General features: G+C 37.7%; 8 protein-coding genes and 1 pseudogene across 12 annotated transcripts; 5 read left to right on the forward strand and 4 right to left on the reverse strand.

Moving 5' to 3' along the window:
• The first annotated feature begins 12,702 nt into the window (after window positions 1–12,702).
• LOC120358328 (E3 ubiquitin-protein ligase HUWE1-like) lies at window positions 12,703–13,346 on the forward strand. The gene is given in 4 exon segments (XM_039452215.1): window positions 12,703–12,774; window positions 12,890–13,049; window positions 13,138–13,148; window positions 13,150–13,346. Coding segments are annotated over 4 exon segments (372 nt in total). The 5' UTR covers window positions 12,703–12,745; the 3' UTR covers window positions 13,322–13,346.
• A 569-nt stretch (window positions 13,347–13,915) lies between these two features.
• LOC105206772 lies at window positions 13,916–20,798 on the reverse strand. 3 transcript variants are annotated; one of them, XR_005575244.1, is made up of 7 exons: window positions 20,473–20,736; window positions 18,986–19,255; window positions 18,693–18,839; window positions 18,385–18,531; window positions 18,065–18,192; window positions 16,958–17,117; window positions 14,140–14,183 (listed from the first exon to the last, which is right to left on the reverse strand). XR_005575244.1 is itself a non-coding variant. In XM_039452042.1 (6 exons), the coding sequence occupies exons 2-5, from the start codon at window positions 19,236–19,238 to the stop codon at window positions 14,125–14,127; spliced, it is 606 nt and encodes a 201-aa protein (XP_039307976.1). In that variant the 5' UTR covers window positions 19,239–19,255; window positions 20,473–20,798; the 3' UTR covers window positions 13,916–14,010; window positions 14,084–14,124. The 3 variants fall into 3 exon arrangements, 2 of the variants coding, with proteins under 2 accessions (XP_039307976.1, XP_039307975.1); XM_039452042.1 differs by lacking the exons at window positions 16,958–17,117; window positions 18,065–18,192 and adding an exon at window positions 13,916–14,010 and having other exon boundaries at window positions 14,084–14,183; window positions 20,473–20,798; XM_039452041.1 differs by lacking the exon at window positions 16,958–17,117 and having other exon boundaries at window positions 14,138–14,183; window positions 20,473–20,732.
• Window positions 20,799–28,749: 7,951 nt separating this feature from the next.
• LOC105203469 lies at window positions 28,750–29,433 on the forward strand (annotated as a pseudogene).
• An 11,939-nt stretch (window positions 29,434–41,372) lies between these two features.
• Window positions 41,373–42,491, forward strand: LOC105203383. Its single transcript, XM_011172171.1, has 2 exons — window positions 41,373–41,650; window positions 41,822–42,491. The coding sequence occupies exons 1-2, from the start codon at window positions 41,373–41,375 to the stop codon at window positions 42,489–42,491; spliced, it is 948 nt and encodes a 315-aa protein (XP_011170473.1).
• A 14,978-nt stretch (window positions 42,492–57,469) lies between these two features.
• On the reverse strand, window positions 57,470–94,304 carry LOC113005933. The gene is made up of 8 exons (XM_039451480.1): window positions 93,312–94,304; window positions 79,750–80,013; window positions 78,013–78,108; window positions 61,234–61,323; window positions 60,855–60,985; window positions 58,674–58,757; window positions 57,863–58,090; window positions 57,470–57,665 (listed from the first exon to the last, which is right to left on the reverse strand). The coding sequence occupies exons 1-5, from the start codon at window positions 93,784–93,786 to the stop codon at window positions 60,903–60,905; spliced, it is 1,008 nt and encodes a 335-aa protein (XP_039307414.1). The 5' UTR covers window positions 93,787–94,304; the 3' UTR covers window positions 57,470–57,665; window positions 57,863–58,090; window positions 58,674–58,757; window positions 60,855–60,902.
• LOC105203382 lies at window positions 62,357–70,417 on the reverse strand. Of its 2 annotated transcripts, none has more exons than XM_039451479.1 (9): window positions 70,309–70,417; window positions 66,735–69,099; window positions 66,351–66,592; window positions 65,572–65,664; window positions 65,188–65,346; window positions 64,031–64,171; window positions 63,577–63,818; window positions 63,171–63,330; window positions 62,357–62,861 (listed from the first exon to the last, which is right to left on the reverse strand). In XM_039451479.1, the coding sequence occupies exons 3-9, from the start codon at window positions 66,472–66,474 to the stop codon at window positions 62,644–62,646; spliced, it is 1,137 nt and encodes a 378-aa protein (XP_039307413.1). In that variant the 5' UTR covers window positions 66,475–66,592; window positions 66,735–69,099; window positions 70,309–70,417; the 3' UTR covers window positions 62,357–62,643. The 2 variants fall into 2 exon arrangements, with proteins under 2 accessions (XP_039307413.1, XP_039307412.1); XM_039451478.1 differs by having other exon boundaries at window positions 62,630–62,861; window positions 66,735–66,943; window positions 70,309–70,412.
• On the forward strand, window positions 72,605–74,301 carry LOC105207167 (THAP domain-containing protein 6). The gene is made up of 4 exons (XM_039451481.1): window positions 72,605–72,889; window positions 73,002–73,190; window positions 73,312–73,703; window positions 73,862–74,301. The coding sequence occupies exons 1-4, from the start codon at window positions 72,834–72,836 to the stop codon at window positions 74,161–74,163; spliced, it is 939 nt and encodes a 312-aa protein (XP_039307415.1). The 5' UTR covers window positions 72,605–72,833; the 3' UTR covers window positions 74,164–74,301.
• Window positions 94,305–110,476: 16,172 nt separating the features above from the next.
• LOC105198264 (peptidyl-prolyl cis-trans isomerase) lies at window positions 110,477–112,055 on the reverse strand. Of its 2 annotated transcripts, none has more exons than XM_011164932.3 (2): window positions 111,871–112,055; window positions 110,477–111,343 (listed from the first exon to the last, which is right to left on the reverse strand). In XM_011164932.3, exons 1-2 carry the CDS (start codon window positions 111,995–111,997, stop codon window positions 110,820–110,822), a joined length of 651 nt encoding a protein of 216 aa, XP_011163234.1. In that variant the 5' UTR covers window positions 111,998–112,055; the 3' UTR covers window positions 110,477–110,819. The 2 variants fall into 2 exon arrangements, with proteins under 2 accessions (XP_011163234.1, XP_011163235.1); XM_011164933.3 differs by having other exon boundaries at window positions 111,920–112,048.
• A 6,324-nt stretch (window positions 112,056–118,379) lies between these two features.
• LOC120358336 lies at window positions 118,380–126,814 on the forward strand. Its single transcript, XM_039452251.1, has 2 exons — window positions 118,380–119,395; window positions 119,494–126,814. The coding sequence occupies exons 1-2, from the start codon at window positions 118,380–118,382 to the stop codon at window positions 124,358–124,360; spliced, it is 5,883 nt and encodes a 1,960-aa protein (XP_039308185.1). The 3' UTR covers window positions 124,361–126,814.
• Window positions 126,815–144,179: the final 17,365 nt, after the last annotated feature.

Genomic DNA, 144,179 nt, shown 5'->3' on the forward strand with positions numbered 1-144,179 from the left:
TCATTACTTCGGCATAGCTCTCCCGGTCAGTGCAAGTCACCGAGACCGCCGTTGTGTTCGGCGGCCTGATTTTAACCGACCCATCCGACCGAGAGGGCTCCGTTCTTTTCTTTTGTAGAAGAAGAAGGGGGGGCGGCGACACTGATCTTCTTTTTCCCTACTCCTTTAGCTGTCTCCTTGCGAGGACCAGCGTTGTAGGGGTCTTCGCCGAAGGGTTTATACCCCCTTGGGCAGTGGTGTTCTTTTTGGTCTTTGCCTTTTGCGACCTGGAGACCACGAGAGTCCATGGTTCCTCCAAGGCCGCTTGTGTCGGATGTGCCTCGGCCTTTTCCTTGGTGCGGGGTACGGCCCCGGCCGCTCCCCTAGCGTCCTTGGGCAACGCTCGAGGGGTCGACTTGTCCCGTGCGACCTCCCGGTTTTCTGGGGCGAGTCCCAGTTCCCTGAGGACCAATGGGAGGACTCGGGCCAGTATCTCCCGGACCTTTGCCTCCAGCGTGGTCTCGGGGGGCTGCCTGCCACTCGCGCCCAGGTTTTCAGGGCTATTTTGGACCGGCTTTGCCTCACTCGCCTTTCTATCCGGCGCGTTTGATAGGGGGTTCAGCTGACGCTGAACCCCGCCAATGGCCGGCCGGTAGATCGGCGTTTTTAAAATCTCGTCTGTTAGGACGACGGGCTTCCCTTTTTTCCGCTTTCCCTTGGAGCTACCCAGGGGAAGAAGGTCCCCTATTGCAGGCTCCATGTCAACGTCAGGCACCTGGGGGGGCCCAGAAGAAGCCGCCGGGAGGTCCTCACTCTCGGAGCAGCTCATCTGCGCCCCCGCGGCCACAGTTGGAACAGGGCCCTCCCTAGGCAGAGGTGGTTGCACCGTCTTAAGCCTGGCCTTGGCCTTAAGGCGGGCATTTCTTGCCTGTAGAAGTGTGAGTTCTCGACTCATCTCCTCCTTCTCTTTTTCCCATTTAGTCTGTGCCTCGCGCAGGCGCCGCTCAGCGTTTTCTTGCAGGGCCCGATCGTCTTTAAGCTTTCTCCTGGACAGGAGAGAGCTCGTGCACGCCGTCAGCTTTGCATATGCATCCCACAGGTCCCTGCGAATGGGGCCCTGTATATGGGCCGAACGCTCGACAGACTTGGCAATTGACGCGAGCCCTTGCGTCATTATTGCCGCCACCGCGTTCACTGGCTCATTTTTATACGTCTCGTGCAGCTCTTCGGTCCTCTCATTGGCCTTTTGCACCCTGGTGGAAGTAGGGGGATCAGGGGTCTATTATGGCCTGGTGATCGGCCTCCAATTTCTTGGCCGCCTTTTTGGCGGCCTTTTTCGCGAAGACCTCGGCCATGAATTTTCCCACGTGGTCGGGGTTCAAGGCCGATCTGCCGCGCTTCCTAGTCTTTTCTTCCTCCTCCTCGAACGACTCCGAGGTGGAAAGGATGATTGGCGGCATTCGCCGCTCGACACGCCTTAATCTTCCTTTTACTTATTGTGTCGGCCATCTCCTCGTCCGAGGACAAGACGATGGTCGACGAGGTTGCCCCCGAAAGGCCCATCTCGGTCGTGGTCTTGCGGCTGGCGTTTCTTTTTGAGCTGACCGAACCTGGCTTGGTAGCGGGAGCAGCTCCTGCCGGTTCGACCTTCTTAAGCGGAGGGAAGTTTCGCGTGCTGGTCAGGGGAACCAAAGCCACCTCGCATTCGGTGGTGAGCTTTTTAAACCCATCGACGCTCTGGGAGCCAGTAGAGCTGAACAGCTCCAGACCGCCGCACAGTGGGGCAGAATAAGATTTTTCGTTCAAAATAACATTCAGCCGAAACTACTCAACCGATTTTAATTATTTTTTTTTTAAATTAATGTTTATAAAATTTTCAAGAAATCTGTCATGGCGGTTTTTGATAAAACTTTTTCCTTTTTTTTTTATTTACGTTTAAGTATAAGAAAACGTTAATGTTATGAACATTATCGTTTAAAATTTGAATAATCACTCGTAAATGCATATAATTAATGTCAAACCATAAAATTACTTCCATGAATATTGCTTAGAGATATAAATGAAGTATGTAATTTAAAAAAAATAGATTATTTTTGCAACCATTATACACACGTATAATGTTAGCAATTATGGATATTATTTTGGAATATTTACATGTTCATTTTTTATTCGTGCGTATGAATATATGTTACGTGTAGTGAAAGTAAGCGAAATTAATAATAAGTGTTTCCTTTATAAACAAATTATATAAAAATAAATGCTAACAGATGCCAAAAACACCTGTTTTTAGCCCATTTCTCGAACCTTGAACTTTTTTTTATGCCAAATAGTATTATATAATGGAACGTTAATCCTACAGAAATTTTAAGATGAGCATAAGCGCGATTCTGAATATATGTATAAAGGGTTGAAAGTGATGGTTTCTCATAACACAGAGCGCCGTTTTTAGACTTCTTTTCTCTTGTTTGAATAAAAGTTACCATTTCCTATGTATTTTTGCGCGCTAAACACGAATCTGGTAAGCAAATTGCTCCATCATATTTCTTAGAAAAGTGTGAAAAATGATTACTTTTACTTCACCATAGCGTTAAAAAGAATCTAGTTCTATCTAAAAAAAAAAAATATATATATATATACATATAACAAAGTGAAACATTGTTTCTTATGGATTTTTATCCCGGATTGAAATATGACTTTAGTTTTCGTCTAGTACGAAAACTCCCCGAAATAGATGGGGTTGAAGTGACACGTGACATTGTCTTTCACGGATCGAGACGTTCTTCTACTGAAAGTCTTTTTGCTTCTTACAGATCGAGGTGCTTTTTTAATGTGAGTCCCCTTGCCACTCATAGATTGAGGTGCTTTTTTCATGTGAATCCCCTTGCCTCTCACAGATTGGGATACTTTTTTCATGTGAGTCCCCTTGCCTCTCACAGATTGGGGTGCTTTTTTCATGTGAGTCCCCTTGCCTCTCACAGATTGGGATGCTTTTTTAATGTGAGTCCCCTTGCTTCTCACTATGCAGGTTGTTTTGTGAATCGTGATAGATACATTGCATATTGCAATATACCCTGACTGGAAATTGTGCGATTGCACTTACATGTATGCGTAGAACATATATTAGTCCGCGATTAACAAATTTTGAGCTTCTGAATCGATAATGCTGTCTTTAGTTTTCCAATTTTTATTTTGTCTGATACTACCTATAAACGGGTCAGAAGAAATCATTAATTGTGTATTAAGTCAAAATTAGTAGCATATCGATTACATTTTCTGGTATTATATTCTCGAAAGCGTTTAAAATCTTTGTTCCTCGCTTCTTGAGTTTCTTCTGTCAATTGACCAATAGGAAGAAGAGCCGATCTAATAACATTTCCGCCATGCACTAATATTTTGTGTACTGATGAAGGTATATAGTACCAAGGATATAGATTTACGTAAAGCTTTGCTGTTTCTAATGCATATGTTTCAAATTTACAAGAATCAATTTTGTTCCCACAAGCCATTGTCTGGAGAATAATACCAAACCTCTTTATCAGGATTTCATTAATGCCCGTAATCATTCATGTTAATTGTGGATCTCGAAAAAATCTACGTGCACTATTGCCGTCGTTTGATGTTCCAAAACCATGTTTCGGTACATCTACAATTAAACCCATATGTTCTTTAAAACTTCTTTGGATTCTTTGTTTTGCATTCTTCATTTGATTTTTCTCTTCGAGTGTTTTTGCTGTCCATTTTTTAAATTTTAGGCGATACGCTATATGAAGAAGGCATTCCATAAAACGTATCCACGCGTGTAAAGTGGAAAGACCAAACTGGAAATTGGCAACGATCTCATTTTTTTGCCTTACTTGATCCAAATTATTCATCTGAGAAGGATTGGCTCCACATATATAGCACGTTGCTGTTGATATAGTATTAGAGAGAGCTTGGCAAACTTTGCCATCTACCATTGTGAGCAACATTTTATGATACACCAAGCAATTAATTAATACCATTTATTACAATAGATGTTGGTTCAAGATTATCAATTTCATCTTCTAAAGCTCTCACTTCTGCCCTAGTTTTATCTGGCGTATTCAAATTTCTTTCGCGTATTCAAATAATATTGGTCTACAATACCTTGGAGAAGCAGGATGAGGATTATTCCATATTATCGAAGATTCAGATTTCAAACAAATTGGAACCATTGAAACCATGAAAATACTTTCATCCGATACATGATCATCAGAGAATTTTTGTTTATATTGACTCTGATCAGATGCCCCATCACAGCCCCATTTGGTGATTAATTGTAACGACACAGACTGCTCTTTTTTAAAATCGTCAACAACATTTTGAATTTGCAATATTCGTGATGCTGTATGGTCTAATAAGGTTTGCAATTTAATTTTAGCACCCTTTTCCGTAATATTAAATGCTGATTCTGCAGGGTAGCATTGTTTTTTTGCAAAAGAAAGTTGTTTGTATGGAACCAAAATATCAACATTTCGCTGTTTTGTTTGTGACCGAATTGTTTCATATTGATATTTTGTCAGTTTCACATCTTCTATCAGTGCTATAGCTTCATTTTCTGAGAATGAAACTTGTCATTTTCTTTTAAGCTTTCAATGTCATCATCATTTTTAAGCAATAGGTCGGTTATCATCTTTGCTAATTTCTTTTTGCCACTATTGCGCAAGTTTTGTAAAAAGGCAAGTTCAATTTCAGTTTCCGAATATTTTTCACAAATTAATTGAATTTTTCTTTTTTTTTTGTCGATGTAGAGCATTCTTCAAAATCGTCCCGAGATCGTCTTCCGCATTTTATAATTTCAAAATTTGCAATAAAATAGGATTGTAACCAAACTATATTATTTTTTTCATATACTTTATCTCGATAAAATGCTGCTTTTCTTCTCCTTTCAAATGTAGACATAAAATAACGACAAAGCTTGTCGGGTACGACACCGATTTTTTCATCATTTAGATCGAACTTTGTTCGAACATAATTTATTAGTAAATCTACATTAGCCTCCTTGTTCTCGAGTAAAATCAGAGAAAATTTTATTCTTAACTTTAACGTTATTCATTATTTTTAATTTAAAAAAAGGAACTGTGTTAACAACAAAACTAAGTTTTAAAAAACTATAATCTAAGCTAAAAGAAAATGTAAGTGTAAACTAAAATAGCTTATATAACTATAATGAAGAAACAAAGACTTAAAAGCTATGATTTACAAACTAAATTATCAATTACTAAATTTTCAACGAAAATGGATTACTTTTAAGAAATTAGCAATAATTAAATTTAAAAATTATATATATTTTTTATTACATAATAATTTCAAAATCACTTTTCATACAAATATCTCTACATTTACAGCCCAATAGAAATTCATTCGATGCGATATTAGATTGCAAGTCTGCAGGCAAAACAAATTCGTGGACGTGAACCGCATGAACGTGTGTCTTTTGTCCTCTATCCTTTGCGTCCGACTACTCCCCCACTCTTAAATCCTTTAGAGCTGCTCTCTGATTGGAAGTTTTGGTACGCACGCGTGCGCGCGGACGCGAAGAGATAGAAATCTATACGAAAGATCTATACGAGTTTGTTGTGTCTCCTTCGAAAGGAGAAGAATGGCAGCATTTTATCAAGATAAAATATATGAAAAAAATAATACAGCTTGGTTACAATCCTATTTTACTACAAATTTTGAAATTATAAAATGCGGAAGACGATCTCGAGACGATATTAAAGAATGCTCTACATCGACAAAAAAAAAGAAAAATTCAATTAATTTGAGAAAAATATTCGGAAACTGAAATTGAACTTGCCTTTTTACAAAACTTGTGTAATAATGGCAAAAAGAAATTAGCAAAGATAATAGCCGACCTATTAAAAATGATGACATTGAAAGCTTAAAAGAAAATGACATAGTTTTATTTTCAGAAAATGAAGCTATAGCGCTGATAGAAAATGTGTAGTTGACAAAATATTTTTTATGACGTTTGTTAATAATATTCATTCATCTTTCCACCGAGATATCATGTGTTTAAACGTTAATGGCACATGATAAGTATACAATATAATAAATATAATAACATTAAAAAAATAAAATATAAGAAATAAAATACAGCCACAACAAGAATAAAAAGATATGGTCAAAAATCGTAGAAATTTGCATTTATTTTTGTATAATTTGTTTATAAAGAAAATAATTATTATTAATTTTGCTTACTGTTACTCCACGTAACATATATTTATACGCACGAATAAAAAATGAACATGTAGGGATTCCAAAATAATATCCATAATTGCTATCATTATACGTGCGTATGATTGCAAAAATAATTTATTTTTTTAAATTACATACTTCATTTATATCTCTAAGCAATATTCGTGGAAGTAATTTTATGGTTTGACATTAATTATATGCATTTACAAGTGATTATTCAAATTTTAAACGATAATGTTCATAACATTAACGTTTTCTTATACTTAAACGTGAATAAAAAAAAAAGGAAAAAGTTTTTTCAAAAACCGCCATGACAGACTTCTTGAAAATTTTATAAACATTAATTTAAAAAAAAAATAATTAAAATCGGTTGAGTAGTTTCGGCTGAATGTTATTTTGAACGAAAAATCTTATTCTGCCCCACTGTGCGCCGGCCCCCATGTGCGGTCCCTTCTTGGGAACGGAGATTTCTCTCCCCTCCGCGGGCGAAATATCGCCTCCCTCCTGCTTCGAGAGGGGTGAAGGTTTCATCCTCCTCAAAACTTTCCCAGAGCGTGTGCTCATGGGCACATCGCTCTCCCCCTTGTTTTTTGTTGTAGTGTTACTAATCATTTTTAAAAGATCCTACTTCCCGTGACGGCTGGACCGACTGGCGTATCTCCCATTCCCCCCATTAAATGGGAAGGAGTGTCCCGGGTACTCCCGGGGGGTCAACTTATGGCACGGGCTCCGGGAATGTTACATCCGGAGCACTGGCCTCCAGCTCCTTATACACCCGCACGGAGGAGCCATCAAGGACTCGCCCCGTACAGGCTTTCGGGGGTCCCCCGCCTTCGACAGCAGGGGCACCGTCACGGGTGGCGCCACCGTCACGGGGGCCCCACGGACAGATCGGGCAACGGAAGCGACGCCCCCTCCGCACCCTAATCGCCGTGGCGACCAGCACATCCGTCCAGGGTGAAATAATCCCCTAGAGAGACCAAGGCACCGCCCAGCACTCCGCTTCGGAAGGGGCGCCGTCGCGGAGGCGCCAGGCCTGTACGTCTTGCCCCAAGTCCTGCCTCGGAATACTTCGAGCGGCCTCGGGGCCGGTCCAGCCCGTAACCCCGGTGAGAGTTTCCTACGAGGCACGCGTTGGACCGTCCTCCACCGCTCCGACCCTGCCCCTGAATAATTCCGGGCGGCCCGGAGGCGGCCCAGCCCGCTGGGTCTGGAAAAATACCGGGGTTCCAGCGGCCCGTCCACTCCGCCCGGGAAACGATAGACGCTCCGCTCCGGGACGAATCCCCTCGCAGAGACGCCTACCGCTCCGTACAACACACGCCCCCGACCCCGCCTCGGAAATGTCCGAGCGGCCCGAGGGCCGTCCCGACCCGATACACCGGAGAGAGTTTCCCACGATGCACGGGCCGTGACATCCTACGCCGTTTCGACTCTGCCACGGACAAGTCCGGACAGCTCAAAAACGGCCCAGCTCGACGGGTTCAGTAGTACTGAAATCCCGCCGGCCCGTCTTCCTCAAACAGGGGTACCGTCTACCACCATGCCAGGATGCGTGCCGTGAGAACGAAGCCACCCCCAGACACAGTGGGTCTGCCGACACCCCCTTGCTACGTCCCCTCCGCCCACAAGGCGCCTCGGGGTGCGCCGGCCTTCTAGGAAGGCAGGCGCCATCACTGGAGATCTCTTAAACCCTCAACCTCTCTTCACCCAAAGGCGACTCGAGGAAGAGGGAGCCCCCTCACCAAGGTGGATCTCCGTTGAGGGGGATTTAGGAACATCACATCCCATTCTTTTAGTCTTTCCCTGAAACCCTTCTCTTTGTTTTCCATGCCTGCCACATTCCAAAAGTCTATTTTATACTTTTTGTCATCTTCTTTTTTCTTATTCCTCCTCTTTTTCCTATGCTTCTCATTTTCTATATTTCCCTCTCTTTCCCCCTCTCCCTCCGTCCGCCATCCTACTAAAAATCCTTTTTCTCTTTTTCCACCCCTGTACCCTTTTCCATCCCCCCCTTCCATTCTCTTACTTCTGTTCCGTGCCATTCCCTCAACTCATCCTTAATCTCATCCCATACCCATAATTTCTCCTCAAGCCATATTTTCATATATCCTACTCTTACTTTTCTTCCTTCCCGCCTTATCCTTTCCGCTTTTTTCCTTATTATCCGCCACTCTATCCTTCTCTTCTTTTCTGTCAGATCATTCACTATCCACTCCCTTCTTTCCCTCGGCCTCGCTTTTCCTTTCATCACTTCAATTTTCTCCCCTACACTCGCTAATCTTACCATACCATTTCCCTTCCCTCCTTATCTTTCTTCCCTATACTCCTTATTCCTTCCACTCTCGCTGTCGCCCCCGTCGCCCCCACTATCTCTTCTATCTCTTTTCTTAACCCCTCTATCCCTTTCTCCTTTGCTTTCACTTCTTTTACGATTATATTTCTCTTCCCTTTTCCTCTTTTCCCTTTTCCTCTTTTTCTCCTCTAACTCTATTCTCTTCATCCTTTCTTCTAATTCCTTCACTTCTCCCTTTCTCCTTCTCTCCATCTGCTTTACCTTTTCCTCTTCCTTCCTTTCCCCATCCCCTTCCTCTTTCTCCTCCCTCCCCCTACCTTTCTCAATTTCTTCCACTCTTTTTTCTAAACTGTCTAATCTTTTCCTCATATCTTCCATCCATTCCCTCATCTCTGCTTTCCCCTTCTTTACCTCTCTTAATTCCGCTTTAATTTCCTTAAAATCCTTCCTTACCTCCCCTAATATCTCACTCAACCCCCCTTCTTGTTTTTCCAGCTATTTTTCCGACTACTTTTCTAACTGTTTTCCGGCGATCTCAATACCTTTATACTTTTCTTAAAGATATCTGCCTGTAATGCATCTATCTCCTTCCTTTTCTCTCCTCTCTTAAACGCATCTATCACCGACAGACTATATACTCTATCCCTCTGCTTTGCTCGGTTTTTCCACCTTTCTCTTCTCCTCCCCTTTCCCGTCCTCTACTTCCCTTTCTCTCTCCTTCTTTCCCTCCTTTCTTTCCTCCATCTCGTCTTTCCTCTAACCTTCCAAACTTTCCCTATTCAAGAGTTTATTTACTTGCAGACCTCGAGAAAACGTATTTTTCAGATGGGTTCAAGAAGTTGGAGCATCGCTGGGTCAAGTGTATCGAACTAAAAGGAGACTATGTTGAGAAATAAATCGCCACTTTTCCAAAATTTTCGTTTTTCTTTTATAGGCTAAGTATTTATCGGACTGCCCTCGTATGTGTATATAACTGATAGATCAGGTTAATATACGTTATCAAAAAAATGAAATATGTATAATTAAAGCACAATATTTATATAAACAAATATAATATTATAGTTTTTTTTACTAATTTTGCAAATGCAGAATAGCATCTGGAATAACTTTTCTGTTATTTGTTTAAATAAGATGCAATTAGAAAATATATATCAATATAATATAATAATTAAATTAAATATAAAAAAATTTTTATTAAAAAAACAATTAAAAAATATTATTTGTTCATTGGGCTGTAGATCGAGGTTTCTTCATATATGGCCCTATTTCATCTATTGATATAAATATATATGTTTCTTCACAATACTATGATGCACATAGCATCACGGGACTACATGCCTTTTTCTAGACGTCATAGAGTCAACACTTGAAGGATGTCTGCAGACACCTATGCAAAGTCGATTTGCAGTCAACTTTGAAAACCTGACCCCCTAGATGAGTCGACTTACAGTCGATATATGGACGGTTGGACTGTTAGGGAATGTAGAGATTCAGCCGAAAAATTAATAACATCGCCTGATCTTAGTTTGCTAAATGCGGATGAATAATTATGGATGAGTTAAATTAATATATTATTATACGCGAATATTCTGCTTTGGCTCTTTATTGCCACCACTTTATTAAAAAATTATGACATTGCAATGTTTCCGGAATATTACCGGCATATGCCATGCGATGTTGCAAGCATATTGTTAATTTATGTTTCTGCAATGTCTCCGTAATATTGCATTGCAATCTGCAACATTGCAACATTGCTGCAATGTTGCTGGAATTTTCTGTGCTGTATGGGATGAGATTGTTTGCTGTTTTAAATCGTCCGATTTTTCCTCTGCTACACAATTGATTCATGCGCGAAACAAAACACTGCCTTTATCACAAATGGCTGTGAATGGCTGCGTTCAGCAAAGATATTCTTCTAGATCATCCAATCAGACTTTCAGATTTAGAAGAATATACCAATAACAGCGAGCACTCACTCAACTGTTGAGTCCGCTGCCAATTGCAAAAATCACCAAACAAAGCAAGTTTTTCACCACATCACCAAAAATCATTGAAAATCCCAAAATCTGGTGAAAAATCAGCAGCAACGGCAACACTGCAACTAGAGGACCTTTAGGAGAGAAAATCACCAAGAGAGGGTCACGTGACCGACTGCGTGATTGGCTGGCGGAAATGTGCAGATTTTGCATTGCGACAATACATTGACTGGCATGCATCACGCGGAAACCTCTGTGACCCCAGTTGTCGGACTAACAGATATAACAATTTTGAAGGTGCCATTCGTTTGCTAGTCATTTGCTAGTGTTTGCATGATTTTTGTTTTATTTTCATATTAATTAGTTTAAACAAAAATTGAAATTAAAATGTGGACAAATTTAGACAAGTAAAAAGCCGTTTTAGCCTTTATTTCATGATTTCCTGAATAATTCAGTATCGAATCGTCTGCTAGTTGTTTGGTAGTTCCGAATATATAAGTATTATTCTAATTATATTGATAAATAATGTAATAATTGATTCATTAATAAATGGGATTTCTAGTAACTTTAGTCTTAGTAACCTTCGGGTGAGTCTCAGGTGCGCACAGACCCGAGTGGTTTGTGTGCTATCGGGACCCGCCGAGGATTTTGAGTCTGTCTATGGAAAAATTTTCCAAACTGAGAAGCCGCTATCTTTCTACATACTTACAGTTCATGATTAACGTAATGACCAATAAGCTCTAGTCGTTTCATTAATCATGAAATGTGAGTATGTAAAAAGTGTTGACTTCTCAGTTTAGAAAATTTCCCCATGGACAGAATCAAAGTCTTTGGGTGTAGACCCATGGAATTTGATTCTGTCCATGGGGAAATTTTCCAAACTAAGGAGTCGCTATCTTTCTACATACTTACAGTTTATGATTAACGCAACGACCAATAAACTCTAGTCGTTATATTAATCATAAACTGCGAGTATGTAGAAAGTGGTGACTTCTCAATTTAGAAAATTTCCTCATGGACAGAATCAAATTCCATGGGTGATACAGTCGTGAGCTAAAAGGTTGCAACACATTTTCTTCGGTGGTTTTTGGAATGTAGACTTGCTCATTGATCGGCAAACGTAATTGGTTGGATCCACAGATAAGAACCAATTATGTTCGCCGTTTGATGAGCAAGTTTACATTTCAAAAACAATCGAAGAAAATGTGTTGCAACCTTTTAGCTCACGACTGTACACCCAAGGACTTCAGCACTAGTAACTTTCTAGGTAACTCAATGCGCATATGCCAGTTTTATCCCCAGTAAAATCTGTAGGTGCCATGCCTGTACAGTGCGTTGCCACAGTGTAATAGCGTTTTTCATTGGGAAAACTAGTGCACACTGAATGTGCACTTGCTGCAGGTAATTGGGCGTTTCCGTTGGCACCGTCATCGCGCGAACCGAAATGTCCAATTGCCAGCGGCGAGTGCACACTCAGTGCGCACTAGTTTTTTCAATGAAAAACGCTATAAGAAAAAACAGTAGGTCGACTCGATGTCGACACCTATGATGACTAAACAAAATTGCCATGTTGCTGGTTGTGCGTAGATCTAATAGCGTTTGCGAGCGCAGTGGTTTAACTTAACCTGAGTCGGGTTAATGACGCCATATGCTGGTTGTGCGATTCGGTCATGCGCGAAGGACAACTTTTGCTGTGCCTTATGACGGAGTCGACCTACTGTTCTTTCTTATACTGTGGCGTTGCATTGATGCCTGGGGTACCGATTTTAGGAACTACGTTTCTTTCTTGATTATTTTTATGTTCATAACTGAATGCTGCGGTGATCGTTGACGGCAGCATTTGGTCATGAATGTAAAAATAACTAAGAAAGAAACGTGGTTCTTAAAATCGGTACCCCAGGCATCAATGCAACGCACTGTACAACTGCATGAGAATCCGGAGTAATTGTACAGTCGTGAGCTAAAAGGTAGCAATACTTTTTTCTTGATGAGTTTCTGAACGCGCACCTTTAACGAGAGATGAGAACAACTGCATCCATCGAGTTTTGCGCGCAATGTCAAACTATGTCAAACGTTCGTATTCAAGGTGTACGACATAAGATTCGATCGGTTTTAGTCTAATTAATAATTTAAGCTTAATTAGACGAAATAATAAAGTCATATAATAAACTCCGTACAAATCTCAAGGCAATTTATGAATGCAGCGAAAGATTTGGATTTGCATAAGCTTGTTACAGAAAAGACCAAACTTGAATATATTAGGCTCGTGTGTCAAATGAAAATGACTGAAACAATTCGTAAGCAGTAAGTGAATTTTCTAAAATCTAATAAAAAGATATATTGTTTGCTTTAACTACTTGTTTAATTACGTTTTTACGTTCTACGTTATTTTTATACTTTAAATCTTCCTCACTTACAGGTTAAATGTATTCTTGGAAGGCTTTTATGATATTATACCTAAACGACTAATTTCCATATTTAATGAACAAGAATTTGAATTATTGGTCGTGCCTTATGTAGATATCAAGAATCTTGTAGCAAATACTGAACATCATAAATACACTGCTATGTCTTTACAGGTTCCACATTTTGATATTTTGTATTATCTCGAGTTTGAAAGAATTGAATTATACTACATTTTATTATTTTTTTTTTTTTCACTCACAGATTCAATGGTTCTAGTGCATTACATAGTTTTGATCAAGCGGATCGTGCGAAGTTCTTACAATTCGTTACGTCCAAAGTGTCGTTACAAGATTTTGCTGTGTTAGAAGGCATGAATTGCATACAAAAGTTCCAAATTCACAGAGAAGATAGGTCAACAGACAAACTTCCATCTGCACATAATTGATAAATATCTGAAGAAAGAAATTTTTGTAATACTTTCTCATATGCGTGTATAAGCTGAAATTCAATCGATATAAAACTGGGCTAAAACTGTATTCTCTAATTGCAGTTTCAATCAATTGGATCTGCCAGTGTACGAGACGTATGATAACCCACATAGCACGTAATATTGCAATGATATCACAGCAATATCACTTTTTCATTGCAATATTACAAATGAAATATTGCAGAAATATCACGAAATATTACTGTGATATCACAGTAATATCAAAATGTCCGCGAAAACGCATCACAGTAATATTACTGTGATATTTCACAGTAATATTACTGTGATATTTCACAGTAATATTACTGTGATATTACACAATATTTCTGTGATGTTTAAATGATATTTATATAATATTCCAAGGAATTAAATAAATAAACTATTCTAATGATTTTTTTCATTTTTATTATTATTATTTTAAAAATTGTTACATGTAATATTGACATTGAAAAAAATAACGCATTAATATAATATCAGATATAAAAAAAATAACGCATTCATATAATATTTAATATAAAAAGAAATAACATTGATATAATTTTTTCTCTTAACTTTCAGTTTCATTCCCCGAAAGGACGAGAATGTCGGTGTCTTCTTTCTGCGATGTTTTGTTTTTCACTACTAAATTTGTTTCTTCATGCTAAAAGCTTTTTGTATATATTATCTGTACAAGAGTTATTTAATTACTGTAAGGTATAGACAATTTTAAACTATGCTTACTTTTCTCGAGCCTGACGAGTAGGTGCGTTGGCAAGCCAAATTCAAATTTTTTTAAATATATAGTCCTCTTTTACATCAAATTTATGATGATAAATAGCATCTGAAATATTAAAATTCAATTATTTTCCATTATCTTTGATTAGAATAATATAATACAGGGTGAGTCATTTTAGTCCCGAATATCTTCCAAATAACGGTATCTACGAAAAAATGATTTAGATAAAAGTTGACCAGGACAGAGGGGGTCATTCAATTGTACCATTGGTTTTGACCTTGAGGTCAATTTTGAAGGTTATTTCAAGGTCACGATGGTTTTTTTTAAATGGGACACCATATTTTTGACTACGGATTTCGAAAGAGCGGAAAATTTTACATCAAACTTGTCTTATGAAAAAATTGTTTTTGCGACCTTGGAAAGGTCAAAAATGACGGTGAAATGCCTGAAAAACGATCTGGTGTACTTTTTCTAAAATGATGTGGTTTTCTGGGTAACACAAATGTGCATAATGCTTAAACAAAGTCAATGAATTGTAAAAGTGTTAATCACTTTGACTAGCTTGACCTTGAGGTCAATTTTCAAGGTTGTTTGAGGCTCATAACGCATTTTTTGATTAGTAAACGCTATTTTTGACCGCAGAACCTGTTTCTTGACAATGGGCTCTTAAACAATGGCACTTTTTACATGAGCATAGGGATTTTTTAGTTTTTCGACCTGACCTTTTGAAGGTCATATCAAGGTCATATCAAGGTCAAAAGCACTTTCATCTTACTTTTAGCGTTACCCGGAAACAACGACGTGGACGTAGTAAGTTCTGTTTCCTTTAGAGTGCTTGATTATCGTGAGTCCCCTTGCCTCTCACGTCGGGGTGCTTGATTATCGTAAGTCCCCTTGCCTCTCACGTCGGGGTGCTTGATTATCGTGAGTCCCCTCGCCTCTCACTGACACTGTAATTTAAATGAATTACCCACGGAGTATTTGTTCAAAATTACCTCCGTTGGCTTCGAGGCATAACTGCAATCTGTTTTGAAAACTATCCACAGTTCTAAGCAGGGTAGTCAGAAATGGCTGCACAAGCTCTACGAATGCGGTCCATAAAATCATCTCTTGTGGTTGGTCGTTCAGCAAAAACAACATTTTTCAAGTATCCCCATAAAAAGAAATCAGGCGACGTCAAATCTGGTGAGCAAGGAGGCCATTCAACTGGACCCCTTCGTCCAATCCATCTGTCATTGTAACTGGCATTTAAAAAGGCACGTAAAATGAGTGCATAATGCGGTGCAGCACCATCTTGTTGAAGCCACATTCTTGCTCTTGTTGCTAAGTCAACATCTTCTAATAAGCCTGATAAGTGATCTCTTAGCAACGATAAGTAACTGTGTCTATTAACGTTCTCTTCAAAAAAATAAAGTCCAATCAAATAACTATTTACAATGCCGCACCACACCATAATACTCCATCGATTTTGATGATCTATTGGCCTATACCAGTGGGGATTAACATCTGACCAATAATGGCAGTTGTGTCTATTAAGTTGTCCGTCACTATAAAATTTAGCCTCATCTGAGAAAAGCACATACCTAAAAAAATTAGGATCATCGTGTAACATTTGTAAAGCCCACTGGCAAAAAGCAATACGCATCAGATGATGATTAGGCTGTAAAGCCTGCGTAAGAGTGATGTGGAAAGGGTGATAATTTAGAGCTCTTAAAATTCTAACAACAGTTCTTTGTGGTATACCTATTTCTCTTTCAATCTGGCGAGTACTAACATGAGGATTAAGGTGAAGTATTGCTAAAATAGTTACAGCTGGCGCATCATTTTCCTCATATTCATGATGTTGACGTTGACGAACAAGATGTCCATTGCGAGCTCTTTGGACTAAACTACGTATTGTCATATAAGTTGGATGTCGCGTTTCAGGAAAACGTTGAGCATAAAGCCTTGATGCTGCATTGTAATTGTTATGACACTCCCCTAAAACTAATATAATATCAACAATCTCATTAGGACTATAATCAGCTATTCTGGAAAGATAACTTGTGAATGTAATTACCTACATACTCTGTATGTATGTTTGGAATTTTTAAATTTAAGCAACTTTAAATAGTAAATTTTTCAATTATGCAGAAGTGAGTAAGAAAGAAAAGGAATAAAACTCTATTATAACAATAATTATAAATCTTAAAACAAACGTAATTGTTTAGTTTTTTTCAATCGTTGATTATTAGCATTAGGTATCGCAGTGCTGTCAGCTACTTGCAACTTTAGACCGGATTCTTCGACGCACTCCTATTGCTCCCCTCCCACTGCTCGCGCCTTAGCAACGGCGCCGCCAGACGGCGTAACTAAGGAGCGCGATACATCGTCTCAGGACCGTGCGTTACGCCGTCCGGCAGCGCCGTTGCTAAGGCGCGAGCGTTGGGAGGGGAGCAATAGGAGTGCGTCGAAGAATCCGGCCGAAAGTTGCAAGTAGTAATGTTTAAGCATTATGCACATTTGTGTTACCCAGAAAACCACGTCATTTCAGAAAAAGTACACCAGATCGTTTTTCAGGCATTTCACCTTCATTTTTACCTTTCCAAGGTGGCAAAAACAATTTTTTCATAAGACAAGTTTGATGTAAAATTTTTCGCTCTTTCGAAATCGCAGTCAAAAATAGGGTGTCCCATTTAAAAAAACCATCGTGACCCTGAAATAACCTTCAAAATTGACCTCAAGGTCAAAACCAATGGTACAATTGAATGACCCCCTCTGTCCTGGTCAACTTTTATCTAAACCATTTTTTTGTAGATACCGTTATTTGGAAGATATTCGGGTCCATAGACTAAAATGACTCACCCTGTATATTAATTTACTAATTTAATACAATTTACCCAAAATGCATTTACATAAAACTAAATCAGAAAATGCTTTCTTTTTTTTCTTCCCAAAATAGTTATAGCTACGCGCTAAAGAATTAGTAAAAATTAGACTCATTATTTTGTTCACAATTTCATCAACATTTTTTCCTCCTCGATACTATAATTTAGTTACCTTTAATAGTAATTAAAAACAAAATGATGTTATATTTATAACAAGCAATACATGTATATTTATGATAGAACAGTGAGGCACTATTATTGTCAGTATATTCAGTAAGCATAAATAGAAATAAAATATACTAATCAATGACATTCATATTTTAAAAAGATTACTAGTTTGCATAAAATATAAAAAATTTAACACATATGCACAAGCATTATGAACAAGTCAATTGTAGTCCCTGTAAAACATTTTTCATATATAATTATATATATTTTAATATATAATATATGGATATTTAATATATAATTATATATGAAAAATTTTTTACCGGGATATGTTTATCATTATAGAATACATTGCTTATCTGTAATAAGGTAAGAGTACCCTATAACCTAGTACTCAATTACATTATATTTCTTTTTTTCACAAGAAGTGTTGGAAAAATAGATAATAAAATGATCTAATTACATTTACAAGTTTATAAGTTGATTAACATATTGATAAATTAACATATTAATAAATTTATTGGCATATTAACATATAAGAGTAAACAAAGAATTATTTTTTTCAACAATCCATTAAGTGAATAATTGACTTATTTAAACATATGTACCCCGATTTAAATAACTTTTTTTTTAATTTTTACTGCACCCATGTAAAGATTTGAAATTGCCCCATATTTTAAATTAATGTTTCATACTTTGAATTTGACCATCAGTTTTTAATTTAGAACTCAGCAAAAAATTAAAAAAAATCGCAAAGATTAGATAGGCTGTAAAGTACAAATACCTTATATAGAAAAGGTAATATATATATAAAATATGATATATTCTTTTTAATAATGTATTTTAAAAAACATTTTCTATTTTTTTAATTAATATTATTTAAAAAGTTGCATTCCTTTAAATAGCCAAATAATTGATTATTAAGTTGTAAAATTATAAAAATGTACATACCATTTGATTATAAATTTCCTTATTTTGTAATTCTTTTTCAAAGTTTTCCAGTTGTTCTAAGTCTTTAATTGGAAGTAGATCAGCAATATTATCTTCCTTTTTGTCATTAATTTTGATTTCTACAGGTCCTGATTTATTCAGACATTTTAGCAGATTATTAATTTTTGTTATTATAATATTTTCCTTTATAATAGATAATTTTTGTAATTTTACAAATATTTAAATATAATTAAAAATTGCTATGATTGTCTGAGCTTATCTTATTGAATTTGTCGTTAAAAAATTGTTTAGATCAAGTTCCACTTTTATGTATGACTCACCAATTAAATAATTCATTTTTTCATCAGTTGTAAAAAATGTGTGATTTATGTCTGTAAAGATATCTGTAACGTTGGATGTTTTTACGGAAGCATTTGTCTCTTGTACAACTGATATGTTATTATCATGTTTTCTCAACTCTGCGTTATCTATAATAAAAATAAAAAAAGATAATTAATTACATCAGTTTTAATATCTTATTTACTTTCGTAAGAATATTTTCCTACTTTGCACATAGTTTTTGTAGTTACAGAAGAAATATTTTAAAACTATATATTTTTTTATACTCTTATTTTTATGTATGACTTACCAATTAAGAAATCATTTTTTCCACTACTCGTTAAAAATGTGTGATTTGTGTCTATAGAAGTATCTGTAATGTTGTATGTTTTCACGGAAGTATTTGCCTCTTGTACAACTGATATGTTTCTATCATGTTTTCTCAACACTGGGTTATCTATAATAAAAGTTAAGAAAAGAAATTAATTATATTTAAATAAAAAAACATGTAAATAACAAATTAATAAAATATTTAACAAGTGATTAATGATGCACTGATTACAATACATCACTTGTATATAATTAATTGTAAATATAAATTACCATTTTCAATGTTAGTAAGTGGTGATCTGATGATGCTAGAGGCTGAAGGAAACTTTGGATATTGAATGTTGAGTTCAATTATTTTTTTTGCGGCGCTTCTAATATTTTTAAATCTTTTTTTTGGAGGACGTTTTTCATTCTCAGATTCCTCACTTGATGATGGAATATGATGTGCACGAGATTTTCTAGTTTTTTTTGCATTTTCTGAATCACTAATATCAGTTATATGGTCTGCTAAAGAAACTTTTTTCATAGCATTGTCATAATCAGCTGGAATAAAAGTATTTTTATCACTTGTATATCATAATGTATATATTATTTTATTATTTGATATTATTAATTATATTTTATTATATTATTATATTAATTGTACACAAAAACTTTATTATTATTTTACATGCAGTTCCAAAAATTTTTATAACACTTAAACATTCCCAATTTTCATTAGGTTCTTCTCTATTTGAGACAGCTTTAAAAATTTTCCTGTCATGATATGGAGGCCATTTAGCTCTTTTTTTGTCTGCGCTTAACTAAATAGTTGGAATAGCAATTATTCCATCATTAAATTCAACAATTGAACACATGTTAATTTTGAACTATCTGTAATAAAAGGAAGATTTGAAAATGAAATTTGCAGAAACAAAGAATTCATCAAGAAAATTATTTATAATTTTTATAAACATTCTTGTACAATATAAAGTTACTTAATTCTAATAAAAATTTAAATTGTATCTTGTCACTATTTGTATTAAAAACCTTAACAGCATATGATATCGCATGAATATTTATACAATATCATATATGATGCTGTGAGGGAATGAATGACATACTTAACATGTCATTAATTCTTAATACAAATTAATTTGTCATACATGTACATGTTGATTTGTATTAAGAATTAATGGCATCTCTCTCTCTCTCTCTCTCTCTCTCTTTTTATTCCGATAATTGCAACACTAATATGTACATCTAATAAATAAGTTTCAAAAAAATTGGCAAGCGAAATGTTGCACTTTTATAATACTACAATTTTTATATATTTCTTATCCTCATTGAGAAACCTATATATGTGTATGTATGTATATATTATTATAGATATATATTGTCAAGTGGGAAACAAATATGCTAGTCGAACAATAATGTCAAAACCAGGGCCTACCAAGTCCTGATCAAATTAATGCCAACAAACCAGATCTTACGATAGCAATTAATGTAACGACAATTTGATCATAATTCTTCTCTCTCTCTCTCTCCCTCTCTCTGTGTGTGTGTGTGTGTGTGTGTGTGCGTGTGCGTGTGCGTGTGTGTGTGTGTGTGTGTGTGTGTGTGTGTGCGCGCGTGCGTGCGTGTGCGCGTGCCTGTGTGTGTGTGTAGATAGATAGAGAGAGAGAGGAAAGAGAGAAATAATAATTACGTGACTATTACCGTGCAATCAAGCGAATCATAGATATGTTAGCTTAGAAATACAATACCTATACTATACATACCTTTTCCTCACCACTCTCACTTCGATAATACGCAGACCGTGTCAATAATGCCAAGTCAAGTCAGTCGATATTGGTATTCGTTTCTTTGAAAACTGTGTAGACGGTACCACAGTCTACTTGAACTAACGACACGACTATCCACGACCATCAATCTTTCAAAACCATGCGCTTGCGCGTGTGTGTAAGGCCGGTATATTACACGTGTCGTACGACAAATTCTTTAAGCATGATTGGCTGCAGGATAGAAAAAGTCTAGAGATTCAAAAAATTTCCTATTCTGTAACCAATCAACACGCTTAAAAAATTTATCGTACAACACATATGTGTACAACACATATGTAATAGCACCCAGCGTAACCGAAGTTAGAAATAAGGATGTATAAAATGTACATTGAGACATCGAAGCGTTGGACACTCGTTTGACGCTTGTACGACGCTTTCTATTTTCACAAGAAGATCCATATGTGCTTCCTAATACGCTAAATTTTAGAAAGGTATAAATATAAATTAATTAATGTATGTACAATTAAATGTGCAGTGATGGTATTATACACACAGAAATGTACGTTTCATGATGGTCTCCAGTTTTTTTAAATAATCAATTCATTTTTATTATAGATTGTTTTATGGAAAAGTAAGTGTAAAGATAAAATAAATAATAAGCAACATTTTAAACAATATATTAATAAAGTTGTCTAATTTTTTTAACAGCTGAGAAAATAATTATAATAATCTTTTTACATTTTTATTTCAGAGAAAAGTACATATTAGAAAAGCTAGTATTTCAAAGTAGACATTTTTAAACTATCAAACGAACTTGACTTTCTTATAAGTTATAAATACGACAATACCATATTATTTTTCAATATGTCATCTAGTGAAGAAACAGACAGTAAAGTTATGCGGAAAAATTACACGGATAGACACAAACGTCGTTTAGCACATAAAAAAAGTACAAATGAATTTAAAAGAATATGTAATAAGATTAAACAAAACAGAACTTGTAATACGTCAGCAAATAATAATGATGACCAAATAGATTTATTATTTTGTAATTCCCGTACTGATATGGAAAATTTACAACATACCGACAACATTTATGTACAAGTGCCCGCAGAAAATTGCGATGAACTAATAAACGAGGAAATTTTTAATAACTACAATACAAGCATTGAAACAGAAATACAATCAGAAAACCAAGAAAATATAAGTATAAATAACAATACAACATGGAAAAGAGAATGAAAATTTATAAGTCTATCGTACACTATAATAATTGTAGTGTTGTTTTAATTAATTTGTTTATTTAATTTTATTTTATTTTATTCCTCAAAGTATTATATAATACAAATATCAAAAAAATATATACTATTACAGTAACACAACTGTGAAATATTACAACAATATTACTGTGATAATCTCAGTAAAATTTCAGCAATATTTCTGCTGAATTTCTGCTAGATTTCATGTAATATTGCTGCGATATTGCTGCAATATTACGTGCTATGTAGGAATATATTATATGAACAAAAGTTTATTTAAAAAGTTTTATTTATATAATTGCGATTATTTTAAAAAAAGATTATATTATTATTTTATTTTTAAGTTGATTTCTTCTATAGGATATCGAAAATATTGAGGATGCTGAGGATACTGAAAACATCGAAATCAATCAAAGAGATAGTGACGTTGCAAATAATATTCCTGCATATAAACTTGAGGAAAATGATTTTAAGTCTGAAATTAAACAATGGGCTGCAGATCATAAAATATGTTTAAATGCATTGACAAGTTTATTACGAATTTTAAATAAAAGAACCAATACAAAATTTCCTAAAGATGGACGTACGCTTATGTCAACTCCAAGAACATTAATTAATTGTGTTACTTCTATGGATAAAGGCTCTTATTGTCATTTTGGTGTTGAACCAGCTATTTATAAAATGATAGAAGACAGGATAAGTTCAAAAATTGATAACTTAACAATAAATTTAATAGTATCTACAGGTGGTGCGCCAATTGCAGCTTCTAATGGAAAAGTAATTTGGCCTATTTTATGTTCTGATGAGCTTTTACCAAAAGTACGAGTCATTGGTATATATTACGGTAAAAACAAACCAGTAGATTCGAATAAATTTTTTGAAGCTTTTGTAAATGAGCTATTACCGTTAATAAATATTGGATATACATATAATGGAATACGTTATAAAATCAGACTGCATGCTCTAGTATGTGGTGCTCCAGCAAAAGCATTTATTTTAAAAGTAAAGAATCATACCGGTTATAATAGTTGTACAAAATGTGTTATTCATGGCAATCGCATTAACGATACCATTTGCTTCCCAATGGAAAACAATGAATTATTAATATTAAGAGACGACAAAGTATTTCGAAATTTTGGTTATTCTGAAAATTATCAGATAGCCGAAACAATTTTAAGAAATATACCTTACTTTGGTGCAGTGAGTAATGTGGTTCTTGATTATATGCATTTAGTAGGTTTAGAAGTCATGAGAAAACTATTATTTTTATGGATAAGAGGACCATTAAATACACGTTTATCTAGCTCAAGTGTACAACACTTTCAGAAAAATTACTATGTTTAAAGAAATATACGTCGTCTGACTTTCCTAGGAAAGCAAGATCTCTTGAATTCATTAAATTATGGAAGGCCACAGAATTCAGGCAATTTTTATTATATTCAGGTCCAATAATTTTAAAAAATATACTTGATATAAACGTTTATGAGCATTTCTTAACATTACATATTGCGATTCGTATTTTGACCAGCAATGAATATAGTAAAAATCCTCAATTATTTGATTATGCAGAAAAACTTTTACAAATTTTTGTTCAATCTTTTGCAACAATTTACGGAGCTAAATATGTTTCTCATAATGTTCACAATTTGCTACATTTAACATCTGATGTAAAAAAGTTTGGTGCTCTAGATGTTTTTAGCGCATTCCAATTTGAAAGTTACATTTATGATTTAAAAAGACTAGTTCAAAAAGGGGATAAACCACTACAACAAATTGCTAAAAGACTTTATGAACTAAATTTTTGTATTAGTCGTTCCGAAGTACGTAATAAAAAATTTCTTGATAAAAAGCACAATAATGGTCCATTAGATAATGATCGTGATTATAAAGAACAATATAAAATATTAAATTTAAATTTATTTTATTTAAATTGTGACGTTAAAGAAATAATTGCGTTTTATTGAAAGACAATACCGTCGTTTGCATCCACAATATTACTAAAAGTCAAAATAATAATCTGTACATTATAGGAAAAAAATTTATACTTGATATGAATTTGTTCACTACACCATGCGAATCACAACTTCTTGGAATAGCCGTAGCCAAACAAAATAGACATATAGAATCATGGCTCTGCCAAAGTATATACGCAAAAATTTATAAAATTCCGTACAAAAATAAATTTATTGTTTTGCCAATATTACATACAATTATATCATATCATGATGAATGTGTAGATCATGTGTAAATAATTTAATGAATGTATAGAGATGACCATATGTATAGATTTTAGAAGTCTTAATAATAATGCATTTTTATTGAAGTAATGTTAAACGTATTCCATAACTGTCCTGACCCTATATGTATAATTTTGCGATACTTTAACAACTTAACAAACTTGTTTAACAACTCTTAATGACATTGTTGACATCAATAAGACATAATTGAAACGTTGTTTGACATTATCTTATTCTTTTTAGAATAAAATATTGCAACAATATATTGCAATGATATCACTGTAATATTTCAATGTTATTATCAATGTGTAATACATCAGTAATATTTCTGTGATATTTCACAGTAATATGTAATATTACTGTGATATTGCAATATTACTGTGATATCATTGTAATATTACGTGCTATGTGGAAAACTTTATACAAATCTACTTATGAATGCAGCGAAAGATTTGGATTTGCATAAGCTTTTTGGAATGCTATTGTCGTATAATATGTAGCAGTAATAATAAGTATGAGTATAATAATAACTTATTCCACAAATAACTTTATTATTAAATAATATGATATTAACAATAGAAATACAAACTAAAATACTAAAATTTTTTTCAAATTATAAAGAAAATCATTTAACACTTAAAAAAATAATCTAAAAATATAAATATACATTACAATGCAAGTGTGTTATGTAATTTTTACATATATAATTTTTTTATTCTTATTAGATAACAATATTCTTGTCGGATATTCTTTAGGACTGTTTACATAAATTTTCGATATAAGAATAATACATTAAAAATATTGATACACTTTTATAAATACATCTCCATAACAATATATCTCCAAAATTAAAAAATTTGAGTATTAGAATGCTAGAACATATTTCAAGTTTTGTTTTTTTCAATAAAGTGAAATATTAGAAAGTTGGTATTACATTTCTTAAATGTATTTCTTGAATAATAAATATTATTTTAAATATTCACAAAGTGTGTGTGTCTATGTATATAATTTTTGCTTATTTTTTGCACAATTCAACATTTCCGTTGTTAAATTCTTTTCTTTCCGCTACCGTCTCTTTTGCAGATCGGAATCTGCTTTCTTGAACCAGATTTAAAAGTTGATGGTCTTCATCAGCTGTAGTACAGCGGGGTCGACCTGTTGGTCGTGGATCTACATTCCCTTCTTCTTCCAATTGTTTTAATAATCGGTAAATTGTACTCCTCTGCAAAAGAAACGTTTTAAGAAACATTTTAAACTTTGATAATGATGAGGTGTCACCATAGTATGTACAACATTTTTTGAATCTTTTCAATTAATTTTTTACCCCTGAGAAAAAAACCGAAAAAATCCGCGGAAAAAAAACAGGTTTTTTCCAAAGCCTTTAAAACTATACATTATTAGGTACAGAATTGTAATAATATTTATAGATATATGTAAGTATACTTTACATTTACGTTACATAATCTTGAAACTTCTGTCACTGTCATTCCTGCGTTTATATATGCAAGTATTTTGCCTCTAACGAGCTGAGAAATAGGGCCAGGCATTTTGATGTGATGTGCATTCACGCAAACGCCGCATAACCTCAAGGTAATACTTCTTGTTTACCGTACGACCTTGTGGTAGGAATTCTTGATGCACAACGCCATGGTAATCAAAGAAAACTGTGAGCAAAACCTTCACATTCGAACGAACTTGGCGTGCCTTTTTCGGTCTTGGCTCTCCTGCGCTCTTCCACTGGGATGATTGGGCTTTGGTTTCGACGTCATAACCATATACCCATGTTTCGTCACCAGTTATAACCCTTTTGAGCAGATCAGGATCATTATTGACGTCGTTCAACATGTCTTGGGCGATGTTCATGCGACGCTGCTTCTGATCAAAATTACGCAGTTTTGGAACAAATTTCGCTGACACACGTGTCATACCCAAAACATCCGTTAAAATTGATTGGCATGAGCCAATCGATATGTTAAGATCATCAGCTATTTCTCTAATCGTGATTCGACGATTTTTCAACACAATTTCTTTCACTTCCTGAACATTTTCGTCGGTTTTTGACATGCTGAGGCGTCCAGAGCGAGATTCATCGTTAACATTTTCTCGGCTCTCTTGGAATAATTTATACCATTTATAAACATTTTTTTTGCTCAAAGTTGACTCACCGTACGCCACTGTCAACATTTCAAGAGTTTTTGAACACTTAATACCACTTAATAACACTTAATTTTTTGTGTAAAAAATTTTTACACAAAAATTAATACAAACTCTCTGCTCCATTATTTTCAACAGCAAAAAATCGCCGAGCACGCAAACACGAGTCTAACCTTTATGCCTCTCACATAAAAACAACACATGCTATATAGTCAAAACTGTGAACATATAATCGTGACGAGTGTACCAACAAAAAAAAAAAAAAATTTGAAATTAGAGTGTACAGAGCGCGCGAAATTCAAAAAGTCACCTTACTTTTTGATCACACCTCGTATGCAAGTATTTTGCCTCTAACGAGCTGAGAAATAGGGCCAAGCATTTTGATGTGAAGTTGATAATATATTACATATATATATATATATATATATATATATATATATATATATATATATTTATACGTATACGTATACATATAATTACATTGGAGTTAATATGTATTAGGTTTTTGTCTAAAATTATATTTAAACAGAAGAAAATAGATATATATATATAAACAATCTGATGTTATCTATAACTCCAATGTAATTGTTTAACGAATCGATTAACGAATCGATTCGTGTATGTATATATATATTCCTATATATATTTTTTTAATGCAAAAATTTTTCTCAATTTTTCATATAATTTTTCGTAATTTTTCAGAATACCTGTAGTTTTATTAACTTTTCAGATTTTGTGTATGTACAAATTGGAACATTTATAAGAAATACTCTGAAACAACTTAAGAAGTTTATTTTTTTTTCCAAATTACAGGTATTCTGAAAAGTTATGAAAAATTATGAGAAAAATTTTTGCATTAAAAAAATATATATAGGAATATATGTATATATACACGAATCGATTCGTTAATCGATTCGTTAAACAACTACGTTGTAGTTATAGATAACATCAGATAGTTTATATATATCTATTTTCTTCTGTTTAAATATAACTTTAGGCAAAAACCTAATATATATTGACTCTAATGTAATTTTTTGTATATATATATATATATATATATATATATATATATGTATATGTGTGTGTGTGTATGTAATATATTATCAACATCACATCAAAATGCCTGGCCATATTTCTCAGCTCGTTAGAGGCAAAATACTTGCATATATAAACGCAGGAATGACAGTGACAGAAGTTTCAAGATTATGTCACGTAAATGTAAAGTATACTTACATATATCTATAAATATTATTACAATTCTGTACCTAATAATGTATAGTTTTAAAGGCTTTGGAAAAAACCTGTTTTTTTTCCGCGAATTTTTTCGGTTTTTTTCTCAGGGGTAAAAAATTAATTGAAAAGATTCAAAAAATGTTATACATACTATGGTGACACCTCATCATTATCAAAGTTTAAAATGTTTTTTAAAACGTTTCTTTTGCAGAGGAGTACAATTTACCGATTATTAAAACAATTGGAAGAAGAAGGGAATGTAGATCCACGACCAACAGGTCGACCCCGCTGTACTACAGCTGATGAAGACCATCAACTTTCAAATCTGGTTCAAGAAAGCAGATTCCGATCTGCAAAAGAGACGGTAGCGGAAATGGGATTAAATTGTTCCAGATTCACTGTTATGCGTAGATGGCATGAACAGGGATATTATCATCGTATCCCTGCTCAAAACCAATTGTTAACGCAACAGCATAAGAATCAACGGATGGTTTTTGCTAGAGAACATTTGCATTGGAGGGATGAATGGAGCAATACCATTTTCTCAGATGAAAAGGTATTCTCAACAGATGAATCTAGGTAACATTGTGGAGAACAAGAAACGAGGTACGATGAGGATAATGTACTTTTCCGCGAACGAAGTGGCCGCATTACATTATCATTTTGGGGGTGTATGACCTCGCACGGACCTGGGCCATTAGTTCGTACTACACCGCACATGAACGGCAGGAATCAACATATTGTCTGATGTGATGATGCCATTCGTAGCAGAAACATTTCCTGCTGTACCTCGTGTGAATTTTGTTCAGGATAATTCTGGAGTGTATCGATCGAGAGTAGTTCAGAATTGGTTGGCTACACAACCCAACATTAGGACGTTGGACTGACCAGCCAAATCCCCTGATCTGAACGTAATAGAAAATCTTTAGGGTACATCATAATTGTACAAAATTGGAATCCACGGCTTTCACGAACACGAAGTCCTTGAGCAGCACGTGCTGGAAGTATGAGAAGGTTACCGCGCAAATCCCATGTTATTCCAAAATTTAGTGCAATCTATGCCCCAAAGATTAACTGCGGTGATAGAGAACCATGAAAGTGTTACACGGTATTAATACTACATGTAACCTTCCATGAATAAATGTTTGAAAGTTGAATGATTGTGTAACTTGAACAAAATATTATAAGTTAGAAATACAGAAATATATTTTTAAATTATAATACTGAATGTGAATAGAACAAATGAATGAATGAAGGAATGAATATTGAATGACAGTGATATAAGGTAAAAGCCATCCGAGGGTAATTATGAAGATGTGAATAATTTTTTCCCATTTCCACTATCGTCATCTTTACCACCGGTTTCCAAGAAGTAATCATTTTTATTAATTTTACGTAAAATAATAAATTATTTTTTAAAATTTTAAATAGAAAATGTTTTTTAAAATTAGCAAAATGAAGGACCTCATCGGTATTTTGAAAATACTCTTACAGAATTACGCGCGCGGGCTATTCTACACCGTGACGATCACTCTCTTATTATGCTACTAGCTGTCTTCATCCGGCGCGATTCGCTTCTCACTACACCTTCAAGACTGAGAATATCTACGATGAGATTGAGAAATCGTACCCGCCAAGGAACAACCCCTGCGTGATCTCTATCAGCGATAGGCGGTCCTCTCAACTACTCTACCCGGAGGGGCCAGAGGAGCAGCCTAATCGACTCGATATCTTACCGGGTGGCCAGTGGAAACCTCTCAATTGCCATCTTCTTTTCAACGTGGCCATTATTCTACCTTACTGCAATCGGCAGTGTCAACTCTTCATATTCGTGAATTACATACTTCCTTTCCTGCAGTCACAGAACTTGGACTACCGGAATATTCGCAATTGAGCAGAATCCGATGCGTAAGTTCAATCGCGCCAAGCTTTTCAACGTTGGCTACGCCGAGGCCACTAGGATCAATGATTTTCATTGTTTCTTAATTGACTTTATTTCACAGATCACGCGTTTCGGACCTAATGTAGCACAGTACTATATGCTCTCACTTAAACACATTTTTTCAACAGCATGATAGCAATGACGACAACAGTGATAATCAGTTTACTGTTGATATATGTATGTATATATAAAAAATAATATGTAATGTATAGTTATGTTATTGATAAGAGTTAGACTGTAATCATTAGATGCATTTCTTATTTTAGCTCAAAATAAGAAAGAGCAATGTCATTTAGATAGGTAAAATCTAAATATCTGTCACAACATTACATTATTTAATTTCATAATCTTGTGATATTTACCATGTAAAAGACAGCTATTTAATGTACAAATCTACTTTAGATACATAGAAACTATTGTTATAATCTTTGATCAATGATACTTACCTCATATCCAAAGAAATTCTGGTCCATTTATGTTGTAAGTTACAATAAAAGCGCAGTGTGTTCTTCATATTGATTGTTTTTAGGTATTTTAGGTAATAAAACATTTTGTTATAAGATTTAATGTAGTATTGTATATTTTTAAACATGAATAAATTAGAAAAACTATCATTGCTCAACCTAATGCGCAATACATATCTAATTTCCTATAAATTGTAGATAAAGTATAGATGTAATATTTCGTTCCTTTATATCTTTAAATATAACGAAAAATATTTCTCAGCGATCGAACAATATTAATAAGTTAACCCTAACAGCATACTTCATCCAGAGAACGTCTCAGGAACATCCTTAGAAGATGGGAGATTTGTGCTGTTAGAGAATATATTGTAATGATGAATTATTGTAAAACAATGAAATATGTAATGATGAAAAGAACGTAACAACGGAAATGTTGAATTGTAGAAAAATAAGCAAAAATTATATACATAGACACACACACTTTGTGAATATTAACAAATAATATTTATTATTCAAAAAATACATTTAAGAAATGTAATACCAACTTTCTAATATTTCACTTTATTGAAAAAAACAAAACTTGAAATATGTTCTAGCATTCTAATACTCAAATTTTTTAATTTTGGAGATATATTATTACGGAAATGTATTATAAAAGTGTATCAATATTTTTAATGTATTATACTTATATCGAAAATTTATGTAAACAGTCCTAAAGAATATCCGACAACAGAATACTGTTATCTAATAAGAATAAAATAAATTATATATGTAAAAATTACATAACACACTTGCATTGTAATGTATATTTATATTTTTAGATTATTTTTTTAAGTGTTAAATAATTTTTTTTATAATTTGAAAAAAATTTAGTATTAGTTTGTATTTCTATTGTCAATATCATATTATTTAATAATAAAGTTATTTGTGGAATAAGTTATTATTATACTCATACTTATTATTACGTCTACATATTATACGACAATAGCGTTCCAACAAGCTTATGCAAATCCAAATCTTTCGCTGCATTCATAAGTAGATTTGTATAAAGTTTATCATACGTCTCGTACACTGGCAGATCCAATTGAGTGAAACTGCAATTAGAGAATACAGTTTTAGCCCACTTTTATATCGATTTAATTTCAGCTTATACACGCATATGAGAAAGTATTACAAAAATTTCTTTCTTCAGATATTTATCAAGTATGGAAGTTTGTCTGTTGACCTATCTTCTCTGTGAATTTGGAACTTTTGTATGCAATTCATGCCTTCTAACACAGCAAAATCTTGTAACGACACTTTGGACGTAACGAATTGTAAGAACTTTGCACGATCCTTGATCAAAACTATGTAATGCACTAGAACCATTGAATCTGTGAGTGAAAAAAAATAATAATAAAATGTAGTATAATTCAATTCTTTCAAACTTGAGATAATACAAAATATCAAAATGTAGTACCTGTAAAGACATAGCAGTGTATTTATGATGTTCGGTATTTGCTACAAGATTCTCGATATCTACATAAGGCACGATGACCAATAATTCAAATTCTTATTCATTAAATATGGAAATCAGTCGTTTAGGTATAATATCATAAAAGCCTTCCAAGAATACATTTAACCTGTAGTGAGGAAGATTTAAAGTATAAAAATAACGTAGAACGTAAAAACGTAATTAAACAAATAGTTAAAGCAAACAATATATCTTTCTACTAGATTTTAGAAAATTCACTTATTGCTTACGAATTGTTTCAGTCATTTTCATTTGACACACGAGCTTAATATATTCAAGTTTGGTTTTTTCTGTAACAAGCTTATGCAAATCCAAATCTTTCGCTGCATTCATAAATTGCCTTGAGATTTATACGGAGTTTATTATATGACTTTATTATTTGGTCTAATCAAGCTTAAATTATTAATTAGACCAAAGCCGATCGAATCTTATGTCGTACACGCACCGGCATAAATGGTGTCTCTCCGCGCTGACGCTCAGCTGCCGCACACATGCAAGGCGCGCACATACATGTTTTGTGGCACCGCAGCGGAGATCAGGGTGCCGGCAAAAAGTAGTGGGGTCGTTTTGATACCGCATCTTTCTCGCTCGACGTTGAATCGTGAGAGAAGACACGAATCGAGACTCTCGAGAAACTGACAGAAATGGTGTCCCTTGCGCCTATACGGGTGGTATAGGGGATACCGTGGTTTGTCGCGCGCTGTTGTAATTTTTAATTGCATAAAGAAATTTACTCGGATACGAATATTCGTTTGAAAAATAATGTAAATAGAATTACGATTTTTAATAATAAATTAAAATTATGTCATCACGGTAATACAGCACTTACACGAAGAAAAAAATTTTTTTCATCTAAGCAAATTATGTTTGTTTAAGATCATAAATTCTTCCAAAAAAATTTTATATTGTTGCTTATATATGAAACAATGAATTGTTGAGTTGACATTTAATTTTTTTCTGTACAGTAATAAATTAAAATTATGTCATCACGGCAATATATTTTAGCTTCAATTTGTGGGACTATTACTTTAAATAGAGAGATAATTTTAATTAATTAATGAATATAAATCTCTTTAATTACTTATTAAAATAATCTGTATTAGAAAATAATTTTAATTCGATTAATTTATAGATATGTTAACATTATTGGGCAAGCCAGTTTACTTTGTAATTGAGATAAAACAGTACTCGGAGAAGTGACAGACTTCTCTATATTTTGACGTTACAAATTACTGTACAAAATTTACGAAAAATCAAACGTTTATTAGGGGCCTCTCTCAGAGTATTGTTTTACGCCAATTCCAAAGTAAACTAGTTTGCCCGATAATGTTTATATATTGTTACGACCGGGTAAATCGCCTCGTACTCTCGCACTCGCACACCTCAGTAACATTCGCGCACACTAATAAAAGAACAGGTTTTTATTAGAAAAAACGACTTTATTGGCAAGACAAACTGTCAAAACCAAAAGTCCGAACATAACAACAACAGGCTAACAAGCGATAGTCTCTTCATTTAATCGATCTACACTTTACAACATTCACGGCCGTAACAATATCTATAAATTAATCGAATTAAAATTATTTTCTAATACAGATTATTTTAATAAGTAATTAAAGAGATTTACATTCATTAATTAATTAAAATTATGTCGCTATGTAAAGTAATAGTCCTACAAATTGAAGCTGAAATATATTGCCGTGATGACATAATTTTAATTTATTATTAAAAATCGTAATTCTATTAACATTATTTTTCAAACGAATATTCGTATCCGAGTAAATTTCTTTATGCAATTAAAAATTACAACAGTGTGCGACGAACCGCGGCATACCGGCCGTATAGGCGCAAGGGATACCATTTCTCTCAGTTTCTCGAGCGCCTCGATTCCATGTCTTCTCTCTCGATCCAGCGTCGAACGAGGAAGATGCGGTATCGAAACGCTCCCCACAACTTTCTGCCAGCACCCCGACTTCCGCCGCGCTGCCGTGAGACACGTGTGTGCGCGCCTCGCGTAGCTCGCGTGTGTGCGACAGCCGAGCGTCAGCGCGGAGAAACACCATTTATGTCGGTGCGTGTACACCTTGGATACGAACGTTTGACATGGTTTGACGTTGCGTGCAAAACTCGATGGATGCAGTTGTTACGTCCAGAGTTGAAGTAGGATAGGTAAGACATGGAGGGGGGAAGGAGAGACGTAACAACTTGAGAATGTGCCCACGAGGCCCAGGCAGGCCGCGTCGACACAACCCAGAATATATGGGTCAATGAGTCCACAGCGGGGGACCCAATGACAAACATTCAGGGTGTTCCGCGTCCCTCGGTCCTGTTTTGAGGCAGCAAATTTAAATGCTTTACCTCGGGATCGGACCTAGTGCTTGGCTTAATAGAGCGAGGGATGATGAGTCAGGTTGAGAAATTAATCAAGTTCCTTATAATCAATCATCGATTTATTTAAAAAAAAAAAAATATATATATATGTATATATGAGAAAAAAAAGAATTTAATTCTATGTAAAAGTAATTTATTACAGATTAGAGCTGTTAAAGAACACAATTTAGTAAAAAATAAAAAAAAACGAAAAAATCCGCATACTCGTGATACAAAGCTCGAGGTTAACAATTACGATTATACACATTTATATATACATATACATACATATATATATTTTTCATATATATATATATATATATATATATATATATTTACATTTATAATATTCTATACTAGTGTAACGAACAGGGTATGCGCACGTGTATGTGTAATTGTGTCCATATTATCTAGAAACATTATTCGCTAATTTCACTTACAGTAGCGAAATTGGGGCGAAAATGATTAAGGAACATTAATTTCGGGACTAAATAATAATTTGGGTACGTATGGGGGAAGAAGACGGCAATAGTTCCGTCAGGAGAGAGGTGGGGAAGGTAGGCGAGAACGGTTTCCAGATCGAACTGATCAGGCCCGACTGAAAATGCGCCAGGAGGGAGGGGATTGGAACACAAAGGGAGGACAGACAGGATAGCGTTTAACGACCGGAGGGGGCCAGGAGCGAAAAACGAACGAGGTGGAAGTGGTGGAAGCTCGTCTAGATATTCCACGCTGGGGACAGGAGAAGGGGGAGGAGGTGGATTCTCGAGATCGTGGGATCCGAAGATCGGAGGCTCTAAGGGAGCTTCTTCCTCCTCCTCGAGATCGAGGAACTCGGGGCTCGGAGATCTCCGCAGAAATCCGTCCTCCCCGAAGTCCGGAACCTCGGGGTTTGGAGGTGGAGACAGGGAGATAGGGGAATCGGGGAAGATCCTATACGTAAGTTGACTCGAAATAGAGGCGGGGGAGTTTGCGTGTTCGGAGGGGGTTGACGGTTCCTCTTCGTCGAGAGCGACTGGAGAGTAAGAGGGTTCAGCGGGTGAATTTACGTGTTCGGAGAAGGTCGACGGTTCCTTTTCGTCGAAAGCGACTGGTTCAGCGAATAAATTGGTGTGTGTGTTACCGGAAGTTATCGAGATATTGAATTGTTTGTTATGTAAGGTTCTTAATTTAAATAAGTTAGCGATAAACGGTATTGCTTCAGAAGGGAGATTGAGCGACGCAGCAAGCTTTCTTGCTCTCCGGTTTCTGCGATTCCGACGGTGGCGGGCTCCGGCGCGAGACTTATTTTTGTGTATTTTGGAAGGAATATGGTTATTCACTAGAACGAAAATAACAAAAATGTTTGACCCCCTTTTCTCTCTAATATACGAAAGAGAAAGAAGAAAAAAAATAAATAAAAAAAAGATTTTTAGCTGGGGAGAGGGGATGGGAAGGTAGTTGAATTAGAAAATAATGTGAGTCTAAATCGAATCGGAAGAGGGCGACTCGAATCCAGAAAGTCTTAATTTCTTTGAATCAAATCGAGCCGAAACTCGATTTAATCCAAAATGGAAATCAAGGTTGAATCGAACCAAACAAAGTTTGATTCAATCCAGAAGAATAAGAGTAATAATTTCCTTTGAATCAAACGAGCCAAAACTCGATTTAATCCAGAATGGAAATCAAGATTGAATCGAATCAAACAGAGTTTGATTCAATCCAGAAGAATAAGAGTATGAATTTCGTTGAATCAAAACGAGCCGAAACTCGATTTAATCCAGAATAGAAATCAAGGTTGAATCGAATCAAACAGAGTTTGATTCGATTTGGAGGGGAAATTGTAATGGGAATATGTATAAATCACCTGTAAGAGAGAAAAGCCCGTCAGGAAAGATAAACTTATGATTGAAACTTACTACTTGTTGGTTAAACTGTTAGAGTTGACAAATGTGGTACTCTCGGGCCGCAGACCTCCAAACTGGGGCCGGACTCAGCGGGAGACGAACAATTCAGCCAAAAGGATTGCAGGTGCGATGGAGAATGGTTGGCAGATCTCAAATATGCCCGCTCTCACTATAGCACTTTCCAGTCAGCCAAATTGCGAGTGCGATGGGGAACGGTCGCCAGATCCCGGATATGCCGGTTTTCACTATAGCACCTTCCCGACCGAGATTTGTGCTCCGCACGAGTTTAGAGGCCGCGGATCCGAGAGTCGCAGAACTCGGGCATGCAAGATACCACGGAACTGCGATTCGGACTTGACTGCTCTGAACTGAACTGTCTGAAGTGAACTGTGAACTGTGCACTCCGCTAGAAGACGCACCTATTTATACTATTTTTCATCTATGATTCCCTTCGAGGGCCGTGTGCACCACTTTATTCATTAATACACCCACGTGCAATATTTACTTTTACGACTTTTTTATATTCCTCGGTAATTGTTATCCGAGAAAGCGACAGGTTTGACAATTGAACTCTCAGAAGCATTAAATGTCAAAAAATTCTTTGATTTGTTGCTATGCGGGTGTCGGGCATCAGAACTCAAAGGGATGCACACGTGCGTCTTCCAGCTCCCTGATTTTACTATCTTGGGTGTTTCCGGTATCGAGCAACGGTGTCACTTCAGATCTCCTTAATTGATGAATTTATAAATACTTAATTCGTGACATCCGGTTATTGCCGTGAGAGTCACCGTATTCTTGGGATCGGGGTGAGATCACCGTCACTCGCCCGTTAATTAGAATATCCGCTGGTTGCGAAGGAAAGAATCGTTACTCCGCAGGACGTAACACAGTCGTTCTCATCTCTCGTTAAAAGTGCGCGTTCAGAAACTCATCAAGAAAAAAATGTTGCTACCTTTTAGCTCACGACTATACACCCATAGAATTTGATTCTGTCCATGGGGAAATTTTCTAAACTAAGAAGACGCTATCTTTCTACATACTTACAGTTTATGATTAACGTAACGACCAATAAAATCTAATCGTTACATTAATCATAAATTGCGAGTATGTAAAAAGTGGTGACATCTCAATTTAGAAAATTTTCCCATGGACAGAATCAAATTCCGTGTACAGTGGTGAAAGGTTGCAACACATTAGGTGCATTCGTTTATGCAGTGGTCAACACAGCCACTGCTCTTTCATCTGCTGGTCACGTGACTTAAATTTACCGAACGGATGCCTGCGTAAATGGCTGCTCGGACCGGATTAATCGGATATGTGCCAATAGAAAATGAGCAAATCTAATAGCGAATTTGGTTGAACTGCACTAGTGCGTACTGGTGCATATTAAAGCCGCTGTACATTTATGTAATCTCATTTAAAAATAAAATATAAGTACGTTGAATGGTAAAATACATATTTTACGAAACAGCACAATAAAATATTGATTGAAAATTTCACAATTTAATCTATTTATATATTAATATTAAATACTTATCCTTCATTGATTAGTGTACGGCGGTTTTAATGTCCACCAGTGTGCATTAGTGCGTACAACCGAATTTGCTATTATTAGGAGTACAAATTGAAAACCGCCGTTTTCCAGTAGATGGCGCCAGCGGTAAATGCTGGCGCCAAACGTTAGATCAAAAATTTTAAATGTAAGGTTGGGCATCTGGCAACAATTCCTTATCATTGCAGTTGTGAATTTTTATCGGCGTTATATATTTTTTTGTGATCGAAAATGTCGAAATTTGTGCCCAATAAGCGTCATTTGCGGGAAGTTTTGCTTTTTGCCTTCAATTCGAAAAAATCTGCGGCTGAGGCGCGTCGAATGATTGTAAAAACTTATGGTGAGGCTTCCATTAGTGAAAGAACGTGTCGAGAATGGTTCCAACGCTTCAAAAGTGGTGATTTCGGCGTAGAAGACAAGGAGCGTCCCGGACAGGTGAAAAAGTTTGAAGACGCACAATTGGAAACATTACTGAATGAAGATTCATCTCAAACGCAACAGGAGCTTGCAGATTCATTAGGCGTGACTCAACAAGCTATTTCACATCGTTTGAAAACCATAGGAATGATCCAAAAGCATGGACACCGGGTGCCATACGAATTAAAACCGAGAGACGTCGAACGGCGTTTTTTCGCGTGCGAACAGCTGCTCCAACGGCAAAAACGGAAGGGTTTTCTGCATCGTATTGTAACCGGCGATGAAAAGTGGATCCATTATGATAATCCAAAGCGAAAAAAATCGAGGGGCTACCGCGGCCATGCATCAACATCGACGGCCAAGCCAAACATCCATGGCTCGAAGCTCATGCTGTGTATTTGGTGGGACCAGCTCGGCGTGATTTATTATGAGCTGTTGCAACCGGGTGAAACCATCACAGGAGCTCGCTACCGAACACAACTAATGCATTTGAGCGGAGCATTGCAGGAAAAACGGCCACAATACGAGCAAAGACACGAAAAAGTGATGTTGCTGCACGACAACGCTCGGCCACATGTTGCTCAGGTCGTTAAAACCTATCTGGAAACATTGAAATGGGACGTCTTACCTCATCCGCCGTATTCTCCTGACATCGCCCCTTCAGATTACCACTTGTTCCGATCAATGGCGCATGGCCTGGCTGAGCAGCACTTCCATTATTACGAAGAGGCCAAAAACTGGGTCGATTCGTGGATCGCCGCAAAAGACGAGCAGTTTTTTCGACACGGGATTCGTATGCTGCCCGAAAGGTGGGAGAAAGTAGTGGCCAGCGATGGACAATACTTTCAAGAATAAGTATGTAACCATTTTTCAACAATCAATCCTCAAATTTTGACAAAAAACGGCGGTTTTCAATTTGTACTCCTAATAATTAATTAAAAACTGTTTGCAGTAAGTGTAAGTAAAGAAAATGTTTTTAACACAACTTTATATTCAAACAATTATAATGTAATTTTTTTAATTATATAAAAGATTATGTTTTTATTAAAATTATTAAATTTTAGTAATAATAAGCAATAAATATCTTAAAAATATTTAATCTATAAAGTTTATTTCAAGGTGTTTTAATTCTTCGTAAATTTTATTTTTGAGCTCATTTTATTAAAAAATTCAATTTTCAGAAATCACAATGGAAATCAATGCAATAATGGATTGGGCTATGGATCTGATCGATAGGTCATCAGACTCTGACTTATGGTCAGATAGTTCAGATGAAGAACTGCTATTGATAGATGAAACGGTATCGTTTATTTAACATTTTAAATGATTATAAAAATAATAGTTAATGTATTATATGTAAAAAAGTTGTGTGTATATATGAAACATTGAAATCTTGATTATTCATAACATCCACGAATTGTGGTACAATAAATGTAAGTCCAGAGGTTGTGATAGCATTTGAAGCATTGAAATCTTGACGATTCGTAACATTCAGAAATTGTGGTACAGTAAATGTAGATCCAGAGGTTGTGATAGCATTTGAAACATTGAAATCTTGATGATTCATGACCTCTACAAATTGTGGTACATTAAATGTAGGTCTAGAAGCTGTAATAGTATTCAAAACATTGAATGCTTGACAATTCATGGCAACTATGAATTGTGATACAAAGAAATAAATAGGCAGTTCGACATTTATTAAGATTACAAAAAATATACATTTATTAAGATTAAAAAAATATTACACAGCAGTAATGTACTCATGTATGTAAAATAACAGTAATGTACATGTACGTAAAAATAGATAAAAAAAACAAAATTTTACAGAAATTTAGAAATTTTATGTGTTCACGTTTTTAATCTAAATTCATGAGATAGGCATTTTTAGGTTAAGCTAATTGCTAACATGAATTAATGAATTTTTGCATTATATAACTTACCTTGCATTATTTTTATTTTATTGGGATCAATTTTTATCAATTTTTTCTTTTCATTGTTGAAAGCCATTTTACACAAAATGCGCAGATGCTGTCTATGGCAGTGCGGAAACAACACGGCTAGTTTCCAGTCACATAACCAACGAATATTCGTTTACGCAGTACTGCAAGCAGAGCATCCAGAGCAGGACCTCGTAGATAGCAGATGGGATGCATCCCTGCGTAAACGAACGACAAACTGCGCTGCAGTCGCTTTTGCAGACGGAGTAAACGAACAACATCTGCGGCAGTGACTGCATAAACGAACGCACCCATTTTCTTCGATGGTTTTTGGAATGTAGACTTGCTCATCGATCGGCGAATGTAATTAGTTGGATCCACAGGTAAGAACCAATTACGTTGGCTGATCGATGAGCAAGTCTACATTCCAAAAACCATCAAAGAAAATGTGTTGCAACCTTTTAGCTCACGACTGTACATACACCGGAATCTAAGGACTAATGGGAATCTTATGTAAATCAATATGGCGACTTTATGCTGGATGGTCCATCGGTTTTATGTTGTGCTTATGTTATATTATGCATTTCATGTGCGAGGCACTTAAGAGGTTAGAAAAATATATGTATAAAGACTGAGTGAAAAATTTTTTAATATAATGTAATAAATAAAATAAATAGTATGAATGTTTTAAATGTAACATGTAACGTGTCAATAGCTAAGCTAAAATAGAATAGTTAAAGCATATATAGAATAAGTAAAGATAAAATAAAAATAAATAAAGATTGTATAAACAATATGTAATTGCATATGTTTATTATAATTCATGTAATGAAATCTATTTCATAGAGGGGATATCGCCGGAATGTGAAATATATATGTTACTGTAAAAGTCTAAACTACAGTAAATCCTAAGTTTTTCCAGTAAAACTTAAAATTTACCAACTTTTATGCCTATTTTCACCAACGCAGATTAACTTTGATCTCAGTTTAACTTACTCTTTATCTTTGTTTAGTTCTAAGAATTGGAAAAAGATAAAGAGTAAGTTGAACTGAGATCAAAGTTAATCTACATTGGTGGAAATGGGCATTAATGGTAAAAGTCCGAACAGTTCTGTGATCATCGTTCATTGAACCACCAACTTTTACCACCATTCACTTGATAAATCTTAGGATTTACCTCAAAGGCACAGTAAATGTTGAAAAAGACATGTCATAACGTGTTCGGCGCATCGTTTCGTACTTGTGGACAGTCTGCAGCCCCGCGCTACCCGTACCAAAATAGGTAAGGATTTGACCGATTAGTAATATAAATGATTAATAATGGCCTAATTTACACCGAGTACTTGATACACGTACTAACTAGTAATTTTTTATTAAATTATCTTAATTTCGGCAATAAATTTAAAGAATAGTATACTAAGCTGGTACAATATAAATCGAGATAATTAAATATATGTATCATGTATACACGCATTGTCGAAAGTAAGATAATTTAATAAAAAGTTACGAGTTAGTACACGTATCAAATGCTCGGTGTAAACTAGGCCAATTACTCTCATATGATACATAAAAATATGTAAGGTTTTGACTGATAATCAATTGAAAAAAATGATTAAGACACTAACAGCACACTGACGTCTTGAGGATATCCTGAGTCTCTCGCAAAAGTACAATTAAGATAATCTCAGAACATTCTCAAACGTACTGCGATAGACGTAGTATGTTCTGCGAATGATCGAATGTCTGGGGTGACTCGTCCCATAGACATTCGCCGCGAATGTCTATGGTTTCAGGACAGTCTCCGAAAAGGATAGGAACGAGATGGCTACAGTCGGACCGATATACACGCACACATAGATAGCTAGGTGCGCGCGTGCTCGCGTAGGATACGCCAGGTCAGGGTTAGGTTAGGTTATGTTAGATTCCCCCCGCGATGGTCCCTAAAACCCCCCCGCGATGGTCCCTAAAATACTTGGACGTGGACTTGGCGATGGTCGCTGCCATCGCCAAGTCCTGGGAAGTTCCCCCTGAGGAAGGCGACGTTGAGAAGGAGGCGGAGTGGTTCCGGGAGGCGATGTCGCAGTTTTGCGACGTCGCCATGCCCCGGCGCCGTGTGGGCGGACCTCCAAAAAAGAAGGCCGTGTACTGGTGGACGCCGGAGATTGCATCTCTTAGACAGGAGTGCAACTTCGCGCGTCGCCAGTACACGAGGTACCGTCGAAGAAGGGCGGCGGAGGAATAAGCGGCCCGGCTCTACCAGATATACCGGGCCGCGAGAAAGGCCCTCCAGGCAGCCATTGCTGAGTCCAAGGCCAACGCCTGGGGGGAGTTGTTGGAAACCCTGGACGGGGATTCGTGGGGGCGCCCGTACCGCCTTGTCAGGAACAAGCTCCGACAAGCGGCGTCCCCTACAACGGAATCGCTCGATCCGGGGCTCTTTAGAGAGGTTGTTGCCGCCCTCTTCCCGACGGAGCCGGAAGAAGAGGCCCGCCCCCGAGAGGACCCGGCCCTGGTCAGGGAACGCACTCAGTGGTCTGATGACCTGAGGGTCACCGAGGAGGAACTGGCCAGGGCCGTAAAACGCATGAGGAGGAAAAATGCTGCCCCCGAGCCCGATGGGGTACCGGGGCGCGTGTGGGCTATTGCCCTCAGCGTGTTGGGGGACCGCCTCAGGCACCTTTTTGACAGATGCCTGCAGCTGGGGCGGTTCCCCACACCATGGAAGGAAGCCGGGCTCGTCCTTATCCCCAAACAGGGGAAGCCCGCGGATGACCCCTCTGCCCACCGGCCTATCTGTCTGATAGGCGAGGTGGGCAAGCTGTTCCAGAGGATCATAGCGTCTCGCCTCGCGACGCACATGTCAACGGTGAGCCCGACTTGGAGTCGCCATACCCAGTATGGCTTATACATATCGGCCGGGGAGATCGACCGTTGGAGCGATCCAACGGTTGAAATTCCTGGTCGATCGCGCGGTGAACCGGGGCAGGGTGGTGTTGGCGATAAGCTTAGATATTGCCAACGCTTTCAACACCCTGCCCTGGGAAAAGATTAGGGAGGGCCTCCGAAGAAAGGGGGTTCCTCCCTACCTAGAGGAGGTTGTCGGGGCCTACCTCGGCGACCGAGTGGTCGCCTGCAGGGGCCGAGACGGCGTCACCATGAGCAGAGTGGTCAGCAGGGGGGTGCCACAGGGGTCGGTCCTGGGACCACTCCTGTGGGATGTAGGGTACGACCGTGCCCTAGATCACCGCCTCCCTGCGGGGGTGTCGTTGATATGTTACGCCGAGGACACCCTGGTCGTCGTCTCGGGTAGCACCTGGGGCGAGGCGAGACGCACCGAGAGGGACGGGCGCGGCATAATGCTGAGGAGAATCCGCCGCCTGGGCCTAAGAGTGGCTCTCAGTAAAACGGAGGTGCTCTGGCTCGGGGGGCGGGGAGAGAAAGGCCCGGGCTTTAGAAGCCTCTTGGTTGAGGGCACTCGGGTCGAGGTGAAGTCCCAGATGAAATATCTGGAACTGATCCTCGACTCGAAATGGGGCTTTCAGCCCCACTTTGAGTGGATGGCCGCCAGGTTGGGTGTCGCTGTCTCTGGATTCAGTCGGCTAATGCCCAACCTGCGCGGTCCTTCCGAGAGGGTACGCCGCCTCTATATGGGGGTGGTGCGGTCGATGGCGATGTACGGGGTACCTGTGTGGTGCGGGGCCCTGGTGGCCAACAATTACAACATAAGGTTGCTCCAAAGGGAGCAACGCAAGATGGCCATCAGGGTCACGCGGTCGTACCGCACCATCTCCTGGGAGACGGTGTGTCTGCTGGCGGGTTCGCCTCCGTGGGCGTATGTGGCGTGTTTCCTCGCAAACACCCACGAGTGGAAGGAGGAGCTTGCCCGCGGGGGCGAGCCTGCTACCCAGCGGATGCTGGAAGCTCGGCGGAACGAGGCTCGCCGAGAGGTGGTCGAGCACTGGCGGGAACGTCTGCCCCACACCAGGAATGGCTTGAGGGTGGTCGAGGCCGTTGGCCCCGTCCTTAGGGAATGAGTGGGCAGAGGGCACGGGGGTCTCTCGTTCCACGTAGCGCAGGTTCTCTCCGGGCATGGTTGCTTTGGAGAGTACGTGCATGAGAAGGTTGGACGGGAGGCCACCACGAAGTGCCACCACTGCCCAGAGGCGAGGGACACGGCGAAACATATTTTAGAAATATGCCCGGCTTGGACTGTCGAGCGCCGTGCCCTCGTTGATAGGATAGGGGCCGGTCTCGACCTCCCCACGGTGCTGGGGCGAATGCTCGTCGGTGTCGACGAGTGGGCGGCACTGTCATGTCGCAGAAGGAGGCGGCAGAGCGGGCGCGGGAGGAGGCTCCCGACGCGCCGGCAGAGAGAAGGCGAAGGGGGGGGGAGGCGCAGAAGGTTCCTGCAACAACATCAGCAGGGACCTCCTCCTCCCCCTTAACGGAAATAAATGCGAGCGAGAAGTGGGCAGGAAGAGGGTGAGTTCGTCGCCCTCTCCCTGCCCTAATTAATTAAAGAGCGCCAGTGTTCTGGCGGCGACGGTTCGGTCGCCGCCGAGGTCAACCCTACTGGCGCGGCTGAATTTCCCTCCTCCTCTCTTCCTCAGGGAAGGGTGAAGGAGAGACGGCCGAGAAGGAACAGTGGGAACGGGGGACTCTCACAGCGCCGGCTAGGCCGGACAGAGAACCCTATCCTCCACTGTTGAGGAGGTACGCCACGGACGGAATCAGCGGCGGGGTAGTTGCCCGGCTGACCCGTCTCGGGGCTTGGGATGCGGGAGTGCGTACCTAGGACCCTCTTCCAGGGGGGTCCGGCGCACACCCGGCATCCCGGTTCGGGCGGCTGGGGCTAGACTTCGGTCGAGCTCTGGCTGCTAACTCCGGAGGGGGGTTCCTGCTCACGGGCGGGGACCCGTTTGGGCTAGGACGGATCGCGGTGCATGCTTAGTTCGATCCCGTGGTCCGTTCCGAGCCCAGACGCCGGAAAAAGTAGGGTTTTAGTGAGTATGTCGGCTAGTCAGGTCGACGAGTCTCACATACCCCGCGTTCCTGTCCCCACAGGACCGGGGACCCATAAAGGCGTTTCCCAACTATAAAAAAAAAGGTTATGTTAGATTAGGGTTAAGTCATTAATATACATATAGTATCAAGTAAATCAAATTTATTTTAAATTTATGTAAACTAGTTGCGTATGTACATCATTGCAAAATGCAATAGAGATAACAAACATATTGGAAATGCATATATATATCAGAAAATGTGTTTGTGTTTGTGTGTGTGTGCGTAAAATTATGTAAAAATTATGTATATAATTATAATATATAAGGTTGCAATTCTCGAGAGAAGATCCAAAACGTATGAATTAATGATATAACAAACATATTGGAAATGCACACAAAATGTTATAAATTTAATATTGTAACATCAACACTTTTAAGAACAATATATATATATTAGAAAATGTGTGTGTGTGTGTGTGTGTGTGTGTGTGTGTGTGTGTGTGTGCGCGCGTGCGTGCGTGCGTGTGTGCGTGTGCGTGCGCGAGCGCGCGTAAAATTATATAAATTATGCATATAATTATAAGATTGCAATTCTCATTGAAAGATCCCAAACGTATAAATTAATGTTCTCTAACTTTTTCATCAAGTTGTTCGCGTTGCTCGTGTTTTTCATTATTTCGATTCCTTTGATCTCGTCCGTTTTTCTCTCTCTCTCTCTAAACATACTGCAACGAGTGGCGAAAGCCACCGCTGACGAAACAGCTAATTACCAAACACAAGTTGTTTATATTACACCACCGGTATCGGTAACCCTGACATCACGACACAGTAACCGATACCGGGAACGCCGAATAGGCGACCTTTGCGAGTAGACAACAGATCTGCCGAGTCGGCAAGGCCAGATCGGCCGACTCTCCAATAAATAGAGAATCAACGACGTGATGAGAGGACTCAGGCTAAAACAGATAGATATTCGAGATAGACATTCGAGATAGATACAATGGTACCGGACGCGACAGTACCGCGTCGCGTCCGGTACCATTGTATCTATCTCGAATAACAGACAGTGTAACCATCTATAATAAAAAACTTTATTATTAACCGTACACGAGTGTTTGATTCAATCGTCTTCAATCGACGGGCTTCTACCAACGACTCCGAGAAGAGAACCCATAACAAAAGTGGTGGCTGCGGTGACCCGTCGTAGAAGCCAGACTGTGGTAACCTGCAAGAGAACCAGCCGAGGATCAACAAGCGTCCCAAAAAAGAGCGGATCCGAAAAGGTGACCCGGCGGCAAGCAGACGCTACTCCCGGACAGCACACGAAGAGGCACCGGACGATCCACAACACGGCAAGGAGACAACACCATGCGACGACTTGCGATAGTTATGTAAGTCAATTGTAACACATAATTGTAAGCGTAAAAGGCATTGTATCAGCGCGTAGTCAATGTCGAGAAGCGAGCCGAGTAGCCCACACAATCCCGAACGAAATACTTCGTGGTTACATAGTGAACCGGGCGCTCGAGCACGTAGACCAGACGCACTGAGCCCCGTACGCGTAATAGCCGAAGCCGTGCAGGATATTCACAACAGCGTACGCCGAAATTTAGAACGCCATTACTCGAGCGATTCCGCGTCCGAAACAGAATTACCGCCGAACGTAGTCGTCGAACGGGAATTTAACGAACTAGACCCGAGCATAATACAAAACGGACAGGACGGAAGCCCAATACCGCCGACGGACGACCAATCAGTCGAAAGTACGAGGTGTGATCAAAAAGTAAGGTGGCTTTTTGAATTTCGCGCGCTTTGTACACTCTAATTTCACAATTTTTTTTTTGTGTGTTGATACACTCGTCACGATCATATGTTCACAGTTTTGACTATATAGCATGTGTTGTTTTTATGTGAGAGGCATAAGGGTTAGACTCGTGTTTGCATGCTCGGCGATTTTTGGCTGTTGAAAATAATGGAGCAGAGAGTTTGTATTAATTTTTGTGTAAAAAATGGTATTAAGTGTTCAAAAACTCTTGAAATGTTGACAGTGGCGTACGGTGAGTCAACTTTGAGCAAAAAAATGTTTATAAATGGTATAAGTTATTCCAAGAGGGCCGAGAAAATGTTAACGATGAATCTCGCTCTGGACGCCTCAGCATGTCAAAAACCGACGAAAATGTTCAGGAAGTGAAAGAAATTGTGTTGAAAAATCGTCGAATCACGATTAGAGAAATAGCTGATGATTTTAATATATCGTTTGGCTCATGCCAATCAATTTTAACGGTTTTGGGTATGACACGTGTGTCAGCGAAATTCATTCCAAAAGTGCTTAATTTTGATCAGAAGCAGCGTCGCATGAACATCGTCCAAGACATGTTGAACGACGTCAATGATGATCCTGATCTGCTCAAAAGGGTTATAACTGGTGACGAAACATGGGTATATGGTTATGACGTCGAAACCAAAGCCCAATCATCCCAGTGGAAGAGCCCAGGAGAGCCAAGACCGAAAAAGGCACGCCAAGTTCGTTCGAATGTGAAGGTTTTGCTCACAGTTTTCTTTGATTACCATGGCGTTGTGCATCAAGAATTCCTACCACAAGGTCGTACGGTAAACAAAAAGTATTACCTTGAGGTTATGCGGCGTTTGCGTGAATCAATAAGAAAAAAACGTCCGGAAGTGTGGAAAGAAAATTCATGGATTCTGCACCATGATAATGCACCTGCGCACACGTCATTACTAGTGAGTATTTTTTTGGCCAAAAACAATACTATCATCATGCCTCAGCCACCGTATTCACAAGACTTGGCCCCCTGCGACTTTTTCCTCTTCCCAAAATTGAAAAGGCCTATGAAAGGACGAAGATTTGCGACGATTGAGGACATTAAGGCTGCATCGCTGGAGGAGCTCAAGGCAATACCCAAAAGTGCATTTCAGAAATGTTTTGACGACTGGAAAAAGCGCTGGCACAAATGCATTGTATCAGAGGAGGATTATTTTGAAGGGGATAACATAATTTTGGATGAATAAATGAATATTTTTTTATGAAAATGAAAAGTCACCTTACTTTTTGATCACACCTCGTATAGACTCAAATATCAGTATTATCCTACGGAGGGAATTCTCTCTGTCATCGTATGATAGCAGCGTATTCAACCCGGAAGAGTTCTATATTGCGGCGCGTAATCCGAGAAGAATGGCGAGCCAACCAGAACTCACACCGCGTCCGGACGCGAGTGACGAAAGAGAGGTATCAAACGCCGAGATAGATGCAGAGATAATTCGGTTGAGAACCGCGAGCGCACGTAGACCCACCAGACAAGAGCAACCCGAACCGCAGGAGGAGCAACGAAACATACTAGATGTGTTAGACCAGGTGATCAACGGAATGCGAGCTTTACAAGATCGAATGAGTAGAGTAGAAATTGCACACTACGGAAATCAAAACGCGTTGGACTTACGCGAAAATCCAGAACCTCCGGAACCGCCAGAAATAGCATACGGTCGCACGACAGCGGACACTAGAAATTCACGTGGACCCGTATATACGTATATGAAGCTGAAAGAGGCACGCGACATGATCCCCACAATGGACGGAACGGTTCGAAACGAGGTAATAGAATTCTTAAACGCCAGCTCATATGCGGTAAAGGAAATAAATCCGCAAGACAAAGACTCGCTGTTGAGAGCAATCTTATGCACAAAGCTGAAAGGCAAAGCCCTACATGATTTCCAAACGCGCGATATACGCACATACGCTCAATTAAAACAGGAAATAGAGACGTGCTATTTAGCAAAACGCGGCACCGCGCATATTACAAACGAATTCAATCAAGCTCGCCAAAAGCCCGGCGAAAGCGCACAGAAGTACGGTCTTCGCGTAGATAAGCTCGCCATGGAGCTCTATCAGTCCATGATCGAGGGGAAAAGACAGACGCCCGAGCAGAGAAAGGGGATCCTGGATACGATCCAAGGATTAGCACTAGAAAATTATCAGCTAGGACTGCGGGAAGAGATAAAATTAATAGTGCGATCCCGAAACTACGCAACGTTAATGGACGCGATACAAGGCGCGTCCAACGAAGAAAAACTGAAAGGAGTAAACGTAAAGTCAGATAAACCTATTGACCGCTACAGAGAAGGACAGCACGAGTACAAGGAACCAAAGTGTTTTAAATGCGGTAAGATAGGCCATCACGGGCGCGAATGCAGAACAGGCCAAAACCGATACCACTTGCCCCGGCCGGAAAAAACGGCTAGCGCTAACACAGTGGAAAAATATTGCACGCACTGTAAAAGGACGGGGCATAAGTGCGAAGAATGCTGGCTATTACACGGTAAGCCACGAAAAGATAAACCGAGGCTACCAAGAAAAGAAAAAAGAATAAACACTGCCGCGGTAAACCGAACAGGTAAGCCGCACCGCAATAAAGAAAGCGACAAGTCATCATACAGTAGCAGTGACAGCAAAGAAGAAAGAGGAAAAAAGAGGGCAAGAGAGCGCACCGTGCGCGAGCATCAAGTTACACAAGTGACATACAAGCAACGTAATCATAACGGCCTAGACCTAATAACACTACCAGTACGAGAGGCCAAGAAAGAAAAATTAAGACTACTACTAGATACATACTACTAGATACAGGTGCAACTATCACCTTAATAAAGGTAGGATCCTTGAAGAGAGAAACCAAAATGCGTGAGGAACGCATGACACTCACCGGCTTGACAGGACATAAAATCCACACGATTGGAAAGATACGAGCTACAATAAATATTGGAAACCAAAAAATACGGCACACGATGCACGTTGTAAAAGATGACTTTCCCATAGACTATGAGGGCATTCTAAGAATAGATTTCCTAAACAAACAAGGTGCAAAATGCGACCACGGTAAAAAACAAGTACGAATAGGAAAAGCAATTTTTAAGTTGCACCCACATAAAAAATTTACGCTAAACCCCCGTAGCGAAACAATAATACAGGCAGTGACCGAGAGTAATCGAATAGGAATTGTCAAACCTGAGGAAACGAGACCCGGAGTATTTATCGGGAGTTGTCTCGTATGCCCAGCGGACAATACTTGCCCAGTCAGTGTAATGAATACGACCGGAGACACCGTAGAGATTACAATGCCGAGTGTCACTGTAGAAGAGATAAAGACGGAAGACACGGAGCACGCGCTCATGTTACGGGAAGCAGCCGAGAGTAGCAACGAACCGGCGCAAGAAAGAAAAGAACGGCTGTCTAAGCAACTAAGAACAGAACATTTAAATGCGGAAGAGGAAAGAACTCTTCGAAAAATTTGCGAAGAATTCTGCGACATCTTCCATCTGGAAGGAGATGCACTAACTCACACGGAGGCAGTGGCGAGCTACCTATACGCACAGACAGTGCACCAGTAAATGTGAGACCGTATAGATTACCAGCAAAACATAAGGAGGAAGTGAACCGATAAGTAAAAAAAATGCTGGCCGACGACATCATCCGCCCAAGTACTAGTCAGTGGAACGCACCACTACTAGTCGTTCCTAAAAAAGCAGACGCCTCAGGACAAAAGAAACTAAGAATAGTCATAGATTTTCACAAATTAAACGACTTAACTATCGATGACTCGTTTCCTCTACCTAACATTACGGAGATTCTAGACCAGCTGGGAAACGCAAAATACTTCTCCACCCTCGACCTAGCGTCGGGGTCCCATCAAATACCAATGAAGGAGGAACATAAAAATAGAACGGCATTTTCAACGCCCCACGGACATTACGAATTCAATCGAATGCCGTTCGGGTTAAAAAACGCGCCCGCCACGTTCCAGAGGTTGATGAATACGGTACTAACAGGGTTACAAGGACTGCAATGCCTCGTTTATTTAGATGATATTGTGATATACGGAGCAAATTTAAAGGAACATAACGAACGGTTGACAGCGGTATTCCGAAGACTGAGGCGTAACAATTTAAAGCTGCAGCCAAACAAACATGAGTTTCTGCGTAAAGAGGTGATGTACCTAGGGCACGTCATTACAGAAGATGGGATACGACCAGATCCAATGAAATTGAAAGCGGTAAGGGAGTTCCCGATACCACAAAAGGTTAAGGATATTCAATCCTTCATAGGGCTAGCAGGGTATTATCGAAAATTTATACCCGACTTTTCAAAAATCGCTAAGCCTTTAACCACTCTGACAAAAAAGAGTGAGAAATTCATCTGGGGCGCGGAGCAGCAAAATGCATTTCAAACACTAAAAGAAAGGTTAACAACCGTGCCGGTATTAAATTACCCAGATTTCCAACGCGAGTTCCTGGTAACAACAGACGCGTCTGACTATTCAATCGGAGCGGTACTCTCACAAGGCGTAATGAGACAAGACCGACCGATAGCCTACGCCAGCAGGATACTGAATAAAGCGGAGAGAAATTATAATACTACGGAAAAAGAGCTACTGGCGATAGTATGGGCAGTCAAATACTTTCGCCCATACGTCTATGGAATCAAATTTAAGATAATAACGGATCACAGGCCTTTAGTGTGGCTTTTCAATGTCACAGATCCAGGCTCAAGACTTATTCGGTGGCGTTTGAAACTCGAGGAGTACGATTACGAAATCGTGCACCGGGCGGGTAAAGGCAATGTCAATGCCGATGCCCTGAGCAGGTATCCGGTTATTGGTGATAAAGCAGTGAATAATCTCAGAGACGAAAATGACGAAATAGAGCATAAAGAATATACTGAGGAAGAAAAATGCCAGATACTATTTGAATACCACGATGCCCCTTTAGGAGGGCACCAAGGAGTCGCGAGACTCTAAATAGACTCAGATTAAACCACAACTGGCGGGGCATAACAAAAGACGTGGAGGAATACGTGAAGCCAATGCCAGTACCGCCAGAAAAATAAACTAAGAAAGAGAACAAAAATGCCTATGGTGGTCACAGACACGCCCGAGAAGCCTTTTGAAAAATGCGCACTGGACATAGTGGGGCCATTAACAATAACGACCCGCGGAAATAAATACATCCTAACCTTCCAGGATAGTTTAACCAAATTCAGCAAGGCCATTCCGTTAGAAAACCAGGAGGCAGCCACGGTAGCAAAGGCCTTCGTAACGAGAATCGTCACCGAACATGGAATACCGGAGAAGATCCTCACGGATCAGGGGACGAATTTTACGAGTGCAGTATTCAAAACTACTTGCAAGCTCTTAAAGATAGAGAAAATACAGACGACCGCGTATCATCCCGAGAGTAACGGCGCGCTAGAAAGGTCGCTAGGACGCTCGCCGAGTACCTGCAACATTATATAAATGAGACACAGACAGATTGGGACGAGTGGCTCCCGTACGCGATGTTCGCTTATAACACGACGCCACGTACAGCCACAGGGTTTACACCCTTCGAGCTGATGTACGGGCATCGCGCCACAATACCGACAGCACTGACAAGGCCACCGAAAGAAACATACTCTTACGAAGATTACGCACAGGAACTTCGAGAGAGAATACGCGCAACTAACCAGATCGCAAAGAAAAACGTACAGAAGGCTAAAACGCAAGCGAAAATACAGTACGACAAGACCGCGAATAAAAAAGAGTTCAGGGTAGGAGATCAGGTGTTGCTTCACGATGAAACGGCGCTCCGAGGAAGATCAAAAAAACTGAACTCACAATGGATAGGGTCGTACGTAGTAATGGAAAATCACGAGGGAATCACACGATTAAGCGAGGCAAACGAACCATTCGCGTTCACGCAAATAGATTAAAACATTTCATTGAAAACTAAAGAATACATTAAATCAAGTGTGTCGAAAATCATTAGAATAAGCAATAAATTTAGTAGAAGATAAGCGCTGTAGAAATAAAGCATACCAGAAGGAGCTATGTCCTTACTCACCTCAAGATCGTCAAGGGAGTGTCCTAGACCGCACCACTCTTTGGCCAGTGGTGGTATTTACCTCAACCGTTAGAAGGCGAAGAACACGGACCTCGACCCCCGGGCCCCAAAGCAAAGGCGACGGACGATCGGAAGAGGGTACCGTGTCAGGCACCACAACAACCCGAGGGAGCTCTCGGATGGAGGGACGCACCACTTCGACAGGAGGCTCGTCCACTTCATCCTCAGGGAAGTAAAGGCGAAGATGCAACCCTACCCCCGTGGGCAGACGACGAAATTCCCTCAACCACTGCGAACGAAGACACGCCCAGCAATGCGTAGGGGAAAGAAAAAAATCGTGACACCCGTCGCAGTACATAATACCAAATAAATAAGAGCATGAACGGCAGCGAACCACGCGACTGCCGGGCGGCAACTAACGTTAAGCCGCAGAAGAAGAACACAGAAAAAAAAATATTTGCAGTATAAGAATTCGCAGAACGATAACGCAGACCTTCACCTTGCAGGTTAATTACCGCAAGAGCATGCCTGGCGGAGTTCGCAAATTCACAATCGGACATAAGTTGGAAAACGTTCAGCCATGAGCCCGGACTGTATTTCCAAGAAATAGGTCGCATGAACCAGGTAGAATCGACTTGGAAACTAGTGATAAATCTGAATATCCGGGGCTTCGAAGTAAGGTACCATCAATTCCAAGAATATTTAAAGGATACCGAGAAAAAGTGCGGAGTGATAGTCAACAATGCAAGGCAGACCTGTAAAAACATCCTGAAGATAGTGGAGAGAGACCACTCAAAATTAACAGCGCTGCTGAAACAGCTGCAAACCATATACAAGGCACGAAACCCGAGACGTGGCTTGGTCAACGCAATCGGAATATTCGGCAAGGCGCTCTTTGGCACCATGGATGCCGAAGATGCTAAAATAATAGACGAGCAACTGAAACTGCTGCACAATGACGACAAAAAATTGCAGCATGCAGTGAAACACCAACTCAGGGTATTGAACTCGACGATTGCACACATCGGCGATCTCGAAAATGTGCTGACGTTTAACGAGCAATTATTGACAAATACCACGAAGAGGATGGAACAGCAATTAACAAAATTCACATTGCAAGAAGACATGAACGAACATTTGTTGATCTTGACGACCATATTAAATGATCTGATCAGGGACACCGAAAATATACTCGACTACTTGACCTTCGCCAAGGACAAAATAATAATAACAAGATTGTGCCCCACGGAAGCGATAGTAGCCGCACTCAGGGAGGCAGCGACACAGCTAACAAAAGGGCTTCACTTCCCATTCAACATAATGGTCGAAAACTGGGAAACAATCCAGAACTACCTTACGGTAAACGCGTACTACGACGAACCATATATACACACGGTACTGCGTTTTCCAGTAGTAGCGTACCCAACATACAAACTAATAAAAGCAGTGGCGCTACCGACGTCAATGCATGACAATGTGTTCGCATACGTAAAAATCGACCACTGCTGGCAATAGATAAAGAAAACCATCACTACATACTACTAGACAAGGAGGAAGCCAACAAGTGCGTGAAGGAAGGCGATACTTACACATGCCCTACAAGTTTCCCGACTTACTACGCAGGAAACACAGCACCATGCGAAGTGCAAATGTACACGCAAGCGCCGGGGCAGGAAACATACTGCAAGAAACAGTTCTTAGTCTCGAATCACACGCTCTGGATCGCATTAACCGAAAAAAACGCATGGCTATATTCCGCACCGCAACCTCAGGAAGTTAGCATTAAGTGCGAAAATAAGGCGGAGGAAAAAACCACAATCAAACGAACAGGTAAACTAAAAATGACAGGAAACTGCAAACTGACAACCACGTACGTAACACTAACGACCCGAAAGACCGTAGGAACAAACACAATACAGACGTACCTACCCGAATACAATCTGACATTACAGACCAGAAGCGATAGCGAAAAAATTAGTGAAGCTAAACTAGGTCAGGCTTACGACCGATAATCAGAAGCTCCAACGACCTAGATAAACTTAAATTAAGTATAGAGGAAATAGACAACCTGTTGGACAAAGGCGACGATAGCTTAGTAACTAACAAATATGTTATGTACCCCCTAGGCACCGGAACAATAATAATAATAGTAGCTATAGTAATGGCGAGCTCATGGTTTGTAAGACGCTGACGCGAGACAACAAACCAACGGAAAAAACGAGAAGAAAAACGCCGTCAAGACGACGTAATAATGTATTAGGCAATAAAGCAATAAAATTAAGTTTAAGCAAAAAAAAAACGGGAACGTACCCCACGTTCCCTTCCACTCAAGGGGGAGGAATGTCACGAGTGGCGAAAGCCACCGCTGACGAAACAGCTAATTACCAAACACAACTTGTTTATATTACACCACCGGTGTCGGTAACGCTGACATCACGACACAGTAACCGATACCGGGAACGCCGAATAGGCGACCTTTGCGAGTAGACAACAGATCTGCCGAGTCGGCAAGGCCAGATCGGCCGGCTCTCCAATAAATAGAGAATCAACGACGTAATGAGAGGACTCAGGCTAAAGCACGCGACAGTACCGCGTCGCGTCCGGTACCATCGTATCTATCTCGAATAACAGACAGTGTAACCGTCTACAGGGTGTCAGGTAACGATCGCCCGTGGTTTCGTGGATTGATAGATCAAGTAAAACTGAGCAGAAAAGTCCTGTACCATTTTTTAATATTTGCCATAGTTAACGAAAAAAAAATTAATAAAGTCTGCGAATAAGCGCGTATCACCGCGCGCAAGGACCGCCCGCCGATCGCCGAGACGTAGGCAGCCGCGGCTATAGGCGTGGCGCTGTGCGGTGAGGAAGGAAAAGCAGTAGCTGTCCTTCGCAGACTTTATTAATTTTTATTTCGTTAACTATGGCAAATATTAAAAAATGGTAAAGGACTTTTCTGCTCAGTTTTACTTGATTTATCAATCCACGAAACCACGGGCGATCGTTACCTGACACCCTGTATAATAAAAAACTTTATTATTAACCGTACACGAGTGTTTGATTCAATCGTCTCCAATCGACGGGCTCCTACCAACGACTCCGAGAAAAGAACCCATAACAATACGCTCACTAACGTGAGCTAACCAAGTTTTAATGGGTGTTATTATCTCATCATCCTTAAGTGCATTATGTGCGTTTCTTACAGTAGCTGAAACATATTTTAAAATTACTTTATTATTTCAACGTGAATAAATACATTTTTATCACAAGTTTTAACATAAATTTTACATAAAAAATAAAAACATGATATAAATTTTTCCAGCAAATCTTTAAATTTTAGAATTACTTGAAATCATTTAGTATATTTAAAAAAAAAATTGCATATACACTACTCAAAAAAAAATAGGGAACACTTTCCAGACACCAAAAATTAGGCTATTTTCAAATGACTGTAACTCGGTGAAAAATCATCGTAGATAAAAAATAAAAAAAGTATTTTAAAGCTTGAAGATCCAACTTTAACGCTCTATCAGCAGATTTTCAAAATTCTTTTAACTTCCTTGTCTTATGCAGTAAAAAAGCACACTCTGTTTTGTTCTTTAAAATTTCGTATTTTTGACACTTTGCAGCTCAACCAACAAATTTTTTTTGAATAATTCAAGTAAAACTTCATAAACTACAACATTTTGCCTACAAAATGCTTTTCTTAAAATTTCTCTATGATTTTTTTTGACCGAGTTACGCAACTTTGAAACTAAACCTGCATTTTTTACAAATGATATCCGTACTCCGTAAAAAATCATCGTAGACAAAAAATCAAAAAACCATTTTAAAGCTCGAAGTTTCAGCTTTAACATGTTATTAATGGTTTTCAAAAATTTTTTCAATTTCTTAGTACTATGCCCCAAAAAAGATACACTGTTTTTTCCTTAAAATTACGTATTTTTAACAGCCTGTAGCTCAATAAAAAATTTTTTCTCGACAAATCCAATGCAAGTGCCATAAAGTATGACATTTTTTCTACAAAATGCTTTTTTTTTAATTTTTTCTACGATTTTTTTTGACCAAGTTACAAGACTTCGAAGAAACACATTTTTTACAGTACATTTTTCTGAAAAATGACGTCTACCGCCGATATTAGCATTACCCAATATGCACCACGATGTATAAATATGCGAGAACGCTTGCAAGCAGTAATTGATCAGAGAGAAGGAAATACACACTATTGAACACTCATGCGCGCGCGTGCATACACACACACACACAGCAGAGAGGATTTAGAGTCATTGAATACCGCAGAAGTGACGAACTGTGGGGTCCTTATCTCTGCTGTGATACATACACACACACACACACACACACACGATGTGCAAATATCCGACTGGCAACCTCCACGTGGTGCATATTGGGTAATGCTAATATCAGCGGTAGACGTCATTTTTCAGAAAAATGTACTGTAAAAAATGTGTTTCTTCGAAGTCTTGTAACTCGGTCAAAAAAAATCATAGAAAAAATTTTTAATAAAGCATTTTGTAGAAAAAATATCATACTTTATGACACTTGCATTGGATTTGTCGGGAAAAAATTTTTTATTGAGCTACAGGCTTAAAATACGTAATTTCAAGGAAAAAACAGTGTATCCTTTTTGGAGCATAGTACTAAAAAATTGAAAAATTTTTTGAAAACCATTAATAACATGTTAAAGCTGAAACTTCGAGCTTTAAAATGGTTTTTTAATTTTTTATCTACGATGATTTTTCACGGAGTACGGATATCATTTGTAAAAAATGCAGGTTTAGCTTCAAAGTTGCGTAACTCGGTCAAAAAAAATCGTAGAGAAATTTTAAAAAAAGCATTTTGTAGGCAAAATGTTGTAGTTTATGAAGCTTTACTTGAATTATTCGAAAAAAATTTGTTGGTCGAGTTGCAAAGTATCAAAGATACGAAATTTTAAGAAACAAAACAGGGTGTGCTTTTTTACAGCATAAGACAAGGAAGTTAAAAGAATTTTGAAAATCTGGTGATAGACCGTTAAAGTTGGATCTTCAAGCTTCAAAATGCTTTTTTATTTTTTATCTACGATGATTTTTCACCGAGTTACAGTCATTTGAAGATAACCTAATTTTTGGTGTCTGGAAAGTATTCCCTATTTTTTTTTGAGTAGTGTATTTTTACTTACATAAAATTACTTCAGATAAATATAGTTTCGAAAAATTTCCTTTTTTTGGCACCGTGCCAACTGTACAGTACAGCTACTTCGTTTGAGATTGTTTGCCTCATCAGAGATAGACACGAGTGTCTTAAGCCCCTCCAATTATGCGCGCTAACTGTTTGATCTAGAATAAATTGAAATTATTATTTTCCAACGTAGGCAATCAAAATGTAGTTTTTTAAATAATTGTTTGTAGACGTCACTTATACACCCCAAAATAACAAATTATATTATTTTATTTAACAATTTTTTAACTATAATTATTAACTGTTATCTTCCTCGTTAATAAATATTTATTAATATTGTAGTAATTATATTTACCATTTCAGTACGATAGGAAACATTATTTGACAGTTTTGATTCCATAGCTTGCAATTCATTTTCCGTTTTCACAGGCAGATGTTTGAAAATATCAATTTTTTTCTTTTCTTCTGGTTTAGCTGTATTAGACAGTTTATCAAGAATTTTTTGGTTTTTTTTTTAGAACGTTGCTTATTTTGATTTCCAAATGCTGGAATTTTTTAATAACATATCGCTCAAAATCATATCCTGCAACAAATTTTATATACATTTGTTACGTGTGTGTATATAAACATATAAACCAAATTTTTGTATCGTTAAGATTTAATATTTTTTGTTACACAATACAAAATTTGATAAATTTAGAATATAAGGGGATGCTACAATCGTGAAATTTACTGACTGAACTTAGGGAGGATAGTAGAGATGTGTACAAGCATCAAAAAGATAATTTAATTAATTGGCACTTTAATTTTATAATATTACATTCGAGGTTTTCCTTAAAAATGTATTTTAATCCTTTCAAGACGGTTACATTAAATAGATGGTACACATGTGTACCTGGAGTCTCAAAAGGATTAAGCCCGGAATAATAATTCGGCGCACAGTTTGAGGAATCTTGTAAATGTTTGTAAAATTACATATACAATTATTGAGTAATAAGAACTACTTTCGACCGATATGCCATTATTCGTTAATAAATTCTATATTATATATTTATCTTTAACATTTCAATAACTGTAAAATAAGTGTTGGTAATGCACTTCAAAGGCTTCGTTGATACTTCAATGTTCGGAGTTCTTAAGATTAAAAATTGTACAAGTACACTTACCCCCAGTATAATTCAAGATTCGGTTATCGGGAAGATTTTTACACTGAAAATGTTCAACATCCAAATCTTCTGCAAATTGAGCATCTAAAAGTAATCAATGCAATACTACCATTAATATTTTCAATTTAAACTGATTTATATAATAAAATAAAGCTAATACAAATCGAACATGTTATTACAATCTCTAGCTCCTATATGAACTGTGCGTCCATTACTTTTTCGGTTCTTAAACCATAATCTTTACACAAAACTAAAATCTGCAATTTAATATTTATTTAACAAGTAATTTAATATTTTGTGCTAATAAGAGATTGTAATACAATTATTAAACACATACAAACATCCAGTCGGCCTTGTATTGGCATTATTTCATTATTTATTTCTGATGTAATTCTTCCAAGCCTAATTTCAATTTATTTAAACTATTTAAATTCGTATGCATATAAAGATACATAAACATACATATATGTTCATGTAACTTTATAACATAACTATATATGTATGTATGTATGTATGTATGTATGTATGTATGTATGTATGTATGTATGTATGTGTGTATATATGTATATACGAATATATACGAGTATATACGAGTATATACGAGTATATATATATATATATATATATATATATATATATATACAGGGTGTAACAAAACAAAGGGACCTGGAGTATAGAGGACACGAGTTAGAGGGCACGAATCCAAGTTGAAAAGTCCTGAGTCATTTTTTGATCTGAGCCTTCTGTTCCATGCTATATGATGTTAAAATTAACGAATGAGTGCCCGTCTATAGAAAGAAAGCAGTGACGGACAATAGACGGGCGGATCGGAGGTGACAAACTACGCGGCGGAAGAACAACGATAAGCAACGAAACGGCTGTAATCAAAAATACACACACGCACACACACACACACACACACACACACACACACACACACACACTCTCTCTCTCTCTCTCTCTCTCTCTCTCCACCTTGTTTAAAAAAAACCTTAAAGATCCTAAGGTGCATAACTAAAATAAACGTTTTGGTGTTATTGTAATTTATCAATTCAACGTGAATTAATTATTTATTTTCTTATAATTATAATAAATATTCGAAGTGTGCTCCTCCTACTTCGATACACGTTCTTGCTCTTTTCTGTACATTTCGCGTAGCTCTTCGAACTTGAACATTACTAATTCCCTCAATAGTGCGGAATATTAATTTCGTCATCTCGTCAGCCGTCTCGATGTTGGTGTGCATAAATATTTTTTCTGTTATTGCTTCCCGAAGAAAAAAATCACACGGATTGTAATCCAGAAATCGAGCAGGCCACGGAGTTATCGAATCTCTTCTGAACCATTGGGAAAAAGTTTCATCGAGACAACGGCGAACTATACCTTTAAATAAGATTTATTGAAGTTGATATTAAAAGTAGTTTAATTACATTACAATTATGGATAATTACACTTGAATATAAAGTTTGTCTCAAACAAACGATATGTTTTTAATACTAATTTTAATTAATCTAATTAACGAGAAATCATTGTATAAAAGCAAGTTATTCTATGTATGTACACCGTGAAAAAAATTTTCGTAGTTTAAGTAAATATGTTATTAGGGCCATTCAAGAAAATTATTTACTTCACACAAATAAATATTACTTAAAAAAAATAAATAATACTTTAAAGAAATAATATTTTCTACAAACAAGTAAGATCTTTAAGATTTTTTTAAACAAGGTGGAGAAATGGAGATGGAGAGAGAGAGAGTGTGTGTGTGTGTGTGTGTGTTTTTGATTACAGTCGTTTCGCTGCTCATCGTTGTTCTCCCGCCTCGTAGTTTGTCACCTCCGCTCCGCCCGTCTATTGTCCGTCACTGCTTTCTCTCTATAGACGCTCGCTCATTCGCTAACTTTAACATCATATAGCATGGAACAGAAGGCTCAGATCAAAAAATGACTCAGGACTTTTTGACTTGGATTTGTGTCCTTTAACTCATGGTATACTCCAGGTCCTTTTGTTTTGTTACACCCTGTATATATATATGTATATATGTATGTATATATATACATATATATACATACATATATATATATATATGTATGTATATATACACACACATATGTTTGTATGAGTTGCACGCGCATGTGCACACATAATTGTATGCAAATAAAAAAGCAAATAGACATTACTAACCTTGGTCAGAAGTTACATCTAAATTTGTATGATGCGAGACGTAATTACTTATAAAATCTTTGTTACAATTTTTGTAAGACTACGTCGGACATTTTCGTCACGAGACTTCAAAAGTGCACTGTATTGTGAAACTAAAAATAATAAATAAAGTATATAATTAGTATTTCAACAAAATTTTAATATTACTCTAGTATGTACATGCATTCAATATTAATTTAATGTGCGATATAAAATATAGTATAAACCTTACGTATAGAGAATTTGATATTATATAATAAATTTAATTTCTTTACAAATAAAATAGAATTCTATTCATAAATAAAATTAGAATTATTATCATTGAAAAGATAAAATGTATGGAAATTATTTGCATACAAACCTCGGTTAGTATTTAAATCCAAATTTGTAGGACTACGTCGAACATTTTTCTCATGAGATTTAACATTTAAAATCGCACTGCGTTGTAAAGCTAAAATAATACAAAAAATATAACAATCATTATTCTAATAAAAATACATTGTTTTAGCGTATGTAAATAATATTAATTTAATGTGCAACATAAAATATGATATAAACCTAATATTTAGAACAGAATTTAATATTATATAATACAGAATTTAATATTATATAATAAATTTAATTTTTTTGTATAAATAAACTCGTACTCTTAAATAAAATTCAAATTATTAATGTTAATAAAATAAAATGTATAGAAATTATTTGCACACAAACTTTGGTTAGTATTTAAATCCAAATTTGTAGGACTACGTCGGACAGTTTCATCACGAGACTTCAAAACTGCACTGTATTGTGAAACTAAAAATAATAAATAAAGTATATAATTAGTATTTCAACAAAATTTTAATATTGCTCTAGTATGTACATGCATTCAATATTAATTTAATGTGCGATATAAAATATGGTATAAACCTAACCTAACGTGTACAAAATTTGATGTTATATAATAAATTAAATTTCTTTATAATTAATAAATAATAAATAGACTTGTGTGTGCTAACCGCAATTAATGTTAACAATAAGGTCAAAAATAACCGAGCGAATTAGAAATTATAGAGAGCGAAATTATATATTTAATTATTTTTACATAGACACAGTTTTATGTTTATTTTCGAACCATTTCGGTTTACTTAGCCTTTCTCAATCGATAAGTATACATTGAAAACCGCGTATAACATCTCGGAAACATTCTTCAAACAAAAAATCTGGTGACCCATACAGCACAAGTAGATACTGAGAATGTTCGAAGGATATCGCAGCAGTAGATTGCGTAAATTCTCAGAACGTTCGAGATACGTACTATGATTTACTGCGAACGTACTCAGAACATTCCTATTATCGCCCTGTCCAAATCGGGGGTATCTACTGAGAATATCCCGCAGTAAATACCAAGAATATCTCAGGTATCAATATAGAACCACGGATAGAATATGCACGGTATACACTTATTACGTTCGATTAGGATTAAATAATTGGTACTTTTATATTTTATAAATTTATATTTATTTATATGTGCATTGTTATGTTATTACAAAACAAGAAAACGAAGCAAAATTCGTTGAGCTATTGGTACGTATTGCACAAATACACAATTGGTAATATACCATCAATCACTTTCACTTAATTCCTATACACGGAAAACTAATATTGCAGACCAAAATTTAAAATAAACTTTTAAGAAAGGAAACATGGTGCTACAGCATCTCGACAATATTGCAAAAAAGACCAACATTTAAAAAATAAAACTTTTAAGAAAGAAAACATGTTGCTACTAATCTGACTCTTGCGCAAAAAGATAAATATTCATATTCATTGCCGATTTACAATCTAACGTTTTCCAAAGGCACGTTTTCCAAAGGCACGTTTTCTTGTCCTTGTTTTCTTGTTCTTTGTTTCTCGTCATGCGTTCCTTGGCATGGGCTAGCCATATTTTAATCGGAGCTGAAATTTGGTCGTCTGTCACATCAACAAATGATTTTCGTATCACATCTGAAAAAAGAACATTTTTATCGTTTATTATTTCTAAATAGTAGAACAAATATGTCTATGCTAATTTAATTTTTGTATAATATTATTAAATTTTTAATAATTTAAATTCAGTTACAAATAATTATATGCTCTATCTCTAATATACACAAAACATACTTTAATATCAATATATTGATGAATATATGTTTTTATTAATTAATAAATTAATAAATTATTACAAAATATTTAAGAACATATCTTTCAACTTTTACAGGATTTATAGTATTCATTAATAAAAAAATACAAATTGTTTTTAAATATTTTACTTACTTGTAATTATTTTGCAAATTTCTAATTTGGAAAATATTTGTTCCTTTTTTGCACCGTACCAACTGTACTTTATCGCCAAGTCATTAGAGACCATTAGTCTCATCAGTCGCAAACATGATGTTTTCATGTTTTGACACAATACAAATGCCAATTGTGTCGTCTGAAAGATTTGCAAATATTTGAAACAATAAAAAAACGTACAAAGTATAGAATGTATGGAAATAAACACAAGTGTAATAGGTCAGTCATATTACACAAATAAATCCCACTTATAGCACCTCAAATCAAAGCGATTCATGGTGGTTGCAACCTGGGAAAATTAATTGGAAGGTTCAATGTCTAATATGACTGGCCTATAATATGTATTAAGAGATGGAAGTCTATAACATTTTAAATCCAAACTTACCATTTCACTTCGATAAGATGAATTATTTTTTAATTTTGTTTCCATCGCTTCAAGATCGTTTTCATCCTTCAATGGCAGATCTTGAAAAATATCAATTTTTTGTCTTTCTTTCGTTTCGAAAGTACCAGTTGAAAGTTTTGCAACCTGCTTTTTCATATTTTTTATGTCCGTGTGCATGACATTCATTTTCATTTCCATATTCGTTAGTTTTCGAATTACATATCGTGTAGAATCGTTTGATTCTAAAAAACATTCGAAACAGATTCCATTTATGTATAAAAAGAAGATAACATTTTCAAAAATTCTAAAGATTAAAAATATGAAAAATGTAAGTTTATCGAACTGCAAATAAAAAATAGAACGCAAAATTTTTTCATAATAAGTACATTAATAACATTATAACTCTAATATATATAATAATCCTAAGTAAAATAGAAACTATTTGCATACTTACTTCGTTCACCATCATTGTAATTTGGTCCTAGTACTTTAGTCTTCTTTATTCCTGCTAATGACATGACTGAAGCATTAACATTATAATTATCGTCATCATTACATGATTCTTCATCTTTCGAAACATTTTTATCTCGTGCATCTAAATGCAATAAAATATTATTACTATTTCAATACAATTTTAACACATTGATCTCACATTTACCTACATATACAACTACAAATACTAGAATAAAAATATGAAAAAACCCAGTGAAAACAATCTAGTCAAAATGATGTCAGATTGACATGAAATTGATGAGGAGTATCATGTCAAAATGAATGATTAAAATGATGGCAATATGACTGCATATCGTCCCATACCGTAATGGTGATTTTAACTGTCATTTTGACATCTGTTTGACGTCAAGATGACAGTCAGCCTGTACAGGAATATAAATGCACGATTAAAATTAAATTATATTAAATAAGAGTAAAATAAAGACAAAATACATTACATACGGTACAACAATTTCACAGATAAGTTAACATTATGAATATGAATTTCAAAAAAGCAATAACATGGATGAAACAAAGCCTTAACATTCAAATCCGAATAGCATAAAATTATCTACAATAAAATTAAAATGTTTGCATATAAATAAGAATAAATTTTATTTACATTCCAGAGGATCAATTGTACTTCAAAACTTAGTAAAAATTACAAAAGTGACCAAATTCATCAGGTGTTAAAAAATGAAATTGTTAATATTCTAGTATATTCCCTCACTTTTGTAATTTTCAACAAGTTTTTAAGCACACAATCTATCCCTAGGTAGAACAGGAAATTTATGATAAAACTTATAATAAATGATTTTGCCATTATATTGACAACATTTTGAAGTAAAGGTTGTTTTCAGTCAGTTAAAAAAGATATCACAAAAAATTGTTGCAAAATAAATTGCACAGAATAACGTTACGTACAATGGGGAACAATAATGGGTTCCCTTTCGTTGTAGATGAGTGCACTACTTCTAAGCTCGCAATTGGCTGGAAGGTAGAAATAATGCGCTCATCTACACCGCGAACGGAATTCATTAATGCTCCCTACTGTACAATATATAAATTTATGAATAATTGTAAAATAAAAAGTAAAATAAAAATTACTTGTATACTAACCTTCATTAGAGGTCAAGCTCGGACTTAATACAACATCATTATCTTCATCTCGCTCAGAACTTTCAATACTTACTAGATCGTCTTGTTCTTCTTCTTCTATTTGATAATTCCTAGACCCACCGGGTCTAATGTAACCAGAACTAACAACTGGTGATGGATCTGAAAGTAATGAAACAATGTAACCATTGTATATATTATTTATACAGTTTTCAGATAGATAGGCTGTATTCAGCGAAAAAAGCAGCTCACTGAGGGCTCACTGAGCTGCTTTTCCGCTGAACGTAGCCATAGATATCCAAAATATAGATATACTCAGTTATAAACCCAAGATAGCCACTTATAAATTTTTTGTGTAAATCTCATTTCAACAAAAATTATACTTACGAAAATCGTTCTTTCCTACATTGGACTGATTGTTTGATGCAGTATTTTTCATTGTCTTTGTACTCTGTCTCTTATATGATCTGTCATCAAAACCTGAAAATCATACAACAATACGTTACTGAAACATTATTCTATTATTTTTTAGTGTATTAGTATATATATATGTATAATTAAATCATAGATAAGGACCTTCAAAAGTTCAATAAATGAGACGTCAGGACAGTAAGGGTCAAGACGCCGATCATGGGGAATAAATTCAATAGAATTTATTATTTTTCTTCACATTCCAAACAGTATTCGTACGTTTCGGCTCAGCTTTGAGCCATCTTCAACCGTTGCAATAATTAGAGAGTTCTCACTTTCCTATGGCGAGTTTCATAATTCAATAGTCAGAAACACAGACTAAAAGATCCATATCAATCGGTCTCGCCATAGGGAAGTGAGAACGCTCTAATTATTGCAACGGCTGAAGATGGCTCATAGCTGAGCCGAAACGTACGCATACTGTTTGGAATGTGAAGAGAAATAATAAATTCTATTGAATTTATGCCCCAGGATCGGCGTCTTGACCCTTACTGCCCTGACTTCTCATTTATATATGTATATATATATATATATATATATATATATATATATATATGTATATGTGTATATATATATATATAAAAGCAAATGTCCCGACTGACTCATAAACGCCCAACGCAAACCCCTAAACTTAGAAACAGGAAATTCGGGGAGTATATTTTTCCGTTTAAGCTAGTGCTTTATAAAGTTCTTACTTTTTTGTGCATTTCCGGTATTTTTCAAATGTGTAACTTTGTTTAAAAATTTTGGTACTTTTGGCATACTGTCTAATATACTAGTGTCATCTGACAGTTCATTGCTGCTCGCTGAGGAGTTCATATCTTTTTTAGCTCTATTTTTTCTTGTTCTCTTGCGAGATTCATCTTTCTCGGTATTTGATGTAGATCAGACTCTTCTTCGGCTCGTTTACACTTTTGTCTTGCCACATCATAAGTCACTGCAACAAAATAACATAATGGGAATAAAAACATGTACCATTGTCCTATAATTATTAATAGACATCAACAAACATTAATATTGCCTGTGTAAAACAAATAATAATACACATATATTTCAGAAACAAATATAATATTACTTACTATATGTCCCATATATTTTTCGAATAGAACATTTTGACCATGTAGATTCCGGCTCCTCCATACGTTTAACTGCTTTGTCGTATCTAGCAGTACTAGTGTAAATAGGCCAAAAAGCTTCCTTCAGATCTTGAGTTAACCATTTGTATGGAACTACTGAGAGTCCATCTTCAAATTCAACGACTGCGTACATCTTCAACGTGCCAGCGATTCTGTCTCAATACATATTACATTTTGCTATGTATCAATGGAAAAACTGCATATTTGTCATTTTCATACGGCAACTTCACATATTTTCTAACAACATTTTTTAATGGCCACGATTTCAATTCTGAGCATGAGTGCACACTATAAATTTCAAGTAATGATGATGGACAAGGAATATTATATAAGTCGTTTCTTTCTAAAAATTCGCGACCTATAATGACTGGAACATTTCGCTTTGAACAGTGTGCTATATTTTCTATACATACAATGGCACCACAATTTAAGCCGCAACAACTATCCGCGAGTGTCCCAGCTTTCAATGTAATTCCGTTATACTTCACTATTTTACATTGTGGATTGTTACAATTGGAAACAAGTGGACCATCATAATGCAAATTTGTTAAATTTGGGTGTACCAAAGCAGAACGTGATGAAAGAGAAGTTGATAGTGATAAATCCTAGTTTATTTCTTCTTCAAAATATCTCCGCACAACTTGTTGTAAAGGTCTTTCTGTTTTCCTAATATATTTCTTCAATGTTTTCATATAATTTTCAAATTTAAATGCAGTAAAGTTGTCAAGCGGTCCAAATCTTTTAACGTCATCAACAAGATGCACAAAACTGTGAATATTATGTGACATATTCTCAGTACCATATAGTTTCTTAAATGTTTCAATAAAGAAAAATATCAAATCTTGCGCATAATTTATGTATTGATTTAAATCTGGTGAAGAAAGAATGCAAATAACCACATGTAGCGTCATAAAATTGATATATACGTTTTTCTTTAATATTTAAAAGCCAGTGGACCCGTGTATAATAATATCAGTCGATATTCTGTAGCTTTCCATAATTTCACACAATTTAGTGCTCGTGGCTTTCTTGCAAATTCTACAGGTATTGCAGGCTTCAACAGTGTTGTTAAACGTGTAGAAATTTCTTCAACAGCTCTATTTTGTAGCCGATAATCCAATTTCCCAGAAAGCCATAAATATATTATTTTGCGCATAGTACCTAAGAACACCAAGTGCATAGGATCTAACGGAACATTGGTTTAAAATGTGGTATTTCTAACAAACTGCAGGTGATATCTGGCTTGTGATAATTATCGTCAGTCTTTCGAATGAAATTGTTATCTGTTCTAGGTGGTGCATTGATTTGTGGGAAACATATTCGGTTTCCTACATATTCTCCTTCTGTTTGACACTTAGTACAGCTGGAATAACCGGAATGTCCTTTTACACACATAACAAATGCTTTCGCCGGAGTATCACAAATTAAAGCCTCAAGCCTGCAATTTATATTACGACCATTAATGGTAATACCGTTTTCGCACATATCTTTAGCCTCGTCAACAAATTGCTTCAAAAAATCATTGGCATTTGTCGGTTTTTCATATCCATAATAAAGTCCAATTACAAATACATTATCATATGGAAGAACTGAACCTAATATGGGCCAGAACTGTTGTGATGACGATTTCGACAGTGGTAATCCATCAACATTGATAGTTATTTTCACACAATCAATATTATCCTTTGCGGATGTCAATATATTTAATACAGATTTAAGTAATCCAAAATGGTGATATATTCCCGGAGTTACTGTGCGTATCTCTTGTTCTCTCGGTGTTCTTAAAAGTGATCGTGCATCTGTCGACAATTTTGTTGAGACAAAAGCTTGAACAAGAGTGTTGTTTTAATATTTGAAGTAATGTTCTCAGAGCAGTATGTGAGACTTGATGCTCTGTAGCCCAGACAGCAAGGATATCTTTAAAATCGCTATCTCTTGTATTTGTATTTTCAGATGCCACATAAGGTATTGAGTCACAAGAAATGTTTATAGGAGATTGTTCTGAATCCGATTCGTTTAACTGTCGACATTCGTCATCTTCATATGCTGCACATATATTATTCTCATTTTGTTCATTAATAGTGCCATTTTCAATTGCATGCGTTTCTGTACGTTTATGTATCGTATGTGAATATATTCTAGAATCATTATTTAAATATTTTGATTTTTCATCATTATCACTATGTGATGATACAGTTGTATTGAAGAAACTATCATATATAAGTTCTGATTCTTGTGCAGCTAATTGACACAAGCGACTTTTTGATACACATGCAATGTCTTTTCTGGGCAAATTTCGTTTCATTATCTGTTAAATAATGTTATATTAATCATTATTTGAAGACGGAGACAGAGGGAGAGTATTAATACTTTCAGAGTTTTATATCTTATTTTTAGTTGATATTATTATACTGTTTTATAATTTTCATATTATATTGTACATAATATATTATTAATTAGTATAAATTCTATTAAAATTATGCATTGTTATTTTAAATAACGATAAAAATATTAAAATTAAAAAATATATACAAATGTAATATTTTAAAAATGTTTTTTTAAGGATGTTCTGAAGGCACCGTCCCAATCAAAAGTATGCAAAAAATATTTAAAACATTGATATTAATTCTCCAGGGATACAAAGACAAAAAAATGTATACAAATAGCAAATCTAATAGAACGTAAAAGACATAGATTAACTGTAAGGCTGATTCTACGATCAGTCATATGTAATCGAATGTCGGAACGATTTTCCAAATTTTAATTTAATAAACAAATATGACCCTCGTTATAAAACATATAAAATTCGTTATCTCTTCGGACTGGATTAATCGCACAACCTGGTCCAAATCCCGGGTAAATAACTTAAATGTTTTGACCCCAAAACGGACGAATTAACTTAATTTTGACAGAACGTGACATATGACACACGACTGATTGTACAACCGACCTAAATAACTGTTACTACTATTTCTTTTCCAAAGAAATGTAGAAAAAAATGTTTGTAAATTGTTTCAAATGTTATATTTTTGTTTTTGTTGATGATCTACTTGTATGTAAAATTTCATTATATTAGTAACATTTTTTACCCAAATTACACAGTGCAGTCAAAATGATATCATTTTGACGTCATATTGACCCAATATTACGTCATTTTTTTGTCAACATGATGTCATTTTCTCTCTAAATCTGAATCAGTGGATATCACTGCCAATCAGTGCAAAGTATGCTAAATCAATGCCACTGGATAATCAGTGACAATCAGTGATTATTTAAACTGAAAAAATCAATAAATTTATCGTGTATTTATTAATGACTATTGCGTATTTATTACGATTTAAGAATGTATTTATTAATACACTGATCAATTAGAACTTTTCAATGATTACCAGTAACTTTTCATTGACTTTTAGGTTACAAAAATCACTGATTTATCAGTGCAAAGTATGCCACTAGATAATCAGTGACTATAATATTCACTGATTCAGATTTAGAGAGTTGACTGTGATGTACTTACTTGGGTAATGTTTTCGATTTTGGGTACACTTTTTTCCATAACGCCACGAGGTTACGTGTTAAAACTTGGATAATTCATAAATTTACAACGCCGGTCGTCGACTCTGAAAAATATATATTAACAACAGTGACATTAATTTGTGCCGATTCTCGCTCGATTCACTATTTACGAATTATGATAATAAACTTACCAATATTTTCCGTTCTTTACAAATGTTTCTTGTCCTCGCTTGCGTGCACGTACACTAACAACTTCGACAACTCCACAAGATTCTTCTTCTTTTTTGTGTAACTCCACACAAAATGTCCGATCGCCGACGTCCGACTTAGCGACCCTCAAGAGAGGGATCGGACAACGCAGTGCAGGATGCGGATTGGCTGCCGCCATTAGAAGGAGACTTCCTGTTAGGGCCTCTTTCGGCCAATCACGGTTAGAGCTAACCGAAAGGTTTGTCCATTGGAATTCTAGAAAGATGAACGAAACATGTTTTTAAAAATATTAATGAAGCAGAATCGCAATATTAATGGTAAATAATTTTATTTCTTTACGAAAAAGATATAGTTGTCGGAATTAGAAAGTGAATAGGAATTTTAATGTAATACAAATGCATTTAAATACTGCCGCGTTAGTTAAATACACTGCCTGTATCCCTATAATGGCGGCGGATTGTCCGATCCCTCTCTTGAGGGTCCCTAGTCCGACTTGTTCGTGGCTTCGTGCGCTTTGTGCCCGCTCGACTCTCATCGGGGCGGACTTCGGCTCGCCTATGCGCGCGCATCAACACGCCGCCTTCGGACTTAGCCGCGATTCGACGTCGTCCGTGAAAGCAACACGCCGCGCCGGACTATTCTGATCCGTATATTAATGTATATATTCTGAGTAGTATACAAGAATGGACGGAAAATAATATACTACTGTGAAATATTACTAGTACATCCTGAGAATTTACGAAAAATAATGTACTACTGTGAGATATTACAAGTACATCCTGAGAATTTACAAAAAATAATGTACTGCTAGAGATGTTATAGAAATGTTCCAGGTATATTATATACGGTACGTACATCTACAGTACGAGTACAGAACATTCGAATGATATCATGTGCTGTATGGGGAACAGCGTTCGTGTTTCATGAGAGAGATCTGACGCATTGCGAAAATTATTATAATGACCGATTAAAATTGTACAAATTATATTGTTTTGATTAAATACATGAATACAAAAGATGTAATACGCGGTTTTCTATTTGTCGATTGAAAAAGGCTAAGTAAAGCTAAAGCGTTTCAAAAATAAACATAAAACTGTGTCCATGTCAAAATAATTGAATATATAATTTCCATCCAATTCGCTCGCTTATTTTTAAGTTTATTGTTAATATTAATTTCTTTATACATAAAATAGAATCTTACTCGCATAAATAAAATTAAAATTAGTAGTGTTGATATAATAAAATATATGGAAATTATTTGCATAAAAACCTCGATTAGTATTTAAATCTAAATTTGTAGGACTACGTCGGTCATTTTTTCCGTGAGATTTAACATTGAAAGTTGCACTGCGTTGTGAAGCTAAAATAAAAAAAAAGTATAACAATCATTAAAAAAGTATAACTGTCTAATAAAATTACAATATTGCTTTAGTCTAAATAAATAATATACATTTAATGTGCGATATAAAACATGATCTAATATCAAATGTGATTTTATGTAATATTTTTTTATCACAAAAGAAGATGATAAGTTATTGATATAAATCTTCACAAAATAATAAAATAACAAATGATAAAACGATATAACGACTTTATTTGCAGGACTATTCTGTTTAGCGATCATGTTTATGAACAGTACTTGTGCTCAAGAAAAATTTCTGGACTTCAAAATCAAAAAATCGCAAACACAAGCTTCAAATAATCAATATGTGCTGTTCAAAATATAAACAATATCACTAAACAAAATAGCCTTGCACACAAAAAAAGCATCGCTCATAAAGCTATTCAACTAAGAAATAGTTATCTTTCTACATACTTACAGTTCATGATTAACGTAACGACCAATAAGCTCTAGTCGTTACATTAATCATAGGCCTAGTTTACACCGAGCACTTGATACGCGTACTAACTCGTAACTTTCTATTAATTTATCTTACTTTCGACGATGCGTATATACAAGATACATATATTTAATTATCTTGATTCATATTGTATCAACTTAATATACTATTTTGTAAATTTATTGCCGAAATTAAGATATTTTAATAGAAAATTACTAGTTAGTACGCGTATCAAGTGCTCGGCATAGAACTTATAGTAATGGAAGGAGAATACGGCCGACGAGCTGTGAGCAAGATCTAAAGGACAGAACTATCTTTCTGTCCTTCTCAGGGACTTTTCTTCTCTCTGCGCATGATCACGCTTCACCAATCAAAATTTGTAGATATCGGAGGATTGTTTCAGATTGTTTATATCTATCACTTTTAACGGGAAGATATTTTCTGTACGTAGAGTGAGATTTTATTTTTATATAAAATGGTTAAATATTGTGTTTTGTGTGATAATCGGGATAAAACAGCATCTTATCACAAGTAAGTAAATGTATTACAGCTTCTAATATTAATATGTACATAATAGTATATATATATGTTCTACGTTTGCATGGTATTTTAGGTTAAGTAAATCATATTTTTATTCTTGCAGATTTCCACAAGATGTACAAATAAAAACAAAATGGTTAAAATTTTGTAACTTGGATGAAGCTATTCTTAGAACTTCCACTTTTTTATGCTCCAATCACTTTACAAAAGAAGATTACCTTCTTACAGCAACAAATAAAATTTTAAAAAATAAAAGCATACCATCCGTTTATCATATTAAACGTAAAAAACGGTATGTATCTAAAGAGGAAAACTATAATATATGTAAGACAGTTATTTGATTATATATATATAATTTTTAATTTTATATATATCCACATATTTCTATGTATCTAAATACAAAATAATTTTAGGAGTCTAGATGATAATGATAAAGACTGCAAGCATAATAAGGAAATTGCTAAACGTAAGAAAAGTGAATGCTTACTAAATATACATGAAGAGGAATCATGTTCAACTGTAATTCAGCATCCAACAGATAACAATATCAGCGATGAACCAACTCATGAAAAGGAATCGTGTTCAACTATCATCCAGCATACAGCAGATAACAATATCAGCGATGAACCAACTCATGAAAAGGAATTGTGTTCAACTATCATCCAGCATCCAGCAGATAACAATATCGGCAATGAACCAACTCATGAAGAATCGTGTTCAACTATAATTCAGCATCCAGTTGATAACAATGTAAACAAAACTCCAGAAAATGAAAATTTAAAAAACTCCAGAGAAATTCATTATGGTGAGTTTTTGAAAATATTAGTCAACTTATCAAAGTATCATTTCACTGTTTATTCTTCAATGTGTATATTAAATACTTATTCATAATTATGAATGGGAATCTTAATTATATATATTTGCTAAATAAAAGCATCACTAATTATTATTATTGTTTATTAGGTACTGATGCAGTATTGCCGATAAATGTAACTCCTCCAAATTCTCCGCGTGAAGCACGATATATTGGTGATATTAGAACACCACATTTAGCCACCCCACGGAGAGCTAAAAGAGCATTAAATATAGCAAAGCTGGTAGTAAAAAAACAAAGGAGAAAAATTTTAACATTACAACAACAAACTACGAGACTGAAAAACCGTGTTAAAACTATGAAAGACTTGATAGATCATCTTAAGAAGAAGAATTTTATATCGGAGAATGCTGTGGATCATTTAATGGTATATCAAGAAGTTTCTATATAATAATTAAACGTAAAGCGATAGCATTTTCAGATAAAGCAGGCTCACTCGCTTTGAATTTTATTGCTTGTATGTTTAAACATAGCATCATGAATAATTATATATAATCAATTAACTGTATACTGTATATAATCAATCAACTATATATATAATCTATATACAATCTGTGTATAATCTAACTATATATAATCTATCAACTATATATACAACTATATATAATCAATCATAGCATTAAAGATTATTTACGCCAAGAAATCTTTTGTATTTTTTTTAAACAAAAATATTTTAAAAGGTTAATCTGTTTTATAAGTTTTTTGACATGTTTGGAACTTTTATTACATCTTCCGAGGAAATGTTACTAAATAATTCAATTTTAATTTAGAGAGATATTCGATCGATAATGTAAATACAAATCAAAACAAGAAGGCCTTTCGTACGGTCGTAGCTGGATCTTAGTGCTTTTGTGTACTTGTATGATTTTATATACTTTATATTTACAATATCAAAAACATTCAATATCGAGATTCGTGTATATTTGACGGCAGAACATTTTTATTCAGTTTCAGAAGAGTTTGAAATTTTGTACATTTTTGTATTATAAAGCTCTCCAATTGAAGCAATTAATCAAAGCGGGTTAACTGCTTTATTCGAAAACGTTATGGTCCGAATTCATAGTCGATTTAGAAAATCGACCATGTATTCGGATTTATATCATTTTATGTTTATCATTTATATATAAATTTCTATCGGCTCCAACAGAAAGTTGTTTCAAAAAACCGCTCCAATAAGAGCTTGTTTTTTAAAATAAGCTCCTATTGGAGTGATTGGAAAACATTATTAAGGTTGTTCCACCTTTTGGTAAATTTAATTGTTAGGTAAATCTTTGCGGATCGCAAGGGTTTACCTAACAGTTAACGTTACTTGATACTTACCAAAAGGTGGAACAACCGGGCTAATTGGTATACAATCCGGTACATAATAATAAGATGGATCAAAAAAATTAGAAATAATAAGATCGATTTTCAATTGTACATGAGTATTATATAATAAGATCACGTATATTTTTTAAAATTATGGTGATTTTTTCAGATCCAATTACCTGATCCTATCCAAGAAATCATAAAACGCAGGAAATCCGTAAAACAAAAATATTCTCCCGAATTAAGAGCATTCGCACTTACATTAAACTTTTATTCTGCGAAAGCCTACAATTACGTACGGAAAAGTTTTTGTAACCTTCTACCTGAACCCTCTACCATTCGAAAGTGGTATTCAGTATTGAATGGACGCCCTGGATTCACCGCTGAAGCATTTGAAGCTCTAAAGTGTCAGGTTAAAAAAAATGACAATCCGGTTCTATGCAATCTCGTAATAGATGAAGTAGCCATTCGACAACAAGTAACTTATGATGGAAAAAGATACTACGGACTTGTTGATTTTGGGATTGATCATAATAATGCTTTCGATATAGATTATTCGTGTAAAGCAACAAATGCCTTAGTGTTCATGCTTGTCGCAATTAATGGCCACTGGAAAATTCCTGTAGGATATTTTCTATTGAACTCATTAAATGGAGTTGAGAGAGCAAGTTTATTAGAAAAATGCCTAGAGTTAATAGAAATGACAAGAGTAGAAGTGCATTCCCTTACTTTCGATGGAGCTAGCGTAAACATAAATATGTGTAAATGTTTAGGGGCAAATTTTGAATTAGGGACTGCTTTTAAGCCATATTTTATTAATCCCAAAACGAAAAAAAAAGTTTTCTGTTTCTTTGACCCATGTCATATGTTGAAACTAGTGCGAAACACTTTGGGCGATCACAAAATAATAAAACATAAAGATGCAAATATCTATTGGCAGGATATTGTGCTTTTACAAAAAATGGAGGAAGAAGAAGGGTTACGTGCTGGCACAAAATTGACCAAGAAACATATTTTATATGTAAATAACAGAATGAATGTCAAAATAGCTGCTCAAACTCTGAGTGAAAGTGTTTGTTCTGCTCTCAAGTTTATACACGAAAGCAAGCAATATAAGCAATTTTATTCTCCCGAAAAAACGGCCGAATTTTGCTCGGTATTTAATAATGCATTTGATATTTTAAATGTACGTAGTCAATTTTCAAAGAGGTCATATTGTAAAATACCTCTAACAGATGAAAGCTATGACAGCTTAAAAAGTCAGGCTGATAAAATTATAGAATACATTAGCGATTTAAAAACTGTAAAAAATCAATCAATTTTAGAATGTACTAGAAAAACTGGCTTTTTAGGGTTTGTTATTTGTTTACAAAATATGTTTGAATTATGGAATGTTTTAAAACAATTAAAATTAAAGTATTTATTGACATTTAAACTAATCCAAGATCATTTAGAAACTTTTTTTAGTGCCCTGAGAAGTCGGGGAGGATTTAACAACAATCCTAACGCTCAACAGTTTGAAGCAGCATACAAAAGATTGATGATTAGGCATGAAATTAATGCGTCGGAAAGGGGTAATTGCCTAATTAATGATATTCATATATTACATGTACCTTCAACAAGCAAAAAATACTCCGATCCTATATACGACGAATCGCATGATTTTGGAACAGTTGCCGATATACAATTTGATCACGATTATTTAGATTCGTTGTGGTCTCTCAGTCCGTACGTGGAAGATGTTGTAAAATATATTAGTGGATTTGTCGTAAAAAAATTGACTCGTGATAAAAAAATGTGTAAGACGTGTGCCTCTTTCTTAATATCCACGAATAATACCTCACACTTAATCACATTAAAAAATAGAGGAAAATTGAGTATTCCTTCGGAAGACGTAGTAAGAATTACAAACCACTGCGAAAAAATTATAAGACAAAATAGTCATTTAATTTTTGTTAAAAAAAATATAAAAGATATCTTGGCGTTAAAAATTTTTAACGCTGTGAGTAATTACAGTTTTACGCAAGATGCTATGTTTGAGCATGTAAGAAGCCAAGATATCTTTGACAATCATAAAGTACAGCTAATAAAATGCATTATCGAAATTTATATTAAAATACGTTTGTATCACGAAGCGAAATTTTCAGGTGACGCTGAAAAGAAACAATATATACGCCACAAATATTCAAAACTTATACATTTCTACCATCAATAAATTATATATAAAGTATTTTTCTAGAAATTTTTAATTATTATTATTATTATTTTATTTTATAACGTAGAATTAGAGAGAACTTAGTAACACATGGCGCCTCATTTGGCACATGCGCAGAAAGAAGAAAAGTCCCTGAGCAGGATAGAAATATATCTTCTGTCTCTCAGATGATGCTCACACTCTCCACCTATTGCCAGAGTAGGCTATTCCCCTTCCATTAGTATAAGTTCTATGGTGCTCGGTGTAAACTATATAGGCTATAAACTGCGAGTATGTAGAAAGTGGTGACTTCTCAGTTTAGAAAATTTCCCCATGGACAGAATCAAAGTCCTTAGGTGTACAGTCGTGAGCTAAAAGGTTGCAACACATTTTCTTCGATGGTTAGATGGTTCGATGCTTAATTGGTTGAATCCACAGGTAAAAACCAATGACGTTCGCCGTTCGATGAGCAAGTCTACATTCCAAAAACCATCGAAGAAAATGTGTTGCAACCTTTTAGCTCACGACTGTACAGTTAGGAGCTAAAAGGTTGCAATATTTCTTTTTCGATGTTTTTTGGAATGTAGACTTGCTCATCAATCGGTGAACGTAATTGGTTGGCTCCATAAGTAAGAACTAATTATGTTCGCTGTTCGATGAACAAATCCACATTCCAGAAACCATCGAAGAAAATGTGTTGCTACCTTTTAGCTCCTAACTGTACATAAAATTACTTACTTTGAAAATTGTCTTCTTCAACGTAATAGGTACTGCAAGATGCAATATTTGCTGATTTTGTTCCAAATGTATCAAAATTTTTAACATTTTTTGTATCTGTAATTCATAAAATGCTTACTGTTATTATTTCAATGTATTAATTCTTTATTGAAAAACGTATTTAAATTTTAATAAATACAATTGTATAAGAGGCAGTCAAATGAAAACGAGACAGATTGTATAACGAGCATGGTGCATCTGTCTCGTTTTCATATGACTGCCCCTTATATTTTACCAACAAATTAGTAAGGATTTTCGAGATTAAATACAATAAAAAGTAAGGAAGGCTAATGCAACATTCCCATTAGCCTTCCTTATCTTATATTCTATTTGCAATCACTTTTAAGGCTTCTGTCTATTCGCCGCGGCCCTATTAAAGTATCCAGTCGGCACAGAGAATTAAAAAAAAATTCAGACTTATGTCATCATTCAAAATTTATTTTCAAACCCAAAAAGATTTCTTTTCAAAAAAAAAGAATTCTTTCTGCATTTTAAAATAAACACTAAATTGATGACATACGTCTGAATTCTTTTTTAATTCTTTTTGAATCTGTGTGCCGACTGGGTAGTAACGTTACAGGCGAGAAATCACACATAATCTTTTTTACCATAGTATTTGTAAATAAAGAAAATTTGAATAAAACAGTCACAAAATCGTTTAGAATACTTGTAAAAATGGACCTTGACTATCCTTCCGCATAAGTAACAGTCAGTAAATAGTCATAAAAGGCACGTAAAGTGAAGCTTATTCAATTAGGAAAACACACGGATAACTCTCAGAAAGAGTAAAAAATATACTTTTATGTATAACATTCAAAGAAACTTTACTTGCAGTCTATTTTAAAAAATTTGATAGATACAAGACAAGTCCCACTTTCACAATGAAACACATAATGAAATAACATGTAAAACAAAATTTTATCGTCAATCTGTCACGTTTAACGCCTATTAGTATTAATACGTCATTATCGTCAACGTAGAGTGCTCGGCCAAGGCATCAAAATCCTTAAAGTTATTAATTATTTATATAATTTATATAATTTATATTTGTGTTAGAGGCTATTACTCGTTACTCATATTGTTTATTATTAGCATTAGTCGTTATTTTTTATTTGTAGAAATAAATCGTTATTTGCAATAATTATTACATCAATCTTTAATAGTAATATCTTTTACTTTTTATTTGTAACTTTTATTACTTTCATAAACATTTTATTAACACTTTCTTAATAAATTAATTGCTATTGATATTAACAAAAAAAGTTTAAAAATTCATAAATCATACTTAATTTTAATGTTAATTGACACAACAGACGAAATCTGAATAAGAATTGTAGCAAGAATAAGAATTGTAGTTATGCAAAATCTTTCGCTAACCTCAAAGAATAAAATCAAAGTTTGGTAATTATCCGAATAGAGAACAACAAATAAAAAATAACTTTTCATTATAATAAAAAATTTTTCAAATAAAATAAACGTTTTTTATTTAAATATTTTGTTAGAATTAAAAATTAATTGAAATTACACATTAATCATAAAATATAATTTTCATTAGAGATATGTTATCGGAAATAAGTGAATAAATGTATATTTAAATATAAAATAAATTCTTATTCAAAAAATAAATTTTTTTTTGTTTTTTATATTTTCTTACTTGGAAAAGTACCAAATTCTGTTAAAGTTTTATTGTATTCTTACCTTTATATGTATGAGTATTTTTTTTCGCTGTCTCTTTACAAATATTTGTCTGCTTGCAAATTGAAGGTTTTGGAGGATTTAATATGACTTCTTCGTCAGAATCGCCGTCTTCATCATCAGAATAATCATAAAAACTTAATTTATGTTCTTTAGCTGCTCTAAATTTTCGGGACTTTTTATACACGTCCGCTTCATCAGTGCACGAATTTATATCTAACAATCGCTCTGACCACTTTAATTTCTCTCGTACTGTTGTATAATCGGCTGAAAAATAAACATCATAGTTAGCATCACCACTTTCTTAGTGAAAATTTATGCCATAATTTTTATACAAATTAAAACATTTTTAAAAAATATTTAGAAATATTCAGTGTTACGTCTGGCGAGAAAATTTTTATTTTTCTGCGCCATCCGTACTAATAATATCCTAATCAGAATTCGGAAACATCCTCCGAGCAATTAGATAAATCCCGCATCAGTCGATATCGCTCGATTTCAAATTTCATACGGCTTGGCTACCTCGTGCCGCCCCTCGACGCGCAACACCCGCGAGCGTCCATCGGCGCGAGACAAACATCGTGCGCGCCGACCCCTCGGCTCGCGGCCCCCTCTGATACCGACAAGCTCCGCGCGTTGGAATTCTATTCATCTTTCCAATTTAATACGAAATATTAAGAATGGCAAATTTATTATTATCTAAGCGTGATCCACTCATGGACGCTTCCCACTGCTGTGCCATGCAACTCAGATCGAAACAGCTCTAAAATCACGGCCAATAAAAATGCCAAATAATTTTGAATCAATCAATCTCCTACGAACGATAATTAAACCTTAACTTTTTATACATAAAACTATTGCATGTGCTTGGCGCTATCGCCTCGCACACTCTCAATATAAATTCTATTAAATTCTATTAATTTCCTGGGCACTGGATTTCGCGTCGGGGCTTGGTATGCGGTGCCCCCGCGAGTCGCGATCCCCGGAGAAGTCTACAAGCGCTCGCGCGATATAGGCGCAAGCCGCGCGGTCGCGGAACGGGGCGGGCTTCTAAGGGCCACACGTTACGAAAAACTATCGCTCCGAATTTTCCGCGAACCTGAGGAATCGTCCCGCGACACCTCTTGCCCATATCCTTGCCTATATAAGGAGCGAAATCGGAGCTCGAAATTCAGATCAGTCTTGTTGGTCGAGTGAGATTCGCTGCCATCGGCGACCACCAACATTCAGACCTCCAGGTACGATCTCAGCGACGGGAGGGTTTTACTCCTGACGAAGACGTTGGTCTTCGGGGTGGCCCCGGTCGGATCGCCTCTTTTCCTCTCCCTCCTTTCCGCCAGAGATCCTGAGGGTTGAACCTCACCTAGCACCAGCTAGAGTGTGGCCTCACTCGTTTCTCTGCCTCCCTCCCTTTCCTGCGGCGTCGAAGAAGACTCGCTAACGCGACTCTTCGACATCGTCCTTCTTCTATTCCCAACCCGTCGAGGAAGATTCGCTAGCGCGACTCCTCGACGCTCTCACCGTCCCCTCTTCTTCCATATAATTTCCACCTTTAAGGGAGGCGTTCTAACGGGTAACCACTCCGACCCAGCGGATTCGTCACTCGTTACATATACTCGATCACTAATCTATTTCACTAAATTTCGTAGATCTTCTATACCGAGTTCTCTCTCTCTCTCTCGCGTTAAGATCGGTAAGTTACCTGTTTATATACGCATTAGCGTGGCAATCCTTCACCCGTCTTAAATTTACCATGTCTCGCTCGAAGCACCTATGGGCAAACGAAGGGCTCACCGCGCGTATCCCGGCGGCAGAAAGCGCTTCTTTCGCAAGATGACGTTTTACCCGCAGCCCCCATATGTAACCATCTACTATTCCATAATCACGAAAATACATACACATTTATATTCAACCATTACTCGCTCTGTCATTCATTTAATCCCACGCCAAGCTCGAGCACGCACGCTACTACTCCAGTAGCGTTAATAAAACGCTACTACATTTCCTAAACCTACTCATAAATCACCTAATAATATATCTTCCTACAATACCTCCTACTTCCCATACAAGGAATTTGTCGCGTATCCGGCCGTGTTATCACACGATTCGGAGCCGCGACTGGTGACAGCTGCCTTAACTCCAAACTTAACCAATCAACCAGATCTACGTCCCGGAATCGCAACCCTCGCGAATCCGCGGACGCAACAACTGGTGACAGCGGTGGGATTACGAAAATCCAATCGCTAAATTATAAACGTAATTGCCAATAAAATACTACAAAATGTTACGAAAAATTAATTGCCTCAAGAAAATTGTAAAATCGAATACATCGAATACATTCAAATAAATTACAAAAAGAATTGACAGAGCAATGAGACTTGTTTTAAATAATCGATAAGATATCAAAGGAATCGTTCTAAAGAACAATAAAATTATATTCAGAATGCAATAAATCCAATCGTTAAAAACTACAGGCTATAGAATACTATAAAAGATTATGGAAAATTAATTATTTCAAAATTGATAAAATCAATTAAAAGTTATTTGGTAAGAAGTCTTTTACGCCTTACATAAAATATAATATAATTACTAATGACAGCGTGGTGTAACGTTACATAATCAATAAGTTACATTACTAATTAGTAAATTACATCGCTAATTAACAGCTTACATGCAGATTTTAATTCTTAAATCGAGTCCATTGCGTCGATGCTGCATGATGATACGGCATACACAACGATGTATGATCCATCTGATGGCACGCGATATGCTCCTTAAAGCACAGTTCTGAAAAATGAAGATACAATATTAACTATGAGTAAAATATACATATATACAATTAAATAAAATTAAGAAGCAGCTATTGCTCACCTTTCCTCTCCTTTCAAACCCTCCGCACGATACTCTCCTTTCAATTATTTCGTCAAACTGGACGCACCTAAAAATAAATCAAGCGTTTAATTAAATACACATATTTTCAATTTCAAAATGAGTTCCTCCGAGGATGAGGGGGAATACAATGACCCCATCGACTTTAAAAAGCAAATGAAAGCTCTCAAGAAACGCGAAAAAGAGCTTACGCGAAAAGCCGACAATATAGAAAGCATGATGAAGATATTTACCCAAACTCTCGCAGGCAGTAGACCTCCTCCTACTTTTACATCTACCGGACAGCCCGAACATGTGCCTCTTTGGTCTCCAGGAGCGCTAGGAGATATCCCCTCCGCTTCGTCAATGCCAAGCGCATTTACCTATCCATCCAACACGCCGTACTCGCGATCGTACATAAGAGACGCGCTCGAATTAGTGCCTAAATACGATGGACACAATATCGCGGTTTGGCAATTTGCTCGTGCCTGTAAAAGAGCGAAAGAATCAGTCCCTCTTCTCGACGAAGCCCATCTCGTTCGCTCACTAAGAAACAAGTTAACAGGACACGCTTACCTTGCTGTGGAGGATGAGGTTCACTTAACAATGGATAAATTTTTAGACACCTTGAAGCGCACATTCGGTTCCGGTAGAACTGCTAATTATTACCGCGGTCAACTCAGCATTATTCACAAAAAGCCCGCCGAACATATACTAGACTACATCGGGCGTATCAAAGATTTGAGAACTGCGATCATAGAAGGAGATCAAACAAATTTCGACCGTCAATTAATGGAAAGCGAAATAGCTTCAATCGATGCCCTTGCGTTAGAATCTTTTTACGAGGGGTTGCCACGAGAATATCGGGTAGAACTTAGAGCCGAAGGCTATACTAATTTTGCAGACGCTTGTGCTAAAGTAATTATTATTAGTAAACGATTGGAGAGAGAGGAGGCTAGGGAAAAGCAAGCGCGTGCTTCGCGTACAAATCAAAATCAAGGTAAAAATGCGGCGAACCCGCAAAGCAATGATTTTGGTTCCTCTTCTGGAACTCTAGGTAGCACCGAACAGAAAATTTGTAGCTATTGTAAGCGTTTCGGGCACCTGATTAACGAATGTCGTACTCGACAGTACCATATTAAAGTAAATAATAATAACACTGGTGACGGAAATAATAATTATCGCGCTAATCAAAACAGTAACACTAATGATCCCACGGCACATAAAGCCGGCAATTTTTCGGGAAACCAAACAGAGGCCTCGGCCAACGGGACATCCCGAGGCCCAGGAAATCCTCGTCCCATCCTCACGGTGGAAAACCGCCCTTCTACGTCATCAGGAATTACACCGGAGATATTCCCTCCGTAGAGGTCGAGTCCTCCTCTTTTCGCGGACCGATCGCCTTTATGGTGGACACCGGAGCGCACCCTAATATCATTAAGAAAGGATGTGTTCACGGTGACATCACTATTAACAATCAAGAGATTTTACAACTAACAGGCATAACTGAAAATGCCGTTAGCACGCTAGGCTCTATCGAAGCCCATATATTAGAAACTCCAGTAAAAATTCACGTCGTGCCAGATGAATTTCCAATGACGCAACAAGGTATTCTAGGCACGTCATTCTTCAAAGAACACGACGCCTGTATCGATTACGCACAAAGAAACCTGACTTGGCGTAATTGCTATTTTCCGTTTAAGAAATATGAAACTATTGTCGTACCTCCGCGTACTAACACGGGATTTGTAGTTCTAATCTCAAACCCGGAAATTAAAACAGGGTATATTCCTCGTCTAAAAATTTGCGAAGGAGTATACGCCGGAGATTCACTTGTAACCTGTATTAATGACAAGGCTTACATACGAATAATTAATACGCTCGATCACGAGATCGAAGTTCTGATACCTAGCCTGCGAATCGAAGAAGTTGCTCAAATTGCTGACAAACTACCGACCTCTACGGAGATCGAAAACACTCCATTATTAAACCAGAATTCTCCTAAAAATGAAAATCATAAATTACTACAATCCTCTAAAAATAACATAATTAATACTACTACTAATGCAAACAACTACACTAACCAAACAAATGTTCCTATTAACACTAATGGTGATAACAGTGACGATATAAATAACACTGGTGATAACGCCGCAAACACTAATACTAATACTAATAACGATGAATCGCTCTCTCTTACCAATCCTCCTAATTTCTACAATGCATCTTTCGAATGCACTTCTATTACTCAAAATACTCTACTCCATGCGGAAAGCATGCGAGCCCAGACGGGCCCCTTTCACAAAAAAGAAAGCGCGACTGCCCTCATGGGACCTTCTTTTTCTCACAAATCTAGCCCAAGCGGCATCTACTCTAATCCTACGCTGGCACCACAGAGTGCACCAGCTCCCTCCCTTGTGCCATGCAGAGCACTCCCACAAGAAAAAGCGATTCATAACATGAATAATAATCAAGCAATTTCTATTATAAATACAAAGGAAATTGCCGTTACTAAAAATAAAAAAATTACGCGTAGAAATATCACCATCACTCAAAGTCGCACGATAAAACCCAACGAAAAATTTGAGAATTCTGAATTAAATAATTTTAAAATAAATCCTGATAGAGTATCTATAATATTACAATCACTCCGACTTGAACATTTGACTTCTCTCGAGCAGGAACACATTGTCACACTAGTTAAAAGTAACTCAGATAGATTTTACATACCTAACGACTATCTCGGTCAAACTCACGTAGTAACGCATAAAATAACGACTACAGATGATGTACCAATACACACAAAACAGTATCGATTTCCTCCTATACATAAAGACGAGATAAATCGACAAGTAAACCAACTTCGCTCAAACGACATTATAGTACCTTCCAACTCTCCATATAATTCACCTGTTTGGATTGTACCAAAGAAATCTGATCACCAGCCATTGACCTGGCTACATCGCGTCAAGGACCCTACGTCCAGGCTCGCGCGATGGCGTTTAAAATTGGAAGAGTATGATTATGATATCGTTTATAAGAAAGGCACCAGTAACAATAACGCGGATGCACTGTCTAGAAATCCCGTTATTCCTGAGCCAATCTTTTATTCGGTAATGCCTATTAGGAAAAAACCGCGATTTGAGTCACAAACTCACGAAGTTCGCCGTGCATTAAGTACACTGTTTACTGGCGACAACGATTCTGATGATGAGCGTCCACGAAAAAGGCCTATATTAAGGTCTGGCTCCGGTGTGGAATTGGGCTCTCCCCCGGATTCTGAAGAATCGAACGCCTCGCTAATTATTTGTGAAGAACCGTCTCATATTAAACAACCGATCCCGCAGTCATCTAATCGCGAATTCAGCTTCAACCCAGAGGCATCATTTCAAGAAGAGATGATCCGCCTCGAATCATCAGACCAAACGGTCTCACAGCCACTTACGTCTATACCGTCGCGATACAAATTGAGACCGCGAAAGCAGAAAAACATAATCGAGATCTCTAGCGTGGACGAAGACGCGCGAATTTCAGACTTTGAGGAAACGCCACCTCAACCTGATATCCCACCAGAGCCTCCACCTTCCGATTTCGAACTCTCAGATAGTGAGCATGAGCATAAACCAGATCTTGAATCGTTACCTATTCCTAACGCCCTGTGTAAAATTCTAGACAATCCGTCATCATTGCTCGAAAGAAACGATCATCTCGTTGTATTAACCACTGTTGATACGCGACCTTTTGATAATGGAGCAATTGAACTCCACGATGCAGAGAAATTGCCAATTCTTGACAATTTGATGCTCGGAAGAGCCCGCGTCTACTTGCTGAGTCATTGTAATGACAAACACGTAATTATCTTAGCTGTAAAAGAACGAAAAACCATTCAGATGGATATTGAAATTTTAAAAGAATGTTTCGCTTCGCTTCTCGATGTAATCACTGAATTAAATTTACAGTCAATTAGCGTGAGGAAAACTGAAATATTAGATTCAACTCCATGGAGACTAGTACTCGAAAGTTTAACAACTGCGGTAGCAGAACAACCTATCATTATTAATATTTGTCACGGCTTAACTACTCCTTTAGTAGAAGATAGAATTAACATAATAAAAGAACACCATGAATCAGCAATTGGTGGACATAAAGGCATCACTAAAACTTACAGACTTATTAGAAAACGTTATTTTTGGCCCGATATGAAAAATCAAATTCAAAATTTCGTTAAACAATGCCTTACTTGCCAAACACGAAAACTTGTTAGACAAAAAACGAGACAACCAATGATGCTGACCGATACACCTGGTCAAGCATTCGACAAAGTTGCTCTCGATATTGTAGGACCTCTTAAAACCACTGATTCTGGCAATACTTATATCTTAACAATGCAAGACCTATTGACTAAATATTCTGTCTATGCACCTCTGTCAAGTATTAGCGCCGAAGCAACAGCTACAGCCTTTATCAATTATTTTATCTGCCGATTTGGTTGTCCACGCAGTATTCTAACAGACCAAGGCCGTAACTTTATGAGTCAAGTAATGAAAAGTATTACTAAAAAGTTTCGAATCCAGCATTTCAGAACCACCGCGTATTATCCTCAATCTAACGGATCGCTCGAAAGATCACATTCCGTGCTAATTGAGTACTTAAAATGCTTTGTACAAAAAGAAAATGAATGGGATATACACATTGAAAGAGCTAGTTTCTCGTACAATACCTCTGTGCACGAAGGTACTGGGTATACCCCACACGAATTAATTTTTGGTACACCAGCACGAATCCCATCTAGCTATAATACTGAGCCTGCTCAAGAAACTTATTCCCACCAACTTAACAATTTATTTCACGAGATTCGAGGATTACAACACAAAGCTAAATTAAACTTAGAAAAAGCTAAGCAAAAATCCAAGCAAAATTACGACAAACGCGTTAAACCAGTAATTTTTCAACCTGGTGACAATGTCTTCCTGCTAAACGATGTAAAAACGAGCAAATTCACTTCTGAATATCTTGGGCCTTATCGGGTACTGGAAGTGATGGATCGAAATGTAACTCTTGAGATAAGAGGCACTACTCGGATAGTGCACTCTAATAAGCTAAAAAAGGCTTATTTAAGCGAATCAGGATGACCAACCTTTATGTTACAGATGATTTCTATAATTTTCACGGTGATCATCCTGATCAGTCCTATCGATGCACTCATGGGCTATGATTGCAATGGGCCTCACCCAAATGGCACCCTCGTCTCACTACTCGAAATGGACGATTGTAATACGCCCGAGGGGAGGATCATACTCCATGGAATAAACATCGACTTAATCCAATTACCTAAAGACGCTAATGTTAGCGTACTATCTTGCAGAATAGAGTCAGAAAATGTCATCTATGACAGTAGAAGTCTACAATATAATAATCCCATCAAAACACACAGATCTTATCTACCGATTAACTTACACGAATGCATTCACATGCATAACTATAAACAAGTCACAATTAAAAATGTTACCTTTATTGATTTAAAATTAAACGTCGTCAACAGCAGATTGCTACCCATTGGCAATGCTTCCACTCCACTGTCACAGATAGCTGAAAATTTAACAGACATCATTACTAAAAATTATTTACATATATCATTCAAGCAAAATTATATCAAAGTAAATACATTGAAAGATAAAATAATCTTACCTGGCGGTACTTGTAAATACACGGGATTGCATTGCATCGACGAAGACGGATACCATAATTATTGGTCACCTATATTCCATTCGGGATGTAACACTGCTGCACACACTATTAAATATCGCGGTGTAGCGAAAAAAATAAAATCTGACAAAAATCCCACTGCTTATTCGTTGATATATAAAAATAATAATATCATTATATTCGCTAGCACTCCGCATAGCGTATGCAATGCAACTCTGTTACAGACAGAGCATCCGCGCTTGCTCATCAAGGAATTAGAGAAAATCCCAAGCGAAACCCCGCCGTTAAATCAGTTACGTCATATGATAGATTCCGTATCCCCATATTATCATGTCTTTAACTATATCGAGACTGATACTAGACAGCTATATTCGGAATTATTGTTAATTAAATGTACAAACAGAAGACCCGAATTACAAATTGTAATGCAAACTGCACATCTGGACACAAATCAGTTGGCCTACATCCTGACTGGCGGACCAGGGTATTCCGCCCGCATTCGAGGGGAAGCTGCCGAAATCCTTCCGTGCATTCCGGTGCCAGTACAGGAGAGGGCAACTGAAAACTGTTTTCTCGAACTACCAATCTTAGTTGGTGGCGAACCAAAATACTTGACACCAAGAAATCGAATAATTTCATCTACTGGTACGGAGATCGCTTGCGGACCAAACACAGCAGCCATATTCCGACTCAGAAATGTCTGGATGCAACACCAACCGCATCCGAAAAATATAACTGCGCCTTTCGTGCTCAACCCTTACGAGCACTCATGGGGAAGTACCCCTGCCATTATGTCAGACAGTACGTCAAGCGACAATGCCACGACTGCACAGCGAGACAGTTTTCCTCGCAAGATTACAGCCTCTATCATACATGGACTCGTCCGAATCATTGGTGCAACAATCTGCCTAATTATAATATGGCAATGCTTCAAACCAAGAAACTCTGCTGCGAGAATGCCAAAACTCTCGCCGGCCTGCCACATCGAGGCCATTAATTCAAGTCGATTGCCTCGTTCGGTGTTACTACACAACCGAACCTGCAACTGCACAATACCTAGTTGCAAGTCAGTTAGAGCTCGCCAATCCACGGCCAGTACTCGGCTATTCAGTTCCTCTCTGTACAACGAGATGACAGCAACCTCTAAATCTTTGACTAAACTGGAGCGGAGGATTGACGACTGCCTTGAAGGAGGACAATCATCCCACTACTGATCGACAACGACAACGTCATGTGCAGTTTTGCAATAACCCCCCCCCCCTTTATAAACGTAATCTTGATTAATTAAAACTAATTGCAAGAATTAATTATAAAAATTAAGAGGAAACGACCCCTTAAAGTTATTCACATTTTAACTGAGACAGCCTATGTTATCTAACAACTGGCGACGATTACAGTAAAACTTTATATGTCCAGTGGTGTTATTCCTACTATAAACCACATCTTCTAAAAATCCCACCATAATAACTGGTGCCAATAACAGTCATTAACTGGTCTCAAGCTATTAATTTTAGGGAGTCTTTTTCCCCTTGATCGCCTTATGCGTTTAAAATTTTGAATTATAATGCTTCAGAATCAATTTAAAATTCGCCACTGTTTTATTAACGAGAGTCTCCCTTTTTCTCCGAAATAACAATCGACGATAAGTCGTACTAAAATCCTGACGTCTCTCATTTCCATCGACTCAATTGGAGTCTCTCCTTTCTAACAACAACTGGTGAATCCAAGGAAAATGATTATTGTCGATCAAAGCGATATAGTACCCCAATACCCCACCGCAATAATCATTGCGACCTATCGTTGCGAGATCACTCTTCTAATATCTTTCAACGTATTTACAAAAAAAAAAATAATAAAAAAAGAAAAAAAAAATACACATAATATAAAAAAAGAAAAAATATTTTATAACAAAAGAGAAAAATACATGCATATATGTGCAAGCCCCCGTATATGTATATATTTTTTATAAGATTTGCGATTATACGTTACCATACTAACTCTAAGAATATTAATCATATAACTGTACATAATACTAGTCATCTTTCCTGCGTTCGCTGTTCAATACTGTATTAATCTGCTCTCGCATAGCGACAACTTATATTTTCTTTGCGCTCTTAATCGCATCTACCCATATTATACTTGTCCTAAGTTTTAGATTCTTTGTTTATACTATACTTGCGTTCTCTTGCGTTATTAAACCCTATATCTGTAATATCACCCTGTCACACAACTGGTCACACTAAGCTACTAATATTCATGCGCATTAGTTCCATGCTTATATACTCTATTCATGTATTACTTGCGTTTTTTCTTTTTGCGTTGCGCTTTGCTTATGTTAACAATTCTCTGTAAGTTCTTGCGTTCCTTTGCGATATAGTATCACACATTCGCCTTGCGTATATTTGCTTGTGCTTAAATTTTAGTTGTATACGCTTATCTTTCTTCGCTTATCGCTTTAATTTTTGTTTCTTTGCGAACCTTGCGTCTCTCTGCGCTTATTTAGCAACTAACCAATTATTATTATTTTTGCGTAAGTTTTAGTTGCAATGATATTTCTTTTGCGCTTATGCTATCGATGTGCTTCTTTTGCTCATATTTTGTTGGTTAACTTCTGCTTACATGTTTCCGAAAGATTGTCACGTTTTTTTCTACACACTCCGTTTCTTTTTTGGGAGAGATTTCGCGCCCCGCTTTAAGAATTTGGGACCTCCGATTTCGCTCCTCCCTAACGATGGGGGTGTTACGTCTGGCGAGAAAATTTTTATTTTTCTGCGCCATCCGTACTAATAATATCCTAATCAGAATTCGGAAACATCCTCCGAGCAATTAGATAAATCCCGCATCAGTCGATATCGCTCGATTTCAAATTTCATACGGCTTGGCTACCTCGTGCCGCCCCTCGACGCGCAACACCCACGAGCGTCCATCGGCGCGAGACAAACATCGTGCGCGCCGACCCCTCGGCTCGCGGCCCCCTCTGATACCGACAAGCTCCGCGCGTTAGAATTCTATTCATCTTTCCAATTTAATACGAAATATTAAGAATGGCAAATTTATTATTATCTAAGCGTGATCCACTCATGGACGCTTCCCACTGCTGTGCCATGCAACTCAGATCGAAACAGCTCTAAAATCACGGCCAATAAAAATGCCAAATAATTTTGAATCAATCAATCTCCTACGAACGATAATTAAACCTTAACTTTTTATACATAAAACTATTGCATGTGCTTGGCGCTATCGCCTCGCACACTCTCAAGATAAATTCTATTAAATTCTATTAATTTCCTGGGCACTGGATTTCGCGTCGGGGCTTGGTATGCGGTGCCCCCGCGAGTCGCGATCCCCGGAGAAGTCTACAAGCGCTCGCGCGATATAGGCGCAAGCCGCGCGGTCGCGGAACGGGGCGGGCTTCTAAGGGCCACACGTTACGAAAAACTATCGCTCCGAATTTTCCGCGAACCTGAGGAATCGTCCCGCGACACCTCTTGCCCATATCCTTGCCTATATAAGGAGCGAAATCGGAGCTCGAAATTCAGATCAGTCTTGTTGGTCGAGTGAGATTCGCTGCCATCGGCGACCACCAACATTCAGACCTCCAGGTACGATCTCAGCGACGGGAGGGTTTTACTCCTGACGAAGACGTTGGTCTTCGGGGTGGCCCCGGTCGGATCGCCTCTTTTCCTCTCCCTCCTTTCCGCCAGAGATCCTGAGGGTTGAACCTCACCTAGCACCAGCTAGAGTGTGGCCTCACTCGTTTCTCTGCCTCCCTCCCTTTCCTGCGGCGTCGAAGAAGACTCGCTAACGCGACTCTTCGACACCGTCCTTCTTCCATTCCCAACCCGTCGAGGAAGATTCGCTAGCGCGACTCCTCGACGCTCTCACCGTCCCTTCTTCTTCCATATAATTTCCACCTTTAAGGGAGGCGTTCTAACGGGTAACCACTCCGACCCAGCGGATTCGTCACTCGTTACATATACTCGATCACTAATCTATTTCACTAAATTTCGTAGATCTTCTATACCGAGTCCTCTCTCTCTCTCTCGCGTTAAGATCGGTAAGTTACCTGTTTATATACGCATTAGCGTGGCAATCCTTCACCCGTCTTAAATTTACCATGTCTCGCTCGAAGCACCTATGGGCAAACGAAGGGCTCACCGCGCGTATCCCGGCGGCAGAAAGCGCTTCTTTCGCAAGATGACGTTTTACCCGCAGCCCCCATATGTAACCATCTACTATTCCATAATTACGAAAATACATACACATTTATATTCAACCATTACTCGCTCTGTCATTCATTTAATCCCACGCCAAGCTCGAGCACGCACGCTACTACTCCAGTAGCGTTAATAAAACGCTACTACATTTCCTAAACCTACTCATAAATCACCTAATAATATATCTTCCTACAATACCTCCTACTTCCCATACAAGGAATTTGTCGCGTATCCGGCCGTGTTATCACACGATTCGGAGCCGCGACTGGTGACAGCTGCCTTAACTCCAAACTTAACCAATCAACCAGATCTACGTCCCGGAATCGCAACCCTCGCGAATCCGCGGACGCAACATTCAGAAACTTTACATTTTCTTTTGGAAATTTTTATACATGTTAATTCAGAAATATTTTGAAATTTCTTATTCTGTAATTTCTAAAAAAATATTTTGAACTTTATTTTATAAAATTTTGTCAAAAATTTTAGAGCAACAAATCTTAGGATATCTTGTAATTAACATAAATAAACAATTCTGAAAGAATGTAAATTTTTTGAGTACTTTGAAAGTCCTAATTTTCACATAAAAAAATTTTAGAAAGTTACAAAATTATATAGAAATTTGAAAAAATTCTTAAAAATTACATAACAAATTTAGAGAAAAATTTTTATAAGTTTCTGTATTAACAAACAGTTCAGTAATAAAAGCAAATAAAAGTATCTAGTGTATGGAAAATCAATATCATAAAAAAATGCAAGTAACATGAAATTACTTACAACATGTAGCATATATTTTAATAACACGATGTTCGTCCCATGTGTCATCTGGTTCCTCCATAGTTTTAATCGCTCTGTCATATCTCTTATTAGTGGTATATTTTTTAGGCCATTTGGATCTTTGTAAATCAGTACTTAACCAAGTAATGGGAACGATTCGGACACCATCTTCAAATTCGACAACAACATATTTCTTTTCCTTGTCGGTCATTCTATGCACAAAGGAATAAGGGATGTGAAAATTACATGTTGGAATGAAGGATAGGAAAGACAACAAATTTGTCATTTTCGATTGGCAATTTGACATATTTTTTCGCAATGTTTTCCAGCGGCCGTGATTTAAAGTCAGATAAGGAATGCACAGAATGAATATCAAATAAGGATGATGAACACGGAACTTTGAAGAGATCTTCCCTTTGCAAAAATTCTTGACCAATAATGAGGGGAATATTCCGCCTTGCGCAGTAAGCCACATTTTGTATACAGACAATCGCACCACAATCTAAACCACAACAGCACATAGTGACAGCTTGTTTGATGTTTAATTGAATCAAATTTTGTTTTAATTTATATTATAGCAATATTTCAGTGTAATAAAAATAGTGTACTCAATAATTATTTGAATATTTAATTATTTTTAGTCACGGATACTAAATGTCTATTCATCTTAATGTATAAAAAAGTTTCTACAATTATTAGGGAGGGTGAGCTAACATTATGAAAGATAGTATTATATTATAATTTTAAAAAATATTAAATTGCAAATTTTAAGTTATAAAATTAATTATATTAATGCAAAAGATTTATGTAAATATTAAAGATATGCTAAAATTTGAAAGTTTAACTCTTAAACAAGTGAGTTAAGTAAGTGAGTCTGAGAGATCTCATTTGAAGCTTCGAACGCTTGCTGTGTGAAGACGGAATAAGATAGGAGGTTCGGATCAAGACGTAAAAAAAGTTTGTAATCTCCTCTTTCGATTGATATGGTTGATCAACTTTTTTGGTCAACTAGACTTCGAACGGCATGACAGCAAAGTTTTGTTAAGGTCAATGCAACCCATATAGTATGTAAGTAAAATTTTTTTTGTTAGAATTTTACATAAAAAAGGTGGACAAAATACGTTCGATTTGCGGATGTTACTCGTAATACTCTGTCTAAAGTTGGAATACTATAGAATACTCTAGAAAAGGGAGTTTTTCCGAAATATATCATGAAACACATCAATTTTCAATTTTAGACACGTTTTAACAAAAAATACCTCATACTTGCCTTGTTATATAAGTACATTTTATAATAAAAATGACAATGATATAATTTTTTTTAAAAGTATAAATCTTTAGCTTTAAAACGCTGTATTGTAAAGTCCTAAAAAGTTTTTTGTTGCAAAGATATGATTTTTTTTTTAAAGTAAATTTATAGATGCCCAAAAAACTTCATATTCTTTACGTTACATAAGTATATTTTTTAAAAGAAATGACTTTGCCAAATTTTATTTTAAAAGTGTGACTCTTTAGCTTTAAAACACCGTAGTTGAAAGTCCTTGAAAGTTTTTTTGTTCTGAAGATATTATTTTTTAAAGAAAAAGTGAATTTTTGACCATTTTCTCATTTTTGCTTAATGGTTTTTCTTTTATAACTTCACAATAAATTGTTTTTTGGCAATGCCGATTATGCAGTCACACTCCTGAGATTCTGCACTTTCTTAAAAAAAAAAAAATTGTTGAAAAATATTGATTGTAATCAAAGTTATAGCTTCTCAAAGTTGGAAAAGTCTCTCAGACCCGAAAAAGTGTTTCCATATTTTACAGGATCGGTGTGTTTAAGGGTTAAATTTTAAATTAAATTAAAATCTTTATAACAAAAATAAAATTGATAATATATAAAGTTCTGTAGACAATGAATAAATAAGGGTCGATTAAAAAAATTTTTAGTGATATAATTTTGATTTATATTGATAAAAAAATATAGAAGAAACTATTATATTGGGGTAAATATAAAATATTATTAACCCTTAAACACACCGATCCTGTAAAATACGGAAACACATTTTTGGGTCTGAAAGAAACTTTTTCAACTTTGAGAAGCTATAACTTTGATTATAATCAATATTTTTCTACGATTTTATTTTTTAAACAAAAGTTTAAAATCTCAAGAGTGTGACTGCACAATTGGCATTGCCGACAAATAATTTATTGTGAAGTTATAGAAACAGAAGTTATTAAGCAAAAATGAAGAAATTAGTCAAAAATCCACTTTTCCTTCAAAAAATCATATCTTTGCAACAACAAACGTTTAAGGACTTTCAAATACGGCGTTTTAAAGCTAAAGAGTCACACTTTCAAAATAAAATTTAGTAAAATCATTTCTTTTAAAAAGTATAATTATGTAACATGGAGAATATAAGGTATTTTTAGGCACCTAAAAATCCACTTTTAAAAAAAAAATCATATCTTTGCTTCAAAAAACTTTGAAGAACTTTACAATACGGCGTTTTAAAGTTAAAGATTCATATTTTCAAAAAAAAATTATATCATTGTCATTTCTATTAAAAAATGTACTTATGTAACAAGGCAAATATGAGGAATTTTTGATTAAATCGTGTCTAAAATTGAAAATTAATGTGTTTCATGATATATTTCGGAAAAACCCTTTTTTCTACAACATTTTATAGTTTCCAACTTTAGACAGAGTATATGCGAGTGACATCTGCAAATCGACTTGTTCGAATGTATTTTGTCCAGTTTTTTAATGTAAAATACTCACAAAAAGAGTTTCACTTACACACTATATGGGTCGCATTGACCCTAACAAAACTTTGCTGCTGTGCCGTTCGAATTCCAGTTGATTTATTTTTTAAGTAAAACCCAAGTAGCGGTATCTTTAATTTTTAAATAAAATTCAAGTGATACTGTCTGTGTATTTTTATTGAAACACTTTTTTGTTCTAACCTAAGTAGATGTACTTAATTTAAAAAAGTTTCAATGAAATATGTAACATTTAATCTCAAAGAATTAAACAGAAATGAGAATGTTTTATTAAAATAAAAAATTTTTAAACTACAAAATTTGGCGCTGCTAAATGTCTAACTATAATCTGAATAAAATGTTGTAAAACAGCAGTTTTTGTAATTTAAAAATTTTTTATTTTAATAAAACATTCTCATTTCTGTTTAATTCTTTGAGATTAAATGTTACATATTTCATTGAAACTTTTTTAAATTAAGAACATCCACTTAGGTTAGAACAGAAAAATGTTTCAATAAAAATACACAGACAGTATCACTTGAATTTTATTTAAAAAGGAATTAAAGATACCGCTACTTGGCTTTTACTTAAAAAATAAATATGCTATCACTTGCATTTTATTCGTTAAAAGTAGTACAACAGTTATTTCAAACAGTAATATATTCTCTTTATAATTGGCGCAATTTAAAGGTTTCATACATTTTTTGGAAAAAATACATTTAGGTTGAATTAAAAAATAGTACCACATGAGTTTTTAAAAAAAAATTGTAGATAAGGTGCGCGCGCACACACATAAATTGGCACCATTTTTTTACCTTTTTTTGGAAAGGTAATTTTGTACTGATTCTAGTTGACCAAAAAAGTTGATCAACTATATTAATTGAAAGAGGAGGTTTCAAACTTTTTTTACGTCTTGGTCCGAACCTCCTATCTCATTCCGTCTTCACATAGCAAGCATTCAAAACTTCATATGGGGTCTCTCAGACCCACTTACGTGTTTAAGGGTTAATTTCATGTTTACATATAACTAAATATAAATAAGAAGAATTTCAAAAATTATACATTCATGATTAAGAATAATAGAGTTCACGATGACAAATGACAGATCATGTTCTTGATGATTATGAATAAATAAAAATAGAATATGATTTGATTTATTATTACCTTATCAGTAGACAATGTCTTTAAATATTTATTTTTTATTATAATGTTTTTTAAATATTTAAAAAATATTTAAAACATGTTGTTTCCTGATAGAGTAAATGTCTATAAAATTTTCATTAATAGTATACGTTAATATCACATTCTTGTAATAGATACCCGTATGTACAACTTTTTTATGTTATTTATATAACCAAAATCTACACAAAACAAAATTTAAACATGTGGTAATTATTTATTTTATAATTATTTAATATACAATAACATTTATATTTAGCACGTGATACAACTGCATTTTTGTATAAAAACAAATATTATACACGACTCATCAACTTCCAAGCACATGAAATTATCATATCTCAATAACTTCTGAATCGATCAAGTTCTAAATACTCTTAAACGTTGGGTAAAGTTTTATAATGAAAATATTTTTATTTTTTCTGTCTGTATTCTACGGACAGAGATATCATAACGAAAAGTTCACCTCAACAATTTTATTTTGTGAGATATACGTGGTCATTAAAAAAATTTTCAAACTCGTGTTCAATTGCGTTCTTATTTTTTTTATCCTTTATTTAAAAATCTTTACATTCTCAGCCTTCTTTAAATCCTTTCTACTTTCTACTTTTTTCCTATTTTACATTCTCACAATTCTTCTTTCTTCTTCCTTACATTATTGCACACATTTTTTAAAATTTCTAATAAAACAGACAATGTTCGATTAATAAAATAGTAATTCCTAAAACAAAATGTCAATATACCATAATATGCATTCATTATTAAAGAAACCTTCAAATTCGTGTACAATTACATTCCTAATTTCTTTCGTACTTTATTTAAAACTTTACCTTCTCCATCTTCTTTGATTCCTTTCTGCTTTATATTTTTTTATTTATTTTACACTCTCACAATTCTTCCTCCTTCCTTCTTACATTATTTCATGTCTCTCCGTTTTTCTACCCTCATTGCACATATTTTAAAATCCCCTGACAGCCACCTGTCTGTGTTGTTACTGTAATGTTGCCAAAAACAAAAGGCATTAGTTTTCAGCAAATTTAGAACAAGATGTGTGTCTCATTTGCCTTTGGTTTGATATCATATGAATTCACCACGTTTTGCTGCCAATATGCTGCGTATTTGCTGTCAACGGTTTATCACCATACGTAAAGAGCAACATAAGAGCAAGTTGCCAACAACATGTACTGAGTCATAAATTTCAGCAAAAATTCAACATGTCGAAAACAGTTAAATATACGTTTTGTATTTTTTTTTTCAAATACATAAAAAATAAATAATTCTTCTTTCTGCTGAATTGTCACCACCCTGCCAAAAATGTACGATAAAACCGATTAAAAAAAAGTAATCCGAATCGATCGAGATTTCTACACCAAAAATACGGTATTAAGACCAATTGAAAATAAGATCGGAATCCAGATAGATTTATTAAAACAGAATACATTAACGTAATAAATGTTTAGTTTACAAAAAAGTATTTCTTGTATCCTTTTCGTTAAAAAAAATTAAATTTAAGTTAAACATTTAATTTATATACAAGATTAAATAACAATACAAATTGTTATTTACATATAAAAATATAAAATTTTATGTGGACCAATGTTCCACACACACGTCACGTTTAAAAAGAATGAGAGCGAGTATTCGTCTCGAGCTTACAACAAGCAAGTCCTGAAAGCTTACGGAAGTATGAGCTGGGGTGTCCGCCGCGGTGGCACCTAGATATAACGCCTGTGACCGCACTCGACTCACGAGAAAATCTCCCGCGACGTGGCCGCCTAGCGATGACGTCAGCACTCACTTGTTAAATCCATTTCAATCCGATCTGATAGCCAAGTAAATAATTAATTTACTCCTGTTTATTTATTACATTACACACGCTCGCGCAAACGCACAATCACATACGCACACGCGCGCACACACACACACACACACACACACACACACACACACACACAAATCATTTTCGATATTTTATTTGGCTACAAGACAATAATTAATATATTTAATGTTTTTAACAAATACACGACAAAAACACAGCATCATTATCTTTTTTTTATTATCGTCACGTTACTCTTATGTTGTTGAAAATGATTGATAAAGCAAAAGGTTTTCCACGAATAAAAGTCATTTTGTTGGCAACAGAATAAGCAACAGTTGCTCTCAATTTGCTTTAAATCTGCTGACATAAAACGTCTCAAATCTGCTCTCATGTTGTTGAATATGTAGGACTATGCGTTACGTTTTCAACAAATACACAGCAACTAGTCGAAAATTCATGCTCAGCATTAAGTTGCCTGATTTTGCAAAACATGTATGGCTATCAGAGTCTTAGATTCTCTAATTAGATTTTATAAATTCGCCATTTATATCTTTGTGTTTTCGGAACACATTGAGCTAGAATTTTATTAATACATTTGTGTGCATCTTATTATTTACAAACATTTTTTAATAATTTTAGTATTTTAAAATATTAAATATTAATTGTATCAATAAATATTTAAGAAGATAATTGCTACAGAAATTTTTAAGAGATTTTTGTGTTGTTCATATAAACAGGCATAAATAATTTAAAATAAATGACTAACTTGACTATATAGAATAATAACTGAAAATAAAATCCACGTAACACATGTTGGATTAGAGTCTATATTGCAGTATCCGGGATACATGTAATAAGTTAAACAATCTGTCAAAATAAAAGAAACAGATAACATAGATAAAATTATATTACAGAAATTTTTATTTTTATGACACAAAATATCAAAATATCATGTAATATTAGTATATTATTAGAATAGAATCTTCAAACTGGTGTTCAATTGATGTCTTCATTTTTATTCATACTTTATTTACAAAATCTTATTCTTTTTAAACACGTTCAATTACTTTATCCTTTCAACTTTATTTCCATTCTACAATCCTTCGATACTTCCTCCATTCTTTCCTCCTTTTTTCTATTATTCTATTCAAAAATCTTTACCTTCTCCAACACTTTCAATTCCTTTCTCCTTTTAATTTTATTTCCATTCTACACTCCTTCGATTCTTCCTTTTTCCTTCCTACCCTTTTTTATTATTCTGTTTCTCTTTTTTTCTATATTTTCATTTCACATTTTTAAAAAACTTTACTAAAATATATAATAATCTATTGGAGAAATTTTTATTTTCGTGACACAAAATATCAAAATATCATGTAATATTTGCTCATTATTAAAAAAACCTTTAATTTGGTGTTTAATTAATGTCTTTACTTTATTCATCCTTTATTTCAAAATTTTTACCTTTTGCAACACCTTCAATTTATTTCTCCTTTCAATTTTATTTCTATTCTAAACTCTTTTGATCCTATCTCCTTCCTTCCTTTTTTTTCATATTATTCTATTCAAAAATCTTTACCTTCTACAACACCTTGAATTCTTTTCTCCATTTAATTTTATTTCCATTCTACACTTCTTCGATTCTTTTTTTAATATTATTCTATTCTTCTTCTTTCTATTTCTTCATTTCACATTTTTAAAAAGCTTTACTAAAATACATAATATTCTATTACAGAAATTTTCATTTTTATGACAAAATATCAAAATATCATGTAATATTTGCTCATTGTTAAAAAAAAACTTTAATCTGGTGTTTAATTGATGTCTTTACTTACTTTATTCATCCTTTATTTAAAAATTTTTACCTTCTCCAACACGTTCAATTCATTTCTCCTTTCAATTTTATTTTAATTTTAAACTCCTTTGATCTTTCCACCTTCCTTCCTTCCTTCTTTTCCATCGGCGGGTCCCGATAGCGCACATCCCGATAGCACACAAACCACTCACAATGGCAGATGCCTAGAGATTTTCCGTAAGTTGGGTTAGATAAGTCAAGATGATTGGTTGGTAGGCTATCGAAATGTGCGCTATCGAAACCCTCCCCTTTTTCATATTATTCTATTCAAAAATCTTTACCTTCTACAACAGCTTCAATTCCTATCTCCATTCAATTAGATTTCCATTCTACACTCCTTCGATCCTTTCTTTGTATATTATTCTATTCCTCTTTTTTTCTATATCTTCATTTTACACATTTTTAAAAAACTTTATTAAAATATATAATATTTTATTAGAGGCATTTTTATTTTTATGACACAAAATATCAAAATATCATGTAATAGTCGCCCATTATTAAAAAAAACTTTTAATCTGGTGTTTAATTGATGTCTTTACTTTATTTATCCTTTATTTTAAAATCTTTACCTTCTCCAACACCTTCAATTCATTTCTTCTTTCAATTATATTTCCATTTTAAACTCCTTTGATCTTTCCATTTCTTTTTTCCTTCTTTTTCATATTATTCTATTCAAAAATCTTTACTTTCTACAATACCTTTAATTCCTATCTCCATTCAATTATATTTCCGTTCTACACTCCTTCGATCCTTTCTTTTTATATTATTCTATTCCTCTTTTTTTCTATATCTTCATTTCACACATTTTTAAAAAACCTTACTAAAATATATAATATTTTATTAGAGCCATTTTTATTTTTATGACACATAATATAAAAATATCATGTAATATTAGCACATTATTAAAAAAAACTTCAAACTAATTTTTAATTGATATCTTAACTTATTCATTCTATATTTAAAAACCTGTACTTTCTCCAACACCTTCAATTCCTTTCTCCATTGAACTTCATTTCCATTCTACACTCCTTCAATCCTACCTTCTTTCTACCTTCCATTATATATTATTCTATTCCTCTTCTTTTCTTTATTGTCATTTTACATTTTGAAAAGATATACTAAAAAAGTTAAAATTTTATTTCAGAAATTTTTATTCTCATGAGACAAAACATTAAAATATCATGTAGTATTCACTCATTATTAAAAAGAACCATTAAACTGGTATTTAACTGTTGTCTTAATTTTATTCATCCTTTATTTAAAAATCTTTACCTTCTTCAAACTTTACCTTCAATTCCTTTCTTTTTTCAATTTGATTTCCATTCTACACTCCTTCGATCCTTCCTCCTCCCTCCCTTCTATTTTATATTATTCTATTCCTTTATTCTTTAAATTTTCATTTTAAATTTTTTAAAAATTTTAGTAAAATACATAATATTCCATTAGAAAAACTTTTATTTTTATGACACAAAATATAATATCATGTAATATTCATCTATGTTAAAAAAAACCTTTAATCTGGTGTTCAATTGATGTCTTAACTCCATTTAATTTTATTTCCATTCTACACTTCTTTAATCCTTCCTTTTTATATTATTCTATTCCTGTTTTATTCTATATCTTCACTTCACATTTTTAAAAAACTTTATTAACAGATAATATTCTATTGGAGAAGTTTTCATTTTTACGAAACAAAATGTTAAAATATCACCTGAGATATTCAGGATTTAAAAGTATTTACGTTCTCCACTTTCTTAAATTCCTTTCGCCTTTTTATTTTATTCCTATTTTATATTCCTTTGATTCTTTCCCCTCCCTCCCTTCTTAAATTAATGAATTTCTCTTCTTTTTTTACTTTATTGCATATTTTTGAAAATCCTTACCAAAAGAGATAATGTTCAAAGAAAAGATATTTTCATTCTTAGAACATAAAATGTCAAAATATCATGTGATATTTACCCATTATTTTAAAAAATCTTCAAATCCATGTTTATTTACACGCTTCATTTTTTTCATCTTTTCTATTATAAATTCCTAAACTCTTTACTAAAAAAAATTAATATTTTATTTAAAAAATTTCTATTCCTAAAACACAAAATGTCAAAATATTATGTGACATTTATCCATTATTTAAAAACATCTTCAAACCCGTGTTTATTTGCACGCTTAATTTCTTTCATCCTTTCTATTCTAAATTCCTAACTTCCTTCGCGTTCTTTAATTCCTGTCTACTTTCCCATTTATTGCATATTTTACACTCCTTCAATTCTTCCTTCTTTCTTTTTTTCTTCTTACATTACTTCATTCCTATTCTTTTCTTTACCTTTGTCGCACATTTTTTAAACTCTTTACTAAAAGAGATAATGTTTTATTAAGGATATACTGGCAGTAACGTCTAACATTGACAATGCCTTGAAAATTTTATAAATCGTTTCTATTTATTATCTGAACGCGTGTTTAAAATTTGAATTCGATCCTCTAACTGGTTCACGAGTTATTCAACTTTAAATTTTGCATGTATTCTTATCCCGGGGGTTGAGCTACCTACCGGGCGCGTCTCCGGGTGGTGGATAGGAGAACGGCCGGAGGGGCCCGGGTCCCCCAGGGATGAAATCCTGCGTGGGTCTGGGGTACCCCCGGTTAGTGGCGGTTATAACTGGTCTCCCAGGTGTAAAACCCTGCGTGGGGTCAGGAAGGCCGTTACCGCGGACCAGCTCCCTAAGCCAAGCTGTAAGCTATCGTGGCGACGGCTGCGTGGCACTGAGGGAGCAGTGTCTTGAACGATGCCTCTGGGGCACCAGGTGACACCCCAGAGTAAGTAGCCTTACCCACGCATCCGAGGCTCTGTGTGGGCGGACCGTTATTTTCCTAGGTACTCGTGGGACCAAAATGGAAACTCTAAAGTATCTTAAAGACGTTGTAGAGGAGATGGAGGGCTCGCAGCGCGGGACCTCCAGTGCGAAGGCGGCGGAGGGGGCTGCGGACGGGGCTCACCTGGGCTCTGAAGGCGCCACCGCCGTCGGCTCCGGCTCTCAGGCGAGGGCGGTGGGTGCGGATGGGGCTCGCCCGGGCTCCGGAGGCACCACTGCCACCGTCTCAGAGGAAAACTCCGCGCCAGCGGCGGGCCCTCTTGGCAAGAGGAACCGCTCTGGTGCGGAGAAAAGGAGGGCTAAACGGGAACGAGAAAGGTCTCAGTGTGGGACCTCCTCGGGCACCGTGACCCCCCCGGTAGCAACGCCGAGGGAGAGGGAGGGGCATGCCGGCGGCAAACGCCGGAAGGGCTCCACGGACACTCCCCTTTCGGCGGAAGGACCCGCTAAGAAGCATAGGGCTCAACGCAGTGGGACCTATGCCGAGGCGGTGGACCCTTTAACAAGGGTTATCATCCCCGAGGGTTATCCGAGGAGGAAATCACCGCTGAGCGGCTGGCTCTCCTGAAGCTGGCCGTCAGCAGGGCAATCAGTGGGATCCGGGAAGGACCCATTCCATGCTTCCGTCGTACCTTCCTTAGGGGAGGGGCCGCGGTAGTTTTAGGCAGGGATAAGGCGTCCCTAATCTGGCTCGCTGAGCAGATGGGGAGCATCTCTCCCTGGGAAAACGCCAAGCTCAAGGTGGTGGGCCCGGAGGTGCTTCAAAGGCAGCACAGGGCCGTGGTCTGGGTCCCGGGGGCTCCCGATAAACCGGCCGCGGTCCTGGAGCGGCTGGAGAGGCAGAATCCTGGGCTCAGCACCGGGAGCTGGAAGATTATAGCTGAGAACGTAGGGGCTACCAGGGATGGTAGGAACCTGGTTCTTAGAATTCCAGAGTCCAGCGTCCTCAAGCTGAAGGCGCTGGACTTCAAGCCCTACCTCGGGCTCGACCAAGTCACCTTCGAGGTGAGCGGAGCCCAAGGTGGGGATAGGGAGGGCGAGAAGGGGCCCCCCATGGACGAATCGTAAAGTTCGATCGTCCCGGGGTGACCTTTACTCAAATTAACTTGCACCACAGCAAAGGGGCCTCGGCGATTCTGTCGAGGAAACAAGCTGCGGTGCACACAGCCATTTCACTGATACAAGAGCCTTGGCTCGTCCGGAGCCGTATCAGTGGCGTGGCAGCATGCGGGAGGTTATTTAAGCCACCAACAGCCGAAAAGCCCAGAGCCTGCATAACGGTGAAGGGCGTTGACGCTCGACTAATCCCGCATTTATGTTCCAGAGATGTGGTAGCGGTCGAGCTCGATGTCGCCGACTCCTTGGGAAGCAGGAGGAGGGTGGTGGTGTGCTCCGCGTATTTTCCCCATGACGAGGGGGCCCCACCGCCGCCGGAACCGGTGACTAAACTGGTAGAGTACTGCCAGAGTGAGCGGCTTCCCCTGATAGTGGGTTGCGATGCTAACTCGCACCACACGGTCTGGGGTAGCACGGATACCAACGATAGAGGTAGGAGGCTGTTAGAATTTCTAGCGTCGACGGACCTGGAGATTCTCAACAGAGGTAACGAGCCCACCTTTTGCACGGCGGTGAGGAGAGAGGTTCTCGATCTTACTGTCTGTTCTAGGTGTATATCGAGGGACGTGGTCGGATGGAGGGTCTCGCGCGAACCCTCACTGTCAGACCATAGGCAAATCAACTTCAAGCTGGCCTAGGCCAGAGGTGAAGTGACGACGTTCAGGGACCCCAGAAGGACTGATTGGGACTCCTATCGGGTGGACTTGCCATCGGGTGAAATACCATCTCGAGGGCTTCCCAAGGAGGCACGGGACCGAGGAGGAACTGGAGCTCTGCGTGGATCATATGCAGAGGGCTCTGGTAGAGAGCTACGAAAGGAACTGCCCAGAAAGGGCGGTTAAGAATTCCAGGGGCAACTCCTGGTGGAGTCCCAAGCTGCAGGAGCTCAGAAGTGCGGCTCGGAGGGCCTGGAATAGGGCCAGGAACACGGGCCGCCAGTCGGACTGGGAACTTCACAGAAGGGCCCAGAAAGACTACAGAGACTCCGTGGTAAGGGCAAAGAAAAAGAGCTGGAGAGAGTTCTGCGAGTCGGTAGAGGGCGTGCTCGAGACCGCAAGACTATGTAGGATCCTAGCCAGAATCCCAGACGCCGTCCTGGACTCCATTAGTCTCCCTGATGGGACAATGGTGACCGGGGAGCGATGTCTGGAGCACCTGCTGGAGGCCAGCTTTCCGGGCTTTCGCAGAGAGCATGGTGAACTGTTCGCCCATGATGCGGCGGGCTCGCGCAGGGCTCGCAAGGCGGAATGGGGATTAGCGGCCAGCATTGTCAAGTCCGGAAAAGTGAGATGGGCGATAAACACCTTCAAACCCTTTAAGTCGGCGGGACCAGATCAAGTATTTCCGGCTCTTCTACAGGAGGGGCTGGAGCTGGTCGTGGAACCTCTGACAAGGACTTTGAGGGCATGTTTGGCTCTGGGCCATACGCCTAGTGCATGGAAACTAGCAAGAGTGGTATTCATCCCAAAAGCGGGAAGAGTGAGCTACTCCTCTGCTAAAGACTTCAGACCGATAAGTCTGACTTCGTTTCTCTTGAAGACTCTGGAGAAACTGGTCGACGCGTATGTAAGGGACGTTGTCCTCCTGCGGCGTCCCTTGCACTGCGCGCAGCACGCGTACCGCATGGGCTACTCCACGGAGACGGCTCTTCATGCGACTGTGTCGTTTATTGAGGGGCAACTGGAGAGGGGCGGCTATGCGGTGGGCACCTTCCTAGACATAGAGGGTGCTTTTAACAACACCCCGCACAAGGTAGTGTGTGAAGAAGCGTTGCACAGGGGTGTGCCGGAGAAACTCGTAGAGTGGATCCGGGGCATGCTAGGGCGACGAGTTGTAGCCTCGTCAGGAACAACGAGGGTCAGTGGATGGGTGGAGAGGGGGTGCCCCCAGGGCGGGGTACTCTCTCCACTGCTATGGTGCCTGGTGGTGGATGGGCTGCTTGAGGGACTGAGTGAGAGGGGCTTCTTCGTGCAGGGCTACGCTGACGACGTGGCTCTGCTAGTGCGAGGACCCTTTCTCGGGCCTCTCTTGGAGCTCATGCAGAACGCACTGGGAATAGTAGAGCGGTGGTGCAGGGGGACCGGTTTGTCAGTGAATCCGCTGAAAACGGGGCTCGTTGTTTTCACTCGCAAATATAAAGTGGGCACTATAAAGGGGCCCATCTTTGAAGATACAAGGCTAGCCCCAGCTGAGTCAGTGAAATATCTGGGAGTAATCCTAGATAAGAAGCTGTCCTGGAGGGAGCACCTTGAAAGCCGCTGTAAGAGTCTGTGCTCCTACTTCTGGATGTGCAGGAGAATCGTGGGCCAGACGTGGGGGCTGAAGCCCAAGATGGTCTGTTGGATCTACACTGCTATACTTCGACCCAGGCTCACCTACGCAGCAGTTGTGTGGTGGCCTAGGGCGCGGAAGAAAGCGGCGGTGGTGGCGCTCGAGCACATCAGGGCTCTGATTCTAAGAGGGGCCCTGGGTGCGATGCGAACCACGCCGGTGGCAGCCATGGGCATTTTACTCGGGATCGAACCACTTCACCAGGTGGTGATGGAAGCGGCGGCGATCGCTGCACACCGACTAGCCTGCGAACTGAAGTGGAAGGAGGGGACTGCGCATACTAAGTTCCCCAGCGGCGTGCTGACCGACTCCATCTTCAGAATGAGGCAGGACAGGATGCCAGCAGTTCGGGCCCTGGACAGGCGCTTTAAAGTGCAGGTCACAGGGCCCGCGGACGAGATTGAACCCGGAGCACCGGTTCAGGCCTGGGACGGGGACGTCTAGTTCACAGATGGCTCCAAGACGGGTACGAGCTCCGGCGCGAGCATTGTTTGCCGACAGAGGAGGGTGGCGGAAAGCCTGCCCCTGGATGAGTACGCCACGGTTTTCCAGACGGAGATTGTGGCGATCCTGAGATGTGCCCAACTGGCCCTGGAAGTGAAGGAGACAGGTGGGCGCGTGAGAATATGTTCGGACAGTCAAGCTGCCTTCAAGGCACTCGAAGCTCCGATCTACACCTCGCGGCTGGTCTGGGACTGCAGAAATGCACTGGAGAAGCTGGCGAAGGACAAAGAAGTCATCGTGACCTGGGTCCCCGGTCACTCGGGGATTGAAGGCAATGAAGAGGCCGATCGGCTCGCCAGGGCCGCATCAAGAATGGAGGTGTTCGGGTCGGGACCGGTGCTGGGAGTCTCTTTCTGCCTTGGCAAGGAGAGGCTTCGGACCTGGCTGCGGAACGAGCACCTCGAGTTTTGGAAAAATGAGCTGAGGACCAAGTGTCGACAGGCCGGGGCTCTACTGGGGGAAACACCCAGTGAGGGCCTAGTCCGGGACATAAAGTCCTTGAGCAGAAGGGACGCCAGGGTAGTGGTGCAAATACTGACTGGCCGTGGAGCCCTCAATCACCACATTCACAGGCTGGGCCGTTCCGATACGACCGAGTGTAGGGCTTGTGGGGAGGAAGAGGAGACAAGTCTCCACATTCTTTGCGACTGTCCGGCCTACGCGGGGCTAAGACTAAAACTACTAGGCTCGGCATTTCCCGAGCCAGGGCAGATTAGCAGGCTACCTATGAGGGACCTGAGTCTCTTCTGGAGGGAATCGGGGCTCCCATAGGCGGCTAACGACTGGAGGGTGATACAATGGACAACAGTCTGCGTGTCGTAGGCGGATCTTCGATCCGAGGACCGCCCCCTCAGTCTCCATTATTATTATTATTATTATATGTATTCTTATAGTGTAGCAGTACATTTCCACTAATATCAACGAAATTATAAAGAAACAACATTGCCAATATTCTGAAACTTTGTTTATGAGTAAATAAAATATTGAGCAATATTTCTAAAAAAGTTTATATCGATTTACTAACTCGTTGTTAAGATATCAATGATAAAACGACGCGAAATTTCAGTAAATGTCAAATTTTTGAATGGGCTACATAAACCATACTATATGACCACATTTTACTTTGACTTGTATAAAGTGATAGAAGAGCAAATAATATGTTAATGGTATTTATTTAAATACCTTATGGATTTTTATGTTCCATTTGATATCTGATTAAATTACATTAAATGTTATCAATATGAGTCTAGTTTTTTTCATTTCTTACAGTTAATTTCTGGTAAAATTCACGTGCAAAAGTTTTTTGTCAACAATCGCAAAAATTGCAAAATATACAAATATATTTATTAATTGTAACGCCAAATGTCACGTTAACTGACGTTATTTAAGTCCTATACATGATACGAGTACATATGGTGTACTCGTCTTAAGTTACCCAGATAGCAATACATTCTTTGCACAAAAGGAGAAGTACTTGCTAATTACAAGTTTCCCTTCGGTTGCAGTCACGTTGTTACATCGCAGACGCTCAAATTTAAGCAACTTTTGTTTGGGATTGTATAGCCAGAACATCCTTAAAGAAAATTTCATTTTAATAACAGAAAATTACAAATATTATGATATTCACCCGTTATTAAAAAAAAACTTTCAAAGCTTATTCAATTACATTCTTAATTTTTTAAATCTTTACCTTCTCCATTTTCTACAATTCCTTTCTCCTTTCTGTTTTATTACTATTTTACACTCCTTCGATTCAACCTTCTTCCTTTCTTTTTACATTATTTCATTACTCTTTTTTTAATAATATTTTAATAGCAATATTGTAATAATATTAAACAAAATTGCTAAAAATGAAATATAACACAAAGTATCAATTCTTTATAATTATAACCATAATAAACATAATAAGACTTATCTAAAATAATCGTGAAGTCGTCCAAACGGAAAAGAAGTCTTCATCGACGCAAGAAACAGAACCAACACATTATTATTACACCATTAACTTTGTGATGTATGTAACAGTTATGTCTACTGTCAAAACGTAATCTCCGCGATGACAGTAGCTCGCGAAGTAAGCACATCGAGAGAACCAGTCAGCATTACGGAAAAGCGTCAACAATAAACTTCGAGAGACTGCAACTATCGATTTAACGACTATGGATTTTTTCAGATAGGATAGGAGGAGGAGGAGGAGGATATATCCAGATATTCCAGTCCAGATAGCAATGTCTATTGTTGCTGATGTGATGCAATCACATTATGTTAGTACGGACAGTATGAATCTGATTAAATTTACTGCCAATCTGTCAGTAAACTAAGTAGTTGCTAACATTTTGCTAGTGTTGTGGAAAAAAATTGAAATAGATTCAATGGAAATATTTAGTTAAAATATATTTATACATAAAAAAAAGCAAATGATATTCATTTAAACCTAACTATAACCACTTAAGTAAATTTCTATTTTATTAGTTATCAGTTTTTAGAAACTGAAAATGTATTTAAAATTGACATATAATACAAATATTAGATCAAGACCTAGCTTCAAGCAAATAGTGTTTAACATATTTACTGGAAATAAAAATTTACTCTTTTATATGTACTATAAAAAATTATTGTAAATAGCATTTTTTATACATTTAAAAAAAATTTCTATTATTATCTTCTATTTCAACTATTTTCCCAGCAGTGTATTTTATTTACTCAATGAGAATGATTTAATCATATAATTTTACACAAATAATTGACAAGCCTTTTAATATTCATAGCTAGATCTTAATGCTGAAATAACATTTCTTGTGTAATTTTACATTTCTAATTCTCTGGATTTTTGTGATGTTAATTTCGGCAATATAATTTAGATTTAATATACTTTTACATTTAAAAATATTCATATTATTATGTATTTAAAAATTAAATATCTAAATGTATAAAAAATTCAATATTCTATAACCTTGCATATGTACATAAAATTGTTCTCATATTATCGCATTTTCCTTATTAAGAGAACAGAGATTAAATATACAATTTTGGAAGTGTAAATAAGATTAAAATTATTTTGTATATTTTCTTTTATTTAATTACTTATTTTAACGATTATGATAATTGACCACAATCTGCTATCATGATCTTCTGATATGTCTTCCCAGTTGATGAACCATAACTTTCGATTTTCCTTACAATATCCATTCCCTCGAAAACATTGCCAAACACAACATGTTTATTATCTAACCATGGTGTTTTTATAGTGGTAATAAAGAATTGCGAGCCGTTTGTATTTGGGCCAGAATTTGCCATTGATAATGTACCCATAGAAATATGCTTAAGTTCAAAATTCTCATCTTCGAATTTTTCTCCAAAGATGGATTTTCCACCTGTACCATTGTGATTTGTAAAATCACCTCCTTGACACATAAAATTTGGAATTATACGATGGAAACAGCTTCCTTTATATCCATAACCCTTCTCTCCAGTACACAAGGCACGAAAATTTTCTGATGTCTTTGGCACAACATCGGTACGTAATTGAATTACAATTCGTCCCAGTGGTTTATCATCCACAGAGATATCAAAGTATACTAGTGGTAAGTTCATCCTTATGATCATTCGCCAATTAAGAGCTAGAAAAGAAATACAATCAAAATTATTATTAGCTCCTGTACACAATGAAGGAATATTAGATAAAATTAAAAATAAAAATTTTATTTAAGTTTCCTTATTGAACGTAACCTACAAATGGATACAAATAATATGAAAGAAATAAACGTATTATATAAAACAAAACAAATTATTTATCTATAGTGTGCATTTTGGGACAACTGATTCTAAAATTTTAGTTTTTATTTCTAATATCTAATATACTCTAATTATGTACAGGGTTCTATATTGTTTAAGTGAATAAAAATCAAAGATTAAATTTTAATTTAAAAAAGTTTTGTTATCTGCTACTTTATAATATTTATATATTATTGGTAATTATACAAAATACGGTCCTCACGACCAATTTCGATTAATTAAATTAAATTAAGCTCATTCAACGCGTTTTTAAACGAAACGAAACAATCTGGCAGAAATATTGTCACTCTGCCAGTGAAGCAAATATTATCGTTGAAATAAACAACTATTCAGGTTAGGAAACCTGTCATACCGATGAGATGTAGTGACCAGGGTTGCCAGATAAACTTAAATATCCTTACTTGAGGCAGAGAGGAACCTGAGAGAGGCCACGGCGGCCCAGTAACGCTTGAAAACTCCCGTACACTAACGACGCACATTCATTTAGGCCGGAATGGGAACTACATGTCACATCCATTTGCGACTCGCCGTTAAAAACAGTACCTCGTGAAGGTGGATGTGGGTTGTTGTCTTTGCTAACATCCATTTTCCTGTCGATAAATCATCTGATATGGTGCGTGTCCGTGCTAAGACGTTCTTTTCTGGTTAGATAAAGACGGACAATCTCTGTTCGTTCTCTGTTTACATCACCGGTCAGAGAGAGAAAGCATTGCGATGGCAAACACGGAGCGAGCGGCGATGTTATCTCTATGGATAAGTATCTCTATGGTACAGTGCGTTGCATTGATGCCTGGGGTACCAATTTTAGGGACCACGTTTCTTTCTTGGTTATTTTTATATTTATGACTGAGGCTGTGTTCCGTTTTTACTGGCAGTGCAGTAAATGTGACGTCATGACAGTACACTGTCACAACTGTTCCAATATTACTGCATTACTGCCAGCACTGCTATAGCATCGTATTTCGGAACAACATAGTAGCCATATTGCACTGTAGCTACCTCACCTTGGAAGCTGCAGTAGTCACAGTGGCAATATGGCTACCATTCATGACGTCATTGATGTTACTAGATGCTGTCGCAGTGCGCTGCGTACCAATAACGGAACGGATTTTTCACCACTGCCAGTACTGGCAGTTATATCGGAACACAGCCTGAATGCTGCGGTGATCGTTGAGGGCTAGACCTTTGCGCCGCCGCGCTACGCCGCCGCGCTACGCCGCCGCCGCCAATAAATTATCATCCGCCGATTCCGCCGCCGCCTGTATAAAATAAAACGGCGCACAGGTCTGGTCCAGAGGTCTTAAGGGTCTCGCACATGAAATGCATAACATAACATTAGCACAGCGTAAGACCGATGAACCAATAAGCATCTAGCATAAAGTTGCCATATTGATTTACATAAGATTCCCATTGGTCCAGAGCATCGACGTACAGAATGGACTGCTGATGAGCGTGGTGGGGGTAGAAAGACACAGAGAATGAGAGGCAGACAATACGAAGAACGTTCGTTCTCTGTCTAATAAGTTTGATTGGTTGTTGTGGCCCCAGCAACCAATCAGACTTAGTAGACAGAGAACGAAAGTTCTTCGTATTGTCTGCCTCTCACTCTATGTGTCTTTCTACCCCCACCACGGTCATCAGCAGTCCATTCTGTATGTCAATGGTCCAGAGGCCTTATGCTACGCTTATGCTCTATTATACATTTCATGTGCGAGGCCCTTTATGCTATGCTTATGCTCTGTTATGCATTTCATGTGCGAGGCCCTTAAGGGCCTCGCACATGAAATGCATAACATAACATAAGCAAAACATAAGACCGACGGACCAATGAAAATGTTATGTAACTCAATATGGCGACTTTATACTGGATACTCATTGGTCTATCGGTCTTATGTTGTGCTTATGTTATGTTATGCATTTTATGTGCAAGGCCCTTTATAACATACACCTTCCATAACCGAAACCATAAGACCGTAAGAATTAGCCAATCACAGTCGAGAATTCAGATTCTTATTTCTTAATTCTTTGCCAAACTTATACAAATTGATGTGCAGCATTTATGCTATACCGATTACAAGTTTAGCATCTGAACGTGCATTCTCTTCTGCAAGTTTACTTATCACAGCAAAACGTTCTGCGTTAAAACCATCAAAATCTAATAAAATCTTATTTATTTATGATAATTTTAAATTAATAAAAAATATAAATTTAAAGTCAATAAAATAAGTTACATAAGTTTTATTATTTAATGCGAAAAAGTCTTTCATATGTAAGAAGTCTGATGGTTAAAGCAAAAATATTTTATTTTTGTTACATATATGATGATTATAATTATTTTAAAATTGTTATTTTATTTTTTTACAAGGAAATAAGTTAGCAAGTATATTCTAAAAATAAATATTGTGTTTTATCTTTATAATCTTATTATATGTATTTTATTACTATATGTATTATGTACGTACATATAATTATACATACAATTATACATACGTATAACCATATGTATTGTTTGCTATTGTTTTTATTTATTTAAATTATCTATACTTATTAAAAATTGAAATTAATGTTTATTCCCAATTAGAGGGATTTAAAATAACTATGTGAAATTCATTATATAATTTATAACATTATTGAACATGATAAACAATTAAAATAATTGCAAACTTTTAAAATAAAAAAGTTAAATAAAGAGAATAATATAAAATACAAGGAATATTTATGTTTCTTGATAATTTTTAAATATATCTTTCAAATATAAGTCTGTTTATTTAATTATTTTAGAGTTTAACTCATTTATTTAAAAAAAAGTATATATATATATATGTGTGTATATATATATATATATATATATATATATATATCCCAGCAAACACCACGTTACATGTAACGTAAATGTTAGTTGTAATTTCCCACTCAACAATGTAAGTGTTATATAATACACTCGTTATATAACAGTTACATTGTTGAGTGGGAAGTTACAACTAACATTTACGTTACATGTAACGTTGTGTTTGGTGGGTATATATATATATATATATATATATATATATATTGTTAATATTAGAGGTTCCGACGAATATGACTGACACCGATTTAGTAGTCTGACTTTGATTCCTCCTTTTGTTAAATCTCTACTACTTACAGTTTGTAGCGACAGGGTAGATTAGACCTTCTAATTACTATAATGTAATAATACATTTATTGTTCCTTTACAAAATACAAAAACGTAAGAGCGCGTGGCAGAGCGTGGTTTGGGGGAGAGGGCGAGAGCACTCAGTCCGTTCGTAGTCACAAGGCGCGAAAAGCTCTTACCAACCAATAGAATCATAATGTTTAAACGTAGTTGAGTAACAACAAATTGCACATTACAACATATATATATATATATATATATATATTGACGCCACCATTTGCCGCCGCCGCCGATAAATTATCATCCGCCGATTCCGCCGCCGCTGAAAAAGAAAATTGTTGACAAATTCGCCGCCGCCAAACTATTTTACTTCAAACGCCGCCGCCTGTATATAATAAAATGGCGCACAGGTCTATTGACGGCAGCATTCGGTCATAAACGTAAAAATAACTAAGAAATAAACGTGGTCCTTAAAATCGGTACCCCAGGCATCAATGCAACTCACTGTATCCTCCTCTCTACTTCCCTCTCCACGATCTCATTTTCCGTGCTACGTTCTAGCCATAGACATTTATATATTTACTAGACTGTTGACTTGCCTGAAATACATGGCCATAAAAAGTATGTATAAAACTCATGGCGCTTGCATACGAAGCAAGAGGTATGCATACATATAAAATATCCATCCATATGATTGATATAAAGAATTTATAAGTATTAGAAAAACAAAACAGAAATTCACACACATACACACACAAACATTTTTATTTTGTTTCTTACCGCTTACGTCAAGCTATCTAATACATAGATTTTGTTACCATCTTTTAGGCTCGGTAAATAAGGGAGTCAACAGTCTAGTAAATATATAAATGTCTATGGTTCTAGCCGTAAAATGCAGAAAAAGGATTTCGGACGATTTTTGGGCAGGGACGTAAAGAGGCCAGAAAGCGCCCACCTTTTATAAATTTTTTTATTTTGTTATAATGGCATATGCATGTATGATTTAAAAATGATAATACGCGCGTGTTACGTCTGGCGAGAAAATTTTTATTTTTCTGCGCCATCCGTACTAATAATATCCTAATCAGAATTCGGAAACATCCTCCGAGCAATTAGATAAATCCCGCATCAGTCGATATCGCTCGATTTCAAATTTCATACGGCTTGGCTACCTCGTGCCGCCCCTCGACGCGCAACACCCGCGAGCGTCCATCGGCGCGAGACAAACATCGTGCGCGCCGACCCCTCGGCTCGCGGCCCCCTCTGATACCGACAAGCTCCGCGCGTTGGAATTCTATTCATCTTTCCAATTTAATACGAAATATTAAGAATGGCAAATTTATAATTATCGAAACGTGATCCACTCATGGACGCTTCCCACTGCTGCGTCATGCAACTCAGATCGAAACAGCTCTAAAATCACGGCCAATAAAAATGCCAAATAATTTTGAATCAATCAATCTCCTACGAACGATAATTAAACCTTAACTTTTTATACATAAAACTATTGCATGTGCTTGGCGCTATCGCCTCGCACACTCTCAATATAAATTCTATTAAATTCTATTAATTTCCTGGGCACTGGATTTCGCGTCGGGGCTTGGTATGCGGTGCCCCCGCGAGTCGCGATCCCCGGAGAAGTCTACAAGCGCTCGCGCGATATAGGCGCAAGCCGCGCGGTCGCGGAACGGGGCGGGCTTCTAAGGGCCACACGTTACGAAAAACCATCGCTCCGAATTTTCCGCGAACCTGAGGAATCGTCCCGCGACACCTCTTGCCCATATCCTTGCCTATATAAGGAGCGAAATCGGAGCTCGAAGATCAGATCAGTCTTGTTGGTCGAGTGAGATTCGCTGCCATCGGCGACCACCAACATTCAGACCTCCAGGTACGATCTCAGCGACGGGAGGGTTTTACTCCTGACGAAGACGTTGGTCTTCGGGGTGGCCCCGGTCGGATCGCCTCTTTTCCTCTCCCTCCTTTCCGCCAGAGATCCTGAGGGTTGAACCTCACCTAGCACCAGCTAGAGTGTGGCCTCACTCGTTTCTCTGCCTCCCTCCCTCTCCTCCGGCGTCGAAGAAGACTCGCTAACGCGACTCTTCGACGTCTCCCCTCTCTCTCTCTCTCTTTTTCCTGCGGCGTCGAAGAAGATTCGCTAACGCGACTCTTCGACACCGTCCTTCTTCCATTCCCAACCCGTCGAGGAAGATTCGCTAGCGCGACTCCTCGACGCTTTCATCGTCCCCTCTTTTCCCCGTATAATTCCCACCTTTAAGGGAGGCGTTCTAACGGGTAACCACTCCGACCCAGCGGATTCGTCATTCGTTACATATACTCGATCACTAACTTATTTTTCTAAATCTCGTAGATCTTCTATACCGAGTCTCTCTCTCTCTCTCTCGCGTTAAGATCGGTAAGTTACCTGTTTATATACGCATTAACGTGGCAATCCTTCACCCGTCTTAAGTTTACCATGTCTCGCTCGAAGCATCTATGGGCAAACGAAGGGCTCACCGCGCGTATCCCGGCGGCAGAAAGCGCTTCTTTCGCAAGATGACGTTTTACCCGCAGCCCCCATATGTAACCATCTACTATTCCATAATCACGAAAATACATACACATTTATATTCAACCATTACTCGCTCTGTCATTCATTTAATCCCACGCCAAGCTCGAGCACGCACGCTACTACTCCAGTAGCGTTAATAAAACGCTACTACATTTCCTAAACCTACTCATAAATCACCTAATAATATATCTTCCTACAATACCTCCTACTTCCCATACAAGGAATTTGTCGCGTATCCGGCCGTGTTATCACACGATTCGGAGCCGCGACTGGTGACAGCTGCCTTAACTCCAAAATTAACCAATCAACCAGATCTACGTCCCGGAATCGCAACCCTCGCGAACCCGCGGACGCAACAACTGGTGACAGCGGTGGGATGACGAAAATCCGATCGCTAAATTATAAACGTAATTGCCAATAAAATACTACAAAATGTTACGAAAAATTAATTGCCTCAAGAAAATTGTAAAATCGAATACATCGAATACATTCAAATTAATTACAAAAAGAATTGACAGAGCAATGAGACTTGTTTTAAATAATCGATAAGATATCAAAGGAATCGTTCTAAAGAACAATAAAATTATATTCAGAATGCAATGAATCCAATCGTTAAAAGCTACAGGCTATAGAATATTATAAAAGATTATGAAAAATTAATTATTTCAAAATTGATAAAATCAATTAAAAGTTATTTGGTAAGAAGTCTTTTACGCCTTACATAAAATATAATATAATTACTAATGACAGCGTGGTGTAACGTTACATAATCAATAAGTTACATTACTAATTAGTAAATTACATCGCTAATTAACAGCTTACATGCAGATTTTAATTCTTAAATCGAGTCCATTGCGTCGATGCTGCATGATGATACGGCATACACAACGATGTATGATCCATCTGATGGCACGCGATATACTCCTTAAAGCACTGTTCTGAAAAATAAAGATACAATATTAACTATGAGTAAAATATACATATATACAATTAAATAAAATTAAGAAGCAGCTATTGCTCACCTTTCCTCTCCTTTCAAACTCTCCGCACGATACTCTCCTTTCAATTATTTCGTCAAACTTGACGCACCTAAAAATAAATCAAGCGTTTAATTAAATACACATATTTTCAATTAAGTAATTGCAAATAATTATTCAAAATGAGTTCCTCCGAGGATGAGGGGGAATACAATGACCCCATCGACTTTAAAAAACAAATGAAAGCTCTCAAGAAACGCGAAAAAGAGCTTACGCGAAAAGCCGACAATATAGAAAGCATGATGAAGATATTTACCCAAACTCTCGCAGGCAGTAGACCTCCTCCTACTTTTACATCTACCGGACAGCCCGAACATGTGCCTCTTTGGTCTCCAGAAGCGCTAAGAGATATTCCCTCCGCTTCGTCAATGCCAAGCGCATTTACCTATCCATCCAACACGCCGTACTCGCGATCGTACATAAGAGACGCGCTCGAATTAGTGCCTAAATACGATGGACACAATATCGCGGTTTGGCAATTTGCTCGTGCCTGTAAAAGAGCGAAAGAATCAGTCCCTCTTCTCGACGAAGCCCATCTCGTTCGCTCACTAAGAAACAAGTTAACAGGACACGCTTACCTTGCTGTGGAGGATGAGGTTCACTTAACAATGGATAAATTTTTAGACACCTTGAAGCGCACATTCGGTTCCGGTAGAACTGCTAATTATTACCGCGGTCAACTCAGCATTATTCACAAAAAGCCCGCCGAACATATACTAGACTACATCGGGCGTATCAAAGATTTGAGAACCGCGATCATAGAAGGAGATCAAACAAATTTCGATCGTCAATTAACGGAAAGCGAGATAGCTTCCATCGATGCCCTTGCGTTAGAATCTTTTTACGAGGGATTGCCACGAGAATATCGGGTAGAACTTAGAGCCGAAGGCTATACTAATTTCGCAGACGCTTGTGCTAAAGTAATTATTATTAGTAAACGATTGGAGAGAGAGGAGGCTAGGGAAAAGCAAGCGCGTGCTTCGCGTACAAATCAAAATCAAAGTAAAAATGCGGCGAACCCGCAAAGCAATAATAATAATTTTGGTTCCTCTTCTGGAACTCTAGGTAGCACCGAACAGAAAATTTGTAGCTATTGTAAGCGTTTCGGGCACCTGATTAACGAATGTCGTACTCGACAGTACCATATTAAAGTAAATAATAATAACACTGGTGACGGAAATAATAATTATCGCGCTAATCAAAACAGTAACACTAATAATCCCACGGCACATAAAGCCAGCAATTTTTCGGGAAACCAAACAGAGGCCTCGGCCAACGGGACATCCCGAGGCCCAGGAAATCCTCGTCCCATCCTCACGGTGGAAGACCGCCCTTCTACGTCATCAGGAATTACACCGGAGATATTCCCTCCGTAGAGGTCGAGTCCCCTTCTTTTTGCGGACCGATCGCCTTTATGGTGGACACCGGAGCGCACCCTAATATCATTAAGAAAGGATGTGTTCACGGTGACATCACTATTAACAATCAAGAGATTTTACAACTAACAGGCATAACTGAAAATGCCGTTAGCACGCTAGGCTCTATCGAAGCCCATATATTAGAAACTCCAGTAAAAATTCACGTCGTGCCAGATGAATTTCCAATGACGCAACAAGGTATTCTAGGCACGTCATTTTTCAAAGAACACGACGCCTGTATCGATTACGCACAAAGAAACCTGACTTGGCGTAATTGCTATTTTCCGTTTAAGAAATATGAAACTATTGTCGTACCTCCGCGTACTAACACGGGATTTGTAGTTCTAATCTCAAACCCGGAAATTAAAACAGGGTATATTCCTCGTCTAAAAATTTGCGAAGGAGTATACGCCGGAGATTCACTTGTAACTTGTATTAATGACAAGGCTTACATACGAATAATTAATACGCTCGATCACGAGATCGAAGTTCTGATACCTACCCTGCGAATCGAAGAAGTTGCTCAAATTGCTGACAAACTACCGACCTCTACGGAGATCGAAAAGACTCCATTATTAAACCAGAATTCTCCTAAAAATGAAAATCATAAATTATTACAATCCTCTAAAAATAACATAATTAATACTACTACTAATGCAAACAATTACATTAACAAAACAAATGTTCCTATTAATACTAATGGTGATAACAGTGACGACACAAATAACACTGGTGATAACGCCACAAACACTAATACTAATATTAATAACGATGAATCGCTCTCTCTTACCAATCCTCCTAATTTCTACAATGCATCTTTCGAATGCACTCAAAATACTCTACTCCATGCAGAAAGCATGCGAGCCCAGACGGGCCCCTTTCACAAAAAAGAAAGCGCGACTGCCCTCATGGGACCTTCTTTTTCTCACAAATCTAGCCCAAGCGGCATCTACTCTAATCCTACGCTGGCACCACAGAGTGCACCAGCTCCCTCCCTTGTGCCATGCAGAGCACTCCCACAAGAAAAAGCGATTCATAACATGAATAATAATCAAGCAATTTCTATTATAAATACAAAGGAAATTGCCGTTACTAAAAATAAAAAAATTACGCGTAGAAATATCGCCATCACTCAAAGTCGCACGATAAAACCCAACGAAAAATTTGAGAATTCTGAATTAAACAAATTTAAAATAAATCCTGATAGAGTATCTATAATATTACAATCACTCCGACTTGAACATTTGACTTCTCTCGAGCAGGAACACATTGTCACACTAGTTGAAAATAACTCAGATAGATTTTACATACCTAACGACTATCTCGGTCAAACTCACGTAGTAACGCATAAAATAACGACTACAGATGATGTACCAATACACACAAAACAGTATCGATTTCCTCCTATACATAAAGACGAGATAAATCGACAAGTAAACCAACTTCGCTCAAACGACATTATAGTACCTTCCAACTCTCCATATAATTCACCTGTTTGGATTGTGCCAAAGAAATCTGATTCAACGGGTAATAAAAGATGGCGAATGGTCATCGATTACAGACGGTTAAACGAAAAAACAATCGGAGACGCGTATCCGTTACCGAACATCTGCGATATCATGGACCAACTCGGTGGTTCTAAATATATGTCGATACTCGATTTAATTAGCGGGTTCCACCAGATACCCATGGACCCCGCCGATGCGCATAAAACCGCCTTTTCGACACCGCACGGGCATTATGAGTTCTCGCGAATGCCTTTCGGTTTGAAAAACGCCCCAGCCACTTTCCAGCGATTAATGGACCAAATTTTAACTGGCTTACAAGGGGTCGAATTATTCGTGTACATGGACGATATCGTGGTATACGCGAGCTCGTTACAAGAGCATGAAATAAAAATGAATAAGTTAATGGACCGTCTGCGATCCGCAAATCTAGTACTTCAACCGGATAAATGTGAATTCCTCCGTCGCGAAGTGGCATATCTCGGTCACATAATTGGAGAAAATGGCGTACGCCCAGATCCGCAAAAAATTTCCGCAGTACAGAATTTTCCAGTTCCAAAGAATATAAAGAATGTTCGTCAATTCCTTGGATTAGCCGGCTATTACCGCCGCTTCATTCCAAATTTTTCGAAAATCGCCAATCCGCTATCTAATTTATTAAAGAAAGACGTAGCTTTTAAATGGAACGATACTACACAAGAAGCGTTTAATACTCTAAAAGAATTGTTATGTAAGGAACCAATTTTGCAATATCCGGATTTCAACCGCGCATTTGTCCTTACAACAGACGCATCAAATTTCGCTATCGGTGGAGTACTAAGTCAAGGCGAAATAGGCCACGACCTTCCGATCGCCTACGCGTCAAGAGTGTTAAACTCAGCAGAAAAAAATTATTCTACCATCGAAAAGGAACTCCTTGCTATCACGTACTGCGTAAATCATTTTCGTCCATATCTTTACGGTAGAAAATTCACTCTAGTAACTGATCACCAGCCATTGACCTGGCTACATCGCGTCAAGGACCCTACGTCCAGGCTCGCGCGATGGCGTTTAAAATTGGAAGAGTATGATTATGATATCGTTTATAAGAAAGGCACAAGTAACAATAACGCGGATGCACTGTCTAGAAATCCCGTTATTCCTGAGCCAATCTTTTATTCCGTAATGCCTATTAGGAAAAAACCGCGATTTGAGTCACAAACTCACGAAGTTCGCCGCGCATTAAGTACACTGTTTACTGGCGACAACGATTCTGATGATGAGCGTCCACGAAAAAGGCCTATATTAAGGTCTGGCTCCGGTGTGGAATTGGGCTCTCCCCCGGATTCTGAAGAATCGAACGCCTCGCTAATTATTTGTGAAGAACCGTCTCATATTAAACAACCGATCCCACAGTCATCTAATCGCGAATTCAGCTTTAACCCAGGGGCATCATTTCAAGAAGAGATGATCCGCCTCGAACCATCAGACCAAACGGTCTCACAGCCACTTACGTCTATACCGTCGCGATACAAATTGAGACCGCGAAAGCAGAAAAACATAATCGAGATCTCTAGCGTGGACGAAGACGCGCGAATTTCAGACTTTGAGGAAACGCCACCTCAACCTGATATCCCACCAGAGCCTCCACCTTCCGATTTCGAACTCTCAGATAGTGAGCATGAGCATGGACCAGATCTTGAATCATTACCTATTCCTAACGCCCTGTGTAAAATTCTAGACAATCCGTCATCATTGCTCGAAAGAAACGATCATCTCGTTGTATTAACCACTGTTGATACGCGACCTTTTGATAATGGAGCAATTGAACTCCACGATGCAGAAAAATTGCCAATTCTTGACAATTTGATGCTCGGAAGAGCCCGCGTCTACTTGCTGAGTCATTGTAATGACAAACACGTAATTATCTTAGCTGTAAAAGAACGAAAAACCATTCAGATGGATATTGAAATTTTAAAAGAATGTTTCGCTTCGCTTCTCGATGTAATCACTGAATTAAATTTACAGTCAATTAGCGTGAGGAAAACTGAAATATTAGATTCCACTCCATGGAGACTAGTACTCGAAAGTTTAACAACTGCGGTAGCAGAACAACCTATCATTATTAATATTTGTCACGGCTTAACTACTCCTTTAGTAGAAGATAGAATTAACATAATAAAAGAACACCATGAATCAGCAATTGGTGGACATAAAGGCATCACTAAAACTTACAGACTTATTAGAAAACGTTATTTTTGGCCCGATATGAAAAATCAAATTCAAAATTTCGTTAAACAATGCCTTACTTGCCAAACACGAAAACTTGTTAGACAAAAAACGAGACAACCAATGATGCTGACCGATACACCTGGTCAAGCATTCGACAAAGTCGCTCTTGATATTGTAGGACCTCTTAAAACCACTGATTCAGGCAATACTTATATCCTAACAATGCAAGACCTATTGACTAAATATTCTGTCTATGCACCTCTGTCAAGTATTAGCGCCGAAGCAACAGCTACAGCCTTTATCAATTATTTTATCTGCCGATTTGGTTGTCCACGCAGTATTCTAACAGACCAAGGCCGTAACTTTATGAGTCAAGTAATGAAAAGTATTACGAAAAAGTTTCGAATCCAGCATTTCAGAACCACCGCGTATTATCCTCAATCTAACGGATCGCTCGAAAGATCACATTCCGTGCTAATTGAGTACTTAAAATGCTTTGTACAAAAAGAAAATGAATGGGATATACACATTGAAAGAGCTAGTTTCTCGTACAATACCTCTGTGCACGAAGGTACTGGGTATACCCCACACGAATTAATTTTTGGTACACCAGCACGAATCCCATCTAGCTATAATACTGAGCCTGCTCAAGAAACTTATTCCCACCAACTTAACAATTTATTTCACGAGATCCGAGGATTACAACAGAAAGCTAAATTAAACTTAGAAAAAGCTAAGCAAAAATCCAAGCAAAATTACGACAAACGCGTTAAACCAGTAATTTTTCAACCTGGTGACAATGTCTTCCTGCTAAACGATGTAAAAACGAGCAAATTCACTTCTGAATATCTTGGGCCTTATCGGGTACTGGAAGTGATGGATCGAAATGTAACCCTTGAGATAAGAGGCACTACTCGGATAGTGCACTCTAATAAGCTAAAAAAGGCTTATTTAAGCGAATCAGGATGACCAACCTTTATGTTACAGATGATTTCTATAATTTTCACGGTGATCATCCTGATCAGTCCTATCGATGCACTCATGGGCTATGATTGCAATGGGCCTCACCCAAATGGCACCCTCGTCTCACTACTCGAAATGGACGATTGTAATACGCCCGAGGGGAGGATCATACTCCATGGAATAAACATCGACTTAATCCAATTACCTAAAGACGCTAATGTTAGCGTACTATCTTGCAGAATAGAGTCAGAAAACGTCATCTATGACAGTAGAAGTCTACAATATAATAATCCCATCAAAACACACAGATCTTATCTACCGATTAACTTACACGAATGCATTCACATGCATAACTATAAACAAGTCACAATTAAAAATGTTACCTTTATTGATTTAAAATTAAACGTCGTCAACAGCAGATTGCTACCCATTGGCAATGCTTCCACTCCACTGTCACAGATAGCTAAAAATTTAACAGACATCATTACTAAAAATTATTTACATATATCATTCAAGCAAAATTATATCAAGGTAAATACATTGAAAGATAAAATAATCTTACCTGGCGGTACTTGTAAATACACGGGATTGCATTGCATCGACGAAGACGGATACCATAATTACTGGTCACCTATATTCCATTCGGGATGTAACTCTGCTGCACACACTATTAAATATCGCGGTGTAGTGAAGAAAATAAAATCTGACAAAAATCCCACTGCTTATTCATTGATATATAAAAATAATAATATCATTATATTCGCTAGCACTCCGCATAGCGTATGCAATGCAACTCTGTTACAGACAGAGCATCCGCGCTTGCTCATCAAGGAATTAGAGAAAATCCCAAGCGAAACCCCGCCGTTAAATCAGTTACGTCATATGATAGATTCCGTATCCCCATATTATCATGTCTTTAATTATATCGAGACTGATACTAGACAACTATATTCGGAATTATTGTTAACTAAATGTGCAAACAGAAGACCCGAATTACAAATTGTAATGCAAACTGCACATCTGGACCCAAATCAGTTGGCCTACATCCTGACTGGCGGACCAGGGTATTCCGCCCGCATTCGAGGGGAAGCTGCCGAAATCCTTCCGTGCATTCCGGTGCCAGTACAGGAGAGGGCAACTGAAAACTGTTTTCTCGAACTACCAATCTTAGTTGGTGGCGAACCAAAATATTTGACACCAAGAAATCGAATAATTTCATCGACTGGTACAGAGATTGCTTGCGGACCAAACACAGCAGCCATATTCCGACTCAGAAATGTCTGGATGCAACACCAACCGCATCCGAAAAATATAACTGCGCCTTTCGTGCTCAACCCTTACGAGTACTCATGGGGAAGTACCCCTGCCATTATGTCAGACAGTACGTCAAGCGACAATGCCACGACTGCACAGCGAGACAGTTTTCCTCGCAAGATTGCAACCTCTATCATACATGGACTCGTCCGAATCATTGGTGCAACAATCTGCCTAATTATAATATGGCAATGCTTCAAACCAAGAAACTCTGCTGCGAGAATGCCAAAACTCTCGCCGGCCTGCCACATCGAGGCCATTAATTCAAGTCGATTGCCTCGTTCGGTGTTACTACACAACCGAACCTGCAACTGCACAATACCTAGTTGCAAGTCAGTTAGAGCTCGCCAATCCACGACCAGTACTCGGCAATTCAGTCCCTCTCTGTACAACGAGATGACAGCAACCTCTAAATCTTTGACTAAACTGGAGCGGAGGATTGACGACTGCCTTGAAGGAGGACAATCATCCCACTACTGATCGACAACGACAACGTCATGTGCAGTTTTGCAATAACCCCCCCCCCCCCTTTATAAACGTAATCTTGATTAATTAAAACTAATTGCAAGAATTAATTATAAAAATTAAGAGGAAACGACCCCTTAAAGTTATTCACATTTTAACTGAGACAGCCTATGTTATCTAACAACTGGCGACGATTACAGTAAAACTTTATATGTCCAGTGGTGTTATTCCTACTATAAACCACATCTTCTAAAAATCCCACCATAATAACTGATGCCAATAACAGTTATTAACTGGTCTCAAGCTATTAATTTTAGGGAGTCTTTTTCCCCTTGATCGCCTTATGCGTTTAAATTTTTGAATTATAATGCTTCAGAATCAATTTAAAATTCGCCACTGTCTTATTAACGAGAGTCTCCCTTTTTCTCCGAAATAACAATCGACGATAACTCGTACTAAAATCCTGACGTCTCTCATTTCCATCGACTTAATTGGAGTCTCTCCTTTCTAACAACAACTGGTGAATCTAAGGAAAATGATTATTGTCGATCAAAGCGATATAGTACCCCAATACCCCACCGCAATAATCATTGCGACCTATCGTTGCGAGATCACCCTTCTAATATCTTTCAACGTATTTACAAAAAGAAAATACAAAAAGAAAAAAAATACACATAATATAAAAAGAAGAAAAAAATATTTTATAATAAAAGAGAAAAATACATGCATATATGTGCAAGCCCCCGTATATGTATATATTTTTTATAAGATTTGCGATTATACGTTAACTCTAAGAATATTAATCATATAACTGTACATAATACTAGTCATCTTTCCTGCGTTCATTGTTTTTCTGCATAGTTATAGTATTAATCTTTTCGCGTTGTTTTGCGTTCGCTGTTCAATATTGTATTAATCTGCTCTCGCATAGCGACAACTTATATTTTCTTTGCGTTCTTTTGCTCCTAATCGTATCTATTATACTTGTTCTAAGTTTTACTATACTTGCGTTCTCTTGCGTTATTAAACCCTATATCTATAATATCACCCTGTCACACAACTGGTCACACTAAGCTAATAATATTCATGCGCATTAGTTCCATGCTTATATACTCTATTCATGTATTACTTGCGTTTTTTCTTTTTGCGTTGCGCTTTGCTTATGTTAACAATTCTCTGTAAGTTCTTGCGTTCCTTTGCGATATAGTATCACACATTCGCCTTGCGTATATTTGCTTGTGCTTAAATTTTAGTTGTATACGCTTATCTTTCTTCACTTATTGCTTTAATTTTTGTTTCTTTGCGAAACTTGCGTCCCTCTGCGCTTATTTAGCAACTAACCAATTATTATTATTTTTGCGTAAGTTTTAGTTGCGATGATATTTCTTTTGCGCTTATGCTATCGATGTGCTTCTTTTGCTCATATTTTATTGCTTAATTTCTGCTTATACCTTTCCGAAAGATTGTCACGTTTTTTTTCTACACACTCCGTTTCTTTTTTGGGAGAGATTTCGCGCCCCGCTTTAAGAATTTGGGACCTCCGATTTCGCTCCTCCCTAACGATGGGGGTGTTACGTCTGGCGAGAAAATTTTTATTTTTCTGCGCCATCCATACTAATAATATCCTAATCAGAATTCGGAAACATCCTCCGAGCAATTAGATAAATCCCGCATCAGTCGATATCGCTCGATTTCAAATTTCATACGGCTTGGCTACCTCGTGCCGCCCCTCGACGCGCAACACCCGCGAGCGTCCATCGGCGCGAGACAAACATCGTGCGCGCCGACCCCTCGGCTCGCGGCCCCCTCTGATACCGACAAGCTCCGCGCGTTGGAATTCTATTCATCTTTCCAATTTAATACGAAATATTAAGAATGGCAAATTTATAATTATCGAAACGTGATCCACTCATGGACGCTTCCCACTGCTGCGTCATGCAACTCAGATCGAAACAGCTCTAAAATCACGGCCAATAAAAATGCCAAATAATTTTGAATCAATCAATCTCCTACGAACGATAATTAAACCTTAACTTTTTATACATAAAACTATTGCATGTGCTTGGCGCTATCGCCTCGCACACTCTCAATATAAATTCTATTAAATTCTATTAATTTCCTGGGCACTGGATTTCGCGTCGGGGCTTGGTATGCGGTGCCCCCGCGAGTCGCGATCCCCGGAGAAGTCTACAAGCGCTCGCGCGATATAGGCGCAAGCCGCGCGGTCGCGGAACGGGGCGGGCTTCTAAGGGCCACACGTTACGAAAAACCATCGCTCCGAATTTTCCGCGAACCTGAGGAATCGTCCCGCGACACCTCTTGCCCATATCCTTGCCTATATAAGGAGCGAAATCGGAGCTCGAAGATCAGATCAGTCTTGTTGGTCGAGTGAGATTCGCTGCCATCGGCGACCACCAACATTCAGACCTCCAGGTACGATCTCAGCGACGGGAGGGTTTTACTCCTGACGAAGACGTTGGTCTTCGGGGTGGCCCCGGTCGGATCGCCTCTTTTCCTCTCCCTCCTTTCCGCCAGAGATCCTGAGGGTTGAACCTCACCTAGCACCAGCTAGAGTGTGGCCTCACTCGTTTCTCTGCCTCCCTCCCTCTCCTCCGGCGTCGAAGAAGACTCGCTAACGCGACTCTTCGACGTCTCCCCTCTCTCTCTCTCTCTCTTTTTCCTGCGGCGTCGAAGAAGATTCGCTAACGCGACTCTTCGACACCGTCCTTCTTCCATTCCCAACCCGTCGAGGAAGATTCGCTAGCGCGACTCCTCGACGCTTTCACCGTCCCCTCTTTTCCCCGTATAATTCCCACCTTTAAGGGAGGCGTTCTAACGGGTAACCACTCCGACCCAGCGGATTCGTCATTCGTTACATATACTCGATCACTAACTTATTTTTCTAAATCTCGTAGATCTTCTATACCGAGCTCTCTCTCTCTCTCTCTCGCGTTAAGATCGGTAAGTTACCTGTTTATATACGCATTAACGTGGCAATCCTTCACCCGTCTTAAGTTTACCATGTCTCGCTCGAAGCATCTATGGGCAAACGAAGGGCTCACCGCGCGTATCCCGGCGGCAGAAAGCGCTTCTTTCGCAAGATGACGTTTTACCCGCAGCCCCCATATGTAACCATCTACTATTCCATAATCACGAAAATACATACACATTTATATTCAACCATTACTCGCTCTGTCATTCATTTAATCCCACGCCAAGCTCGAGCACGCACGCTACTACTCCAGTAGCGTTAATAAAACGCTACTACATTTCCTAAACCTACTCATAAATCACCTAATAATATATCTTCCTACAATACCTCCTACTTCCTATACAAGGAATTTGTCGCGTATCCGGCCGTGTTATCACACGATTCGGAGCCGCGACTGGTGACAACTGCCTTAACACCAAAAGTAACCAACGAAAAAGATCTACATCCCGGGATCGCAACCCTCGCGAATCCGCGGACGTAACAACTCATGTATGATTTAAAAATGATAATACGCGCGTGTTTAATATTGTATAATAAATAATAATGTAATAAAGATTAATGTGGAATATATACGAGGTGTGATCAAAAAGTAAGGTGACTTTTCATTTTTATAAAAAAATATTCATTTATTCATCCAAAATTATGTTATCCCCTTCAAAATAATCCCCCTCTAATACAATGCATTTGTGCCAGCGCTTTTTCCAGTCGTCAAAACATTTTTGAAATGCACTTTTGGGTATTGCCTTGTGCTCCTCCAGCGATGCAACCTTAATCTCCTCAATCGTCGCAAATCTTCGTCCTTTCATAAGCCTTTTCAATTTTGGGAAGAGGAAAAAGTCACAGGGGGCCAAGTCTGGTGAATACGGTCGCTGAGGCATGATGATAGTATTGTTTTTGGCCAAAAAAGTACTCTCTAGTAACGACGTGTGCGTTATCATGGTGCAGAATCCATGAATTTTCTTTCCACACTTCCGGACGTTTTTTTCTTATTGATTCACGCAAACGCCGCATAACCTCAAGGTAATACTCCTTGTTTACCGTACACAAGCGGTCATTAATGCCTTCCCATTGTTAAATCAGACTTGCCAGATTGGTCAGATTTAACAATCATGCGTGATAAATACCTAGATGCATGTGTCTGGAACGCGCCTAACCTCCTTAGGGAAGGCATTAATGACCGCTTGTGTACGACCTTGTGATAGGAATTCTTGATGCACAACGCCATGATAATCAAAGAAAACTGTGAGCAAAACCTTCACATTCGAACGAACTTGGCGTGCCTTTTTCGGTCTTGGCTCTCCTGGGCTCTTCCACTGGGATGATTGGGCTTTGGTTTCGACGTCATAACCATATACCCATGTTTCGTCACCAGTTATACCCTTTTGAGCAGATCAGGATCATCATTGATGTCGTTCAACATGTCTTGGGCGATGTTCATGCGACGCTGCTTCTGATCAAAATTAAGCAGTTTTGGAACAAATTTCGCTGACACACGTGTCATACCCAAAACATCCGTTAAAATTGATTGGCATGAGCCAAACGATATGTTAAGATCATCAGCTATTTCTCTAATCGTGATTCGACGATTTTTCAACACGATTTCTTTCACTTCCTGGACATTTTCGTCGGTTTTTGACGTGCTGGGGCGTCCAGAGCGAGGTTCATCGTTAACATTTTCTTGGCCCTCTTGGAATAACTTATACCATTTATAAACATTTTTTTGCTCAAAGTTGACTCACCGTACGCCACTGTCAACATTTCAAGAGTTTTTGAACATTTAATACCATTTTTTACACAAAAATTAATACAAACTCTCTGCTCCATTATTTTCAACAGCAAAAAATCGCTGAGCACGCAAACACGAGTCTAACCTTTATGCCTTTCACATAAAAACAACACATGCTATATAGTCAAAACTGTGAACATATGATCGTGACGAGTGTACCAACACAAAAAAAAATTTTGAAATTAGAGTGTACAGAGCGCGCGAAATTCAAAAAGTCATCTTACTTTTTGATCACACCTCGTATGGATACCTGACTATTATTTTTATTTTCTTACAAACGTGAAAATTATAGATCTGATTTCAATCTTTCTACAGTTTTTACGAAATGTCACGTAAAGATTAATCAAAATTTTGCAAAAAGAAATTAATAAAAAATTATATAATAATACGATATGAGGTATCGAAGCGTTGGTTGATAGAGTAACGGATTTTAATAAAATTCTTCTCAATATTAATCTTTTGCTAACAATAAATCTGATGCGTGTCGGCGTGCTACATCCACAACAGGACTAGTTATAAGTTAATATAAATATTATATAATGGGAAATGTCTTTCTATTCAAGGACATGTATTAAGAAGTGAACAATTATATATATTTTATTAGATAATATATTTATTAAAATTTATTGTTTCCATTAATATTAAAAGTGGATCCCCTCTTCCACACTCCGCGTCTGGATTCACTTTTCCATCCTCTTCTTCCTTCTCCTTTCCTAATTGAGGATCTACTAAGTGCAACAATATATCCGGAACTATATTGTATAAGACATTGCCTTTTTGAGAAAATTGAACAAAGAATTTTTTCGTATCCCGGCGTATCTGTTCATCCTCATCGATGATGCAAAGGGCTAATTCCGAAATCTGTGCCTTCACGCATATCATTTCTCTCATTATCAGATTTGACAACATACGAATTTATGTCCTACGCACGTTCATATCATCTCAAAGTCTATAAAAATAATCAATACAATAAAAATTAATGTCATATAATTATCAATATTAATCCTAAAATATTGATTTTAAATGCTAAAAATTTATGCATAAATTTACCCAGTAAACACAATTATAAAACAGTTATATTAGCTTAATGAAACAGAAAGTAACGTCAATATAACGTGTGCGTTACATGTAACTTGCATGTTAGTTTTAATTTCCCACTCATACGAAATTGCATTATATAACATCCATATAACGTGTTACTAAAACGTTATATTAATTAAACCAAACATTTAAATAACAATTTCATAAATTTATTTTAATGTAATATAAATGTAGTATAAGTTGTTACTTTGGTATATAATTATTATATGGTGTTACGTCCGCGGATTCGCGATGTTGCGATCCCGGGACGCAGATCTTTTTCGTTGGTTAGTTTTGGTGTTAAAGCAGCTGTCACCAGTCGCGGCCGAATCGTGCGATAGCACGGTCGGATACGCGACAAATCTCTTGTATGGGAAATAGGAGGTATTGTAGGAAGATATATTATTAGGTGATTAAAGAGCAGTAGTTTTAGAAAACGTAGTAGCGTTTTATTAAAGCTACAGGACTTGTAACATGCGTGCTTGAGCTTGGCGTGGGATTAAATGAATGACAGAGCGTGTAATGATTAAACTGAATATGTATTTTCGTGATTACAGAATAGTAGGTGGTTACATATGGGGGCTGCGGGTAAAACGGATGTTCCCGTGCCGATCCCTAGTTATGATTAGGCTCACTTTTACGTCCCTCACGATAGTCGGTAGTCTTCGGGAAGTTGCTGCGGGATACTGGGTCGGTTTCCTAGCGGAGATGGACAGGGGCAAGGGCCGAGTCACAATGCGCGTTGAAGCGAAATCGATTTCCCGTGCTGGGAGCCGCCTCTCAAGGTTAGAGGGCTTTTTATCCCGAGTTGCCGCTGGACCTGGTCGCGAGGTCTCTGTGTCGCTGGGCCCAACGGCAGAGGAGTTAACAGTTGCCTCCTCCGGAGGTTCACCCTCGCTTAAGTCCGTGATTGTGCGGAGGTGGGTGGTTAACGCTTCCTCTACCTCCACCGGTGAGAGTAGGGGGCTTAGGCGCGGGGGCGGAAACGCCGAAGGGTCAAAATCACCGAATGCGTGGAGCTTCCGTATCATCTTGCGAAAGAAGCGCTTTCTGCTGCCGGCGTACGCGCGGTGTGCCCTACGTTTGCCCATATGTGCTTCAAGCGAGACATGGTAGAGTTAATATGGGAGAAGGATTGCCACATGAATGCGTAAATGAGCAGGTAACTTACCGATCTTCCGAATGGACGACTTTAACGCGAGAGAAGAGAGAGAGAGAGAGAGAGAGAGCTCAGTATGAAAGATCTACGAAATTTAGTAAAATAAATTAATGATCGAGTATACGTTATGAGTGACGAATCCGCTGGGTCGGAGCGGTCACCCGTTAGAACGCCTCCTTTAAAGGTGGAAATTATACGGAAAAAGAGGGGACGGTGAAAGCGTCGAGAAGTCGCGCTAGCGAGTCTTCCTCGACGGGTTGGGAAAGGAAGAAGGACGGTGTCGAAGAGTCGCGTTAACGAGTCTTCTTCTACGCCGTAGGAGAGGGAGAAAGAGAGGAGACGTTGGAGAGTCGCTTTCGCTCGGAGGAAAGGGAGGGAGGCAGAGAAACGAGTGAGGCCACACTCTAGCCAGTGCTAGGTAAGGTTCAACCCTCGGGATCTCTGGTGGAAAGGAGGGAGAGGAAAAGAGGCAATCCGACCGGGGCCACCCCGAAGACCAACGTCTTCGTCAGGAGTAAAACCCTCCCGTCGCTGAGATCGTACCTGGAGATCTGAACGTTGGTGGTCGCCGAGCGAATCTCACTCGACCAACAAGACTGATCTGCCTTTCGAGTTCCGATTTCGCTCCTTATATTTTTATGCACGTTGAATGTTTGCATTGCCCTGAAGCTTGAAAGAAAAAATTGCTTCTGTTCAAATTTTTTTACATTTATGCCATGAGATGGCTAAAATGCAGAGAGGATATTTTTTTTCAAATTCGATATTAAAAGCGTCTACCCAACCCTTTCGTAAAGGTTCACCGTTACCAACCCAGAATTCTTCCCAAAAATAGGTAGAATAAAGAAGCTTCCGCGTATTGAAAATTCTTCTCTTTCTTCTCTCTACGAATAATTTTTTTTTTTTTTTTTTTTAGGAGAGACATTTGGAGATAACTGCTCAGAATATTCCACGGACACGTTAGTAGGCTAATACCACTATGGGTAGACGACTGTGACGTCACTAGCGCCGTGCCCCCACTTTTCTTATCACGGCGCACAGCAATGGTACTCGTTGATCTCTCCCTACCATCACCACTACCACCGCAGATAGCTGCCCACAACAGCGCGATCGGTGTTGTTATCTTACTTTGATCTTATTAATGCTAGAGTTTTAATAAATTTACGATTATACAGAGGGAATACTTACTACTACTACTGCTACTACTACTCTATCGACCAATTTTGATTTTTTAATTTCATAAGACTTATAACTATTTTTAAGCTAATTTATGAGAGGTTGTTTTTTAAAAATACACAATTATTAAACATTTATTAAACATATATATTTATTATATATTCTTGAAAAAAATAATACAGTAATTTATGTAGTTTGTTTAATAATCAAAGTAATTTTTATAAATTAATTTTTTTTAGCCAGTTGGAAAGCATGCTCGGTATCCAGGTATTATACACATGAACACAGCGGCGTAACCAGGTTTATTTACTCTAAAACCGATGTATTGATCGCAGCACTGTAAATAACAATAATTATTATTATTAAGTAGCAAATATACCTAAAAAGTTATATAATGTACCAAGTTACATATTTACTTGATAACTTTTTGGGCGGTGTAAGTTCTGTAAATCGTTGTTAGCTCGAGAAAAATAATGTGGAATTCTTGCTCGGCAAATATCGGATATTTTATATTTACTTCGTTACAAATCTGTTTTTCAAGAATACTACATACAGTTTTAATAAAATGCGTTACGGAATGTAAATCCATTTTAAAATCATTTTTTGACACTTCTATATTTATCCGCTTGATTAAAATATCTTTACAATAATTGACGCATTCAGCGATTGCTTCAAGTTTTTTCAAGCGTTCATTAAAGCATACACATATTTCTTTAAGATTATCAAAAGTGTTTTTTTGGATTATTATTGCCCAGGGGTTAAATTTTCTTCTCTTTTTTGCAGCGTCTTGACGATTTTGTATATCAAGCTCTTTCCTGCAGTAGTTTTGCAAACCTTCAATAATTATAGATCGTTGACCATATGAAATTGTGAATAGTAGTAAGAAATCTTCTTTTATAAATTGCTGATCACGCATTTTCTCAGCCACGCCATCAGTCGTATCAAAATATTCGGATATAGGGTTAAAATCTTTCTGGAAATTATACCAGGCATTTGTTTTAAATGACACGCCAATAAAATCTTTTCCGATTAAACGAGCCGCTGGATATAAATCGTCACTTTGTTCATCCTCTTCAAATCCGATAATTACTTTCTTACAAAAAGAAAGATTTAATTTATATATTGTAGGTAGAAGAAGTTGTTTCTCTACAAATTTGCACGAATTACTTGTTTCACATGATTCGGAATTGGTACAGCTGCTATCCGTTTTTCGTTTTGCCATGTCGTTAGTCACTATACAATATATCGCAAGGTACTTATTAGCTTAATTAACAAACGTCTAATGAACGCTGTGCTGTCGATCTTATACACTGAAGATCAGTGCAATAGTGGGGCAGAAGGATTACCTATAAATCTTAATATACCATAGTGCCGAAAATCCGGACTCCCCAAAGTTAACACATAAAGGCAAACACATGCACGCGTTAGGTAATATGAAACCGCCTGCTACACGTCTCGCGATAAAAAACGAGTATCCCATACATTATTACGTCATCGTTTGGGCTTGTACATCATGGGTGAAACAAAGCAGCGTTTTTATTTAATAGATAGACAAATAACAAATAAACGATAATAAAAACGTTAATATTAGAATTGATTTAAAACCGTTAATAATATAATATCTTTTCCTTATATCCTGTATTATATTATTAAATGATAAATTCTATCCTTAATCTAATTTATTTTATTATCTATCTAGCTATTTATCTAGTTAGTTATTAAAAACGCTGCATCAGATATAATTGACACCATTCACTCTATCCTCGCTCAGGATGCTGAGACTGCGGCTGAGGCTGAGCTGTAGGGAAGAGGACACCGATAGATGTGTCGGTGGAGGTAAATGAATAGCCTGAGAAGGAAGAATCTATTTTATTACTATTATTGTTTCCGTGTTACAAAAAATGTATTCAGATATAAAACTTTATACAGCCCGTTCCGGAGATGTCTGCGATGTCTTGTCATAAAAAAACTAGCGAGTAGAAATCCTGAGAATCAGCTGATGCTGCAGAAATCTTATAACTCGTTAGAGAGCATTTTGTAACATTTAGTATATCGAGAACTTTGAGCGAATAAAGTTCTGCGGTAAAATGAATCTCCGCGAAATAATAATTAAAGTACAGAGTATTTTAATAACGCGCTCTTCGTATTTACGCCGTGTTTGTAATAGAGCCTGGTGTACACATTTACAGAGTGATTCACGACAAACTTTATTAAAAAAATTTAAATTTTTAATAAATCACACCACTTTACTAGAAATAAGTAAGTAGAATGTATAAGCCGGTTCTAACTCGGGGATCTCAGGGGGGTGCGGGGAAGGGGGGGGGAATATTTCGGGTCGCGCGGGGGGACCTAACCGGCGATAAGGTCCTGCGGCACCAAACTGCTGGCGGAGGGGGAGGGGGGCTTAAAACGGGGTCACACGTGTAAACCTAACCGGTAGTTCTGCGCAATCAATGTTTATATAAACAGAGATAACGATTTGAGAACCATGTTCTTGGCCGATGTTTAAATAAATTTGACACCTTTGAAATGTGTCGCGTGGATGCAACTGGCCATTTAATGTAAACATGGACCATGTACTTGTCACTCTGTTTACATAAACATAATAAATCACACCGCGAGGAGGTGAGTATGACAGTACTTTGAAATCGGAAATGGTTCTTCGTAATCAATGTTTAAGTAAACAGAGTGATAACGATTCGAGGATCATGTTCTTGACCGACACCTTTGGAAATGTGCGCGTGGAGGCAACTACTGACCATTTAATGTAAACATGGACCATGTACCTGTCACTCTGTTTACATAAACATAATAAATCACATCGCGAGGAGGTATGACTGTTCTTTGAAATCGGAAATGTCTGTCATCACGAGGGGGATAAGCGATACGATGGCGAAGGGTTGTGCGCGGCCATTTCCGCGGGGTCCGCCGCCGCCGCCGCTGCCGCCGCCGCCGCCGCCGCCGCCGCCACCGCCACCGCCCGCCGCGTACGCGGAGGGGATGCGCGCTGTCTAACGCGGGTCCGCTGGGGCGATCCGCCGCGTGCGTGGAGGGGATGCGCGCTGTCTAACGCGGGGTCCGCTGGGGCGATCCGCCGCCGCCGCCGCGTACGCGGAGGGGATGCGCGCTGTCTAACGCGGGGTCCGCTGGGGCGATCCGCCGCCGCCGCTGGCACCACCACCACCACCACCACCACCACCACTATCACTATTGTTTTTCCTTCTCCTTGTCCTTGTCCTTCTCCTCCTGCTCCTCCTTGTTCTCCTCCTTGTCCTCCTCCTCCTGCTCCTCCTCCTCGTCCGGAGCCCGATCTTGAGAAGGTTCGAACTGATCTTGAGCCCTCTCATCCTTCTCCTCTTCCTGCTCCTCCTTGTCCTCCTCCTCCTTGTCCTCCCACTTCTGCTCCTCCTTCTCCTCATCCAAAGCCCGATCTCGTGAAGGTCCAGCCTGACCTTGAGCCCTCTCACGTCGCATAAAATCTAATAAAGCTGCCCCCCGACCACGCTTCGGAGCAGCTTCGGCAGCATCATGTAGATGACGAGGCGGGCGTACGGGCAGGTCTATACGAGGGGAGACCAAGCGACCACCCCCGCGACCACGTAGAAGCGCGTTGTAGCGATCGAGATGAGGTCGGCGTATAGGCTGCATGTCCATACCGGGGAAGGGCAACAAGCGGCCATTCCCGCGACCACCATCGAAAATTGGTCCATCAGGCCTATCATTGTCTATGGCCGCAGCACGATGGTGAACGGCTGGTCTTTCTATCCTAAAGTAACGCAAACGAGCACGCAGCTCGTGAACACCCAGCTCGCGAAAATATATTATCAACTCCCGGAAAGTTATAGGTTGAAGGTTGACGCGGTTCAGGCACCACTAAACCTAATTCTATTTCCGGAATCGATATTTGCACGGGAATATTTGGACCGTAACCCATTTTTTTTGCGTTGTTACAGTCGCGCGAGCTAGACTGAGACTGAAGAGCTAGAGCATTCTCCGTCGCTAAGACCTAACTTTACTCTCGTATACTAGCATCTTTTTAGCCTACGATTGAGCATTTGAAACACATGTTTTTTTAGCCTTACTTTATTCTCTTATACTCGCATCTTTTAAGCCTACGATTGAGTATTTGAAACACATGTTCTTTTTTACCTGACTTTATTCTCTTATACTCGCATCTTTTTTAGCCTACGACTGAGCATTTGAAACACACGTTTTTTTAGCCTGACTGTACTCTCGTATCTTCGCACATTCCTTTTTAAAATATTTCAAAACTAAATATCGTGGTATTGATACTAATGTATAACTGTGGATTTTTTTGGAAGAGGAAAAAATAAAAAAAGTTTACAATTTTAATTTAATAAACAATTTATTGTCTGTTGTGAATACATTGTTTATGCAGTAAAAAATAAAGCTAACAGCTCACAATCGACGAGTTGACGCATATCGAAGATATTGCTCTCGCGTATTGCTTTTTCTTGATTCATTACATTGGACGCGATGTTTAAGAATTGTGTGTACTTAATATCGACTGTATCAACGATTCTAACTAAGCGCTCGAACATTACGTTGATACACTCGTACAAACTGAACATACGATGTAATGTGGATTCAATCACTGTCACATACACATTAGAAGATTCGAGACGTATGAGCCTAACGTCATTCATCACACTAACTTTGATTGTTAAGGGTCCGACGCTTATAAAATTGTCCTTGTAGTCATTCCGAATTAATTTGGAAATATTCCATCGTTGCTTGTAGAGACCTTTCCACGTTTCGACAGACAGTATCAATTCTCGTCCTTGATGATCTCTTATGGCGATCTCCACGTAACTCGGTGGACCAACGTTAATTCCAATCTCCAAAAACTTTTAACTCATAGCTGTCAAAGCGTAACGTCTGCTCAATAAGCGCGCTGTACGACGCTCCGTCGAAATGCTGTAAAAGAAAATCAAAAAGTTTATCACACAATGTTGCATAAACGCTATTAGAATATCGAAACTTACCCATTGCATTCCTTCTTCACTTCACCACTGTACAATGTGTTACTTCCCTCGGCAAAGTACATTGCGAATTGTTCGTTCGTTCGAGTCTCTGATGCAATACTGATGTTGCGAGAAATTATGATGCTTATTTGAAGATTAATGCTTCTACACTTTTAAGGAGAGGGGAGGCTTCCCCCTCTTTCAACAATTTTATTATTGTTCGTCGTTATCACTTTCACATGTCACGACACGTTTATGCTTCTGCAATTGTAAAGGAGTGGGGGATACTTTTCCCCTCTATCAAACAATTTCATCATCATCGTTATCGCTCGAACGTGTCACGACACGTTTTCGCGGTCTGGCAACGTTATACATGAAACGTGAAACATGACGTACATGAAACATGACGTACATGAAACGTGAAATATGATGTACATGAAACGTGAAGTACATGAAACGTGAAACATGACATACATGAAACATGACGTACATGAAACGTGAAACATGACATACATGAAACATGACGTACATGAAACGTGAAACATGAAAAAAGAACGTTAATCTGAACATGAAAAAACGTTAAACTAAACGTGAAAAAAACATGAAAAAACGTTAAACTAAACGTGAAAAAACATGAAAAACGTTAAACTAAACGTGAGAAACATGAAACGTGAAACGTTACGTACATGAAACGTGAAACGTTACGTACATGAAACGTGAAACATGACGTACATGAAACATGACGTACATGAAACGTAAAATATGATGTACATGAAACGTGACGTACATGAAACGTGAAACATGACATACATGAAACATGACGTACATGAAACGTGAAACATGACATACATGAAACATGACGTACATGAAACGTGAAACATGAAAAAAGAACGTTAATCTAAACATGAGAAACGTTAAACTAAACGTGAGAAACATGAAAAAAAACGTTGGAGAAACGTAGATGTAATGGAAGGGGAAAAAAAAAATGTATGTCGTATATTACATATGTTTATTTTTGCAATTGTGTCCACCAATTGTAAAGTTTGAATACATTTTGTAAAGCACAATGTTTATTCGTACGGTGTTGCCCACATTGAAAAGTATTAGCATCATCTAGATTATTCAGATTATCCACGTCTTCATAATCCACATCCAAGCTCTCGATGTATGCGTATTCTCGCCGATTGTCCAGAAGTAATTCTCCCAGCCATTCTCGTTTCTCATGTCCTTTGACGTATACAATCTCCTTGTCGTCAGGATTTTCAGCACCCAGTACTGCAGTTGTAATCACTTGTCTCGCTTTCCGGTACGGAACCACCCCGTCGGTGCCCCATCTTAGCCCATGATGCATGGCAGTGAGCCAGGAGGCGCAAGATCTTTCGGATTTCATCAGCCAATCCCATGGCTGGGGGCTGTCAAAGATATAATGCGCGAGAACGTTTCCCCCTCTAAGAGCAGCAAATTCTTTTACGATGAAACCTCTCAATCGTCCAAGGGGGAAACCTTGCAGATCCACGAACGTCGGCACGGACATGTCGCGATCGAAACGAAGACTGTGGTCTACGTCGATGTATCGTATAATATATATGCGTGGAATTAAGTGATTTTGCGCACAATGTTTGTCAACGGGTTGTACTGAATCACGCGATCGTGTATTATCAAGCAATAGGCACTAGTATTTTCTGGTACGTTATCCTTTGTCTCAAATTCCAATCGCACGTCAACGGTTGCGCTCTTGATTGATTCAACTTGCCGACTACAATCTATTATTACGAAAGGACCGTGACGTATAAAATTTGTCACTGTGAGATTCGGCTCGAGATACTCGTATCCGAGATAAGTTTTGCAGAAACGTGCATACATGTCGTACAGAATAGCCCATCTATTTTTACTAATATCTAAATTCATATCTTCATAAGGATAACTATCAGAGTTCAAGTACAGTTTCACGTTGATTAAATTGCAATGGTCGAATCGGCTCGTGTCCTCGGACATGACGTTTTTTCGACCGGTTTGCAGAGCAAAGATGACATATCGCGGCTTCTCGAGTTGAGTAGCGGTCTTGATAGCCCACGAGTGCTTGGTCGTACGTTGCAAAAGCGGATACTCGTATAGATCCCACGAGCGAAAAGCCATGCTGAGGTATCGTCCGCTCTCCAATGTGCGCAGCATCGAAAGTTTATTTATTTCATTCAGTATTACGTGCGGCATTCGCCACTGAATCTTAAACAATTCTATCACAGGCTCTACCGCTGAATTGCCCTTTAGGCAATTGTTATCGTTGCGCGCTCGTATCAAGATCAATTCGTGACGAGCGTTGATCACTACTCGACGGTAATCCTCGCAGAATCCCAACAGCACGTAAAGCGGAATGCAAAAGTTGAAGTAGCCATCAGCGGTAGTCAACTGTTCTTCCCAGCCAGCATTTCGCAAAATCACGCTTTTGTCAGATGACAGCGTTACATAGTTTTTGAGTGAGCTAGTTATACCCACGTTTCTATTACGATCAATCTCGACACCGTCGAGTTCATATCTTATCTCGTCAAACATAAATGCAACACAATTATTTCCCAAAACCACGTCACCGTTGACCTCCTCAGGTTTCTTCTTTTTTGTCAGCCTCCCTTCGACATATAGAAAGCTCTCGTACGGCAATGTATACAAATCCTGTTGCTGTATGGGTATTCTTATCTCGTCGCTGTGCCCGTACGTTGTGTTTGCATACGGCGAATAAGCATGCGTCTCAATCTTGACAATTCGATCGTCAAAGATTGGCTCGTCTCCGATATTTAGAATATCAGTCATTTTTTCTTTTTTTAATCAAGATTGTCGTACCGCGAATCCCAGTGATTGTAAAAATTTAACGTTTGATACACTGAGCCTCTTTCGCTTCTCAGTTGATCGAGTCGGATTATCAATCGATGATGATGATGATGATGATGATGTCACCGGTCTTGTAAAGAATGCGTTATCTCTCTTTGCTCGCTCAGCTCCACTCAACACAAGCATCTCATGTGTCGCGTTATCGTTTTCGAACGTGCAACCTGACGGTAATTTCCTCCCCTCGAAAATCCAGCAATCGTCCGTTTTGATCGACAATGCGTATGGTAAGATCCGTAACGCTTCGTATGATCACTGGCAAGTAAATGACTGTTGCAGGCCTTTCACTGAGCTTATATCCTGAAGGCACGCTCGGAGAAAATTCATGAATCGTATGCACACGCGCACCGTTATTGTATGCACCTGCGGTGATACTACATTCGACGCGGATAATATTTACGTTCATAATATTAATTGACATGTCCGATTCGTGCCATCTACGTGGTTGCAGTATACGCTTCGAGAATCCCAGCAGCGATCCAATGCTGTTGGCTTTGTTAAAGTTTACTTTGTAAGCGCATTTAATTTCACATTTCATCGTGTTATGATTAGCTCGAATCACTATCGCTTCCTCGCTGTCATCATTGATCACGCCGATATCGCCGCGGACAACTAGCGTGTCACCGGCATCTGGCGCGTTGCGTCGTGGACGTTTCTGCGAGATTGCACGTTTCAAAAATTCGTTAATGGCCGGCAACTCGTACGATCCCTCGGGTATCGTAATCTCCACATCGTCTTTGCCGAAATAAAATTTATTGTTTGAGGCGTTCACGTTCGGTATCGTGTTGTAAGTCTCAAAAAGCGTTAAACCGAGTTCGTATTCGGCATCGGTCAAATCTATCGCCGGAGAGTAATTTGCAGCGAGAACGCTGCTCTTTCCGCTTAGCGTTAGCGTAAACGACATGATGGAAAAAGCGTTCAACGAATACTGAGACTCTTCGACACCTCATCGATCTTTTTAAAAGTCAACAGTTTGTAAAAATCTCAGGCACATTTGTCCGCAGAAATTTTGATTGTACGTCTGATAGGACGTTTGATTGTACTCTATCGTAACATTGCTTCCGAAATATCGCACCAACTCTCGAGGCGGTCGAAGATTGCCAAAGCTGTCGAAATATACAACGCGGTTGCCCCTCTTTGCGTAAGCCACCCAGTGCGTGCCAGGGCCCGTGGTATCGTCCAAATTAATGATACCGCTCTCGTTTCGACGTACACCACTCGTCGGTAAAGCATTACGCATGTACACACCTCTAAAATACGGTATGCGCATACGTCTCGCCAGCTGGTTCAATTGCACGTCGGTGGTCACGCCCGCAGGCATTTTTATCGTCTTTTCGACGTTTTTTTTTTCCTCTTAGTTGATACGCCCTGTCCGCGTTTATACGGCCCGAGATAAATTCCTCGTCCGTATTTATAAGGTGCCAAGTATAAACCGCGACCTTGTTCCATCGCGCGATTGTGACGTTGCAGTTCTTCAAGTTGACGTCGCGCATCTTTGCGGGCGCTTACCGCTTTCGCTACATTTGCAGCTCCACCGATCAAAGATCCTAGAACGCCCAACATTGGTAGAATCGGTAACATGCCGCCTCGTTTTGCCGACGGAAGTACTCGTTTTTTTTTCGTCGTCGTCGTTTTCCTCTTTCTCGTCTTTGCTTTCATACCCATGCCGATCTTGGTCTTGGCCTTCATCGCTGCCCAGATGGCTGCAGCGGCGGCTCTCTCGCCCAAAGTCGAGTCTCTCGCGGTAATGCGTTTCCGTGCTGACGCTGCGAGTATATCGTCAGCAGCGTGTCTATCGACGAGTTCGTTACTCTTAGAATACGCAATATCGTGTTCGCGGCACGCTGCGTCCAATGGATTTACGCCCGTGTCGCCTCTGGCTAATCGTTTCTTCAGCCGAGTGCCCGGACCGCAAAACTGGTAACCGGGAATATGTAACTCGAAAGGAAGCGCGTTTATCGCTCGATTCAGCAAACTTCCGGTTTTGTTCG

This window comes from Solenopsis invicta, chromosome 7, assembly GCF_016802725.1.
Source record: "Solenopsis invicta isolate M01_SB chromosome 7, UNIL_Sinv_3.0, whole genome shotgun sequence".
Lineage (NCBI taxonomy): Eukaryota > Metazoa > Arthropoda > Insecta > Hymenoptera > Formicidae > Solenopsis > Solenopsis invicta.

Bases quoted from the DNA above. Each gene is read 5' to 3' on its own strand.
- LOC105203383 (XM_011172171.1), top strand. From the start codon at position 41,373: ATGGTCCCTAAAACCCCCCCGCGATGGTCCCTAAAATACTTGGACGTG. The intron at 41,651-41,821 runs GTACCGTCGAAG...CCGCCTTGTCAG, and splicing joins GCGCGTCGCCAGTACACGAG to GAACAAGCTCCGACAAGCGG.
- LOC120358336 (XM_039452251.1), top strand. From the start codon at position 118,380: ATGAGTTCCTCCGAGGATGAGGGGGAATACAATGACCCCATCGACTTT. The intron at 119,396-119,493 runs GTACCATATTAA...CGGCACATAAAG, and splicing joins AACGAATGTCGTACTCGACA to CCAGCAATTTTTCGGGAAAC.
- LOC105207167 (XM_039451481.1), top strand. From the start codon at position 72,834: ATGGTTAAATATTGTGTTTTGTGTGATAATCGGGATAAAACAGCATCT. The intron at 72,890-73,001 runs GTAAGTAAATGT...TTATTCTTGCAG, and splicing joins AAAACAGCATCTTATCACAA to ATTTCCACAAGATGTACAAA. The intron at 73,704-73,861 runs GTGAGTTTTTGA...ATTGTTTATTAG, and splicing joins CTCCAGAGAAATTCATTATG to GTACTGATGCAGTATTGCCG.
- LOC105198264 (XM_011164932.3), bottom strand. From the start codon at position 111,997: ATGTGCGTCGTTAGTGTACGGGAGTTTTCAAGCGTTACTGGGCCGCCG. The intron at 111,344-111,870 runs GTATGACAGGTT...TTTCTTTTCTAG, and splicing joins CTGGTCACTACATCTCATCG to CTCTTAATTGGCGAATGATC.
- LOC105203382 (XM_039451479.1), bottom strand. From the start codon at position 66,474: ATGAACTCCTCAGCGAGCAGCAATGAACTGTCAGATGACACTAGTATA. The intron at 65,665-66,350 runs GTAAGAACTTTA...TATGATTTTCAG, and splicing joins TACCGGAAATGCACAAAAAA to GTTTTGATGACAGATCATAT. The intron at 65,347-65,571 runs GTAAGTATAATT...CATTACTTTCAG, and splicing joins TGTAGGAAAGAACGATTTTC to ATCCATCACCAGTTGTTAGT.
- LOC113005933 (XM_039451480.1), bottom strand. From the start codon at position 93,786: ATGTGGCTTACTGCGCAAGGCGGAATATTCCCCTCATTATTGGTCAAG. The intron at 80,014-93,311 runs GTAAGTAATTTC...TTTATTTTTCAG, and splicing joins TAAAATATATGCTACATGTT to CCGATTATACAACAGTACGA. The intron at 60,986-61,233 runs GTTTGTATGCAA...TATTATTTTTAG, and splicing joins GGATTTAAATACTAACCGAG to TTTCACAATACAGTGCACTT.
- LOC105206772 (XM_039452041.1), bottom strand. From the start codon at position 19,238: ATGAAAAAAGTTTCTTTAGCAGACCATATAACTGATATTAGTGATTCA. The intron at 18,532-18,692 runs GTAAGTCATACA...TTTTTATTATAG, and splicing joins AAAAAATGATTTCTTAATTG to ATAACGCAGAGTTGAGAAAA. The intron at 18,193-18,384 runs GTGAGTCATACA...TGAATAAATCAG, and splicing joins AAAAATGAATTATTTAATTG to GACCTGTAGAAATCAAAATT.